Genomic DNA, 144,179 nt, shown 5'->3' with positions numbered 1-144,179 from the left:
CAACGGAACTTGCAATAGTATCCCATAAGACCAAGAAAATGCCACTCCCTTGTCATTTTCCTTTACTACTTTTGCATTGTAGAAAGCATTAGGATGAGATCTTGATTTCATAAACTTCAAGGCCATCTATTTAGTATGTCAAATGGTTCTCACACTAGTTGAGCTTTTTAGGCATTCACAAAATGAAAATTCAAACTTTGATAATTTTAAAGATTCAAGCTTGAACATTTCAAAATAGATAGTTCCATTTTAGTCCGTACAAGTCATTGCGCGTTCACAATGGCTTATGTTCAGTGACGGGCATAAAATAATTTATGAAATCGGTGGGGCATAATTTATATTTAAAAAATATATTATATTTTTTTATAAAAATATTTTAAATATTTATTAATTTCTATTAAGGATATAATATAATAAAATTAAATGCTAAAAAGAATGCATAAAATAAAAAATTACTTTTTGGGATAAATTTTTTTAGTCTTTTAGATCATAAATTTTATATGGGTAAAGTGAATTTTTGTAAGGGGCAAGTGAATTTTTTGAAATGATGGGGCAAATGAAATTTTCTAATGAGGGCATATAAAAAGTTTGGGGTCTTGTTATGCGACATTTCTTAACTTGTGGAGACAATTGCCCCTAGAAGCCTTAACTTGAATTCGTCCTTGCTTATGTTTGTGAACTATATTTTCTTAACCTTGAAAGCTTCAGAAAATATGCACTGTTTATGGAGTTTGCTTAGGTCGCAAACTATTTGAATTTCGTTTTGAGAAGAGGAAACAAGAAGAAGCCATAAAGACAAACTAGAGCATTTAACTTTTAAAATGAACAAAGCCAGAGACATGGTTGTAACTTAAAAAGCAAAGCAAATCAAGACCTCACCTTACTCACCATTGTGCCCTAACTTCAATTGCTTCCTTGAATTTGATTATTCAAGTTCTCTACTCGTGAGATGTATTGATGAGAGATCAATGACGTTGTCAATGGTAGTGCAGACAAGGATCCATGATGAGGAAGAAGAAAGGAAGGAAGGAAGGGCACTAAAGTCATTTAGTGTTTAGCAATGTATGCCACCAAAGGACCTCATTTCAAAAAACTTCGTAAGTCTCTATTAATTTAAATTTATGGTCAAGGCTTTTCTACCAATTTTCCCAAAAATATAAAGAACTAGTTGAGCATTTCTATCCTAAACTCACACATGGTGCAATTTTTCTCTTCAATATTTGATTTTGGACTACTATATGTCCCTGTATATTATGGCTTGTGCATTCTGATTTGGTAGTGTAAGAGATTGTACATCAACCAAGTCATATGTTTTAGATTCTTTTATAAAACCATGAAAAAGGGGGAAAGATAAAGGAGTGGTTAAGTATTTTTTTTATCCTTAAACTATTCGTGTAGAATTATATACACTTTTTTCCTTTAATATTTGAAAACAGTCATTGGATACCTTGACATTAAAAAAATTAACTATGACCATTAGTTGATTAAAAAAATTATAAAAAACCCTAAAAATTATAGAAAAAAGGACTCATAAAATTGTAATAAGTACCCTATAAGAAAATTAATATCAACTAGATTCCTAAAATAATGGTTTTGTCAAAATCGTATCTTGGCCTTTTTATTAAGAAATAATATTTGTATTATGTTATTTTATATGAAAATTTATAGGACTTGATTGACATTAATTTTTTTTTTGTAAAATACTTATGTATAATTTTATGAACCCTTTTCTGTAAGTTTTTGATATCATTTTTTCAATTTTTAAATTAATTAATGATCCAAGTTAACCATTTCAATAATATCATTTTCAGATGTTAAAAAAAATTGCACTATAAGTGAATAATTGGAGGCAAAAATATTTTTCTCTTTATCTTTCGCTTCTTCTTTCCCCCACTGTGCCTCACGTTTACTCTTCTCCCTTGCCCCGTTCTCAATTTTCTCACCCTTGGAGTCTTGGACCGCATCTATTCTCTCCATCATACACGCATAGCTAAGAGTCGACGCTGCTGATGGCTCATTCAAATCCATATTTCCAACGAATCAGAACCATTCGTTTTGTTGTTCTCTCTTGAATTTTTATCCTTAACGCTATTTGATATGCATATCTCTATAATATTACAATCACAGAAAAATATTATATCATATGGTGACTATCCTGAGAGATTTGAAACCAAGTCACAAGAAAACTCTCAAGAGCGCCTACTTTTTGAAATTATCATCACGTATCTTGCCATTATTTTTCATTTTCTATTATTTTATTTTGTAAAGTAATCTTAGAGAGTTGCGACGAAATAGGATGTTTACAATAATAATTTTAAAAGAAATAAAATTATTTAAATGTGAGAAGTATACATGGCAATTAAGACATTTAGAGTTGGGTTATATGATTAAAAAAAAGGAAAAATAGCAACTGAGGACCCTAGTAGTAAATTAATATTAGTGAAAGATCAATTAACTTTAAATTACAATACAATTCTTTAATTCTTGATTGATATACTTTGTAGTTAAAAGATCAAACTACCCCTCAAATTTAAAAAAAAAAAAACCCCTGTCACCAGCAACGAGGTCATTGAAGCCCCTACTATTGGCGACTAGCAACATTTTTATTTAAGAAATAATTAATTTAGATGGCTAAGGAAGAGTTTGATTCCATAATCATTGGTCACCTAAAAAGTCTAGTAGCCTAATGGTCACCAAGCCCTTTAGTTATATATAACCAAAAAAAAAAGAAGAGAGTAATAAATCAAGCTTCTAACTACTTTCATGGTATACAATAAGATGTGTTGTTAATTTTTAAATGAAATTTGTTATTTTACAAATGTTATTTGTTAATTGGACATAAACAATTACAAATTGAGAGTTTTAAAACTTCATGCATTTTACTTGTTAAAAGTCTAAATGTAATGTTGTTAATCACGAATAGATTGTTGCCAAAATCAAAATGGGTACTTGTTAATGAAAGATTAACACGTACAATTAAACTTATCCAATTATTTTTTCTAACTTGTTAAAACCAGAATAGATTGTTATTAATTTTGAATGAATTGTTGTGAAAATCTAAGTGTACGATTATTGCTGAAGGACTAACACATACAATTAAGCCTATCTTATTCATATTTCTAACTTGTTAAAGTTAAATGAATTATTGTTAATTTTGAATGAATTATTGTCAAAACTCGAATAGATTACTTGTAATTGATAATTAAAAGCACAAGTCTAATGAACTGTTGATTTTTTAGCTTGTTAAAATCCTAAATGAACTATTGTAAATTTAGAATGACGTATTGTTAAAACATGAATGGATACTTATTAAGAAAGATTAATGTATACAATTATACTCATCCTATATGCTTTTTTACCTTGATAAAGCTCGAATAGATTATAATTAATTTAGATAAGTTATTGTAAAAAAACTAAATGAATACTTGATATTTTAGGTTAGGTGGTTAAGGGTCATGAGATCAAGCAATCCTTTAACCGCCTAAATCAATTATTTCTTGAATAAAAATATTGCTGGTATTGAAACACTGGTGACCAACCACCGGCGATAGGGACTTTGGCGATCTCACCCGCTAGCCGAGGTTTGATGATGGTCCAATGACTAGTGTCGGTGACAATGAGAGTTTTTTTTTTCGTTTTTTTTAATTTGAGGGGCACTCTATTCTTTTGACCTCACAAATTAATATCAATTAAAGATTAAAAGACTATATAACAATTTTAAAATCAATTGGTCCTTAAAACCTTGATTGATATTAATTTACTATTAAGATTCTCGATTGCTACTTTTTCCATAAAAAATTACATGACAGTGAAGATTCGATGGATGGTCCAAAATGGCTTGCGTTTGGAGCAGATAATGGCGTGGGGTGGCAAGGATGTAGTCATCATTTTGCAAGGGTCTCATAGGCATCTTCCTCCATTCGTTGCTTTCGATCTTATTCAGTACAGCTATTCAAGAATTCATGAAGGACATAGAGAGTATTTGGTTGGAGGGGAGGGAAGGATCCCCACCCTCCCATTTGGTTTAAAAAATTATAAGGGAAGAAATTTTTTTAAATTTTTTCCTTCTCTTTCTTCCAAATTGAATGGATTTGAAAGGAAGAGAGAAAATTTTTCATACCCTAATCCATATGCCATTTTTAATAAGTTTAAAAAAGACAGATATATTCTCTAGTATCTCAATACTAATAAAATAAAAATAAAATTATTCATCTATATTATTTTTCTTATCCCCCTCTAAACCTAACAAGATAATATCAAATTCCCCTCCTCTTTTATTAAAATTCTTTCCTCGTTCGTCAAATCAAACACACCCTTGCACTATACAATGAGGGGGCCAGTATACCACCACAAAAATTTCATTTTCTTGAAGTTACACGTATAATATATATATATAATTCTTAAATTTAACAATACTAATTTAAATTCCCCCATGTATGATGCACCTCATTCTAAAAGTCTAGGTCCGTCTCATCACACTAAGACGCCTCCTCATTTTTTTACTGTTTTTTGGTTCAAGAACAAAGGCAAAAACACTGATCTCTCTTTCACCCCCCCCCCCCAAAAAAAAAAAGATGCTGATTGAGTTGTGTTATCATACCTCTTACACAACATGATATTGAATTGAACAATACAGAAATACAAAACCACATCACTTGAAATGAAAGCTAAACTTACATTGTTCAGTAACTAGCCAGTTTTGGTTTCACTGCGCAATTGCAATTTTCCAATAAAGTTGGAATTGAGACTTCCCAGGTAAAGATGGTCCTCAAACTCCAACGCCGAAGTCACAAAAGTCATCACCTTCCCTTCATCATCGTCAAATATTCTGATTATCTTCCCATCGCTCCCCACGTTCGCCACCATTGCCTTCTCATGTGCTCCCCTTACCAAATTACCTAGTTTTGGAAATGAAGCCAGCAGTGCTTCAATACCTTTGAAGCGTGCACGAACCTCATTTTTTCAGATATAGACTGTACGTGACACCACATCAGTTTTGAAGAAGTTCAGTTTAATTCATATATGCAGTTTGAACTTGAGCTTACCTGAACCAAAGCTAAACAGAAAGAGCCATCAGGAGCAAGATGAATGTTATCAGGTCCGGCTGGAAGGTTCTCAATGAAAGTCTCTGTCTTGCCTTTCTTCTCTCCTTTTAGCCAGTGCCTTAGACAACTATGTCTGATTTACAGGGAATTAGCTGTCAGCATATATACTAACAGTGGAAAAGAAAAGGAGGGCACGTTGGTTTAAGATAGGTACTCACTTCCAAGTTTCACAGACCACAAGATAGTCTTCGTCCCTGGAGAGAGCAACGCCATTGGCAAAGGTCAGATTATCCAAGAACACAGAAGTCTCATTTAAGGATGGATTGTACTTGAGCAATCGGCCATTGGGTCTTCCTTCGAGCAGATCTAGAAACGAGTTGTGCGGATCATATTTGGTGCTAGCTTCGCTGAAATATAAGTTTCCATCTGAAGCTTCCACCACTTCACAGCTGCAGCCTATAGTACAAGTACTATTTCAAATTTTGTGTGATGACTAATGAATTAGTGTTCTTTTTATCATTGGTCTTATTGGGCATGCTATATGCACGACATTCTCTCTGACTAACAGTAAAACCTTAAACAAGGCTCAGAAATCAGTAGTTTTCCCCCAGCTCGAAGCAGTTTTTTTCTCCATTCTTCTATTTCGTATCAAATACTTCCATTGTGTTTGGGTTTTTCATAATTTAAACCGACAATAGTTGATTGCACTTATACCCTAGTTATTCATCTTTTTCATCGAAGAAGAATTATCATTTTGTTAAAAATCATATAAGAATCAAATTAGACTTGTCAAACCTATAGATCTGTGGATACACTAGTCTCACCCAATATTAAGTCTAACCAGCTATCCCTCGGAGGAAGCAAAAACAATCCCGAAAACTCATGAAAGTTAACAGTTTCCTACTAATAACTATATGACTGAGTCCTTACCTTAATTTAGAACCGTTCACCTCAGAAACTAGAACTGTGACGCCATCGTCTGTCACTTTGATCAACCCCTGCACACCAAATTGTACCCCAAAAACTCAGGAAGCTGAAAATTTCCTCTCAACTAGAAGCCTAAACGGGAAAAATGGTGTATAGGGGCTTCATATATAGTTATGAAAGGGTAGATATGTTGATGACCTTGTCAGAATCACAAACAAGGACATCAGACCGTCTTGTGACAATATTCCAAGCATGGTATGGCTTTGAATGTTCTTCCAGTGCTCCCAGGAACCATTTCGGTACAATCGCGAGATCCAACCATCTCTGCTTGCCGTATAAAGAGTTCCATGTTTATCTACACAAACATCTTCCGGATCCGTCAGAATTCCTTCTCCAAGCTTGATGACTTTCGGTAAATGGTTATTAACGGGGAAAGGAGAAGCTGATGGAGGCCTTTCAACTATGATCGGGTCTATGGGTGAGAAGTACAGCACTTGAACTGCTGCAAGAGCAAGCAAACCCACTAGAACCAGGCTTGTGCAAGCTGTCAACCACCCCATCGTTAATTACTTTTGGAGTTTGCGATGATAAAGAATGATGAGTATTGAGATCTGTACAGCTCCATCTTCAGTACTCTGTCAAACTATTGACTACCATCGCACTCCAATTGAATTTTAATTTGAACAAGGAAAGTTCAGCTTATATCTATCTTAATTAATTAATATCATTTTAATTATATTAAAACAAATTTCATCCCAACTTAAAGATAATCGGGATGAAACTTTACATAACAAAATAAAAAAAAAAAGAGTTCGAGATGGGACGGGACACGAGATTATTATTAAGATGTCCCGTCCCGTCCCGAATATTATATATATATTTTTATTTTTAAAATATACAACATTAAATATATTAATTATATTAATATATTTATACTTATATTAATTATAATCAATTATAATCTCAATACTTGCAATTTTTTATATAAAATTAAAATTTTTTATATTGATATTTTAATAACATAAAGTAAACAGGGTAATACCTTTCTTTATAATATATTAATTATATAATACAATTATCTATCTATTTAATAACTTTTATTTATATCATATTTCTTATTTTATTTTTGAAAGAGTAATTAACTTAGTATATTTTAACTAAAGTAGAAGAACAATGATTTGATATTGTATTTGATTTGTTTTGTTATTGTTGTTCTTACAGCCCAGAAATTACTTGTAATGCTATCATAATATATAGTTGTGATTAATGTAATTTAATAATTGACTTAAAATTGACGTGATTTATGTACTTGTATTGTTTTTATTTTAAACTTAATAAATTATATGATTTAAAATTTTAATGAATGTTATTATCTAGATCTTTTTTTTAACATTGTCTGATTTATCAGGACAGCGGGATGGTCTGTAATATCCTGATTTAAAAAAATGATAATAATAGAAATTTATATTATTTAAGATTATTCAGAAATAATAATATGGTTAGAAATTTAATTATGAATTAAAACTTAGGTTTAAAATTATATAACAAAATTTTGTTAAGATATAATTTTAAGATTTAAAATAAAAAAATTATGTGTGTGTGTGAGTTAAAAAAATTAAAAAAAATAGTTGAAGTAAAAAAAAACAGAGAGAGAGGCACTGTTGAAGTCCTACATCAATTAGATGTGGGAAGGTGAGGTGCCTCCTCACATATAAAAGGAGGAGGCACAGGTGAGGGGAGCATAAGGAAGAAAAAGAAAAGTTTATGTAATTGTGAAAATTACAATTAAGGACCCAAGATGTAATTTAAAGAAAATTACAAGTAATGACCCAAATATTTGAATAATTAAATTTAGACCTATAATTTTTTTTAATATAATTTTGGGACCCAAATCTCATTTTTATATTATTTTTCTCTCTCTTCCTCTCACGCTGCTCGGCGTCTTCTTGCAAGGGGATTATTTTCTTTTTCTTCAGGTATGTTCTAATTTTCCTGTTTAGATTACATTTAAAAATTTATTTAATTACAAATTAATTTTATAGTTATTTTCTAATAATATTAGCTTTCTAGTGATCTATGATTTGATTTTGTAGGATAGAGTAAATATTTTGATTAAGATTTTTTATAGGATAGTTAATCTGATATATGATAGATTAAAAATATAGGTTAAAGCTCTTTAGGGATATAATAAATATTATAAAATACTTTTTGAGGTTGAAACTCATGTTTAAGAATTTTTGAGTTAAACTCTAGATCTATATGGTTGAATTTATGTAGGAATCTGAGATGTAGGGATGAACCTCTAATTATTAAATATTTATTTAAGTATGAATAGGTATTTTTGAGGATATAGAAAGGTGATTTGAGGCTTTAGAATAATTCTAAAATTTTTAATTTATTTTTGGACGAATTTTTAGAATATAGAAGGATGAAATTGTGATACTAGAAGTAATTTGAGGCTTAAAAATAGTTTATTAGGGTACGAGAATTTTAGAAAAGAATTTAGAAAGTTAAATGAGGCATAAATCTTAAATTAATGTTTAATATGGATTATAAATCTAAGACTTTTTAACTCTTTAAATTAGAGTTATTTATTAATTTTAATGTAAAATTATATATAGTATTGTGAAATAATTATGTAGATTATATTGACAAAGATAGTGGTGAAAGGAGTTGTGAAGGGAACTTGTTATTCAAGACACAAGGTAATCATTATTAATGTGTTGTGATGGGGTGTTTGTGAATGGTTATGTGTTGTTTTTATTGTTTGGAAAAATTATGAATTATTAAAATAAATACTGTATATACTTGTTTGAAATTATTGCCAAGTGGGTTAAAAATTTATTTTTATTTTCCATGATGAGATATTATTTTTTGGATATATTCCTGTTTGGATATTTGAATGATGCATGACTTGTCAGGGTATTTTAATGTATGGTGTTAATGGAAATTTCTGTTCAGTTAATTATTACCACGTGGTAAGCCCTCATTGGACCTAATGAGTGGCGTGTCGCTTAGTCCAACTCACCTTTAGCAGGGTGATTTGGCGTCCAAGCATGGCGAAAGGAGGATATAAGGTGCAGTCATGCAATTAAATACTTGTTCGGTTTTGTTTAAAAGTATTGTTCGGTTAAATGTTTTGTGTACCCCCTTAGCAATCGCATGATTAGTTACATCCGCATACATCATTACATATTAATTTTGGTTACTGGGACTTTTAAGTCTCATTTCCCATGGTTAATATTTTTACAAGGAGCGAGTCCGGCCGAGAAAGCACCAGAGGTGTAACTATGGTGTATGAGACAACCATCTTTTACGTTGCCTCTTATTTGAATTATGCAATGTATCTTGTGCCAACTTAAGAGATATCTTCTTTGTGAAGCATGTAATTCTAATCCTTTTTATTAAAAGTATTTATATGACCAAGAGGATTATGTCTGTCCCTTTTGATGTATGATCTGATTTGAATATCATGACATGAGATTATGTCTGTCCCTCATGGTTTTAATTGCTTTTTTTTGGATATTTAAGACTTGTGTTATGTCTTGGATGTATCATGGTAAGAAAATTTTCTACTATAATAATGGTTTTATAATTTGTGAAAAATCGGTTTGTAAATTTGAGGGTGTTACATGGTCCAATCATGTCCCACTCCTGTCTTGATTCTTAACTTGGTCGAATACTTTTTGAGACAGGCATGAGATAAAAATTTAATCCCGATCTTTTATTCAAGACGAGATAGGGATGTTTTTGTCCCATCCTATGAACACCCTTAATTTCAATCATTAACACCCTTAATTTTCAATCATTAAAATTTTAAATATTATTTTATATTTTTTTATTTTAAAATAGAAAATTTTAAAAAATCATAAAAATATATCAACATAATTTGGATTTAATTTGGAGGATTCAATTTAATATCAAAACTTTCATAAATTTTTTATACTAACTATTCATATGTGTTTTGAATAGTCTAGATTTAAAATTTTAACCTATAATTTTTTTTTAAAAATGCCAGTTTTATATATTGATTTAAATAAAAATTTATAAGAATTATAAAAAAATATTATTAAACCTGAATTATGTAGAGTACATCTAAATGGTCAAGAAATAAGAATTACAAATTTTAATATTAAATTAGACCTTTCAAATTAAATCTAGACCAAATTGACAATAAAAAATTAGAAATTTTTTTATAGATTTTAAATTTGAACTATCATATCAAAATTTGAGTGATCCAAATCTTATCACATTGAAGAATAAATTAGGGTGACACACTGAAGTTGAGTCTGACATACACAGGCTAGTATATTGGTCAATAGATTTGGTCAAAAAAAATCTTAAACTTTTTCCTTCCTAATATACTTCCTCTAGTCCTCTTTATATGAGATCTTTTAGAAGTATTTTTTATCCAAAATATAGGATACTTTGTAATGAATAAATTAACTTTTTCCAAGTTTACCCTTTCTTGATTATTGTGAAGGTATTTAATATAGTTGTATCATTATTAAAGTCCACGGTAAAAATAAATTACATATCATTTTTTCATATCAATAAAAATAGGGAAAATAGCATCTAACGACCTCTATGTCAATTTATAGCATATAAAGATCAAGTAATTTGGCTTTTACTCTGCAGTCCTCTAGTCCTTCTTTCATATTAATTTCATATGCAAATGACAAATAGTCCCTTAAGTTAAAAACAAAAAAAAAAGGAACCCCATTATCGCCGGCTGTCAGACCACTCAAACCCCTGCCATCTGTAACACCCTCAAATTTACAAACCGATTTTTCGCAAATTATTAATTCAAGAAATTTTTTTTTTTCATTGAACCTTTATCATACCCTTATCATGGTAGAAAAATTTCTACCATGATACATCCAAGACAATATACCACAGGTCTTAAAATATCTCAAAAAGCAATTAGAACCATGAGGGACAGACATGATCCTCATAGCATGTTATTTAAATTAGGTCATGAATCAAAAGGGACAGACATAATCCTCTTGGACATATAAATGCATTTAATAAAAAGGATTAGAGTTTACATGCTCCATAGACAAGATATGTCCTAAGTTGGCACAAGATACATTGTATAATCCAAAATAAGAGGCAACGTAAAAGATGGTGTCTCATACACCATAATTACACCTCTGGTGCTTTCTCGGCCGGATTCGCTCCTGTAAAAATATTAACCACGGGGAATGAGACTTAAAAGTCCCAGTAACCAAAAATTAATATGTAATGATGCATGCGGATGTAACTAATCATGCGATTGCTAAGTGGGCACACAAAACATTTAACCGAACAATATTTTCAAACAAACCGAACAAGTATTTAATTGCATGACTGCACCTTATATCCTCCTTTCACCATGCTCGGACGCCAAATCACCCGGCCAAAGGTGAGTTGGACCAAGCGACACGCCACTCATTGGGTCCAATGAGGGCTTACCACGTGGTAATAATTAACCGAACAGAAATTCCCATTAACACCATACATTAAAATACCCTGACAAGTCATGCATCATTCAAATATCCAAACAGAATATATCCGAACAATAATATCTCATCATGATAAACAAAAATAAATTTTTAACCCACTTGGCAATAATTTCAAACAAGTATATACAGTATTTATTTTCAATAATTCATAATTTTTCCAAACAACAAACAACACATAACCATTCACAAACACACTCATCACAACACATTAATAATGGTTACCTTGTGTCTTGAATAACAAGTTCCCCTTCACAACTCCTTTTTCACCACTATCTTTGTCAATATAATCTACATAATTATTTCACAATACTATATATTAATTTTACATTAAAATAAATAACTCTAATTTAAAGAGTTAGAAAGTCTTAGATCTATAGTCCATATTAACACTAATTTAAGATTTATGCCTCATTTAACTTCCCAAATTCTTTTCTAAAATTCTCGTACCCTAATGAACTATTTTTATCCTCAATTCACTTCTAGTATCACAATTTCATCCTTCTATATTCTAAAAATTCATCCAAAAATAAATTAAAAATTTTAGAATTATCCTGAAGCCTCAAATCACCTTTCTATAACCTCAAAAATACCTATTCATACTTAAATAAATATTTAATAATCATAGGTTTATCCCTACATCTCAGATTCCACATAAATTCAACCATATAGATCTAGATTTTAACTCAAAAATTCTTAAACATGAGTTTCAACCTCAAGAAAATATTCTATAATATTTTTATATCCCTAAGAATTTTAACCTATATTTTTAATCCATCATATCATCAGATTAACTATCCTATAGAAAAATCCTAATCAAAATATTTACTCTATCCTACAAAATAATCATATCACTAGAAAGCTAATATTATTTAGAAAATAACTATAAAATTAATTTTGTAATTAAATAAATTTTTAAATGCTAATCTAAACAGGAAAGTTAGAACATACCTGAAGAAAAAGAAAATAATCCCCCCTTGCGAGAAAACGCCGAGCAACGTGAGAGGAAGAGAGAAAAATAATATAAAAATGGGATTGTGAGTCCCAAAATTATATTAAAAAAAACTATAGGTTTGAATTTAATTATTCAAACCTTTGGGCCAAAAGTTGCAATTTTCTCTAAATTGCATCTTAGCCTCTCATGCTTCCTAATGCACACACCCCCTCCTTTTTATACATGAAGGCACCTCTTCTCTTCCCTCATCTAACCAATGTGGGACTTAGAAACAACAACCTTCCACCCCCCCTTTTTTTTTTGTTCCTTCTACCTTCTCTTTTTTTTTAACACATACATAAAAAAATTATTTATGTATTATATCTTAACTAAATATTGCTTATGTGGTTTTAAATTTAAATTTTTAAATTCATAATTAAATACCTAACCATAATATTATTTCTAAATAACCTCAAATAATATAAATTCCTATTATTATCATTTTTTTTCTCAAAACCTAAATTCCACAATTTCTTTATTATATAAAAAATCAGGATGTTACAATTCTCCCCTCCTTTTAGAAATTTTGTCCTCAAAATTTAATAGATAAGCTTAGAAACTATGTACCTAAGCAAATAAATGTGGATAATCTCGCCTCATACTCTCCTCGGTTTCCCAAGTAGCATCACCTAGGGCTCCACCCTTCCAAATCACCTTCACGAGTCGGATGGTCTTATTGCGTAGTTGTTTGTCCTTAAAGTCCTCAATTCGCTCCGGTTCGGATCTAAAGGTCAAATTCTCCCTCAATTCTACTTCTTCAGGTTCAATAACATGGGAGGGATCCGGGTTGTACTTCTTCAACTGTGATACGTGGAACACATTATGGATACCTGCAATCTGTGGAGGTAATGCAACTCTATATGCAGTAGATCCAATTCGCTCCAAGATCTCATACGGGCCCATAAATCTAGGTGTCAACTTCTTTGCCTTAATGGATCTACCAATGCCTGTCACTGGAGAAACCTTCAAAAATACATGATCTCCTACTTCAAACTCTAACGGCCGTCTCCTCTTATCAGCATAGCTCTTCTGTCGGCTCTGAGCTGTTAGCAATTTTTGCTTAATCATTGCAATCTTCTGGGTGGTCTGCTCTACAATTTCTGGACCAATGATACTCCTCTCACTTAATTCTGTCCAACACAAAGGCGATCTACACTTCCTTCCATACAAGGCCTCATAAGGCGCCATCCCAATACTAGAATGATAGCTGTTATTATAAGCAAATTCAGCTAATGGCAAATGATTATCCCAACTACCTGGTAGTTCAATGGCACAAGCTCTCAACATGTCCTCCAAAGTCTGGATCGTCCTCTCTGTTTGTCCATCTGTTTGGGGGTGGTATGCGGTGCTAAAACTCAGTCTGGTACCCATAGCCTTCTGTAGCGCACCCCAAAAGTTTGAAGTGAACCTTGGGTCACGATCTGACACAATTCTAGAGGGTATACCATGAAGTCTAACTATCTCCTTAATGTATATCTCAGCAAATTTCTCTAATGTAGAGGTAAACTTGATCGCCAAAAAGTGAGCTGATTTGGTGAGTCGGTCTACTATCACCCAAATAGCATCCTTACTCGAGGGTGTTCTTGGCAGTCCAGTGATGAAATCCATGGAAATATCATCCCATTTCCACTTTGGAATATCTAACGGTTGCAGTGTTCCAGCTGGCTTCTGATGTTCTATCTTTATCTTCTGACACGTTAAACATCTAGAAACAAATTCAGTTACATCTTTCTTCATTCCTGGCCACCACCAACCTCGCTTCAAATCATGGTACATTTTAGTTATACCGGGATGAATTGTATATTTGCTCCTATGAGCTTCTTCTAAAAGGATATTCCTCAATCTTGGATCATTAGGTACACAAACTCTACCTTTATACTTCATCACTGTGTCCTCAGAGATGGTAAAATTTGGGGCCTTACCTACCACTATCTCCTTCCTTATATTCCTTAAGTAGTCATCACTTGCTGTGAGACTCTGAGATCTTCCCAGAATTTGCTCTCAAAGTCTGCTACCTGGAGTGCGGCCATTTGATGTTCAATCACATCTACTGGAACATCATGAAAACTGTTCCACAAATGATATTCATGAACCATCAAATGTGCAGCATGAATAGTCTTTCTACTTAAGGCGTCAGCTACCACGTTAGCCTTACCCGGATGGTAATGTAATTCAAAGTCATAATCCTTCAGAAATTCCATCCATCGTCGCTGCCTCATATTAAGCTCTTTTTGATCAAATAAATACTTCAGGCTCTTATGGTCACTGAAGATTTGAAACTTAGATCCATACAAGTAGTGTCTCCATATCTTCAGAGCAAACACAACTGCAGCTAACTCCAAATCATGAGTAGGGTAATTTTCCTCGTGTGGTCTCAACTGTCTAGAGGAATAGGCAACCACTCGGTCATTTTGCATCAAAACACATCCTAAACCCTTTAAAGAAGCATCAGTGTACAGAGTGTACGGCACCACAGGGTCAGGAATAGTCAATACTGGAGTAGTGGTTAACCTCTTTTTCAATTCTTGGAAAGCAGCTTCACATTTGTCAGTCCAAATAAATGGGGCATCCTTCTTAGTCACTTAGTTAAGGGCATCGCAATTTGCGAAAATCCCTTAATAAAGCGACGATAATAACCTGCTAAACCTAAAAAGCTTCGTATCTCTGTAACAGATTTTGGCTGTTCCCACTTCATCACTGCATCAATCTTGCTAGGATCCACCGCAACTCCGTCTCTGGACACAACATGGCCCAAAAACTTTACTTCTTGGAGCCAAAATTCACACTTGTTTAATTTGGCATAAAGCTTATGTTCCCTCAAAACTTGCAAGACGATTCTTAAATGTTCACCATGAGCCTCCTCATCCTTTGAATAAATAAGAATGTCATCAATAAACACTACTACAAACTTATCTAAATAGGGTCGAAAGATCCTATTCATGTAATCCATGAATACCGCAGGAGCATTCGTAAGTCCAAACGGCATCACCATGAATTCATAATGCCCATATCTCGTCCGAAATGCTGTCTTAGGTATATCCTCTGCTCTCACTCTCAATTGGTGGTACCCTGACCTTAAGTCAATCTTTGAGAAAACTGCGGATCCCACAAGCTGATCCAGCAAATCATCGATTCTCGGAAGTGGATATTTGTTCTTGATGGTTACTTTGTTCAATTGTCTATAATCAATGCACAATCGGAGGCTTCCGTCCTTCTTCTTTACAAAAAGGACTGGAGATCCCCAAGGTGAAACACTCGGTCTGATGAAACCCTTCTCAAGTAGCTCTTCAATTTGCTTTTTCAGTTCCGCTAACTCTGAAGGGGACATCCGATAAGGAGCCTTAGAAATTGGCCCTGTACCGGGTACCAATTCAATTGAGAACTCTACCTCGCGCTTTGGGGGTAAACCGGAGACTTCGTCTGGAAATACATCCGCAAATTCTTTGACAATTGGGATATTCTTCACGCCTTCATCAATCTCAGCTTGGATAGAGAAGAAAACCATGTAGGCCTGGCAACCCTTCTTCATACATCTATCAACTTGCGCCGCCGACAAGAAAACATGATCTTGAGTCTCGACTGGGGTCACCGACAAAGAAGATAAAGACACACTCCTCTCTCTACAATCTAGGATAGCACCATTTGCAGCCATCCAATTCATTCCCACAATTACATCCATACCTCTCAGTGGTAGGATAATTAAGTCCATAGTTGTTTTCCTATTTTTAAACTCGACTACTAGGTTAAGGCATGCCTTAGCAGTCCTTACAGATTCTCCCGCAGGAGTAGACACATTCATATCAAAAGGTAAAATACACACAGGCAAATCAAGGTTCTTTACACAAGTTTCAGAAATAAAAGAGTGTGTAGCACCCGAATCAAATAGTGCAACAATATCATGATGAAGGATTTTGATGTTACCTCTAATGGCATCTGGGGAGTTCATGGTGTCCTGAGTAAGAGCAAACACACGGCCAGAGACAGTAGGATGTTGGGAAGGGTTCTTCATATTTGAGCCCTGGTTGTCCCCACAAAACTTTGCAATGTGACCGGGTTTCCCACAAATGTAACAGACCCAGCACTGTCCGAAATGACGACGCCCGCATTTAGTGCACTGTTGAGAGCTCGCTGTACTCGGGGCAGGTGTAGATACTGTTGGGCTCCTCTGTGACCCGTGATAACTACTATGATAGCTCCTCTGTCCTTGGCCCCTTTGAAATGGACCCTTCTGCCTTCCTTGGTTCCATGAGCTACTCGAACCCTGATGGTTTTTCTTCATAATGCCTCCGGTGGGTCGAGGGTAGGTTGGGGGTCTACTATATGAATAACCCCTCTTCTCTCTCTCAACCTCCTTCTTACTGCGAGCTACTACTTGTAGTTTTATGCACATTTCATCATAATCTCGGATATCTAGATGAGCCAATTGTTCCCTCAATTCTGGTCTAGCCTTCTCCAATAAGCGCTTAGCCTTCCATTCGGAATCATCCCTATACTGCAGGTACGTGGAGTATCTAGATAACTCCTGAAACTTAGCAATGAATGTGTCCTCATCGAGGTTCCCTTGCTTAAAGGCATGGAATTCCGCTTCCTTCTCAGACCTTAACTCTGATGGAAATGCCTGAATAATTTTTCCTTGAATTCCTCCCAGGTGAGTGTAGAATCATCCCTGGGCCCTGCTGTCTCCCACCAATCTCTTGCTCCTTTCACTAGGAGCACTAATGCTACTTGTACTTTTTGATTGCTGGTGCATGTGACTACTCGAAAGATGGATTCGAGTCTCTTCACCCATTCCTCTACCACGGATGGTTTAAGGTTACCATCAAACGTAGGAGGGTTAAACTTCCTAACAGTTTCCCACACATCAGTAATGGTCGGTGGGGCTCTCTGTTCCTCCTGCCTAATTTCTTTCCTTCTAGACTCATGATCTCTCGGAGTGGCAGGATGTGAGGAACTGCCTTCCCCCACATGACTCTCAACATGAGCCCTATCTCCATTTTCAGTTACCTTTTGCCTCTTTAGCTCCGTCAACTCTTGTTCGTATCCTTGAACCTTGTCTGTTAATATTTTTACAAGCATTCTTAATTCCGCCAAGTCAGGCTCCTCATTTGGCAGTGGCGGTGGTAGGTGCTCATGTTGGAATCCTGAGTTACCACGAGTAACAGGCATTTTCTCTCCCCTCCTAAAGGATACAAGATATAAATAATAAAATTAGCCTAGCTATATCATGGCCATACAATGAGAAGCACCATAACAATGTATATTGCCAACCGACTATATGCTCTGATACCAATATGTAACACCCTCAAATTTACAAACCGATTTTTCATAAATTATTAAAACCATTATCATGGTAGAAAAATTTCTACCATGATACATTCAAGACAATATACCACAGGTCTTAAAATATCTCAAAAAGCAATTAGAACCATGAGGGACAGACATGATCCTCATAGCATGTTATTTAAATTAGGTCATGAATCAAAAGGGACAGACATAATCCTCTTGGACATATAAATGCATTTAATAAAAAGGATTAGAGTTTACATGCTCCATAGACAAGATATGTCCTAAGTTGGCACAAAATACATTGTATAATCCAAAATAAGAGGCAACGTAAAAGATGGTGTCTCATACACCATAATTACACCTCTGGTGCTTTCTCGGCCGGATTCGCTCCTGTAAAAATATTAACCACGGGGAATGAGACTTAAAAGTCCCAGTAACCAAAAATTAATATGTAATGATGCATGCGGATGTAACTAATCATGCGATTGCTAAGTGGGCACACAAAACATTTAACCAAACAATATTTTCAAACAAACCGAACAAGTATTTAATTGCATGACTGCACCTTATCTCCTCCTTTCACCATGCTCGGACGCCAAATCACCTGGCCAAAGGTGAGTTGGACCAAGCGACACGCCACTCATTGAGTCCAATGAGGGCTTACCACGTGGTAATAATTAACCGAACAGAAATTCCCATTAACACCATACATTAAAATACCCTGACAAGTCATGCATCATTCAAATATCCAAACAGAAATATATCCGAACAATAATATCTCATCATGATAAACAAAAATAAATTTTTAACCCACTTGGCAATGATTTCACGGAAGTATATAACAGTATTTATTTTCAATAATTCATAATTTTTCCAAACAACAAAACAACACATAACCATTCACAAACACACCCATCACAACACATTAATAATGGTTACCTTGTGTCTTGAATAACAAGTTCCCCTTCACAACTCCTTTTTCACCACTATCTTTGTCAATATAATCTACATAATTATTTCACAATACTATATATTAATTTTACATTAAAATAAATAACTCTAATTTAAAGAGTTAGAAAGTCTTAGATCTATAGTCCATATTAACACTAATTTAAGATTTATGCCTCATTTAACTTTCCAAATTCTTTTCTAAAATTCTCGTACCCTAATGAACTATTTTTTTTATCCTCAATTCACTTCTAGTATCACAATTTCATCCTTCTATATTCTAAAAATTCATCCAAAAATAAATTAAAAATTTTAGAATTATCCTGAAGCCTCAAATCACCTTTCTATAACCTCAAAAATACCTATTCATACTTAAATAAATATTTAATAATCATAGGTTTATCCCTACGTCTCAGATTCCACATAAATTCAACCATATAAATCTAGATTTTAACTCAAAAATTCTTAAACATGAGTTTCAACCTTAAGAAAATATTCTATAATATTTTTTATATCCCTAAGAATTTTAACCTATATTTTTAATCCATCATATCATCAGACTAACTATCCTATAGAAAAATCCTAATCAAAATATTTACTCTATCCTACAAAATAATCATATCACTAGAAAGCTAATATTATTTAGAAAATAACTATAAAATTAATTTTGTAATTAAATAAATTTTTAAATGCTAATCTAAACAGGAAAGTTAGAACATACCTGAAGAAAAAGAAAATAATCCCCCCTTGCGAGAAAACGCCGAGCAACGTGAGAGAAAGAGAGAAAAATAATATAAAAATGGGATTGTGAGTCCCAAAATTATATTAAAAAAAACTATAGGTTTGAATTTAATTATTCAAACCTTTGGGCCAAAAGTTGCAATTTTCTCTAAATTGCATCTTAGCCTCTCATGCTTCCTAATGCACACACCCCCTCCTTTTTATACATGAAGGCACCTCTTCTCTTCCCTCATCTAACCAATGTGGGACTTAAAAACAACAAACTTCCACCCCCCTTTTTTTTTGTTCCTTCTACCTTCTCTTTTTTTTTAACACATACATAAAAAAAATTATTTATGTATTATATCTTAACTAAATATTGCTTATGTGGTTTTAAATTTAAATTTTTAAATTTATAATTAAATACCTAACCATAATATTATTTTTAAATAACCTCAAATAATATAAATTCCTATTATTATCATTTTTTTTCTCAAAACCTAAATTCCACAATTTCTTTATTATATAAAAAAATCAGGATGTTACACCATCAATTAGGTCACCGAAGCCCCTATAGTAGGCGAGGTTGCCGACAATCGATTACTGAAGCTCCAACGTGAGTGACATGTTTATTCAAGAAATAATTGTTTAGGTGGCTAACGAAAGGTTTAATTTCATAACCCTTAGCCACCTAAAAAGCTTGGTGGCTTAGAGCAAGGTTTGATCTCATAATCCTTGGCTACTTAAAAAGCTTGGTAGCCACTAAGACACTAACCCCTTTAATTATATATAGCAAAAAAATATACATAATAAACTAAGCTTTTAACCATTTTCATGTTAAAATATAACGATATGCTGTTAATTTTTTTAATGGAACTGGTTATTTTATAAATATTACTTGTTAATCTGACATGGACAATTATAAATTGAGAGCTTTAAAACTTTAAGCATTTTACTTATTAAAAATATGAATGTATTGTTGTTAATCATGAATAGGTTATTGTCAAAAATGAAACCAATATTTGTTAATGAAATACTAACATATACAATTAAACTTATCCTATCAGTTTTTCTAATTTGTTAAAATCAAAATAAATTATTGCTAATTTTGAATGAATTGTTGTAAAAACATAAATGAACATTTATTGATAAAGGAATAATACATATAATTAAGCTCATCTTATCCGTTTTTCTAGCTTATTAAAACTCAAATAGACAATTGTTAATTTACAATGAATTGTTGTTAAAACCCAAATCGATACTTGTAGTTGATGATTAAAAGCACAGGTCCAGCAGACTGTTGCTTATCTAGCTTGTTAAATCTCGATTAGACTGTCGTTAATTTAAAATAAGTTATTATTAAAACCTAAAAAGATTCTTGTTGATGAAAAACTAACATGTATAATTATGCTCATCTTATAAACAACAAGCCATTATAAGTTAACAATAGTCCATTCTGATTTTAACAAGGTAGAAAAGCACATGGGATAAGCATAATTGTACATGTTAGTCTTTCATTATCAAGTATCCATTGAATTTTTGACAACAGCTCATTCCAAATTAATTATAGTCCATTTGGATTTTAACAAGCTAAAAAAGCATATAAGATGAGCATAATTGTACATGTTAGTCTTTCATCAATAAAAATCCATTCAAATTTTAACAATAACTCATTATAAATTAACAACAATCCAAATGAAATTTAACAAGCTAGAAAAATAATGATCCATTAGACCTATGCTTTTAATCATTAACTACAATTATCAATTTGGGTTTTAACAACAATTTATTGTAAATTAACAAAAGTCTATTCAAGTTTTAATAGGCTAGAAAAACAAATAAAAGGTGCTTAATTATATGTGTTAGTCCTTCATCAACAAGTGTATATTTATGTTTTCACAACAATTCATTTAAAACTAGCAACCATTTATTCTGGTTTTAACAAGTTAGAAAAACTAATAAGATAGACTTTATTGTACATGTTAGTCTTTCATTAACAAGTATCGATTTGATTTTTGACAACAACCTATTTGTGATTAACAATAATACATTTAGATTTTTAACAAGTAAGATGCATGAAGTTTTAAAATTTTCAATTGGTAATTATCCATGTCAGCTTAACAAGTAACATTTATAAAATAACAAGTTTCGTTTAAAAATTAACAACACACTATTATATTTTAATATGAAAGTGGTTATAAGCTTAATTTACTACTTTTTTTTAATATATAATTAAAGGGCTTGGTGGCCTAGTACTTTTTAGGTGGCTAAAAGTTATAGGATCAAACCCTTCTTTAGCCTGTAAATAATTATTCCTTGAATAAAAATGTCACCAGTGTTGGAGTTTCGGTGATCGGCCATTGACAACCTTGCCTACGATAGGGGCTTTGGTGACCTCACCTACAATAGGGGTTCAATAGTAGTCCGATGGCTAGTACTGATGACAATGGGGTTTCCTTTTTTTTATTTTTTTACTTGAGGGATAATTTTGTCATTTTGCTTATAAAATTAATATGAAAGAAAGACCAAAGGACTACAAAGCAAATACAAAATTATTTTTCCCCTGTGTTAAAATATAAATTTAACATAAAGCTCCTTGAATGCTATTTTTTATAAAAAATTAACTTTTCTTAATATGCATAAAATGATTAAAAGTATCTTATAATAAGGATCAAAAGAAATAAGATTTAAGTATCTCACACGCATACCATACTTATTTTTCTAAAGCTACTTCTTTTAACAATTTAGGCCTATTTGAGTAACCTTTAAAAGTACATCTAAATGTATTTTTGCCAAATCCAATAAATAGTTAAATATCCTAAATGTACTTTTAGCATATATAAATTAAAATTGAAATGGACACTTTTGAAAAAATTAATTACTTGGTCCTATAATTTTGATCTACTGATAATTCAATTCCTAAATTTTAACTCATTGTAACTCAATCCTTATAGTTTTAATTTAGTTATAACTTAATTCATGAATTTTATCTTTTGCAATTTAGCCCCTATAATTTCAATCACTTAAATATTAGTCCCTATATTTTAAAAATAAAATTAAAAATATTTTGAACCCATATTTATATTATTTAAAGATTAAAACATTAAAATTATACTATTTTAAAATTTTAATATTTACATTATTTTGAACTTTTAATATTTATAATACTAGAAATAAAATTATGTTAAAATTTATTATTAATATTTTAATTTATTAAACCCTTTTAATCTTTATAAATATTATAAATATTAAAGGTTTAAAATATATTTAATATTTATAATTATATTTTTTAAAATATAAAAACTAATATTTAAGTGGTTAAAATTATAAGGATTAAATTGTAAGAAAAAAATTCAAGAACTGAATTATAATTGAGTTAAAACTATAAAGGGGCCATTTGAATTTCAATTGAGTATAATTAATTATAAAAATAATTAATTAATATAGTTAATTTTAATTATAATTGATTATGTTATAATTCAATCTGTTTGGATAGTGAAATTGATTTTAACTGTAAAAATTACCATGAAGAACATTTTTTTAAAAAATTAAATTATTGACAAAGTTGTATTTAATATTATTAAATTTGTTAAACTTTATTTAAGGAGTAAAATATATTATTTAACAGTAAAATTGAATCTGTAATCAACTTTTCAGAGCTTATTTCAAAATGTAATTTTGATTTAATAATCAATTATTAACTTTGGTGGCTATTTGGATAAATTTTGCAAAAATCAATTATTTTGGCTCAATTATTGATTTTTGGCCTAATCCACACAAGCTAAAAGACTAAATTACAATGAGTTAAAGTTCAAAGACTAAATAATAAGTGGATCAAAATTATAGAAATTAAATGATTAAGTTTCTTGACCTTTTTTCCATGTATGGGTTGGTGGACGAATAGATGTGGCTGTTCTATGCATGTCTGTTTGGCATGTATAGAATGTGTACATGGAAATATATTTGTGTACCAAAAATATGATGTTTTTATTTTAAAAAGGTTTTAACCTTGTGGTGTAAGTTATGAAAAAAATGAGAAGAGTTCATTATTCTTTGAATTAGTTTTTCAACTAGATTAAAATTTCAAAAAGATATGTAAAAACAGTAAGCAACTAAGCTATCTTGCATATGCCATGTTGATGATTTGACTAGGGCCCTTCATACAAGCTCATGGCAGAAAAAGCTTTTAAAAAAAAAAGGCCTGTAGAGGTGGATCAGCCCAAGAGACACAATTCTCGGCCTTGCATGGATGCCCAAATAACGCCTACTGCAAGAAAACTACGATAGAAGTATGGAATGAATAGAACTTTCTTCCAGGCACTGACTTTTCATGTGATTCCAACAATTGTTATTGCTTTTAACATCGACTAATTTTTTTTTTCTCCTTTGTCATAGAGTAACTTGTTTGAGTCAGCCAGATGAAGATTAAACGCTGGGGCGGAAGCAGCAATGGAATTTGTTTGGTTGGGGGGTGGGGGGAATTTTCTTTAAACATAAGTATACGTTTTTTTTTTCCTCGGTAATCCTCCAGCCATATACATTATTTAAGTTTTTTTAAATTTTTATAATAATTAATGGTATGCGTTCTTCTAAATATATTTGAAAAATGCACTAACATGTAGAATTAAGTATTATTCTATTCTAGGAATGAATAAACAATAATAATGAAAAACAAATTATTACTCTAGTCTATCCTGTCACTAATACAAAATGAGAAATTTACATGGCATTTTCTATATTGATTGGAAGGTAAATGATGTAGAAAGTAAGAGTGGTGGCATTTTGTAATTATTACCAACTTTCTACATCGATTGCCCTTAAAATAAATGTAGAAAGTGTGGATTTCACCCACTATAAAAAGTACATTATTTACATCAAGTGCCTTGATAGCTGTTTGTTCTTTTAATAAAGAGTAGTACTACCATCTTTTTATGCTCCTTCCATTATAAAGTTGGGAAGGAAATAAAGAAAACAATAGGCTCGTAAGTATGTTTGTGCAAAATTATTCAATTTAATTTTTTAAATATATTAGTTACTAATTTAGTGATTTTGATCACAAGACAATGAAAACATATTAAAATGTGACCCTGAAAAAGCACGGATATAAGCTCAAAGATCCCATGTGAATTGAGCCAAAGGTAAGTGAGCTCACACTTTGTGAACATGTTCAATTACTATGATTTCTTATGATTTGTTTTTATATGGAGTCATAAATAACTAATGAAGATAAACTTGTCCAACCTATATGTAATGAGACACATTCTCGACATTATCATATTGGACATGACTGAATTTATACAAGACGTAAATGTATTTTTGAAAATTTTATTTTGTAATGTTATTTGAGATTAGTTAATAAGCCCTTTTTGCAAATTATATTTTAGATATTCAACAATGAAAATCTATTTCCCAAAAATGAAATTGAAGACATATGCATATGTTGGACAACTCATTTTGTGGAGAGTTTATGAGCTTTATAGATAGTTTTACACAATTTAATAAGTTTGTTAGTTTTGAAACAAGTTTTGGATATTTTTATCAATAGTGTTGATAATTGATTATGAGAATTTTGACTGTTGCAATTTAGACAATGTCAGAAGTATTGATAATTGATAGTGTTGATAGTTTTAAAAAAAAATTCGATACTTTTATATGAATTATGTCAGATATTTGTTAGTTTTAGATAATTAAATTACATTGTGATTTGCACTATAATTTTGATTATTATAAACGAATTTTGTTGTTTGGCTATGGTAATTTTTATATATAGGGATGGGTAATTGTAAAAATAGATTGAAAAGTTTAAAAAAAATAAAAACTTTTTATATCGGTTATAATCAAACTAATGTAAAATGTTAAGGTCACAACCCATGTAAAAAATGCTACATTTTATATCAATTGTGTACCTAACCAATGTAAAAAGTATGACATTTTACATCAGTCAAGGTACTTAACTAATATAAAAAATGTCACCTTATTTTTTTTTAAAAAAAATTACCTTGTACTTTCTACATTAATTATAGACTCAATGTAAGAAATTACTTTTTACATCAATTGTAGACTCAAGATAAAAAGTCATTGACTTTTTACACCCACATATGAACATCACATTTATAATCAATGTAAAAAGTAATTTTTAACCACTATAAATAGCCTTTTCTTTTCTAGTGTGTAATAAAGAGATTGATCATTAAATACTTTTTTTTCTCAATTTTATCTAGAGGCAATATATATGAGATTTGAATCTAATGGGTGATCTAAATCCACTCATTCAAATTTTTGAGGGACATATGAGAAGTGTAATTTTCATAACAAGGATTGTTTTGAATTTAAAAAAAATAATATCTTAATAATTGTTAAATGTTGATAAAAGCTAGTGGATATAATTAAAATGTTCATTGAGTGAGTGGATTGAAGCTGTAACATCCTCAAATTTTAATCTAGATATTTCATCCTGATTAGATTAGTTAAGTTTATTAAAGTGGTGTGTGGTCAAAGAGGTCTAACGAGCATGTTTAGTTGTATTTTCAGCCCTAAAAGCAAGTCCGAAGGAAAATTGAATCACCTGAATGTGAAAAGAGGAAGAAAATTAAAGGGTAAGGTTTTGTGCCACGCGTCATGGCTTGTGGATCAGGCCGCTGTAGCACATGTATGCTGACACGCCTGAGGGAGATGCTCTTTGTGCCATGCATCACTGTACATTGTGTGTCCACCACGGCGTATGGTCACTTTTCTGCTGTAACAAGATCATGAAATGATGCAGAAGAAGGGAGGAAACAAAAGAGAAAACAAAGGAGCAACTGAAAAGCTGTGCTAGAGCTTAGGAGATTCAAAACTTTGGGGTGATTTGAAGTCTCAAAATACTAGAGGTAAAATTCCTAAGCTTAAATCTACCTATTTCTTCTATTTTTTGATGATAGAAGTTATGATTTGGTTAATAATGATGATTTTTGATCCAAAAAGGCTATGGCTCCAAACCCATTGACTTAAATAGAGTCAATGGGAGTCGTATGAGTTAATAGAACCTAGTATTTATTGTTTTATAATGATTGATTGTTGGGGAGCATTTAATATATGAAATTCCACCATAAATATGATGGTTGAGACAATGTGGCTCCATTAATGGTCACTAAAGAGTTCAATGATGTTGATGCAGGCTAGAGGAAGTCAAGAAATCATATGGGTATTTTTATATGGGTAAATAATGAATCTTAAGAGTGAAGAAGTATTGAGTTAGTAGAGGAAATTACCCGAAATTTGAATATTGATGAATTAATTTGTGATTTATTATAGAGTAATCATTTTGACACCATTTAAGCTTCTTGGAAGCTTTGGGAGTGAGTAACTGAGGGGTGAAACCTTTGACTTTTCAAAGGTTTGAGACAACCAGAAAATTTTATCTTATACTTTTACGTGTTAATCAACTTGTTGATTGATATCTAAAAATTTGAATGTGTAAATTTAAATGAAATGCTAATGTGGCATAAATTGCTTGAAAATCTACTATGATGATTCTTGCAAAATTCAAGGACATGTTATATGTAATTTTTTAAAACATTGTTAGTGAAATTTTATGATATGATTTCTCAGGAGTTTAATGATTTTGTGCTAAGTGGAGTTAAGGACTTGATATGTAAATAGTACAATAAAATTGAAATTGTAAGTTTAATGAAACATGAGGTTGAGGAGTTCAATAAATTTATGAATGAGAAGTTCGATGAAATAGATAAGTAGAGTTCAATGAATTGGTTAGGTGTGTATTATGTGATTGTCATGTATATATGATTGGGTATAATGATGAGTGAATGTATGCTTGAAATGGTACATATCTATGTATTACATGATTTTGAGAGGTGGGAGTTCGTCTAAATAGAAGAGTAGAGATTTAAATCCATGTGGTAAGGCTCTCATTTGAGCAAATGATTTTCTTGGATTGTTATTTATATATATTGTCCTACTTGTTCAACAAAAGATTATCTTACTAGTTTAATCGAACCTAACTAGCTATCTACTGGTTCAACGAGAAAGCTAATCTAGGGAGAATGACACCCTATAGTGTGAGAAGATAAGGGAAACCGTGTTCCACAATTGAGTAAAGAAAAGATTGATCGAGTAACCCCTAACACTTGTTTAGGTTAAGGAAGTCCCATATCATAGATTATTTTAATGTATTATAGCCTACGATTTTGTGTCAGATAAATAAGGAGGATATAAGGGAGGTGTGATTATACATTTAGTGAAAAGGAGCACATGGTTTTCTATATCGTGTCCCTAATGATGAAAATGGTTAATTTAGCTTCAATTCCTTATGAGAACATGTCAATTAATCATGTGACTAATTCTTTTCCTATATATAAGTTGTTATAAAGCATCATTTCATGAGGATGTGCTATTGTGCTTGAAAATGTGGATTTATGTCCTTAAATGTGTTACATGTTGTGAAAATTAAATTATAACTTGCCGCTTGCATTTAGAATTAATTAAAATGCACTAGTATGGGTTAGTTGAACCTTAATTACTAAGTGATTATACTCATCCTATTATCTTCAATATTACAATAAATAGTTCAAGAGAATCAAATAGAGAAAAACAGCTTAAGGCATAAGATTGTCATCCAATTAGTAGGCCTCTTTCATTTTGAGTATTTATGTGTATATGATTATTGACATTGCCAACTAAGAATATTTCCATTTGAAACTTACTTGCATCATTTGTTTTGTGAAGGGTAAAGTATATTTTAAGCCCTAAGGGGTATGTATGTGATTTATGATATAGGAAGGCTAAAATACTAGTGTAAGTAAGAATTGATTATTTCATGTGACTGTTATGGATGGTATGATAGAATTGATAATTTTAATTCCTCCTCTTATTTTTGAGATTTAAGGGTTGAGCATTAAAAATATAATTTATAAATATTTTGTATGATATGGTGCATCGCACAAGTTAGTTTTGATTTATTATATGTGATTTCAGGACTGTCTAGGGCTTTTGGCTTAAGGGATGTGTTGTGGATACTTTGTTTTATGAAAAATAATGAAAAAGTGTAAGTTTTGGAATAAGTGTTCAATTTTTGATTGAGTAATAATTTGAGTATGAAATCCAAGCCATTAGTTAGAACTTAAAAAATTGTTCATAAACACCTAATTCGCATTAGTCGGATGAAAAAATAAGGCTCATCGAAAGTAGCCTTAAAAGCAATCAAATTGACAATAGAATTTTGTTGTTATAGAACTTGCAATGCGCCACGGCTCATGGCATAGAGATGAACAAGCCACAACACATGCCCCTGAAAACTACATAATTGCATTATTTTCTGACTTCAAGCAAATGCACTAATCCTTTAAATAATCTCATGCTTCCGTATAGTTATTAACCCTGATTTGTCAATTACAAAACCTTTTAAAATGGTTTTAGTTTTTAAAAACTTAGGATCCCATCTTTTCAACTTAGTTGTGAACCGAGTAAATATGTCTTTTACTTTGGGCTAATCTCTTAATTATGAAGATTTGGAGTTAATCATAATTTGTGAGGGAGGATATTAAAGAAGCTACTCACTAAATCTAAATCTACACATAAGAGAGAAATTATTTTTTAAAGATGATACATTTAAGGGAACATTACATTTAGGTCCCACAAAAGAAAATTTATTACCAAGAGGTCCCTTAAAATTCACAAAATACACCTAAGTTCCAAATTCATTATTTTAAATATATTTTATGTTAAATTATTAAAATACCCTTGTATTACTTTTTTATTAAACAAGCTCCCCACCACCAGTCGCTAGAGCTTTGACCTACTACCACTCACTAGAGCTCTGGGTAGTCCCCATCATTGATGGGTCTGCCACTGAAGTGCCCATCAACGGCCAGAGCTCTGGCGCTGAAAAAGAAATAATTTTAGAAAAGGTGGTCTTAGGAGTATTAAAACTCAAGGCCACATGTTCCTAAAAGGAATGTAAATCACTAGGGTATTAAAGCCTTTTGTTATATATATGCACAAAATTATACATATATTAAATTTGTGGATAGAATATTAGTGAAATAAAATCTAGTAGTTAATGATATTTAAGGTACTTGTTATTCGTGCATGGTAACTTTTCAATGGAGATATGCAAAATTAGTAGTCAACAATGTTTGAGGTAGTTTTTATTCATGCTGGATAATTTGTTAATGAAAAATATACACCTTTAGTAGTCAATAATGTATAATGTACTTGTTAGTCACGCATGGTGACTTGTCAATGATAAGTAAATGTGCATCATTGACAAGTCAACCAGCATAAAAACCAACTACCTTAAACATTATTGACTATTAATTTTATACATTCTCTATTAACAAGTTACCATGCATGAATAACAAGCATCTTAAATATCATTGACTACTAAATTTTGTTTCACTAACATTCTCTCCCTAAGTTTAATATATGTATAGTTTTTTGCAAATATAAAATAGAAGGCTTTAATAGCCTAGTGGTTTGCATATATTTTAGGGACATGTGGTCTTGGGTTCTAATCCTCCCAAAACCACCTTTTCCAAAATTATTTCTTTTTAGTGCTGAAACTTCGATTGTCAATAGGTGCTCCGGTGGCTAGCCCACCAGTGACAAGGATTGCGAGACGACCAGCAACAAGGAGCTTGTTTTTAATAAAAAAAGTTATATAAGGGTATTTTGATAATTTAACATAAAATATATTTAAAATAATGGATTTGGGATTTAAGTATATTTTGTAAATTTTATGGGATCTCTTGATAATAAATTATCTCTTATGGGAGATCTAAATGTAATTTTTCTTACATTTTGATAAGTGTGAACTCAAAATTCTATTTCTTTTTTAAGTAATACCAATAATTTAACTATTTTTTATCCAATTCTATAAAATTAGAAAAAAATAACTTATAAATAAAATGGACAGTAAGGAATATGTGAACAAATATAAATAAATATATATATATATATAGTTTATATACAAGTAACAAATAAAATGTTTATACATGTAAAAATATGTAGGGTGTTTTGAATGACAGTGATTTTGTCCTCCTTGAATATCAAGTGGTTTTGCCATTGATTAAACGCATTCAAAGAAATTATTGATTATGACCTTTTGATAAATAATATATCTTATCAAAACACATTAATCTAGTCTAGTCCATGTATCTAACGAGATAGGGTTTGTCATTTAACTTATGGCTAGAATCAAATTTAAAATTTTAACTTAGGCTCGTAGGCAATACACAAAATCAAGCTAGTCTCTTTGAGACACCCCTCAAGTGTCGAATTCATCCTGGGTGCTCATCAAAGTGATAAGATTTGGATAATATAGGTTTTAACATAAATGGTCCAAATTTAATGGATTTTTTATATTGATTAAAATATAAACTTATAAAAATTATAAAAAATTGTAATAAATATTTTTATTATCAATCAAGTTTAGATTTAATTTAAAGAGTTTAAATTAATATTAAAAATTTTATATATTGACTATCCAGATACACTCTACATAATTCAAACTTAAAACTTTTAATTGTAATATTTTTAAAAAAATTATTTTATATTTTATTAAATCTTGACTATGCAAAATACATCTGATTAGTCAATATATAAAAATTTAATATTAAATCGAACCCTCAAAATTAAATCTAAACCATATTGATAATAAAAAATTTAATAATTTTGAACTTTTTTATTTTAATAAACATAAAATCTTTTATTAAATTTCAAACATTCAAATTAAAATTCAAATGATCTGGATCTCATTATCTTGATGAGCACTATAGATGAACGCTCAAGTGCACTCCTACATATATCCCTGCAACTTCCCTAACTCATAAGTGTTGGCGGGAGATGAAATTCATGAAACTTTTATATTTTTGTTTAAATTAAATTGAAAATTATATTAAAATTTCACACAAAAAAATTAATTGTTACATGATCCATTGTCAATAGTCTTAATTTAATTGTTAATAAATTTTATAATAATTAATTTTTTTATATGAGATTTGCATATAATTTTTCCTAGATTAATTATCAACCATGCATGTCCTCTTTCTTTAACAATATATCCTTTATTTTATGTACAGAAAAAGTCCTTGTTGTCTGTAATTTTAGGTTCGTTAAGAATATTATTGAGAATAAGCTCTTTGTATCCAATTGATCATTAATTTGGAGTTTAGCAAATTATTAGGTTAACGCTAAAATGAACTAGATGGTCACATTTTTAAGATGGAAGAAAATCTCGTGCATATATAATTATATTATATAAAAAGGAAGTCACAAAGTGCTGCTAAAACAAATCAGTCTCTCTCTGTTTTTTTCTTTCCCTTCTGTGAATTAACGTGTTTCCTTTGATTGATGATCACCAATTCATCATTGGTGGGTCAAAAACGTGTAGAGACCTGAGGGAAGAATGTGAAAGCTCATCATTAGGTAATTTTACCAGCCTATGTCGACATTTTTCCAGGTTGTCATATTCATTTTTTTTTTCCACTATGTGACGTGTGAGCTCTGAAGCAAGTCAGCAAAACGATGCTTTTAATCCTATTTAATTTAATAATCCCTTCATAACCATTAGTCATTGCAATCACAATGGCATTCCGGCGACAAAAGGAAAAAAAAGTTTAAAATTTTCAAAATCTTGAAGCATTCGTTTATTATTAACACATGACAACCCCTGCGGCCAAAAAAACACTCACAGGACAACCTTATAGAGGGGGGAGAGAGAGAGAGGGAACAGGTGGGGAAGAGAGATAGATGGCAATGTCTGGGTCTGAGACAGAGAATCAGACACGGAGTGAAACAACGAAAGAACCTCAAGTGGAGGTGGAGAGCGTCAAATGTGATTCATGTGGATTCTCGGAGGATTGCACTCCTGCTTACATCTCTCATGTTCGTCAGCGATTTCAAGGTCGGTGGCTTTGTGGTTTATGCGTGGAGGCTGTGAAGGTCGAGGTTTTAAGATCAGACCGCCTCATCACTCTAGACGAAGCTCTCGACCGCCATATCAGGATCTGCTCCCAGTTCCGATCTTCTCCCGGTGGTCTCCGTGAAACCGAGCACCCAATATTCGCCATGGGTCGGGTTCTTCGCCGGAGCTTGGATTCCCCTAGACATCTCCGATCAAACTCATCCAGCTTCACTCTGCCGGTGGTTCATGATCAAGCTCGAAGTTCACCTCTGGTTCGGTCGGAAAGTTGCTTCTCCTCCATCTCGGGTTGAGGAACCCTCACGAGTCACATCTCTGTTTCGCGAGACATTCAAAAATCTGGCCTTTCTATCAACTCTTATATGTGGCTTTCTTCAAGATGATGATCGTAGCCTCGTAGGTAGAAAACAGCGTATCAATGACTTGAGTCCAGTAATATTTTTTTGATTTCCCGTCCTTCTCCATCTCCTTTGTAAATATCATATTCTGAACAAATTTTAGTTTCGTCCCAATCTGAATTTTCTGTTCAGTGCAATATGACAAAAGAGACATATTACTCTAATCTCTGAGCTTACAAGAATTGCATATTCATAAAGTTTCCGAGCACTATTATATTCCTGAATTATAATCTAGCACATTATGCTCTGTCTTGAGATGGTCATGACCATATTTACTGTAATAGCCTTGGGATAACGATTCCTGATAACTTGTTTGTCTGTAGCGAGTGACTTGATCGACATGAACAGGTTACAGGGGTGAGCCAATAAACTCAAGCAAAAAAGAAGGAGAAATGGTGATGCCAGAAACTTCTGGATGCGTCCACACCGGGAAATTTCAGCTGCATCCGACAAGACAAAAAGTGAGCCAATATTACGTGAATTGAAAATTTCTTCTCTTTATTTTCCCCCTGTCTAAATGTCGTCATTAGAGTTCATCTCCTCTACGACTCTAGGAACCATCTAGCAAGGAGATGCCTCAAAACAAGAGAAAAATACTTGGAAGTAGATGCGTGACAAAAAAAATCTTTCTTTCTATCTATCTATATATACGTATATAGCTATAAAATTTCTGTTGATTTTCAATTAATCGATTTTCCGGCATTAAAGTGTGTTTGGTTGGGGGAAAGAGGAGGAGAAGAAAAATTTTTAAAATTATTTCTCCCCTCTCCTCCAAAACCTCTCCTCCAAATTGGGAGGGGAGCTCCCCTTCCTTTTCTTTTTTTTCCTTGAACCAAACATACCCGTAAATTTTTAGATAGATGTAAAGAATGCATAAGCATGGTGAAGAGTTGATCGACAAACATGATATCTTTTATGTCTTAAATTATAAAATACTTTTAAATAAAATTTTATATATTAATAAAATTTATTAAATACATCTTACAACCTTACTTTTTTAAGACAAAAATATAAATTTTTAAAAATATTTTTCATTTAATTTTTATTGATAAAAGAATATTGAAAAGAGAAAATATATAGAAAGGATGATATTAAAAAATTATCATTAATTAAATTTTTTTATTAGAGTGTTTTATATTTTGAGAAGTTAAATTTTTTTTAAAAGTATTTTTTAATTTAAAATGGAGGGAGCATGTATCTTATGTCATTGAAGAGGTGAAGAAGCAATAATGATCAGAGGACTCAATATTGAAGAAACAGGAGACTCTCGAATAGATGTTTTCTCGAGAAACGATTATTTAAAATTTGTTTTCCACGATCGAAAAGTTAGAAATTAATTAAAAATTAATCCAAGCAGTTATAGTTGACTAAATCAGTCAATCCAAATATAATCAACTTAGGTCGTCCGACATGGAGTTAAATTTGCCATTGGCCTTAAAATCTAGTGATATATAAGCTCTATATGTATATGAGAGCGTACAAGTTTGATCTGCGTGTAATTTTATCTTGTTAGTGTCTGCCCCCTAATTTATTAAAAAAAATGAAGTTAACTCTCTACAAAATAATAATAATAATAATAATAAAGGCATGAAGTTAAGTCAGTGCTCTAAAAATTCTAGTAAAAACTAGCTATTTTGGGTCAGATTAAAAAACAAAAAAAAAAAAGTGACCCTTAAGAGTTTTCGCTTCAAGTCAATACTCAACTGTTCTAACTCATAAAAATTTATTGTGGTAAAGGTAAATAAAGATGGATTAAGGGATAAAAATGTTTTCAAAATTTAAAAAGAACATTAAGTATCATTATCTTAATTGGAGCAATTTTATCCAAAAATTTTAAAAGAACAATTTTTTCTTACCATTAGTGTGACTGTTAGTTTGACTCTTATTTGTCAAGTGGCAGTCGCCTGACATTAAAAAAAAAAAACACTTCCAAGTGTCTGCTATTCATTATTTCATTTGACCCCAATTTGCCTTCCTCACTAGACCTTCCCATCTTCGTGCTTCCATCTTCGTCTAATTCTGACACATTGGTCGAAGTCTTCAGACCATAATCCCTCTAAATGGATAGAAATGACTAGAACTAATTAGAACCCTTTTAAACCATTTCATATTGCATTATTACCAGTAAAGATCATATATAGAAATTTATCGGAATCATCAACTGAACTTTAATCAGAAGTTCAGAACCACCTATTTAAAGGGGGGAAATCATCATGAAATGTCTAAATGCAAATAAAAAGTACAAGGTTTCGACACAGCGTGATATTACAAAGATTCTTGCATCTAAAAATGCACTTCCATTACCTCTTACCTGCCTTGCAACCATTTTCATGTTTCTCAACTCCGCTATTTCGCTCCTTCTTCACAATTTCATTGTCTCTGCATTCTGACTATCCACTGTCTCTTTCTAATCTCTCATCATCTTCTTTGTCTCTGAAATTCCTTGCCCCAGAATCCCTCTTCCCGAGGACTCGAGAAAATGTCACACGGCGATACCATACCTCTGAACCAATCGTCCCAATCCGACATTGACGAGATCAAGAACCTCATTCGTGCTAGCGTCCAATCTGACCCCACCATGGTTCTCCCTGCCAGACCTCCCAGTCCCTCTCAAGCTTCAATCCCGGTGTCTTCCTCGTCTTGTATGCCTTCTGCCATTCCACTGCTGCCGAAATCGTCCAATCAGAAGCTGCCAGCTCTTCTCGCCTCTCCTCCTCCGATTCCAACTTCTTCATCTAATAATGTCGGTCCTAATGTCTTGCCCAGTAGATGTTAACGTCTTCCTATCTTTGAAGTTCTTTGGCAAGCGTTGGCACACGAGTTCATGTCAATGTGGGCGGAGAATCTAGACGGTAGGTTGGGAGGAGGAGATGATGGCTTGAGAAATGTGGAGAGGGGTCGACTGATTGCACATGGAAAATGGGAAAATGAATAGGTATATAAGTTGGGTTTGACATGTTATCCACGTGTGGCCACCTATTATTTTGCTTGGTCAAACAACCTTGTTCAACAATCAACCAATAAAAACTTGAGATAACAGTGGAGCAAAATTGCTATCTTTTTTAAAGTTTTGGAGATAAAATTGCTCCAACTAAAGAGTAAAGATATTCAATGCTCTTTTCAGAACATTTTCAAGACATTTTTGCCTCTTAATCCAAGAAAGATTCCAACATTCCTTATGACAAAAATAGACGATGTGGAACCATTTGTTTGTTCCACTTTTCTGCTTTTTTTTGTTTCCTTTTCCCTTTAATGTTTTTTTGCACGTATATGGTTTTAAGAATCAAAGAGCAAGCCAACAGCTTGGAGCTTAATTGACATGATCTTTTCCCCTCGATGCAAGGATCCTTCAATCAAATTCCCAAGTGGTCAAGGGAGGAAAATTATATTGGGTGTGTGTGGGGTGTGATGTGTTCTTATGTGTGGCGGGTGTGATGTGTGCTTACGTGTGTGGTGTAGTAGCCTAAATTTGACAATAAAATTTAAATATTAGAAATTGATTTATTGAGTAGAAATTAAAAGTTGTAAATACCTATTAATATTGATTTGAATTTGATAGGCTTATTTTAAAGTAACTGGAATTTATTAGATAATTATTTGAGGAAAGAAATTTTATCTAAGAATAATTAAATTCCAAAGATTAGTGCCAAGCCATGATTCTTATTAAAAAAAGAGGGAAAATATTAATAACAATGAGTGATATTAAATAAGATAATTCAAATTACATTCTTCCACTTAAGATATTATAATTATGATGATAAAAAAAATACTTAGTTGAGTAAAATGCAAAATCTAAATTTTTCTCCTTTTAATTTTAAAGAACTTTAGTTATTTATAGATAAATTATAATAGAATTTGAGGATTTTTAAGGTCAAAATATTAACTAAGTAAAAATAATTATAGATGAAACATATTAAAACTATGAATAACTAGGAATTGTTAAAAAAAAAAATAAAGAAGAAGATGAGGATTGGGTTGTATTTGGAATTACCGTCTGGACAATTTATCTTGGAAGAGAGTGGGAGAGGGAGAGGGAGGCGAAAAATGGGTCTCACAACCCATATTAATATAGGACCTGGCTTGTCTCTATTACCTTTCCTCTTTATTTTTCTTTTACTATTTTAAAATAAAATTTAGATCATTTAAATTTGATGCAGATTATTCTGGATAATTCAAATTTAAAGTTTTTATTTTTTATTTATATTTATATTTTATAATTATAATTTTTGGATCCTTCAAATTAAATTTGGATTGTTTTGATTGGTGATAAAATAAATTTAATATTTAATAGATATAAATAAAAACCAAAAACTTTAAATCTAGATCATCTATATTTAATCTGCACTAAATCTGGATGGTCCATATTTTATTTTAAGATAGTGGGGAGGAAATGAAAAGAAAGGATAGTGGAGACAAGCCAAATCAATTAATATAGCATGCAGCTTTATTTTTACTCCCTCCTTCATCTTCTATTCCTGAGGGTGAGTGAGCATCCACCATTAATGGAGGAACTCAGTGATTTTGAACTTGATTTAATGCTCATAATTACTTCCAATTACAAAACTCCCTTTGCCAAAAATATTCCATGTGATAAGAGCTTTTTAATAATGAGAATATTGAAAGAAGCAGAGTAAGTTTAAAGATCAAGGTTCAGAGCAAGTTACGAGTTCCACTTTGGGAATTACAAAATTATTAAAGTAAGTAAGTACTTAAATTTAATCAATTTAATTTATTAAATAAGGTTGAATTTTTATATATGGATATATTAAGATTGATTGTCAAGCAAGACAGAGTGATTTCAATTTTTAGAGTCAATTAGTGCTTGAAATTTGGATAATTAATTATGGATAACTTGAAAATACTTGTTAGAATTTGATTGTATGATTGAATCACAAGTTTGGATGATTTTTTTATTTATAGGAGAATTAATGTGAATTTTTTAGGTGATTACGATATAACCAATTTAGACATTGTTTGGTTAAGAAATTATTTTGCTTAAAAAATCTAGTTAATAAGAATCTCATAGTTAAATTTTTAAGTTAATTAGATTTGATTTCACTCATCGTTGAGAACTCAAGATTTTTACTTTAAAAAGGATTTTTTTAACATAATTGTAAAAATTAGAACACATTATGAGAATGAATAAGAGATTAGGAGGTGTATAAAATTTGTAAAATTTATCTGGTATGCTTGAATTGAAATTTTAAAAGAATGATTGAGGAATTTGATGGTTGTGGAGGTTTTATTGGTTAAACTATGATATTATGGTTTAGAAATAATTATTGGAAGTGAAATACAGATTTGAATGTTCTGGCACATTGTTAAGAAAAGAATATTATGATTTTGGAGAATTGATATTCAGCTAAAAATTAAGAAAAATAATGTTTGGAGGACTTGAACATGGACGGAGGTTTTATTTAGAAATGACTTGAATGATTTTGTTTTGGTTAGGAATTGGTAGAAGTAGGACTAAAACAATGTTTGACCTAATGGGTAAAATGGGAAGCTTCCGAGCACAGTGGATTGTTAATGCATTGATTAGAGTTGCATTAATATGTAATATCATTATATATATATATATATATATATTATAGATTAATTGTTGATTGCTGGTATTGGTTTCGTGCGTGCTTATGGTTATTTTTAAGCATGGAAAAGGGGTAACATTTAATTATTATTTCTTATACTAAGATATCTATTTTTTTAATTGTTGTATATGTATGTGTATAACTATGTGGGAATGTTGCTATATCCACTGAGGGCTTATTAACTGTTTTTATCCTTTTTTTTTACCAACATATTGACTATTTCTATTTTAAGAAATATGATTGAAAATTAAAATTGTCTTTAGCATGCGTGTTGATTTTTAAAATTAATATATAATACTTTAATCCTTTTCAAGCATGTTAATTATTGTGAAATGACTTATATTTGAGAAAATTACCTTTTTTGGAGAATAATTGTGATCCTTTTAAGCATGTTTGAGTGTATTTGAATGGTATATAATGAGTTTTTATTCTTTTCAAATATGCTTGGTAATTTTGGGATGATTTTTGGAATGTGATGCAGGAAATAAAATGATTGATAATTGATATGATGACTATGTATGGGAGATTGAAACTTGATATTCTAATTGCCACATGAAACACCTCTACTAGGTATATAGTGGTTGGCTTTTTCTTATAGTTTTCCTATTATACTGATTTGAGTTTTGGGATGAGGGGACCTCCTTTTAAGGAGGGAAGTCCTACTCTATTAAAATGCATCTTTAGTTGGGTGTTAGCTCTAGCTAGCGGTGATAAGATGCAAGAGGCAAAATCTAAGGTTGTGATTAAGATAAGCATCACTTGATTTAATTGTTATTTGATAAATTGTTTTGATTATGAAAAACTTGCATTCTTTTATTTGAGAAATGGTTTGTGAAGGATTGTAAAAAGTAATTATATATATCGAAATATGACTTGCAAACTGATTTTTAATTGATATGTTGGTGTAAATTAGAATAACTAATTGTTATTAAAATGTTAGATCTCATATGTTACTCCTATCATTTTTTAGGTGAGTTGTCTAATAGAGTAATAAGGAAGGCAACATAAAAGTGAGCGCAGGCTCCTTGTTCTGTTTTGGTTTTGCACCTGTTGTGTTTGTTATTATGTTGCTATGACCTAAGAATATGTTTTGGATAATTGAATTATTTTAAAAAATTGTTGGCTTATATTGTTGAAAAAGGATTGCGGAATTTTGTTATTTTTAAAAGGGCTTATGTTGTTTTGAATTGGGCTTGTGGTGGAAATTTAATTTGCGCTTCAAATGCCCCAAATCCAATATTGTTGTTTCCAGGTATTCCTTATTATGTTTATTTGACAGTTTTTTTAATATATTTACTGTGAAATATGAAATATTATTGGAGATGTTTTGTTATGGATATTAGAAGATTTTGTGAATGTCCATGTTTTTAGATGCCCCAATATCATCCGATTATCATAATATTTTTCACTTATTATTATTCTATATATTTATTAAATTTAATTAATATATTCATGTTTATAAATGGAAGGTGTTCCAATTGTATTTTATATATTAAAATGAAAAAGCTTTCAATTCTTTCAAGTTTTCTTTTTTCTATCTTTCTATCAATCTCTATTTTTATAAATGTTATTAGCATGACTGATCTACTCTTGGTATTACTAGGGAGTGCCTTTATAATTGTTGGATTAAAGATTAATGATCATCCCAATGAACATCTCTAATAAGGATGGAAGCATACTCTCTTAAAAAATCAGCCCATGTCTATAATATATTTACTTGTTATTTATTTATTGAATTCATTTATTTAGTTATTTTCTTATTACCTTAATTAAATTGCGTATTGTGTGCCACATTCAGAAGTATGAGACACAACTTAAATTTTAGAACAGTTGATTCTAAAGTATTTCACATAATCATACAAAACATAAAGTGGATTTTGAAGTTTTTCACACATAACATAAAATTAATTCTAAAATTATCCACACATAATATACAGTGAATCATAAAGTTATTCACATGGAAATATAAGTTAGATTTCAAGGATATCTACATACAATATAAGGGTGATCCTGAAAATTACTACATAAAATATAAAGTAAATTTTGAAGTTATTTACATTCAAAATACCTATTATTATGTATCATAAAGTTATCCATATAAAATATAAAATAGATCATGAAAATATCTATAAAACTTAAAGTGGATCTTGAAGTTATATATCTACATAGTAAAATGCATATCCTGAAGATATCTACATTTAATTATTTATTTTTCTGTTTGTTTATTTATCATACATTCAATTCCTTATTTTTAGTTCATTGTGTGTATATATAATTCGTTTAGTTATATACATATGTAATTTTTAAAAAAGTGTATCCTAAAATTACCCACACGTAATATAAAATAGATCTTGAAATTATTCATGAAAAATATAAAGTGTATTGTGAATATTATCTATATATAATACAAAGTAAATCATGAAGTCATCTGCAATTAAAATAATTTATTTATTTAAATTTTCATAGATCTTGAAGCAATCCATATGAAATATAAAGTAGGTCCTGAAATTATCTATATTTAAAATAATTTATTATTTTTTATATTATTTAATAATCGAGAATTGTAACTACAATATCTTGATTATTTATTTGGTTTGTTTTTTTGGCCAGATCTATTTATTTGTTTTAATCATATTCCAATTTGTTATTTCTGATTATATGTCACCGAACGTATACAAGTACATGCCGCGATCTTCTCAATAATATATGTGTGTGTGTGTGTTTTTTTTTTTTTTTTGTCTGTAACATAGAGCATCTCTTAATATTATATACAAGAGCGCGCGCATTTTATATATCTTGTTTTTTTTTTCTTCTTTATTTACGTCTCTTCAATGTCCTTGCTATAAGATATTCGCTCTATTTAAAAATAAAATATTTTTAATTTAATTTTACCCTCAATAAAGTAGTTACCTACTTTCAAATTAACCTTATCTTTTCATATTTATCCATATTAAATATTCTATAATAAATATAAAATCAACATCAACAGAGATACTTTTAAAAAAAGGTAATGATTACATCTTAAAAGACTAAAAATACTTTATATTTTTTAACATCTAACTCCTCAAAAAATATCTTATATTTTTTAATAGAAGGAGTAATTAGTAGCCATATTATTTTAATTATGTGAAATGATGGCCTAAAGTTATGTCACTTTAAATTTTCTTCATTTTCTAAATAATCAATTTATTGTCATAATAAATTGTATGATCAGAAGCCATATTTAATTTTATAATTATATAAATAGAAGTTATATTTGATTTTATGATTATATGACATAAAACATAATTGATTTTATGATTACGTAACTAAAAGTCATATTTAATTTTATGATTATACGGTTACAAATCATAATTGATTTTGTTATTATATAGATAGAAATTATCTCAGTTTTAATCATGACTTTTTATAAAAGGATAAATTACAGCCCTAATGATTGATAGAAACTTTGTGAAATTTCTATTAACATCTTAATTATTAATTTGATTGTTTTGATTACTATAGCCCTGGAGGCTAATAATTCAAAAAGAATTTTTGGGTTTAAAATATTATTTTTCTATAATCCTAAAGATTATAGCCAATAAAATTTGTGTTACATAAACTTAATAGCAGCCATTTAAATTTAATATGCTTACAAACTATTGTTATAATATGTATTAATAAAATGTCTATTATCTGTTGAACTTGAAGAATGCTAATGCCAGTCATTATAAAGACACGAGATGTTAGGAAAATGTCCATGAATTGCCATGAAAAGCCATTATAATAATAAATTTATAAAAGTATTTATATACAGATAATTCTAATTATTGAGAAAGCTTATTTCAAGAAAAGATTTACGAGTCATCTAAGAGTGTTTGGATATTAATCTTGGAAGAGATTACACATGAATGATCTTTTCACAAAAGAATTCTCTAAAAGGAGGTGAGCAGCTAAACATATTTTTATTTTTTAAAAATTCTTTAATTATATGCTCATATAGTTGACTTGTTGATTTTAATTCTCTAGAATGTTTATGGCATACAATAAATTTTAATTCAGCTAGAATGAATAATATAATAATTATATTTTGATATTTAAACATGACTATCATTATTGTAAAAGTTAGAAAGAAATAGTAAGAGTTCTAAGATCGTTTATGATTTAGTTCTAGAAGAACTTTAAAAATTTGTACCATGTTATTATTGAAGTAAATCTATATAATGAAAAGAAATATTCTCTTTAAATAATATTTAAGGGTGATGATTAAGTAATCACTCATTAAAAAATAAGTGGTGTTATTGTTGTATTGGGAAGGACAAAATTTATAGAGTCCTTCAAAGAATTTTCATACTCATAAAGCAAAATTTACTTGTGATGCTAATTTTTTATGTTTCAAATATTTTCTGTACTGATTATTGAATGTTATATTAAAATTATAGTTGTAGCTATAAATCTATAATAGATAAGTTGTCATAGTGAACTAAAACTTTACTATTAACCTGCTATAATATCCTAGAAGTATATTAACATTATTTGGCATGATCAATTAGATTATCCTTGATCAATATTGATGCAAAGTATTATTGAGAATTTACAATGATTTATTGAAAAACAAAAACATTCTTCCTAACTAGCTAGCAAGTTATATAATTCTCAGTTGTTGCCTCAAGAAAATTATGAGATTATTACTACTTGTGTTTGAGATTGGATCCCAAACACTAATGAAACATATTAAGTTGATATGAGCTCATTTAGTCACCATGTGAACTATACAAAGATATAACGAAAGTAATAGATGTATCTATAAAAAGGTCACATGTGTGTATATTAATCAATTTACAACTTAAAGTTTTTAGGACAAAATTATGTGCGCATTTTTTAGGCTAGTGATTGAGATGATTCACTTAAAAATACTAGTGATTTCATATCTTAGGCTTCAATAAATTTTGATATGAAGAAAAGTCTATTTGTTATAATGGTCTAGTAAAATTATTTATGCCTCCAATAATATGATTAGACCAATATTGGAAAAAACAAGATTTTTCATAAAATATGCAAGTTTACTTGTTGCAACATTTATATGTATCAAGCCAATATAGTATTGTAAATACTCCCTTAAAATGGCTTTCTAATAAGAGCCAAATTAAATATTATGATTGTATGAACTCAACCACGATTCAGTAAATGTTCATATAAAGTTAGGAGCAGATGTTGGGTGAGATACTTTTTCCTCTTGTTTGTTTCTAAATGAAACAAAAGGATGTTTCTATAAGAAACGCACAAAGTTATAAGGCTTATATTTTATGATTTGTTATCCCAAAACGAGGAGGAGATAATGAATAGTTGAAAATAAAATTGAATGAATGCATTCTCTATATATCATATAGATCCTCATGTATATGAATTAGAAGATCATAAAATGTTGCATTCATGAAATATTAGAAAAAAACTACCAAAAGTAAAAATATTCCCACTGAAAATTATTGAATTCATGTTTCAATTGACAATACTTCAGGATATAAAGAAAAAAGTTGAATCACTTGAAGCGAGAAAGACAAATTAATTCCAAAAAAGAAAATCTTATAGAAAGAGAAAAGATGAGCATATAATCAAGATGATCATATTAAAGAGGCAACTGAAATTTTAGAAGAAGCCAAAACATAATTGACTTTAAGTCCTTAGAAGAGGATCAAGTACCTAATAGTAATAAATAAATGTTGAAAAGTTATATCAATATAAAAAAATGATGGAACCAAAAAGAATAAAGTTGCCAACAACACTTTCAATGATAATGAAAAATTACAATCAAATTAAGGATCTTGGCAGAATGTGAATAAAAAGCCAATTGGGTTAGAGAAAAAGATGTAGTATGAGTAGAATTACATTCACTTGTTTATGATATAAAAAATGTGAACTTATAGTTCAAGCACCTAAAATATGATATATCATGTACAAGCATTCATGCAAAGGATAAATATGGAATGTCACATGAAGAGCTTGACTTTTAATGTGAGAATATCTTGCAAAGATCAAATATATTTATTAAGATACTATCTCGCAGTGGATAAAATCATATGTGGACATGTTACTAGTTTGGTAGTATAAAAATCTAATATACATTTAATGAATGTTGGCTTATTTATATTGCTCTTTGTATAATAAGATTTACTTAAAAATCCCATAAGGACTCAAGATGACAAAATCTTATAAATATTCTTGAGAAATTTTCTTTGTCATTATATTTGTTTATATAATTATGTATATATTGATTTGCATAAAAAATTGATTGATTGAGTATTAATAAATATTCTAAAGAATTTATATGAGAACTTGATTATTAAAGAAAGATGTTAAAATATTGCCTAATGAGATATGAATCAGGGTCATTTGTCTTCAAGAGGATAATGAAATATGGTTTAGAAACACAATTTTATGATATTGCATTGACTTGCAACGAAGTTATGTACTTGATATGATATACCTGAGCAATTATTATGTATGGTTGCTTTACTAAACTTATTTAGGATCAAAACTAATTGATTGTACATGTTATACATATTTAGTTTGAACCATACTAGTTGACTTTTCATAAATTATTTATTTGTGAAATACATGTATATCATGATTGTTTATTAGTGTCTTTTATTGTTACTCTCACAAAATCTATGACAAGTGAAAAATGTCTTCATATATCCAAAAGAGATATATAGAGAAAATGCTTTAAAATATTACATAAAAACAAATTTTCATGTATAGTCTAGTTGGAGGAGAATACCAGCTGGCAAAGGCATCAACAATAAACAATATTTAAGAAATTGACACATAAGTTACGAAACAATGACTCAAGTAGACTTAAGATCAAGGAGTGATATTGTCATCAAAGAGGTGAAAGTTATGCTATACTCTTTTTTCTTTTACCAAGTTTTATCCCATTAGGTTTTCCTAGTGAGATTTTTAATGAAGTAGCTTTAATATATATAATAATATTGTATACCCTTTTTTCTTCACTAAGTTTTTTTCCCATTAACTTTTCCTTAGTAAGGTTTTAACGAGGCACGATATCTAGACAACCAAGGAGGAATATTATGAATATTAAAGGATTTTATGGATGTCCATATATTTAGGTTATCTAATATCTTTCAGTCATTATTATATATATTTTATTTAATTTAATTGATATGTTTGTGCCTATAAATTAATGTTTTGAAAATCGAACTAGATTAAAGGTTCGACCACGACTCGCTAATAGTAACTAACTTGAGTTGACCTGATCGATTTTGAGAGAATTGTATTTGACCTAAAAATTGGAGTAGGTTAATCCGAGTCAACCTAGTTCAAAGCCAAAAAAAAATTAGACTAAGTTGCTCAAATTTACATTTTCTCTTTTTTAATATCTAATTCTCTTCTATCTTCTCTTGTCTCATCTTTGAGCTTTCCTCCATGGCCTAAACTCAATTTCTGACCTCTCCTCCATCTTCTGCCTCCAACTTTAGTGATCCAGTCTTTAGCATTGAGATTGAAAGCTCGTAAGTCATAACATGATAATACACCTCCAACTTCAACGTTTTGCTTCGAGATTGCAAGCTTATGCCAATATACCTTTGCCACTAGCTCTAGCAGTCCAGGCGTCTAGCCTTTTGCATCAAGATCCCAAGCACCATCGATAATTTAATGTATTATTTATATATTTATGTATATAAATATTATTTTTATTTAATTTTATGTCACAGTTTGACTGCCGGTATAGCAAGTTGAACTACGAAAACTGCGGCCTGTTGCTCTTTCTGATTTGACGTTCGATTTAGGTTTCAAAACATTGTTATAAATAGAAGGCACTTCAATTATATTCTACACATTGAAATGAGAAAGCTTTCAATTCTCTCATTTTTCTAATTCTCTCATTATAGTTTTTTCTCTCCTCTCAATCTCTATATTCATAACAATTTGACAGTTTTTTTTTATAAATTTATTGTGAAATATGAGATATTATTGAAAAGGTTTTATTATTATCAAAATAATTGGGGAAAATGATGTTAAAATCGGGGTTGTTACATGTGGAATTCCATTTTTTGATGAAGGAATAGACAGCATACACCAGGGGGAAAACCAAATAGGTATTTTTATGGGCTTAGCCCATCAACCTAAACTATGAACCTTTATTTCTCTTGAATTGACCAGTTTTCAATGCTAAATCCTAATAACCGGGGCTTAATATCACGCTTTGAAGTTTGTTTTTTTTTAATTTACAGTCTAAATATGATAATTAAAATTTCACATGAAAAATCCAAATTTCATATATAAAGTATAAAAAAATACAAAACTATAAAAAATATACAACAAAACAAATGTTCTAAAATGTGTTGAGTGTGGTGCGGAGATCAAATGAGAAAGACGTACGAAGAGGAGATTGAGCAAGAGATGGATTGGTGAGAGCGTGATTGTTTGCACTTGAGAAGCAGAATGAATGTGTTGCTTAAGGTTAGAACTTAAACAGTCAATGAGTTAAAATCATGCCGTCAAAATGAGGAATTTAAATGAAATCAATTAAAAAAAAAAGCTACCCATAATATAAATGTTTAGAGGTTATTTGAAACTATTTTTATTTTATTATTTTAAAAATTAGTATTTTGTAAAACATATTTTGAGAATAAAAAAAGAATAAAAATATGTGTTTTTCTCATTTTTTTTCTTGTTCTTCAGAACAATAATGTCAGAACACTTGAAAGTTATTTTCATTTTTATGTTCCCTGGAACAATTTTTTTTTGTTCTCTAAAATATCTTTTAAAAACACATTACCAAATAGATTTTTTTATTTTTTTATTTTAAAGAATAGAAAATTGTTTCTAAAACAGGTTGCCAAATAGACCCTTAATTTTTTTTTTATATCCCATTGCTTGGTTGTAACAACATTTTATATGCTAACATAACCTAAATTATCTTTCTGCATGGTTTTTATCATAGCTATGTATTCCAAAAAAAGAACAGCTTATAAACTAGGATAGATATAATTTCATTCAAGCATGGTTAGACACTTTTTTCAATAAAAATTTAAACATTGATTCATTATGTTGTGAAAGATTGATCTCTTTCACTATATCCAACTTCATTAGGAAGCCTTGCCTATTTTTTATGAATTTAGCTCAAAAGCCTTTTTATTCTTTTCTTTCTTATTTTTCAAGGGCAAACATGCGAAAAGATATAAAAAATGTAAGGTCACCCTTTCCGACTATAAGAAGTCTTCCCTCGCTAAACTGAGATTTGAATTCAATAAGTAACTTGATTTCACTCACTTAATGAGTATCTTGCATGACACAAAAATAGTCGTTCAATTTAATTAAACAATAGTTAGAGATTTTGTCATACAATATTTAGAAAGTATTAAATTAAATCTCACTTTTTTAAAGGACAACATATGTGAATGGTGTTTTGATCATAAGAATTTTTTTTGAATTTTTTTTAAAAATATATCTTAATCATTTTTAAATATTGATGAAATTCAATAACTATAATTGAAACACTTATAGTGAGTAAATTCAAGTAACTCACTGAGTCAATATAAACAATAGAAGTCAAAATAAATAGCATTCCCCTATCATACACAGATAAATAGTAAATTAAAAGTTTTTTTAAGACTTATTTATTTTCAACCTCTAAATGTCTTTAAAATGTGTAAACAAGTTTTAAAAATAAACAAGTTACTCGGAATCCCTCATAAAATGAAATGTTGAGAAAAAAATTTGATAAAAAATACACAAAAAACCTAAGGGCGAGTAATTTGATACGGCAAATTTTAGGGAGAGTTGCACTGCATACCCACAAAACTAACATTTACATTAAAGACCCAATAAAATTTGAAAGAATTCAGCAAGCCCAAAGGCTTCTCTTGCAATTATTTTTTTTTTTGATAAAAAGATAGAATTGCCCTTTTGTAAAATAAAGGAACATTTTGTTGAAAATAGGAGGACTTTAATTATTATTTACGGACGTCCTATATTAAATTAAATTTTCATCTAAATAACTTGTAAATTTTATGTTTTTCAACAAGTGTAAACTCACAGGGTATGGGAAATAAATAAATGTTTTGTTGTAAATAAATAGACTTGGAATATTATTTATAAAGTTTTTGTTGTAAATATCATTTGGATAACTTATAAATTTCTTCTCATTTAAGTGTAAATTAAATGAATATTTTATTATTAATAAATAGACTTCAAATGTTATTTATAGATATTTTGTTATGTACTCTACAAAAGGACAATTCTGTCTTTTACTAAAATCTTAATTGCAAGAGCTTGCAAAATTATCCCAAATTCTATTGTATTCTTAATGCTAGTACATTAGTTCTACGAGCATTCAGTGTAAATCAGTTTTTTACATACAATGGTGAAGTAAATGATGATTGGTAGAGAATATAGCTTCATGCATTGAAGATATTTACCGACAGGCTTGCATAAAACTGGTGAAAATTAAGCTACGAGTCAACCACGATTGAGCATCATGCGGTGTTAGGGTGAAGGGCAGGATGTGTCATTTGTGCCTATGTGTAGGACATCAGATAATCTTTTTCCTTGTCAAGTCCCTTGCGTGATTTCTAGGAGTCCACCATGACAACAGCGTTCGTACGACAAAATCAGATTATTAAACAAATACACGTTACATCTATGCTCAACTAAGCCCTTTTTTCCCCCTTTGCCCACTTCTTTTTGCGGTTTTATAAATGAATCCAAAACACGTGACTTGTTTGCGGTACAATATCCTCCTCCACCAACTCTGAATATTTAAACCATAGTTATATAAGGACGTGCTATTCAATTACCGTGGCCCAATTTAATCCATACCATAATAATTGGCCTGACTTTTCATCTGCGAGTTCTCTTAAAAATAGGTCCATATCTTGGCGAAATTTAAATTGGTAATTGTAAGATTTTTTTCCATATTTCACAAATTGTTTATTGACCATGACAGCGTGAACATGATCATATGGGAAAAATTCCACTTCTTAAGAGATTGAAGTTTGAACCCTCAATGTCTTAATCCCTTTATTTCCTTGATCCCATATGTAAAATTAGACAAAAATTTCACGTTAAAATCTGAACTTGGTATCATTTCATTAAAAGGTCTTATTATTTTTAGAAGCATGAGAAATAACGTAAAATATTTGTGATAATTTTACTTTTTTACCACAACATTCAAAAGGATAATTGTCTCATCCAAGTACTAAAATAAAAATCTTCGTAGAACCAACCCTCCATTCAATACAGCATTTTCCTGGCAGCAGTAGTGCCAGAGTATCCCGTGACCGTGCCTTGACCTGTCTTTATTAGTCATTTGTTATATTCACAGGACTTATCTTGCAATGGAATACGTAAGCTTTCCTGAGTAGCGTCTATACCTGAATTTAATTCCCCAAAGGAATGTATCCTTCAAGGCAATTGCATCAACTTGTCTCCAATGTTCGGCCAACCAGGAAAAAAAGATAAAAGATGAAAGATAAAAGGGCAGGAATACACATGATGTTATTTTAATAAATGCAACGGGAGTACACATAACGTTACATTCATTTGTGTTAAATGCTTAATGAGTTTGTCACCTATCAAGTTGACCAGTCTTATTGTTGCTTATGTGGAGGGTTCTGGTGTAGCATTTACTTGTAGCCGCATAGGGAAATAAATTTCCCACCTACCATCATAACATTTGGGAAAAACTTAATTCCAAATTAGCTGAATAAATGAAAATAATTAAGTAGATTTTTATGATGTGTGATTACAGAGAGTTAACGGGTGTTTTGAGTTTTATTTTCAGCCTTAAGTTGGGTTTGAAGTGAAGTCGGGCCATTCGAACATCAAAAAGTGAGAAAAACAATAAGAAGGCTTTATGTCATATTTCATGATCTGTGCATTGTGTGCCGCATGCATGAAGGCAGAACAAGTAGAGTGATCCTCTCTGTACCACATGTCACGGTACGTGGTGCACTTTCTGCAAAATTAAATGCGTGACAGACTCAAAAAATATAGGGAGAAATCATAATATTAAAAGGAAAGAATGAAGAGAACAAAGAGTGTTGTGCTAGGGCATGACTTTGGGAAGGATTTGAGGGAGTTTGAAACTCTCAATTACTAAGGTAAATTTTTCTATCATTCCTCCTCCTTTCTATACTAGTTTAAAGCTAGAGTTTAAAGTATAGAGTTGATTTTAAATCTATATAGACTATGGATCTGAAGTCATTGACTTAAATAGAATTAATGTGAGTTGTTTGGGTTGTTTAAACCTAATATTAATGATTTTATAAGTTTTTGATTGTCAAGCCTCATTAATGTCCAAAAATAGAGTATTGAATGTGAGTTATGAGGATGGTTGAGGTATTAATGAGTCCATGCAAGATTCATCATGGTTAGTTGGGTTGGATAGAAGTTAATATACCCAATGAATAAGGCTAAATGTAAGAAGTAAGGGCATTATATATTGTAGAAATGAAAATGTGAAAATTGGAAATGTATGTTTGACAATGCTGACGAGTTGGACTTGACTAATTGTAAATTAATCATTCAAGCACCATTCTTGCTTCGAAAAGTAAGCTTAAAAGTCTATGTTGAGGGATAAACCTTTAAACTCTCAAAAATTTGAGATAATTGAGGAAATTGTATTTTAAGTAATCGTTTGTTAATTGAGTTTGTAATTATAAAAATGTACATATTGGCATGTATGATTTAATTGTGAATATGAAAGCATGTCCAAAACCTTAATGATTTATTAAATTATGAATGTACATATTTATTTGTTTGACTTAAAATGTGGAGTTAAATTTAAAGTGATTTTCAAATCTATGATATATATATATATATATATATTGGAATGGGAAGTACGATGACATGCGATGAGCTGATTATGTGTTAATAAAGAAATTGATGATTTAGTAAAGAAAAGAATGTTTGAGAAAACAATATGGATGCTCACTTGGGTAGCATAATATCATAAACCTAATGTGTGATATTGAGTGAATAAAATTGTGAAATGAGTGAGTATTGTACATTGCACAATCATTTGGCAGGAGTTTATTTAGGGGAGAGGAGTAGATAAAATTCATACTTATAACTACCTTCTAGTGCACGAAGGCATAGCCTTATCTCGCTATTTATTAAAGGACTATTACATAGTCTGTCGAGAAATTAAAACTTAATTATCTCTAACTATTTATCAAAGAAGTTAGTTTAGGATATACGACACTTTATAGATTCAACAATAAAAGAAATTGTAGTCAAAAAGTAAGTTCTGTGATTTTTGGCTGAATGATAAATCATATTTTTTCATATTTTTTTTCCTCTTCATTATATTTTTTTATTGATTAATTGTGACTGATTGAGATTAATTAGAATGTATTTTACTTTATTAGTCACTTTATATTTTGTAGGAACTAATTGACTGAATCTTAAAAATTACGATGGAATTTTTCATTTAATATTTTTGCACATGTGATTATTGAATTTATTCTATTTTATACGGATTTTTTTGTTGGAGCTAAATTGAAGATCATTAATGAAGATGTGTTGGCTTAAAGTGTACTCAATTTGATAATCTTAAATTGTTTTTTTTTTGGATAAAATTGTGTAATTTGCAATTAGGGTCGTTTAATATAGTTTTGTCATTTTCATTATAAAAAAAATATCAAATTTTGGCAAATGGGAGCATCAGCCGCACGGATCACTTTTTAAAAAGAAGAAAAAGGCAAAGTCAGACGCAGAGAGAAGAGAACGCTCCGGAGAAAAGAAAAGAGAGAGAAAAAAGGGGCGGGGGGGGGGGGGGGAGAGGAATGGAGAAACAACGGAGGAGCAGTGCGGCCGCGATTGCTCTACGTCTTCTTCTTCTCTTCATATTTGATGTCTTCTTCTCTCATGTGCGCCAGTTCCTCTTCGGTATTTAGAGGCATGGAGCTCTAATGTTGTTGCATATTAGGCTATTAGCTACAATATTCTAACGCTAGGTTTGCAATAAGAGTCTAATATTTATAATAGAAGCTTTTGGTTGAAATTACTGTCTTATTTCCCTTTCTCTTGGCTCTTTGCTGTGATTTATTTAATGTATGTTCAGATTTGAGCATGATAGTTTGATGTTTTGCAGAGGATTTGAGCTGAAAATTTCTGATTGTAGATTTATGATTGAATTTAATAGGCTTTAATGAAATTTTTAGATTTGAAAGTTCATCAAATTCTCCCTATTATTCTGTGGCTGTTGCAAAATTTATATGTTACAGATTTGGATATATTTATTTTGCTATCATTCTTGAATATTGGGATGCCATAAGCTCCTAGTTGATTAATTAGACGTTTGAGATGAGAATTAGAGGAAAAGATTGATAAATTTCCTCTATATGAGAAAAATTCCAGGATTAATTGTTGCTTAAGTTTATTTTAAGTTTTAAGTGATGTGTCAGTAAACTTTGAATTAGATAATGACATAATCTTTGAATAAATATTCAAGAATTTAAGTTGGAATTTTCTTGCAGAATCTCAACAAAAGGAATCAAATTTTAATTTGGACAAGGAACATTGCAACTTAGGGGAGGAAGTTGTAGCTAATTGCATTTCTCATATTAAATTCTAGTTAATCATTAAGTATCTCTTTTGCTTGTATGGATTTTATTAATTAGATATTTCAAATTTTAGTTTCAAAACCCATTCTTAGTGTTTTAAATTAACTTTTGTTTTAGTTGTCAAAAATCCTAATTTAATAGAATAAATTCTTAGTACCTTAGGAGATGACCCAAATTGCTCTATATTGTAAATCTTGAAAATTATTTTTGTTTTGGTGCTATTCAATAATAACATCACTGGGTCACACCTCACAATTGGTGAGCTTATGTAGTCTAGTCATATAGATGGAATCATAATTGATATTATAGCCCACGGTTTCAGTTGAAAGGTATAAAAAGTTTTGATCATGCATAAGTGTTTATCTGACGTGTCACTTGATTAAGTTTGTGGCATGTCGTGATAATAAATTGGACTATTGTCACTTGTTTGTGTGTTTTATGGCAATGTGCTGTGTGATTTGAGATAAGAATTATAAAAATGAATTAAATTGGGAAATGAAAATTTGTGTTACATATAATAGTATATATTTTGAGAAATCAACTCCATTTATGTGTGTGTATTCAATTGATATATAATTGCATATGGTAGAAGTATCTTGATTACTAAATGGTTAGACCCACCCCTCTCTTTCAATATTTTACAAGCTTTAGCTCTGGTATAGAAAGGAAAAAGGCTCTAAAGGCTTAGAAATTTGGGTATTCTTATTGCAATGCCTCCTGAATTTATTTATCTTGTGTAATGATTAAGTTATTGCCAACTAGGTTACATTTTGCATACGCTTGTACTTTTGATGTTTATGATCTTGAATGTATTTTGGGCCTTGGGGTTGTCTTTTGTAAGTTGTTCAAGTGTTTAATAGGGTTAAAATACTATTGCAAGTGTAAGGTTGTTGATTTTATTATAATTGTGGATATTGATTGTAAAATGCAATGCCAAAACCTCTCACTACTATTTTGGTATTAAAGGGGTTGAGAAGTGAACATTTGATATTGTGGTGTATATGTGAATGCAGTATGTTGTACAGGTAGTCTTAAGTCTATTGAGTATGGTCTAGGTGTTAGGAATGACTTTTAGCACATATGTAGAGTTTTCGACACTTATCAGTGGTAAACATTATGAAAATGGTTTGAAAATGTATCTGAGTGTTCAATTTTCTTGTGTGACTTAATTTGAAAGTGAAACATGCCATTAGCTAGTTTATAAAAAAAGCTTTTCATAGACATTTAGATTACCTCATTCGGATGAAAAAATGAGAAACGTCAAAAGTTGTTTGGAAGTGCTGTCAAATGACAGCAAAGTTATTGTAAAAAACGTGCACCACGCCAAGGAGCTGTTGCGGCACATGTGCACTTGCCGCTATGCACTATTATGATTTTTCAGAATTTATTAGTTTTTAATTGATTTTAAACATTTTCACTCTTCTGACATACTTCTAAAATATTATTTTACTCTGAGTTAACAGTTTAATGAATGATTTTGACTTAATTTAAACTATAAAAACTTACAATCCTCTTTTTACAAATTACAACATGTGATAATCTCTTTTGGGTTAATCCAAAGATTACCTTAGATTATAGTTTCAATTGCGACTAGGGAAAGGTGATATTGCAACCATCATCGTTTGACTATTATATCGATGGGTCTATTGAAGAAGGAGGGCTTCAGTGTAGCATCATCTTTATTGTCAACCAACAAAAGTAGTAGAAGGAGGGTGACTTGGTTAGACAAGCTTAATGTAAGGAAGAAGATGAAATTTCGACAAGGCGTTGCTATTATGGCTTGGTTGTTTTGAGAAAGACAATATAGATTAAATATAACCTAAGGAGAAGATTTTGTGTGTAAGATGTAATGCGACATAAATACAACCTATCAAACTAAGCCATTTGCCCTTTGACGTGAATATTTGACTCAACATTTTTTTACCCTACAAGGATAAGTTATGTCAGTTAAAATAAGTCAGCTTTTGGTTAAGTATTAGCTAAATGGCTAACGTTTGAGAGATTTAATGGATTAATCATTGTTGTACCTATTTCCATCATTTTTTTCACTTTAAACTACTAGGGCAAAGAAGTGAAAATATCTATGAAGTTATCGGTTAGGAGTATCTAGTAGTCTAAAGTGAGAGAAAAAAAGGCAAAAATACATATAGCATTACCTTAGTTGGTGCAAGCATGACCAATTTGTTAAATACCTCAAAGGTTGACCATTTAACTAACATTTAAGCAAAAATTGATAATTTTTTTCACTAATGTGTACTAAAAAGGGGGCAAAGATATTCATAAAGTCATCGTTTGAGGGCATCTATAAGCCTAAAGCAAGAAAAAAAAGGAAGGAATGATCATAAAGTTACTTCATTAGGTATAATAGTAACCAATCTATCAAAATTTATGTCACATAGTTTCTTTCCATCTGGTGATACCTTTAACAAAGATTCCAAACATTTTTTAAGTGAAGGCTTCTTGAAGAAATTTTGCAACAATTAATCACAATCTTCTAAAACCATCTCAAATGGACATTGAACTTGAGCCACTGAGCTGACTGGAAAAAGATGCAATGTTGCAAATGAAGTTGGAAAGAAAATTGAGCTATAGGGAGCTTTCTTTATCAATTCAGAACATCAAGAAAAAGCTTTAATGGTACGAGAATTTTAAAGAAACAAGCAATTTAACTTGTTTGGTTAAAATAAAATTTTCTCACTGTCAAAACTAAAGCCTCAAGTAGAGACTCATCATCTTATGATGACTAATTAGCCTTAACAAAATTTCACTTAGAAATATTTTTAGTCCACATCAATGAAAAAAGATCAATTTTTACTTAGGTATCAGCTAAATGATTTGCATTTGAGGAATTTGATGAATTGGTCAGTATTGCAACTACTAAAGTAATGTTATGGGTATTCTTACCCTTCTTCTCACTTTAGGCTACTAGATGTCTCTGATCAATAATTTCGTGGGTATTTTTGAACCTTTTTTAGTCCATATCAGCCAAAAAAATGGACAACGTCTACTTACGTGTTAGTTAAACAGTTAACATTTGAGAAATTTAATGGATTGATTACTTTTACACCAACTTAGGTAACATTATATGTATTTTTTGTTGTTTTTCTAACTTTAAACTATTGGATACTCCTAACTGATAATTTCTTAAGTATTTTTTCCTTTTTCAAAAAAAAAAAAAAACTCAGTCTCAATGTTTAACTCTCTAAATAGTATTTAGCCCTCCAAATGTTAAACTTTCCTAATTTCCTTCATGACTTAGATTGAGTGTGTGTTTGGTTTCATTTCATCAAAAGCCTATTTATTGAAAATTTATTTAGCAAAAGTTAGTTTAATGAAAGTTGATTGTTGTAATGAAATTTATATTTAGATATATTTTTTTCAAAAGTCAATTTGATAAATTAAAAATTGTTTGAATTATGATGGTAAAATATGATATTGAATGTACAATTATAAAAGACATTGATTTATGATTATCTGTAATTTTTATTATACAAATATAATATATTTAAAAAACTTAAAAAATGTGATAAAAATTTTAAATGACATAAAATTTGATCCCGAATGCTAAAAACTAGGTCTCTAATTATTTATACTTTTTTAATTTGTAATTATAAAAAAATATGATAAAAATTTATAATTTTTATTATATATTAATGCTAAATTTTAACATGATTAATTATTTAATTTATAATTCTAAAAACTTAATATTTAATTATTATTATTATTATTATATTTTTAATGAATGAATTATTTTTAAATAAAAGAATAAAAGATTTAAGTTGAGGTAATATGATTAAATAATATCTCATTTTTTAAATTCACTTTTCAAAAGCTCCATCATTTTAAGTTGACCAATAGCACATTAAACCACCTCTAAAAAGAACTTTTTAAATAATTTTTTTGAAAAAAGATTGAAAACCAAACAACATCTAAATTCAAAATTTATTTCAAAAGCCTTTTTGCAGCTCTTAACTAAAAATCAAATGGACCCTGAATTGATTTGTAGTTAATTTAGAGATTTTATAAAAAGATATTTATTTTTTTAAGATTTTATAAAAGCAAACATTAAATTTATGTTTGGTTACAATAATATAAAAGTAATTATTAGTTATTTTTAAATTTTATGATATCTTCTTTAATTTTTGTTTTATAAAAATAATTTATTAATATATTATTTTAAAATTTTATAATATCTTGTGTACGCCATCTCTTTAAAACATTCACTCTCATCTATCACATTAGATTATTTTCAAAAGCTATAAGTTACTCAAAGTAACTTTTTAAAATAATCAAGAATCTGCTCTCTCTTTTTTTTCAGATTTTGATTATTTTTAATAGTTTAAACAAATATCATAAAACTGACAAAATAATTTTTTGTCAAAAATAAATAATTTTTTTATAAAATAAGCTAAAACAAACTACCTTATAGTTGTACTTAAAATCTATTCAAAGCTTTCACTGTAAGCTCATTTTCCGCCAACTGTTGAAATCCTAACAAGAACCACATCCCAAAACATAAATTAAGCACCTTCTAGTATGAACAGAAGTACCATACCTGACTGGCTTATTAATGTCTGCTCAATGTATCTTTAACATCATCAAAGCTGCAAGGGGGCCCTGTTCTTTTTTTTTTTTTTTTGGGGGGGGGGGGGGGGGGGGGAAGGGGGGCCGGAAAGCGAGGGTACCCTGTTTGATGTATATAGTTCAATACTACATATATTTAGCTAACGCGGCTGCCAAAATATCATACTCCTAATATCATCTACGCTCCTGGCCGGAAAGTTGCACTTCAGCCCCCTCCTTCACATCTCAGAAGGATGGCTCACTAGCCAAAGTTGATTCCCTGAGCCAATGGTAGTTCACTCCCATAATTGATGGTACTGTTGAGAGCAGATATTATCAATGTCATTACAAGACTTCTTTTTCGGCCTAATGACATGGAGAAAGGTGTAAAACAGAGCTTATAATTTGAGGGCCGAAATTTACCAAGTGGAACGACGCATGTATTGCTTCCAAGAGTCACTTCCGGCTTCACGACCACCACCAGTTGCCTTTTCTCCGCCAAAAGCACCACCAATTTCAGCTCCGTTTGTTGGAATGTTTACATTCACTATGCCGCAATCACTGCCCAGTGGCCTGTATAGGCATGAAAAATATTTATTTTCACAACTATCAATCTCAGAATTACCAGCCACATCTGGGGATTTTCTGTTAAAATTTGAGTGCCTAAGCCTGATTATTCTACTATACTGGATAACCACAACATAAACACAGGAATCTACAAGCACTCACCCAATCCACCTGAATATAGCTTCAGGTCTTCTAGTAAAGATTGAGCTACTCAATCCTTGAGGTACAGAATTGTTCAAGGCAAATGCTTCCTCTAGAGTCTGAAATTTCATGACGTACAGAACTGGACCAAACAACTCTTCCTTAACTACAGGAGCATCTGGAGATATCTCAACAATTGTTGGTTCTACAAAATTTCCTTCAGACTCCAGAACAGATCCCCCTGTCAGGATCTTTCCTCCCTGATGATCAGAATATCAAGTAAAACATCTCCACAAAGACTAGAATTTATCTCAAACAGAAGTTTGAAAAGATATTTTAAGATTATACTCAAATAATACCTTAACCAAAAGGATGACAATACAACACGGTACATACCTGTGATTTTATGGTTGACATACCCTTCTTAAAGCTTTCCACTGAAGCACGGGTATGCACTGGCCCAACAAGTGTCCCTTTCTCCAGGGGATCCCCAATTTTGACTTGTTTATACAGTCCAACTAGTTGATCTACCACATTTTGATAAATAGTCTCATGAAGAAACTGCAGTACCAAGAAAGAAACAAAAAATTAAAAACCTCCTTTAGTTTTATCCTTTCTTCTCCTATGATTGCATCCAAATTATAAAATTCAAGTTTTAGTGGTATTACCAGTCTACGACAGGTTGTGCAACGCTGACCGGCTGTACCTACAGCTGCAAACAAAATAGAGCGCACAGCTAGTTTGATGTCTGCATCATCCATGACTATAATCGCATTGTTACCACTTAACTCCAGCAAGCATTTGCCAAATCTTTCATTGACCGTTTGCTGGACCAACAAGCCCACCTGCAATATGGAATTCATCAGTCAGCTTGACAGCGCATATTGAAATCCAGAAATCATACTGAACTTAGTAAACATTTTATACAATGTCACCGCATAATGTCATGTATTCTGTTTCTCATGTTTTCTTAGGGGAGGTGGAATATGAAAGCAGCCGATACACTACCTTAGAACGCACATTACACAAGCATGCACTCACTGGAATGTACAGAGTTTGAATGATCTCAGGTCATGTTTCACAGTATAACCGGGAATGAAATATTGCAGATGGCCTTTCTTTTTACAAACTCTAATGGCAACTAAACCGAGCATCATCCAGGTGAAAAATTGTATAACATGATTAATTAGTCTGGTTGTGTAACCTGGTGAAAAAAGTTATGTCCAAGGACCATGTAACAGAAATACCTTTGTACTTCCAGTAAATGAAACCAGGGGAATGCGTGTGTCTTTTGCTATTGCTTGACCAATTTCAGCACCTCCACAGAAAGAAGTGAATATAGCACCAGGTAATTTGTTCCTCTCAAGAACATCAGCTATCAGCTTTGTCACAGCAATAGTTATTAATGGAGTTGTTGGGGCACCCTTCCTTCAATGAATTGAAAATTCAAAAACAACATTATAAATTAAAGATGCAAAGTGGAAAACAGAAAAAAAACCGATAAGCAATAAAATAAAGACACAAGTGGCATGAGTTGTCATAGCATGATCAGAGGATAATTCACGTAGAATCTTCAGAGCTGGATTAGTGGACTTACCACACAACGCAATTTCCACAAACTAATGCAATACAGGCATTCCACCCTAAAGCACAATAGGGTGAAAAAAACTTTGTTAGTTACAGCAAAAGCATCTGAAAAATTTCAGAATAGAGTTGAGCACATGATGTGTAAAGCTACAAGCAATACATGAAAAATTTCCAAGAATATCATGTGTAATATGCCAGTATACAATGTTCGCATTAAAATAGCACAGTAATGTATTTTCATCAAATATTCAAATCTGCAATCTCTGATCAATATCAATATTGTATTAAATAAAGATAAATCGTCAACAGAAAACAAATTAACACAGTCCGTTCTGTGTAGCTTAAGACAGAAAGAAGGAGACCTGTATCATCATTGAGGTGGGGAAGTTCAGTTATGAGGAAGGCATATAAGGACTGAAAGAGTGGGAGCAGGCAGCACTAATGGGGCAAAAATCATTAAGTGGCTTTGGAGATATCTAGCCTTTATTGAATTTGTTTTACGTTCTGAATTTGTGTCTAAAGGCAATCTTGCCTTCGTTTTTGCTATTTAATTCCATCAATTCCAGAATGAGCATTGAAGAGGACATAATGTGATGAAGTGAGATAACTGTGCTACTGAATAAGCTAATATATAAATATATAAGTTCACAGAATTCAGGCACATCTTTATCAGAAAGAGAATTTTCAATCAAGTTCCACACAGTACCTTAGCATTCCCAAACTAGTGATGTGTAATAAAGAACTAATATCCCTAGGAAGCTGTTAGTATTATAATACATATTTTTAAAGCCCATCGGTACTCTCAGAGATATCATACCTAAGACAGCACATGGAAAGTTGAAAGCAGTGATGACACCAACAATTCCAAGAGGGTTCCACACCTGCGGTGTTAAATGTCATGCACTATGATGAGTAATTACATCTCCTATAATACAACGGAACAGACACGAATAACTAAAAATAATTTCAATACTGCACCTCAAACATCATATGATCTGGCCCTGTAACAAACAAGGAGGAAAGTTTAGGTATGAACATCTTGAGAAGAATTAGCTTCCAAACAAGTGTTTAACTCTAACTACAGATTATTTGAAAAGGCAATCAAACCAAGCAGCTATAACATATAAATCTTACGTTCTGATGGTATAATCGATCCACTCAATTGTCGGCTTAGCCCAACAGCAAAATCACACATATCAATAATTTCCTGAAATTGATGGAGCAAATAGTTACAAACTTTTACTTCTTTTTCTCAAAAAACAAAAAACAAAAAAAGGTTAAATGTATACTCTATGCAAATGATATATCTCCCACTAACAGTTCTCTTTTTTGGATAGTCTTGGTGCATGATTACTTTCAGAGTGCACTTAGTCTATGCATGAACCAAATATTTTTTGAATGACCCAAACAAAGAGCGTACAGCAACTTAGAAACTGTGACCATCACCAAGAAACATATACAGGGCATGGTTTTTTTTTTTTTTTTGTTTGATATATTGAACAATTTTTTTGGCCAAAAAAAATATATGAACAATTTTGAATATTAAATAACGGTAATAGAAACTGAATAGCAGCATCACATCTAGACAACAACAACAACAACAAGCCTTTATCCCACTAGGTGGGGTCGGCTACATGGATTGCAAGACGCCATTGTGCTCTATCATTTATTAAGCTTTTAGAAATATTATTAATTAAGAGATCACGTTCAACAACTTCCAAGAGTGTTCTCTTAGGCCTTCCTCTACCTCTCTTAATCGGACTCAAAGTTATATGTTCCACTCTTCTCACTGGTGCCTCCCTTGGTCTTCTTTGTACATGCCCAAACCATCTCAACCGATTTTCTACCATTTTTTCCTCAATAGGTGCCACCCTCACTTTTTCGCGTATGTGCTCATTTCGAATTTTATCTTTACGTGTATGTCCGCACATCCATCGTAACATTCTCATCTCTGCTACTCCAACTTTATGCTCTTGCTGTCCCGTTAGAGCCCAGCATTCACTACTATATAACATTGCCGGTCTGATAGCAGTACGATAAAACTTTCCTTTAAGTTTATTAGGCACCTTACGGTCACAAATAACTCCTTTAGCTTTTCTCCAATTAAACCACCCAGCTTGAATTCTATGTGAAATATCTCCACTGATTTCGCCATCATTTTGAATAATGGCTCCCAAATATCTAAACTTTTCCACTTGAGGTATAATTTGATCTCCCAATTTCACTTCCAAATTATTTTCGAATAGTCCTTTACCAAATTTACAATATAAATATTCCGTCTTACTTCTACTCAGACGAAAACCTTTCGACTCCAATGTCCTCCTCCATAACTCAAGTTTGCAATTAACCTCTTCTCTTGTCTCTGCTATAAGAACTATATCATCCGCGAAGAGCATACATTTCGGGATTTCCTCTTGAATATGTTCCGTCAAAACATTTAAAATCAAGTTAAACAAATAAGGACTCAGAGATGATCCCTGATGTAGTCCAATCTTTATAGGAAAATCCTTTGTTTGACCACTAGGCGTTCTTATACTAGTTTTTACCCCCTCATACATATCTTGTATGGCTTTAATATAAGCAATCCGTACTCCCTTTTTTTCCAACGCTTTCCAAAGCACTTCTCTTGGTATACGGTCATAAGCTTTTTCCAAATCAATAAAAACCATGTGTAGATCTTTATCTTTACAACGATACTTTTCCATTAATCCCCTTAGTAGATAAATCGCCTCTGTAGTTGATCTACCTGGCATAAAACCAAATTGATTCTCAGAAATACTTGTCTCCAATCTCAACCTGTGCTCAATTACTTTCTCCCACAATTTCATTGTGTGGCTCATGAGTTTAATCCCTCTATAGTTAGTACAATTCTGAATATCTCCTTTATTTTTATAAATAGGAATTAATGTACTTCTCCTCCACTCATCAGGCATTTTCTTGGACCGTAAAATCACATTAAATAACTTAGTTAACCATCTCACCCCTTCTTCACCTAAACATTTCCACGCTTCGATAGATATACAATCAGGTCCGTTGGCTCTACCATTTGCCATTTTCTTAAGAGCTTCCTTTACCTCCTTATCACGTATTTTTCGATAGAATGACAAATTTTGTTCTCCTTCACCAGTTACTAAATCCTCCAAGTTACTAGATGAATCCTCTCCATCATTGAAAAGTTTAGAAAAATAAGTCTCCCATCTATTTTTAATTTCATCATCTGTAACTAAAATTCTTCCCTCTTCATCCTTAATACACCTTACCTGTTCTAGATCTCTTGATTTTCTTTCCCTACTCTTGGCAATCTTATAAATATTTTGCTCTCCTTCCTTCGTCTCAAGGTTCTTATAAAATTCTTCAAAAGCTTTAGAACGAGCTTCACCCACAGCTCTCTTAGTTTCCTTCTTAGCCATACGGTACCTCTCCCAATTTTCCTCATTGTTACACAAATGTATGGCTTTAAAACAGTTCTTCTTATACTTGATTTTGTCCTGTACACTATTATTCCACCACCAAGACTCCTTATCTCTCGGACCAGAACCTTTCGATTCTCCCAAAACTACTTTTGCAACCTCCCGTATCTTTTTAGCCATATCCTCCCATATAATGTTAGCACTTCCCTGAGAATCCCAAATTCCTTTATCCAAAAGATTTCGCTTGAAAATATCTTGCTTCTCACCTTTTAATTGCCACCATCTAATCCTTGGTGTTACTACTTGTCGACGTTTTTGGATTTTACTCATAATACACACATCAAGGACTAGGACCCTATGTTGTGTCGTTACAGCATCTCCGGGTATCACCTTACAATTTTTACAAAGTTTTCTATCTGTGTTCCTAACCAAAAGAAAATCAATCTGCGACCTTGAGGCTCCACTTTTGTAAGTGATGAGATGCTCATCTCTCTTCTTGAAACAAGTGTTGGCAATCTTAAAATCATACGCCAATGAGAAATCAAGAAGAGTTTGTCCTTCATTGTTTAGCTCTCCAAAACCAAAACCACCATGCACCCTCGCATACTGACCAGCTTCCCTCCCGACATGCCCATTAAAGTCTCCTCCAATAAAAATCTTTTCACTCTGTGGTATGTGTCGAATCAACCCCTCTAGATCCTCCCAAAATAATTCCTTAAGACTGGCTTCTGTCCCGACTTGCGGTGCATAAGCGCTAATAATATTAACAGTCTCACGTCCAATTATCATTTTTAAAGAAATAATTCTATCTCCAATTCTGCTAACTGCTACAACGTTCTTCTTCCACTCCTTATCTATAATGATGCCTACTCCATTGCGTGCACTTACTTTTCCTGTATACCAAAGTTTGAAACCTTGAATATCCTTAGCTTCTTCTCCACGCCATTTTGTTTCTTGCAAGCAAATGATATTGATTTTCCTTTGAATCATAACCCCTACAACCTCTACAGATTTACAATTTAATGTCCCAACATTCCAAGTACCAAACAAAGAGCGTACAGCAACTTAGAAACTGTGACCATCACCAAGAAACATATACAGGGCATGGTTTTTTTTTTTTTTTGTTTGATATATTGAACAATTTTTTTGGCCAAAAAAATATATGAACAATTTTGAATATTAAATAACGGTAATAGAAACTGAATAGCAGCATCACATCTAGAACATAGAATTATTTGCTCAGTAGTTAGTATAGAACCCTTAAATCCAGGCCATAGAATATAAGACCAACTAAAGTTTGGGTTCTTTTTCCCCCAATGCTGAAACTCTCTATCATAGGATGAAGTATACATGCAAATTAAATAAGCTAATTCTCATACCTGAACCTCCCCTATTCCTTCTGCAAGTATTTTTCCCATCTCAAGTGACACCAGCCTACCCAGAAGATCCAACTTGGCTCTTAATGCTTCTCCAATCTGTCTTACAATCTCACCTCTTTTCGGCGCAGGTATCTGAAGGACGATTTTTGGTTTCAAGAACAGGTAAATGAAGAACTTCAACTGTACCAAAACAGATTACGGCTACTTGAAAACTTACAGTCATCCATAGCTTAGCTGCTTCACTACAAGCACGCAGTCCCTCCTCATAATCTTGCACGGTTGCTTCCATTACTTTCGCGATGGCCTAATTTCAATTGACAATAAGTAGTTGCACGAAGGTAAAAAGCCTAAGAAAAATCTTGCGAGGATTATGCTGTAATTTATGGAATGATGTTTATATTCATTTTACTTTCGTTTCTTAATCGAGCTAACAAACGAAAGTAAAATGAATAAAACTTTATGCTGAAAAACTTTGCCTTGTTCGTCAACATTATATTAGAAAATTAAAAAAAAAAAGCAGGTTTTTAGGCAGTAACAAGAATTCCGGGATTCGACTTATCAAAACCCAATCCTACATCCCAAAAAAATAAACAAAATCATGCCAGCATAAAAACGAACATATACGTCTAAATGACCGAGAAAGCTATCACTCCAAAAATAATTGAGAAAGCATTGCATGGAGCAGTAAAATGACCGAATTTCGTCGGAAGATTTTTGATTGCAAATAAACAAACAATAATAGTCGCAGTCGCGATCGTTGTCGTCAAAAGGCGAACCATATTGTTCGAGGGATTCACAGAAGTGATAGATGAACCGCTGGCCTTCCATTTGCCGTCCACAAAACCGCCAATATTGGTGGAATCCAGACCGATCTCCTTCAAAAAGCCATAATCATTCTTATCGGAACCCATTTTCCTACGAACATCCACCAAGACCAAGGAACAAAATCGATTGAGAAATCATATCAAACTGAAATGCTAAGCACCATAAAATGAAATCACGAGCAAAGTATTAGCATTTACCGGTACTAGATTAGAAGAACCGGAAGTGCAGGAAACGTTAAGATGAGGAGATCAGAGCTTATTGGGAAACGGTTACTTCAGGCAGTGAAATAGGTGCGCACATAAAGACGACAATGTATGGGCATAGTCCTAGCCGTATCCTCTAACCTGAAATTGCGAAACGTGTACGTGGCAGTGACGAAGATTGTCGTGGCTCTATCATTGGGATTGGGATTCCGCGCCTGACTTCACTCAGTTGATAGCGCCTCATGTCTTAAAATTGCTCCATCCTAATCAAAATATAAGTAGTTTCTAACAGAAATTCAGATACCGATAAATTTTTTATATTTATAAATATATATTTTTCTTTTTTTCCCTAATTTCAGGTATCAATGCATAATATGAAGAATGAGAGATACGAAAAATATTTAAGTAAATTAAATGCATCACATTATTTATAATCTATCCAATTAAAATACTATCAGTAATATAAATAAAATCTTATATATGACATTTTTTAATTAATTTTTTTATTATAACAAAATAAAAATTTAATTTTTTACATTTTCTCTCTCTATTATTATTAATTAATTTATATTTAATATCATTTAAATGTTATATTTTTATTGGACGAACCATAAATAATGTGGTGCACTCGATTTATCTACAAATTTATCTGAGAAATATATTTACATAAATATAAAAGTTAATAAATATAAAGGATAAAATGAAAAAAATTCATATATTTGTTTATATTTTGAACTAAGATCAGCTAAGAGATAATATTTATATTTTGGACTGAAGGGGGTATCAAGATATATTTTTTCAAAAAATTAAAAACAAATTTTATGATTAGAACATCACTCACATGTGTTAACCCTTGAAAATTTTAATATTTGATACTTTTTAAATATTATATGATAAAACTTCTTACATCCATTTGGTTTAACTAAACAGTTATTATCATGACATGTTAAATACTCATTAAGTAATAAGCTTAGGTTACTCAATAGATCTAAATCACTATTTTATTGTTATTGTTTTAGGCTATATATACTATCATGTTTTCAAATATAAGAAAACTATCATATACTTTTTTTATTATAAACAAATGTAAAAATTTAAAAAAATATTATTTGGCCTAAAATATGATTTTTGCCCCAACTCTAACTATTTGAGCTGAAAAGAATAATTTTAGCTAAATCCACTAAGATCATATAGAAGGAAGAAAGTCATGGGAAGACTTGATCATAATCACACGTCACTTCCTCGATGAGGCAAAAATAGAGAAACATAGAGAAAAAATTTGCAACTAATAACTCTAAAAAAGTGACCCTGAAAACTCACCATTTAATTTTAAAAGTCAATAATATGGTATCTTTTAAGGACATACTACTCTAAAACCCACGCACGAAAAACACCAAAAACAAATATTAATTACATTTTTGTCAAATTATTCCTCATAAATGTATAGTATCAATAAAGTAGAGGGAAAAAGTAAACATTAATTATAAGAGTATTTTAGAACAAATTTTTTTAATTTTAGACATAATTATTAAAATTAAATAATTTTTTAAAATGATGAGTTGATTAAAATTTTCCTAAATTTGAAAATGGAGGGAGTACGCATACAACACCTTCATTTTTGAATACATGTTTTTGTTATAATTTTTGTGTTGGGAGCACGTCAAAAGATAAGTCTCACATCACTCATATGATATGAGCTTTAAAGATATAAAGCAGGGTGAGTATTGGTGGATTTGGTATAAAAATGTGTAAAATTGATCGATCAAATAATGTTAAAAATATTAACCAAATTGAACCAATCAAGGTAATTGAATTGAATAAGGACCAAATCTAAATTTAGCAATTTGGTTCAATCGGATGACTCAGTTTTGGGCTTTATATTGGCCTACTTGTACTTAGAACAATTCTTTTTCTACTACAATAGACAAGGTTTACATATAAAATTATCTTATAAAGTGATAATAGCCTAATTTAACGAAGGGTTAGATTTTTAACTTATCAAATCATATATTTACTTTTATTTAAGTATAAAATTTAAAAGAATAAAATAAAATAAAGTAATTAATAAACTAAATATAAATTATATATATGTGATAATCTAATTGGTTTAGTCTATTTAATTTTAAATCTTACAAACTGAATCAAATTGATCAACCGAAATAATTTTTAAAAAAAATTGAATAAACTGAATCAAATAACAAAAATTTAATTTAATTTAATTTTTAATTTCAATTCGATTGTGCTCATCTTTAGGTGTACATACCAGAGGGGAGAAGTGGATTAGTAAACGGGTCAAGATGAAGAAAGGTATCACGCACATAAAAACGAGTCAACATCGGCCAATCCAATTGAAAACCTGATGTAGATGCAGTCTTAACATTTTTTGCGAAAATACTTTTGTCAAAAATAAAGAATATTTATTTAAACGAAGGTTCCAAGAAAAATCCTTTGATTTCCATTTTTTCTAGTTTGAATTCCCTACCACAAAGTAACAGTCGGACTCTCTTAAATTATTACATTAATTTTAATAGGCAAATTAGTTTTACTCCAATGTCCAGATACGTTCTTCTTCAATAATATTTTATTGTGTCGGAATGGTGGAGTGATGGTCATTTATTTACTTAGTAATGGTGTTTTATTTGTACTAGTGTGTGCGCATGAGAACGGTGCTGGGTCATTGAGATTTTAGGCAACTTTCTTTCTCTTTTTCATCCTGTTTCTTGAGTTCAATTGTTTTTCTGATTTATTTACACTGTTATGTCACTTTAGTTATTTTACAGGAGGTTGGGTTTAATTTTAAAAAGCTCTGAGAACTATATCAAAATTGTTATTAAAGATAGTATCTTGAAGACAACTCAGAACAAATTTTATATATATATATATATATATATCGATTACCTCTAATTTACTCCTAAATTTTGATAAATGCTAGTTTAAAGTCACTGGAGTAAATCTTTGACCCAAAAAAAAAGTCATTGGAGTAAATGAGAATATATTAGAAAAAAAATATTATTAAATATTACTTTAAACTCTTTAAAATATATTATTAAATAAAATAAAAATGTTTCTGGCACCACAACTTCTTAGTACCAGTTTGGATTCGAATTTAAAATCAATTAATTGCACGGAAACTAGTTTTGACCAAAATTATCCAAACACCTATGTTAAATATTAAAATAAATTATTAATATACAATCATATTTTTTAAAAAATATCCAAACATTCATTATACATATCAAAATTAATTATAAACTCAAAATTATGGTTTTTTTAAAAATATCAAAACACCTCTTATTATGTCAAAATTAATTATAAATTTAAAATTATGATTTTTTTAAAAATACCAAAATATCTCTTATTATGTCAAAGTCAATTATGAATCAAAAAATATGATTTGTAAAATAATTTATATACTTTTTGAATAAATTTTTTGAAATGTATTATTGAAAAATTGAATCAAAAAGCAGATAATAGTAACTTATGAGATGGTCATGATTTTGAGTTCAAAATTAATTTTAGCATGTACGAGGGTATTTGGATATTTTTTAAAAAATTATAATTTTGAGTTCACAATTAATTTTGACATGTACAATAGGTGCTTAGATATTTTTTTTGAAAACATAATTTTGGATTAAAAATTGATTTTAACATGTAATATAGCCATTTGGATATATTTTTACAAAACTATGGTTTTATCTTATTTTCAATTCTGCTTAAAATTAATTATATTAAGTAATTTTATAAATCAATTATATACCACATAACATAATCAATTATATTTCAAATCAATCACATTAATTAATTATTTTTATAATCAATTATATCCAATTAAAATCCAAACTCCCTTACTTACACTAAAATGAAGTTCTTAATGCTATTTTTTTTCACAAGTAAAAAATTTTCTTAAAACCTCTATGTATAAAAGTTAAAAAAATTGATGAAAAATGCACAATAAAGTATCAGAATAAAAAACTTATAACCAAATTAGTGACAGGATTTTCTAAAATATTTTACCTTGCAAATCTTGATTTAGATATTTACAAGTAAGATTTCTAGTTATGACCTACTATTATATTTAAAATTTAAATGTTTTTTATAATTGAAATTTTTAAATTTACAATTATTTAAGTTAATATTTATAACTTATTTTTGAAGGAAATTTTATCAGATTAACTATCATTAATTTATTATTTTAAGATTTTACCCTCATTCTTTTAAGACTTTACCGCCATTCTCCGAAAAAATGATTGGTTGTGATTTCATTTTCATGGTCATGTATTTGATCATTTGATGGGAAATGGTAACGGACATGCATGTGTAAAAGCACGTTGCAACTCTCACACAGAAACACTGATCAGGTGACTCGCCGAATCATCTCGCTTCCGTCGTTTTCATTTTTAAATTGTTCATTCCAACGAGCGGCTGCCGCAAGAACTAAAAAAGTAAAAATACTCCATCCACTTGGTATTTTAAATCACCTTCAAGCATATCATCAAAATTAAGTTATTAACTTTATTTAAAAATATAATAAATTTTTAATTTTACTTTTATTTAAATAAAAAAATTTCAAATTCATATTATATTCTTTTTCATAACTAATGAGTTTAAATAGAGATAATATTAAAAAAATATAATTAACATCTTATATTATACCTTATATTAAAAATTAAAAAAGACTTTTAAAAAATGCTTTATAATAGGATTCAGAAGGAGCAAATATAAGTTCACCACCCAATAAAGACTAGCCAGAAGGAAAAGAAGAATCTGCCAAGTTACATGTAATTCAATTTAAGTTCAAAGAGTATAGTTTTCATTATTGAAATATGTGAATTTCAAATCTTGATTAAATATAATTGTCAAGTTATAAATCTACTTATTAGTTTTATTTAATAATACCACCTCCACTGTATTTTATAAGATTTTTTTTCTGAAATTGTGAAATATCAATTACATTAATTCAATACATTTTGAAATCTTAATTTCTTCCCCAAAAAAACCTAAAAAAATATCATACTAGACATCCAACCACTCTAAAAAAATATCTTATAAAACAGGGGAAGAGAAAGTATTATACACTTCTCAAGAAAAGTTTTGAGAGAGTATGTTGAGTTTTTTTTCCCCTCCTGGCATAAAGGAGGGCCAAGTCCAGAATTAGATTAACTTAGCTGTTAGAGATTTAGATCCCTTGCAATCATTGGAAACAAGGGTCATCAAACAAGTGGGAACACTATCGAGAAGAGAAGCAGCAGTAAGTGCTTCTTTAGCAAGCCTATGGGCAACTCGATTCTTAGTTGTTGAAACATGCTCGATTTTGAGCTCCCAGGGAAGGTTTAGCAACTTGAGAATTTCTAAAACAGCCAGGTTGTGTAGAGGTCCTTTAGATGTTCTAAGATAACCTTACGTAAACCCATACCCTGGACTACTTGGAGGCCCTTTTAACGTGCTCGTGTGCTTCAGCTTTAAGGGGAGGGCACTAGACTAATTCGCATATAAATCCCGCAATCCAATGACCCATGTGATCACAAATATCTCCCCCATGCCCTGCCTTCAAAGAACATCTTGAGATTGCACCGTCGACGTTTAACTTCAACCAGCCATGACTGGGAGAGAGCCAAATAGAGTTGTTATCACTGTTCTCAATAGAATTAAATTCAAGTGCGTGCATTGGACTTCTAGACAAAAGAGATGATCATCAAAGGGTTCGTTGGCTTGATGAATTGGGCCTGAAAGATCATTTCCATAAAAAACAAAAGAAAATATAGAGACCCAATCGCTAAGTGAGCAGGAGAAGAAATTGGATAAATGCCTTGTGGTTAATGATCTTAATTTGAGCATATCTACATTCCCTTGGGACGTGAAGAATATCTTTTTCCTTGTCTTGGCACCAGTTACAAAACGAAGAGGTTTGAGATCACGTACTTCTCCGTGCATTGGTGGGAAGTCTGCCATGAAAGACCATCCAAATGAAGTAGCGAATTCATTGAGCACCCCGCCATTTCCAAATGCTTTTGAAGACATTACAATGGAGGTTTTCATGGCTTGTCTCAAATAGGAAGTGGGCACTTCTTAGGTCAAAAGCCTTTATAATATGTCTTTTTAAGTTTATTTTCTTCTTTTGAATAATTAGTTTTTACATAAAATAAGAAATATTTCTATTCGACATCATAAAGTGTTGAAAAGGTGAAATTTTGTTTCATTTTATTTTTGAAAAATCATTTAAAAAAATCAAAATTTCACCATCTCAAAATTTGAAGGTATCAAAATGTCTTTCATTTTATATAGAAACTCATGATCCAAAGAAAAAAAAAATAAATTTGAAAAGTTGGAGCATTATGTGGATATTATAGGAAGGTATTAAATATCCATAGCCTGTACTTTTTACAGTAAACACTCCATTGGCGGTAAGCATTGCAAACCATGATACCATTTCCAGCTTGCTGTGAGGGAGGGAGAATAGAGATTAACTTGAGTATGACATCGATGCCTCGATGGGGACTAATCTTGACAAGTTGATGGAGTCCCAAGCGCTAAATTCAATCCCGTCAGCTACTTTGCTTTGCTCCTCCTGTGGTGTGACCTGTGAGGTGGCCTGAGACATGAATTTACTTAGACGGTAATGGCTAGTGGTTAGTCCAGCTTGATGGATCGGACTCGTTGGGCTTGTGCATCAAAGCCCATGTGTAAAATTATCTGATTGAATGAGAAGGATTCACTTTGATGTATTGACCCCAAAAAAAAAAAAACACACACACACACACGGGCTTAGGAATCATATACAAAGCAATTCCATTGTAAGTTCATGCTCATTTTGCAGATCGTGTGGCCATTTCTTTTCGCAAGTCTCTCTCTCTCTCTCTCTCTCTATATATATCTAATTATCTATCTATCTCTGTGTGTGCGTGTGGATTGAAGGAGCCAGGCCATTGATGCTGTAAAAGTTCCCTGAACTGCTCATGGGAGCCAGGAACACTTCAATGGCCCTTTTTTTTCTTTTTTTTTTTCTTCACCAGAACTTGAATGGGGTTCATAAATGCGTATGTTTTTTTCTTTTTGATGAGAAGACAATTATTATTATTATGTTGAAAAAAATAAAATACAAAAACCTACAGCTGAGAAAACAGAAAATCATTAAAGATTAAAACTTTAACTGCAGATAAATACTCCTCAATTTTCAAATATATAAAAAATAACTAATTGATACTGTTTTTAAAAAAATTGAGTAAGTATAGTAATCATATTTGAACTTAAAATACTTGCACTAATTAATGAAATAAATTTTTCTAGTGAAAATAAACATTGATTTTATGAAAGACAATTTAAAAAAATAATAATTGTTTCTTAAAATTTATAATTTTATTTATAAATAAAAATAAAGAAATACGTGATAGTTTTTCTTATACTATTTGAAAACCTAGGAAGTATTATTGATTAACTGAATGGAGCAAAGAGAGACTTTTCAGTTAAAAACCATTAATCAAGGAGGAACAATAATTCACAAGAATATGACAGCGCGTGATTTTCCTTTTTTTAATATATATTTTATGATCCACAGACTCCATTTCTCTCGAGAGAGGGCCAAATTGGAGGAAGATCCAAGTCGCTTCGATTGATTAATGATTGCCTGAGTACAGAGATTCTCAATAATAAATAAATAGCAAATGAATTCACGAATAATCTGACAAGGTTGGAGGATGATTCCATGATGTAAAGCCAGAATTTTTTTATTTATATTAAATCATTTCAAGAAAAAGTATATATGACTCAAGTGATAAAGCAGAGCTCTCGAGCCATGAATAAGGTGGCTGGACAGAGCCTCCATGTAATCCTGTTGCAAATATCTGACTGTAAAAATTTTGTTGATTTGATGCGCTAGAAAGATTCTTGTCTTTTATGTATCTCAAAATATATTGATCCAAATAGGCCTCTCAACACCTCTCTTGAATAAACTTTTGCCACTCCTTAATCCTTTGACACTTTAACTTATTTATCTTTAAATATAGTGATATGAATTCACTCTCATGAATTGTGGTCTAATTTTTCCTGATGCACAAATTACCGAAAAGCTTTAATGTAGTTGGTTCCACCAACTAAAATTATATTTCCACCGTTTTTTCCAAATTAAATCATACTGAAAATGAATGTGCATTGTGAAATTTGAAACACAGTGTATGTTACTAGTATGCAAATCACTAGGAGAATCACATTCAGGGATCCTAAATGAAAAAAAAAAAAATATGATAGTGAGAACCTAGAATAATAGAATGTTTAGCATTGCATAATATAAGGTTTGGCGATTTAGTCGTGCATATTGAGCTTTTTGTTGTTTTGAAATCTCGTTGTCATTTTTTCTCATATGGGGCCTGAACGAATACGATCCTTCCTAAATCATTTATATCATTTCTTTAAAAGGTCAAGTATGAGTTGATATATAAAAATAAATAAATAAATAAAAACGCTTTATACTAAATAAAATAGGGTTAAAAAGTGAATGGACTCATAAATTTCATGTATTAAAAAAAACAAACCTTTTACTAATCCTATTTATTAGGAATTGAGATATAGGGATATCTTTTAACCAAGTTAAATGTATAGTTGAGATGCTCTTGCATTTACACACACTTGTATAATCTCAAAATACAAGAGTAATAATTCATCAGATTTATATACAAATAGTTGATCCACTCACGAAATAAGCATTTCAATTAGAGCCCTTATTTGGTGTTTTCCCCCTTTCTCGATCTATCTGTAAATAATAAAATCAAGGAAGCTAGAACTAGATTGATTAGCTGTGTATGAAGAACGTTATTCCAGTTTTTTTTTTTTTTTGGTATTTTTCATATCTTGTATTTTCATATCACAGCGGGTTAGAAAGAAGAGATGAAACCAAACACAAGCTAGCTAAAGATATAGATTAATCAGGATAAGCATATGGTAATTAAATGATAATTTGAAGCCACATAATTAATTAGTTGTCGTTAGGTACAAGGCAGTTTCCTAGACTAGTATTTGCATTGTCGATTGTCTTCCTCCAAAACTCTTGCCCTTATTTAGCAAAAGCTTGTCAAACTAAGTTAAATCCTCTTCCTCTCGGGAGAAAACACACTTAACCACTTTCTGGAATACTTCCAAGCCCATCCTTTTTTAATACACGATGATTCAGCAGAAGGTGGATTCACCATAAATGTAATCCAACACTCCGATCACTCCAAAAACAAAAGCTTGATCAATCCCAGGTCTCACTATCACGTTGTAAAGATCCTTGCTTCCAACCAACTCCTCCACTTCCTTCCTCACTCCTACCTGCAAAATATAATGCATACGTGCACATTATCAAGCAGAGAAAAATCATGGAAATTAAGAACGTGAATATATAAATTATTTAAATGTACCTGGGCAATTACGTTGCCCTTGGAATCAACAATGCTGCAAATCTTGTCGGGGAAATAGCCTCTGATCTCAAAGTCCCAGGCTTTGTTTCTGGTCTTGCTTGGCTCGGTGGAGATTCGAATCAGATTATTCTTCACCAAACAGGAATTGGGTTCTTTTAAGCTGAAAACCAGGTTCTGCGATCCATCGTAGTCTAAAGTGTAGCCTTTCCACTTTCTATAGATGCTCAGAGCTTCCACCATCCCTCCCTGCACTTTTCCATACAAAACGTTACATGTCTTATATATACTTTATCTGCAGAAACAGTTGTAATCAAGAGAAAATATAAATTAAACACGCGCAGGTACATACCTTTCGACGCATAAGAAGCAAAGCATCACCATCTCCATCTCTGAGAATTAACTCACCCTTAGCGCCGAGGATTCCACAGCCATCAACCCTGAACACAACATTCTGGGAGGTGCAATCTGTGACCACAAAACCTCCTCCATTCACCACATGTGGCCTCCTTCTTACCACAAACACCTTCTGAGAAGACGAACAGTACAGTTTGCTTATTATGGGCATTATCGTGCTCGTCTTCCCTGCAGCCATACACACATACACACAGTCACAATAATCTACCACTACAACCTCACCTGCGGCAACCTGCTTTCTTCGATCACTCTTCTTCAATTAATAAACCCAACAATCATGTGCGGCTTTATATACACGCACAAAGTATTGGGGCCTACCTAGCTGACTATTGAAAGAAAAAATCAAAATAGATGATCATAAAAGAGATCCTTGTAACTACTCTAGGTTGAAGGGTTTGGCGAGGTTTGACGTGGGAGAAAGCGAGAATATTTATACTAATATGATCAGGAATGCATGAATACTTGAGGTTGCTTGTAATTAAGACACAAGCAAGCTAAGTTATAGATGGGTTTGTATATACATGTGGCTTCACGCGCTTGAAAGTAGCCAAAAGTTCTTAGGGTATGCGTGTGGGAGAGGATATAATTGGCTATTAGTTTGGCCAGGAAGATATTAATCTATGATTGGCAGCCATATGATTGAAAGGCAGGGCAGTGCCGAGATAAAGAGGCTTTTGTTGAGTCAGCAATATGAAGCCTAAAATAATAGAAAGCTAACGAGTTAGCTAATGGTTTTCAATAAAGTGATTCGATCGGGCGAGCTTTTGAATTCCTGCAGGGTTAATCAAAAGTCGCTTCCTTGGAGAATCTTTGAATTAGCCTTGTGCCTTTTGACACATAACTGTTGAGCCACTCCTATGTATTTCTTGTTTCTTCCGTCTTCTTTCTGGAAGAAGTTGAAATTACACTCCACGACTTATTAACTTGAATACTTTTTGCCAAAAAAAAAAAAGGGGACTTTAATTTTACGAGTGAAATATTTATAAAAAAATAATTTCTTAATATAACAAAACTATATTTTAGGCTTCGTTCACAAATATAATATTATTAATAAAAATACAATTTTTATTTCATCACAATTTTTAAAATATTATGAAAAATAGCATTTGAGACAGTCAAATATGTTCAATTCCAACAGAAAATTGAAAAAAACGAAGAATTTAATTATCACGAAAATTTCATTCAAAATTAATTATAGATGGCGGGTTATAATCGAAAATTCTCGCGGCTTTTTATTTCATGAGAAAATTCGAGTAAATTCTCCTGAAAAATGAAAAGAAAAGAAATTGTGATAAAACAAGCATGTCAAAACTCATAACGGGAATGAGGCGCCAACCAATTTTGCATAATTTTCATGTCTGGAAAAAAAAAATCGCAAAATAATATTTTCCCCCTAACCAAATCTGTTTTCACGGTGGTGATCAGAACTTTCGCAAAAAATAACATTTCTCAAGCTCCAAAACGATGCGACCCTGGTGGCACATATCGTTACCATTGATAGGTAATAAAGAAATGTCAAATAATCCTGCAAATTGATCTATGTTTAAAACACATGCCAGATTATAACAAAGGCTTTAAATCAGCAAGTTCGTGAAAAAAAATAATTTATCATAACTTTCATAGATTTATTAATTAATTACATAATCAACCCATTCATTATTCCTATAAAAAGTAATGATTTAACCACTTAATGTATAATAGTTACATTTGGACAAATATATACTCGCAACTAAGGGTGAAAATAGGTTGGATCGAGTTAGGTTTTGACAAAATAGATCTGAATCTTTGTTTTAAATTAGAGGCCTAAAACTTGAATAAGATTTTTTTTATAGCTCAGGTCTAAACCTACTTAAAATAAGCCAGGCTATAAAACTCTATTAAGAGCCTGGCCTATTATCACCTTTACTTCCAACTTTACAAAGTCATTTTTTTGTATTAAAAAGGCCTCGTATCTTATTTTCATGACGCAATATATATCATATGTTTCATAAGTTAAATATATATTTTATTCTTATTTTTATGGCCAAAAAAAATCTCATTTCTATTTTGTTGCATTCTCCCCACCACCACAATAACTCATATTGATACTCCCAAATATAATTATGAATAAACCAAGCATTTTTGTTATTATAAGGAAACGTGTTTTTGATTATCTTTAAGTTCGTCTAACATCCGAGACACGTGGCGGCCATATAACGGATGGAATGACGTGGGCGAGGGTAACTTCATTTTCAGGTGTGTAGGCAACGTTCCAAAACCTTTGGTCAACTTAATATTAATGCAAGTAAAAAACTAATTTGGTTTAGTTTTAGTTTATCGCCTTACTTGATTTCACTTAAATTGGACAAGATGATTCCATAAATGGAAAAATTGGCTTGATGCGTGCGGATGCTAATTGGTAGTAACTTCTTCTTTTGGCCTACTTCTTATAAGACAGGATCGGAAAATGCTGAGCAGTGTCTGCCTCCATTATCGCTATAGAACTTCCCAACTTAATTCAAACACGTTACAACTAGTTAACATACCAAACTATGTATTCATAATTAAGGTCATCAAGTCAGATCACAATTTATCAAAAAAACCACTAGTTCTTCTTTTTGATGTTAGTTAAGAACTTAAAATTTCTTGCAGTGTTAGTTAAGATCTGCTATTAGATAACTTGATTAAATTGGGAATTGGCTTTTCTCCACTTAATCAAAAATTACACCAATTATATATATCAAACAACTAAACAAGAACGTCTCATTCATAAGTTATGAATAATCAGCCTCACAAATCACAATCTAATTGCAATTATTACTTGTGTTTGTAAATAATATATACCCCCTCCGTTAAAAATTATAAAATATTTTTTAAAAAATTAGATGTTTAAAAATATAAAGTACTTTTAGTCTTTTTTCAACAGTATCCCTATTGAATAAATCACTTTATATTTTTTTTTAGAGTGAAATACCCTATTAAATAAGGGTAAATATAAAAAGATAGAGTTAATTTAAAAACAAATAACTACTTTATTCGGGGTGAGATTTGATTAAAAATGGATTACATTTTTAAACAAAAAGAGTATAATTATGTTGCAACTTTGACAAGTATACATATATTTTGTGGTAGGGGACAAATACTCATAATTAGGGATGAACATTTGGTCGGTTCGGTCAACTCGGTTCCAATTTTTCCAAAATTGATCGGCCAAATTGCACAAAAAATTTGGATCGAATCAAATTAAAATATTTAATCAAATCAAATTATAATGGTTTAATTGGATCGGTCTATTTGATTCATGAACTTTGATTTGAGTCTATAGAATCTAATTATTCATATATTCTTCTATCTTTTTTTTTTTTTGATGTTGAAGCCCTAACAAAAAATAGTAATATTATACCATAATTCATGAGGAAATTAATAAAACCCAGCATTGCATTAAAAACTAAATTGTAAAAATAAAAAATGGAACACCACGTTAAACCAAAAAAAATACTACTATTGTAAGTGGTAGAAAAATGTTTTTTACTCACCTAGATGGAAATTTATTCACCTTTTTAAAAATATAAAAAGAAAATATATATATATAATTTGGTTAGTTGATTTATTTAGTTCAAGAATTCTCAAACTGAATTAAACCAATCAATTAAAGTTTTTATTAAAAGAAAACTTAATCAAACCATATAATTAAATAGATCAAATTCAATTTGATTCGATTGTACTCATCTCTGCTCATAATATTCACACACCCACCCATATTTACACTCATACCCAAGGAGTAGGAACACACACCTGCAGTAAATTCTCACTCTTAGGATTGAGCATGCATCCTCCTTATTAAGGAGGGGTGCAAGTGCCATTGGGCCACAAGGGCCTCCGCGTTTGACAAGTGTATTTAATAAAAAAGTTGATGCTTTCATTAATTATTTCCTCTACTTCAAATATAATGTGTTTTTTTAATTTAATCTTTAAAAATATAAGATATTTTACATGATAGTAGCAAGTATTGATTTTGTTAATGTCAAAAGATATTAATTAGCTTTAAAAATTTTATAAAATGCCTTATATTTCAAAACACATGATTTCTCAAAAAAAGATATTTATTTAATTGATTTATATGCAATCATTTCAGGAAAAAAGGCAGCATTATTGAAGGTTGGTGATGCGACTGTATCCTCAACACAGTATTCTTGCAGAGGACGTTGTACATAAATAGCATTAAAATGTAACGTTTTGTGAAAGTCCACCAGGAGAAAAAAGAAACCAAGGGAATGCCTTCAGGCTAGGAATGCTGGCGGAAATTGGATTGTGGAAAGCTGATATGTTAATCCACCACATCACATACTATTTAAAGTCAGTTTGGTTAACAAGCTATAGCTGAAAATCTCACATGAACCCAGAAAGCTCAACTTGCAAGCTGTCGGGTTGGCTGACTTGGGAGCCAGAGAGATGATGAGACAAGGGCCCTTGCAGATCTTCATTGTCCAACGTCGAGGGACTTTAATCCCTCACGTTGTTACTATTTCAGTACAATGTTTAGATTCTCTTTCCTTCTTTCTTTTTTTAAAAAATATATTATATTTTTTAAATTTTTTTATAAATTATTTTTATCAATCTCATTAATAAATTTAAAAAATAATATTGCATTATTTTTTTCTTTCATAAAAGATAATTTTAAAAATATATTTTAAATATTATTTAAAAAATTATATCATTATTTATAAATAAAATTAAATAAATTTTTTAAATGTAACTTGTAAATAAGATAAGAGAGAGTATGTATTTTGTTCCACCCAATCTAATCTAATTGTTTTCGTTGCCCCTGACACTCCATGTCATGCCGCGCCTCACATTATGTCCAAATTAATGCTTCCATGTTGACACTTCAAAGGCTTCGATGGCGTTCAACCTTAAAATCACGTCAAGCAAACAGTTATGATTCGTCCTGAACAAAACCAAGACTTAAAACCACCCACAACTACCATTTTACTTGATTCTTTTTGCCACAATGACTTTATTAAAAATTATATGCGGTTCTGTGCGTCACATGACATTTGAATAATAAAATTATATATATATATATATATATTATCATATTTATATAATTGCAATCGGTTGCATGATAAAAGATTGGACTTGGACAAACTATTGAAACGGTATACTTGGCTCAGTGCAGAGCGTGCGTGGCACAACCTGGAGCGCTGGAGGGTTCAAACGGCCATAGTCGTTTTCTTTTTAAAAATTAATTATTTAATCCTTATCCTTTTACCTTGTGTATAATTTAGTTCATAAATTTTAATTTATTACAATTGAATTTCTCTAATTTTAAATTGAATTAAAGTCAGTTTTTAAAGTTCAACTCAATACAATACAATTCTTATAGTTTTTACAATTTCAAATATTAGTCTATAAATTTAAAGAAATAAATTTAATTTTTATAATTTTATTTTATAGAATGTAAGAAAGTTAAAATAAGGGGACCGAGTTTTATTCAATCAAAAGCTAGGAATTGAGTTTTTATCAAACTAAAATTAACTAAATTACACTCGATCAAATTTGAAGGACTTGTTTTTTTTTTTTTTTTGGTTTGGAGTTAGACTAATCTGATGAATAGCCTGCGGATCCTTTCTTGAAAAGGCATATCTCCACCAAAAATTTAATTGTGGCTGCATGCTCAAAACTGTTGATCCATGCTCCAATCAACCGGGGTACCGGCTTTTAACCCACAATAATGGGATGGGGACGGCATGGTGAAACAAAAATGAGACGCAGAAAATTCTAAGGCAGTGGGCGGTAAAGAAATAATGGTTCCTCAAAATCAGGGCTCAATTGATATGACATGGCGCCCAAAACACAAGAATTTCTCTTTCCTCAGAAGCCGTCACGTGCGGTCTCAGAACTCGATCCCGCTTTTCGCTCTTTTCCATTTCTCCTCCCGCACTCTCACTGCAAAACACTCTCCAGTCTCTAATCAAACATTTATCTCTCTCTCTCTCTCTCTCTCATCTCCCTTCATTCAATTCAATAATGCCTCCACTTCGCTGAAACCGTTTCTCTCCAAACCTTTCTCTCTCAGGCTTTTTCTCAGCCGTCTTTGCCATTTCCAATTTAATACCCTTCGCCATTATTCTCATGCATCCCATTCTCTCTCCTTCATTTTCACCCTTTTCACCTTCCTTCCCTTCCCTCCATTACTTGTTTCTTCTGCTTCTGCCTCTTCATTATTGTCTCTCTTCTGCTCTTTCCATATGCGTATCTCATCACACCTGACTTGATTTTACCGTTTCTTCTTTGCCACTCCCATTACTACTGTTCCCACCACTGCTCTCTCTTCTCCTTCTCAGGGTTCAGTCATGGCTATTCCACTTGGCCGATCTTCTCTGGGTCCGTCGCTGCCGCCTCCCTCCCCCAAGTCGCCGCCCAAGTACCCGGATTTGCACGGCAAGCGCCGTGAAATCGCTAGGGTTCACATGCTTGAGAAGGAGATGAGTGTTCTCCAGGTGAGTCTGAACTTCCCACACACTTGAATCTCTCGTGAAACTCAACTTGTTAGAGTATTTCTTCACCCAACATTGGATAATCTGTGGCCCGAGTTTTCTCAACTTCGAACGAAGTTTCAAATGTCAACACCTGATGTCTATTAAAGAATCTTTAGTATACTTAACAAAACGGGATGTTCTAAGCCCGTGATATAACCTTCTGCGAATACCAAAATTGTGCGAACAGCAAATTATACATGGGAAACTGCTACCCCACTTACAGGGATCTTCCTATAGCTGCAGAGGCTTGTTCGTAGCCAGCACCGACCATTTAGTAAGCTTAGAAAGATTGTTTTCACTCTGCATGATTTTTTAGCCAGTCATTAAGAACTTCCCTGTCCTGTGTTTAGGACAGGGGTGGCTTTGAGCTTCTGATCGCCAAGTTTCTCGGATATTTGACCATCTAAGAGGGTTGAGAATGCAATGCTTATTGTTTTCCCGTTTAACTTTAACAATGCCATGCTTAATGCGGAATGGTTGCTAAATGGGCTTAGTGATGGATTGGCCATAAACAATCTTTGATGATGTTTAACTAAAGAGATTAAAACATATCCTTGGATGAAAATTTTCAATGTCAAACTTTACGAGATGCATTTTATGAACTGACAAGACTCAACTTCGTAAGAACACTCTTTCCGGTTTTAGTTTGGGGTCAAACCAAATTCATTTCAATTTTGCTTCTGGCAGGACGAATTAAAATTGACCGAAGGGCTTCAACCTTCTTCAACGTGCTGCAAAGAGTATGTTTACTTTTGGAGTTAGTTGTATGAATTTTAGAGGATGAAGCTGTGAGGCTGGAAAAATTGCTTAAAATGTTTTAAGTGCCTGAGCTAGACATAATTTACTGTTTCAATTATGACTAACTAATATGTGTCTCTTAATGATTGAATGTGACAAAATTACAGGCTAATTGACTTTGTGGTAGCAAACCCGGATCCTCTGTTACCTACGTAAGAATTGTTTGTATCATTTTTCTCTTGCAGTTCAAAAGAGATCACAATTCTCACCCTCTTTCTCATTAACGCAGAAACAAGAAGAACCATCGGTTACATCGCCGCTTCTGGAAGTGGCTCTGGTACCATTTCCTTGCCCTGTTACTCAATATCTTAACGCATTATCTTTGTGCGCGTGTTCTGAATTGTGACCCCGAGGTTTAGACATTGTCTTGGTTCAACAAAAGGGAACTGATGAATGTAAAGGAAGTACAGGCTTCAGATATAACAGAATGCTTATCAAAGCAAAGCAAGTAGATACACAGAATGTTTTAGAGAACAATGTATGCCTTGAAACAATCATTTTAAAAGAAGGATCCTATCTCTGAAGAGTGTGATGTAGTTTTGATGAATGATAATAGGTTAAATGAGTGTGACTTCAACATAACTTTTGTTCCTTGCAGTCGGATGCCCAATTTCAACTTGTGTTGGATCTGCTGTTACTGCCGTGAAGGGTGCAATGTTCATCTAAAATTACCAGAAAGATGCTGCGGATGCTGCAAATTATGCGAATGCAATTGTCTTCCAACATGTAACATTTGCGTCTTGCCAAAGTGGCGTTGCTTCTCTTGCCCCAAATCAAATTGCTGTAAACACAGCTGTGCCTGCCAAAATTGTTGTGTCATCCCACGTTGCTGCAAATTTGACAGTCCTTCCAGCCCCTCGTGCTGCACTTGCAAATGTTCTTGCACTTGCTCGTGTCCTAGCTGTCCTGGGGTAAGCTCATGTTGTTGCTTCGTGTCAAGGTCCTGTTGGAAGAACTGTTTCTGTACATGCACGTGCCCGAGAATGACAGTGTGTTGAGCAATGAAACATCAAACCAAGTAAAAAAAAAAAAAAACGAATTCAAGATATTGGAGAGTTTTGAATAATAATAATAATAATAATAATAATAATTTTGCAACGTTTAATATTATCTGATCTTAAAATGAAATTTTAGGCATGCTTATCATGGGCCATGCTAATCTTCTCTATATGTTCCAATTTCATCGGATGTCCTTGAGGGACTGTTAGGCATGCTTATGTGTAAAAATATATCTTCATGTACATGTTGAAGTCCTCGTTGTATATTTCTCTGGACCTTAGCTATGTCAAAGAAAGTAAATGCTTTGTATTAAAAAAATGCATTTATAAATGATCAAATAAAATTTGAAGATTTATAAAAATGCTAGATTATTTGGAGATGTGGATATTTATTTTATGTTTTCCCTGTTTCCTGGTTAGATATGGGATTAAAAAAAAATTACTTGAGCAAATTTAGTTGCTCCATTTTAGACCCTTGTCTTTTATCATCCTGACCATTCCAAACTTCCAATTCGCAAGTCGAAAGTGGGATTACAACGGTTAAAAAAGTGGCTATTTTATAATACTACCAATCAATCCCTGCTAACTCTGGCAGTTCGCTGAGGACAAAGCGAAAGTTAAAGTGTTTTCCTTTTTTCTTTTTTCCTTTTGAAAGCTGCAAGCGATGTGGGCCTACAGAAAATTCAGAGATTCGAAATGATCAAATGGCAACAAAATGAGTCACCCCCACCAACGACTACTTTTTTCTGCGAAAACAGAGCACGGCACGCAGGACAAGTCTTTTCAATTGTGTTGCGTTGAGTACAAGCATCAATAATCATCAATATGAAATATAAACCCATGTCTGTTAAATTGAAAGGAGGAATTACATATGCATGTCAATATCTAACTTTGATGAGTTTGAAAAGACTTCAAAAATGAGACTATGCAAATGGACGAGTTCTAAGTCACAAATTTAAAAAACTTACAAATTTCTACCGTTGTCGCACGCAAACTGAACCTGCTTATCTGTTAAGTTCCATGATAGCCAAGCATTCAACACCCAGAGCAATACTTAAATCATAACATTCAACACTCCGAGCAACAATTAAGTCATAACTTGCACGAATTTTTGTGCTTGAACTTTCTTTTGACTCAGCAATCTAACGAAAGGAGCAAGAGGGGGGTTAGCCACCTTCATAGGGAATAGGAAAGAGAACTTGATGGAATCTGAAACAGGGAGAGATTTAATTAAATCCTTGACAAGGATATTTGCTACATGGCAGGAAGCTGTATTTCGCCAAGTTATAAATTGTAAGAGTCACCTCTATTTGTTAAATCCGTTTAACTGGGATACACAACACAGAAAAACACTATGTTTCATCCTTTTCCAAATCACCTCTTTTCATAATCTCAAATCCACACCACCGCCACTTGTCCTACTTATATCTTCTGAAAGCTCGCTCTCTTTTTTTGTTTTTTTCTTACTAAGGGCAAGCACTGTTAGGCTCGAAGTAGTGGCAATCTAAGACCCACAAACACGACTTCACGAATCTAACTCTGTCCAAGCAAAAGCAACAGGGCTCCCAACTTGGTACTTCTCGTTGCTCCACACAATGCTTCCAAACTCAGACCTAATTGAACTATCAGCACCCTTCTTTGATACAAAAGTCACTGTGTACCTCTGCTTATCCCCGACCTTCTTAAACACCAGCTTCGTGGGTTTCACTGTCACTCCGACCAAGGATGACGGTCCGGTCACCGCCACGTTATAGACGGATCCCGCTTCCCCGACATTGGTCAAAATGCGGGAATACCGAACCACCCTCTTACTCCCAAACACGATGGAGAAAGATGGGTAATTGAGCTGACCCGGATCGGAAAATTTCCTGGAGCAGTTAACCTTGGGGCGCTTCACGATGAGTTGGATCTGTTCGGGGCCGTACCGTAGCGAACACAAGAATGCAATGTAGTCGGAGGCGGAAGCGTCATACACTAGTCCGGGAGAGAGGGCTTTCTGGGGGTTGACGTGGCCGGCGCCGTGAGCCATTGGGGTGGAGAAGGACCCGCCGGCGGCGTCTCTGATAGGGGAATTGGTGTTGTCGTGCGTATATGCGGTGGTCATTAGCGCCGACTTGATTGCGCTTGGGCTCCAGTCAGGGTGAGCGGCCTTCAGCAATCCGGCCAACCCACTTATGTGTGGACAAGACATGGACGTTCCTGTAATAACCCAAGAACCCAAATTCAGCATCGAAGAACTTTGAAGTGGAGAAACGCAAGATTTTTTTTTTTTACCTCTCCTAACCAATGACAAAAACAAATTACCGACCCAAAAAATCGGTAGGATTGAATTAAAAATAAATAATTAAAATCATTTCCTTTTCCAAAATCCTAAACCTGAAATATTCACTAGGCCATGGCCATGTTTTATCTTGTTCAACATGAAAAATGGAGAAATTGAAGTTAAGAGGTTTAGGCAAATAAAATTTTTGTTGTGATGGTAAAAATTAAAACTAATTAATTAAAAAATAAAAATTATAATTACAAAACTATTTGTTAAAAAGTGATATTAGAATTTGTTTATTTGTGCACTGCGTAAAATAATAGAATCCATCGTACAATTGAGTTGTCGACAGAGAAATGCAAAATTCAAGCATTTTCTTATGAAGCAAAAATAAAAATGATTAGCGTATAAAAAGAATATATCGCTTAAAAAAGTATGATGACTTTGACCAGGAATGAGAGGATGATCCATTTCTGCGCAATGCATGTACCGAGTATCTAAAACCTCAGTGGTTTATAAAAACCCATTATTTATAGGACAAGCTTGTATTTTTCTTGACCCGAGCAGCGTAGAAATAGAGGATACATGTTCCGAATGTACACAATACTGAAAATAAATTTTGGTATAAAAATTACGCAAGAATAAGGAGTGAACAGTAAGAGTTAAAAATACCTGACATGATATTGAACTTGGTCTGACGAGCGTCCTGAGACAATCCAGAGGGCCCAATGGCCTCGGACCAGCCCGCTAAGATGTTAACACCTGGCCCAATCACATCGGGCTTCAAAATCTGGGGAGTCACTAGATTGGGCCCCCTTGAACTGAACGCTGCCACCACAGGCGACGGCGTCACGTTCAACACGGTCCCACCGAAGCTCAATATAGCCGTTGGGTTTGGATCCGACCGTACATGCTCCCTGATCTCATCACCCACTTTTCTCCCCACCGCCAAAGCCGGTAGAAGGTGACTGTCCGCCACTAGCTCCTCGCCGCTCGCCGCAGTGTTCGCCAGGATCATTCCAACTCCTCCGGCGTCGCGCACCACCGCTCCCTTCTCCACGCGTGCGTTGATCCCCCTGTCGCAAATCACCACTTTCCCACGAACCACGGCTGGGTCGAGAGAGCCGGGCATGCACATAGTGGTCGAGCTATTCGACCCCTTGTTGTAAACCAAACTCACGGGTCGGTCACCCATTCCTTTCCCACTGTAGAGTGAAACGCCATTAAAGCGTTTGTTGTTCCCCAGAGAAACGTAAGCCGGGAAATCCCGGTCCAGAGTACCAGCACCGACGGTCATGATCCACGGAGCCACGTTGGCCACCGACGCCTTGGCGGGTCCGCTATTCCCGGCGGAGCACGAGACGAAGATGCCTCTCTCCATCGCTGCGAATGCTCCGATTGCGATGGTGTCGCGGTAATAAGGAGCGGAACCACCGCCGAGAGAGAGCGAGAGCACATCCACTCCATCCTGGATGGCCCGATCCATGCCCGCGAGTATGTCGGACGCAAAGCACCCGGTACTCCAGCAAACCTTGTATGCAGCGACACGCGCTTGCGGGGCCATCCCACGGGCTGTTCCGCTGGCATAACCGAGGAGGCTGGCATTAGCGACGGGGGACCCAGCGGCTGTACTTGCGGTGTGAGTGCCATGTCCGTCCCGGTCACGGGGCGACACCTCTTCTTTTTCTTTCCTCATGTAACTGCCACCGGAAGCCATGTGAAAGCCCCTGGAGAAGCTGCGAGCCCCAATGAGCTTCTTGTTGCAGAACGATTTGTTGAAATCAGGACCGGATTCACACTCTCCGCGCCACCGTGTGGGGATCTCGGGCATTCCTGTGTCATCGAAGCTCTTGGATTCGGGCCACACCCCAGTGTCGAGAATGCCAATGATAACATCGTGGGAAGCCTGTTCAAGTGCCAGAGTGTTATGGCCTTCCCACTGGCCAGATTGGGTTTCAAGACCCAGGAACTCCGGGGTTCGAGTGGTGTGAAGTGTATAGACAGTGTCTTCGTACACATCAAGAACGGAATCGGATCTGCGGAGAGCCTCGGCTTCAGAGGGGTCGAGGGAAGCAGCGAAGCCATTGTAAGCAGAAGTATAAGCATAAAGCAGAGAATCAGGTTGAGAAGAAGAGGAAAGAGATTGGAGATTGGCAGAGTACCAATCATGGGCAGTAGGGTAGACGGAAGGCCTGTCATGGCGTTTCATGTGAACAATGTAAGTCTTCTTGGCCATAGTTGCCGAGAGACAGAGTAGGAGAAGAAGAAGCAGGGAGGAAGAGGGGGCCGTGGAAGCCATGGCTGGGCCTGGAGAGAGGGGAAGGTTGGGAGGATACAGGGGTTAAACTAACGGCTTAAATAATGAGAGAAAGGTCGCGAGATTTCAAAAGAGATTTTTGAGAGATCCTTTTGTCGTGTTTATAATCAACTACACTAATTAAATGGGGCCTCATCGGGCTTTAATTACGTAAAATACCATTACCCCACTCATCGTCCCAGTCGGTGCCGTTACTCGCGCTTGTAACCTGTCCTCGCTGCCCCCCTCTAGTCATCTAATCAATTTCAAAATTCCCTCATTTACTGGGACCTCCTGCATTCCTGCTTCCTCCCTTTAAATAATAGTTCTAGGAAATGGCTTTTAACTCGGATTTGGGTTCTTTTTTTTTAAACTGCGTGTGGGGTTTGGTTTTATTAGTTGTAATCTATGAAGCATCAATACCAACATGAATATCAGATATCATACCGCAAGATATATTAATACATCAATTTTTAAAAATTTTAAAATATGAATATGGTTATATAAATAATTAAATATTAAACATTTAAATACACACATATTTTTAAAAAGCTACTACTTTGTCTAAAATTAGAAGCCATTGTCAAATTAATTTATACTAAAAAATTGTAAATAATTTATTGCAATTTTAATACGAGAAGAGCTAATAAAGAATTAAAATAAACAAAAAACGGTGTGTCTATGGGAGCATGCCATGATGTAAATGATTTAATTAATAAATAATTTATCTAAATTATCCAAATTTCGTTTGAGTCTCCACAGTTCACTTAAAGTTTCAGAAAGCATAGTCATTAGCACAAATAAGGCAAGTTTACAAGCTGACTTTGTGATATGAATGGCTAAGCCATGAAAGAAAAGGAGGACGAAAGAGAAGAGACAAGCCGAAGGAGGAGGAGAAATAAAGCGACTGCACGATGCGAGTTAACTGGCTGAGCGATGCGAGTTGACGGAGCTAGAGCTTGGAATTCCGGCGGGCCGGCCCCAATAGGCCCGAACCCGAACATGCCCAACTCCTTGAAAAGCTCGAATAGTCAAGCCCGACTCAAATTCTTTCGAGTTTCGGGCGGCCTGAATACCCAAATTTAATTTTTAAAATTATTTTTAATTATTTTTTACTTTGAAATTAATTATTTTATTTTATAAAAAATATAAAATATTTTTTAATACTTAAACGATGTCTAGGACTCAAATATATGGTATTTTAGTATAAAATGATCTAAAACTTAAAGAATTAATTAATATTTATTATATTTTATATATTTTTTAAAAATATAAATTTTTTATTCGGATATTCGGGCCAAGCCCGAACGGTTCGGACTTGGCCCAAATTTTTTCGCCCGAATAGGCCCGAACATAAAAAACATCCTTTTTTTAAGCTCGGTCCTAAAATTTTTCGGGTCAATTCAGGCTAACCCGTCAGGCTTGGCCCGAATTACCGACTCTAGACGGAGCCATAGAGAAGGACCATTAGACTAGCAATGGTGATAAAGCCATAGGCTGGGGGGAAGGACAGTGGTAGTTTCATGGTCACTGGGTGAGACCGTCAAAGACAGAGTGATGAGAGTGATGTAACTCAAGTGAGATCGCAATGTGAGGGATATAGGAATGAGACAATTGACGAAGCATGGCATCTAATTTTGAAAGAAAAAAAATCCAAAATGATGTGTTTTGCGTCTTACCCATGTCCACTCATTCTTGCCTATGTTCACCTATTCTCACTCGTGTTTGAATGTATCGACAAAAAAATTAAAAAAAGGGATGTGCCGCATCCACATTCAGGATGTGCATCTGCATCAAATATGTGTCCAACACGAACATGTCGCCATTTTTGGCATGTCCATGCTTCTTAGGTTATAATCATGTTTGAGGCTCGATTAAAAAAATTAAATGTAAGTACTTTTTCAATAAGTATCCAAACTTTAATCCAATTCATCTTTTATTATCATATTTCTTAAATTACTTGTACATATCGATTGGATCCATAGACATTTGTTTTCTCAAATATTTAACTTACATTTCAAACACCTCAAGAGTTTAATGTCTTGCCAAACTATTATTTCTTGAGAATACTACACCCCTTGAATTTTATCACAAGAAATCAAAATCAAACATCAAACAATTAGAAGAAAGGATGTCAGCTTATGAGATTAATTTTTTCATCAAGGGTTATTCTTGTTTAGTTTTTATGCAACATATTTATTTCAAAAACTAAAGTGTGTGCTTGGATAATATCCTAACCTAGGTTGAGATGGTCTAAACTTAAGTTGAGATATTAAGCCCTATTTGGTACAAAGTATTGAATTTTGTGGGATTGGTAATGGGATTGGAACTGAAAATAAGGATTTAAATTTATGTTTGGTATGTGAAATTAAAAAATAATAATAAGCAACAAAAATTAGTTAAAAGACCCAACTATCCTCAGCTTCCTCCTTCTTAGCTTCAACTTGCCTCTGCTCCATCTTCCTCCTTCTTAGCTTTGTTCCTCATGCCCACAATCTCTCTCTCACACCTACACTTTTGGGCTCATCATCGCTGCAACAATCATTTACTCGAGTCTCCGCATCATCGATATGGCTAACGAGTAGTCCAGATCTGGGTGAAAGATTCAGGCTCACAACTCCATATCTCCAGATCTACTCTATTAAACTTCGCTTGTGTCACCTTTCTTCTTCATCTTCTTAATTCCAGCATCACCATTATGCCTTTGTGTGACTATCGGAAGCACGATGAAGGAGGCTGGCAGAGGGCAGTGGCGGAGATGTGAGAGGCGAGGGGTGAAGGGTAAAGAGAGAGATGATGGAGACAAGAGAGATGGAGGGCATTTTTATCAAAAAAAAAAATCAATCTCAAAATTGATTTTTCAGTACCAGAGGGTGGGTGGTATTGGGTAATCCATTTAGATGGGTTTAGGTTTGAGATTAAAATTCTTATTCCCTCATACCAAATATAAAAACTTGAGATTAGTTTGTACTAATGTCAATCCCACTTCCTCATTTCTTTATACCAAATAAGGACTTAACAGCTTAAATGATCATGCTTGGGTAATAAAAAATATTCAACTACAGCTAGGTCTAAATGAGTGTTTTTTCACAAAGTTGGTTAGGGTAGCTTTTACAACGAGCTAATGGACATTGGGGAGCATTTAATGCTTCAGCACAAGGGTCCATTTACTTCCTTCCACACTCCTTCCCAATTTTACTTAGCACTACTCCTGGGGTGACTTTTTGACTTGCACAGCCACGATAAGTGAACCTTGTGAAGACTCAAGTCTTCCCTCAATGCTAGATTTGTTTCAATCATGTTAAGATTCTTTTCTTTATTGAAAAATTTGGAGACGGTTTGATATGTTGAGTTGACTGCTGATTGAATGAGAATAAATAAGAAAATAGGCATGGAAGAAAATAAGTTTAGAACATAGCTTAACCCATGTATATTAATTTATGATTTTTCTTGTCTATTCATATCAATTTTTGTTCCACTGACTTATAGATCATAAGTTTAATATTTTAGTTTTTCTTGTCTATTCATATCAATTTTTCTTATATATTCATGTCAATTGAATATTTTATAATTTATAAATTTATTTTAGTTTTTTATAATTGAATATCTAAAAATTTGTATTTATTAATTGTAATTTTAAGTTTAATATTTTTTACTTATTAATTAGTCAAAAAAATATATACAAGAAGATTCATGTTTAGTTTTATTATTAAACATCTCAACTGACTTTTGAATCAAATCATCTAAACGAATTTTAGTTTATCTAATTAATTTTTTTTAAAAAAATATATCCAAACATAAATTATGTTACATTCATTGATTTTTTTAACCTCAATTTGCTAATTTCAGTTAAATTTTAACATCAATTATAAACTTTTTTAATCCAAACACACATTAAGGTCTCGCTTGGTTACTAAAAACGAATGGAATGAAATGAATTAAAAAATAAATATAAAAAGAAATCAAATCACCTTTTCTTCTCATGACAAGCATGATGTACATGTAGGAATTATTATACTCTTTAAAAATTTTATAAATTATATTTTTAACTCTATAAATTAAAATATTTCTCTCCCTCATGAATGTGGTTGACCATTCCTTTTAATCATATTATTTTTATTTTTGTTTTTTTAATCTATTTTATTTCATTTTTTTCCCTAGTAACCAAGCAGGACTTCCGAGGTGAGCTTACCCTATTGTTGTAACTGGACTTAGGACGTGGCTTGCTAGTTATGTTTATCAATTTACGGGAGACGCGGATGTAATTGTTTAAATTTATTATTATTTTTGAAATGGTAAATTTTGATATTATTTATGAACATATTCTTAAGTTTTAGTAATTATTTAATTTTGTGCTGTGATTTTTTTTAAAATATATCCATACACATGAGGTGTAGTCTTGGTTTTTTTTTTTTTTTTTTGTTAAGGCAACCAGAACGAGTAATTATGAATAGTGAAGAATAGAACCAAAGGAGCAGCAGTCACATGAGCATAGGAGGGTCATTAATTAATGGGAGGGAAAGAGGATTAACTGGGCGTGGGTGAAGGAGCAGAATGGGGAGACATGTGAAGAGAGTGAGGACAGAGGGAACAGCTGGAAACGCGTCAAAGGAAGTGGGTCCCGCGCACTCTGAGCAATGAAGCATCATCATTGTTTCGATATGGAATCTCCATTTCATTTTAATGTTCTCCACTCCGTGCACTGCTTCTAATTGCCTGTTTTAGCTGACACGCTTGTTGCTTCAACTTGACTATTGTGTTCTGCCTTTCGTCACCCCCATTTTCCCTTTCCTGCTTCCTATTCGAAGGTCTCCTTCGTTCACTCAAATATCTACGCCTGCCATAGAAGCGAGCATCGCAAACCCCACAAATATCTTTCAGTTTCATTCACACTGTTGCTTCCAGAACGGGGATCATTCATCCATGGCCCCGGGGAAGCCTGTGCTCACGAGTCCACAGTGAGTGGCCAAAGGCAGTTGACTCGTGATATTAGCCACCATCGCATTGTGGGCCCTCCTCAATTGCTTATCAACGCGGCTTCAACGCCATTTCTTGTCCTCCATATATGTGTGTAAATGTTTTACTGAAATTAATGAATGGGAGTTTAAATTACTGATATATTGTTTAAAATAGGAATGATTATTTCATCTTACCCAGTTAAATACGTCGTATCTAAAAAATTTTCTCTTCCATTCAATCTCTTATCCTGCTCATGTAAAAATGCGAAACGGTACAACTAAAATAATGATTACTAGTTCAACTTTGTATGTAAAGTAACCTTTTAATTTTTCCCTTTTTATAATAAATATAACAGGTTGTTTTAGTAAAATCTAAAATACACAAACAATTTGCTACAATTACCAATAAAATCATCCAATTCTCACAAACACAGTGAGACCAACAATAAATAAATAAAAGATAAAATTAACTTGTACATATGATGTGTCTAATGTATAAGAGGAGTTTCTACCTCAATGTGTGACTTGGATGGAGGGAAAAGTGAAAGGAAAATTAAGAAAGAAAACTATCAGAAATGATAAATTTTTTACTCTCTGTGTCTGTTTTCCGTTGTAATTTTATTTTCTCCCCACAGTTCTTGCCATGCAAGTAGGAGCATAAGTGTAGAGTGGGGAAGGTTGTAAAATTATGAATCAAGATGTGAGCGTATAACAGAGGGAATTGGCGGTGGCGCAAATTATGGGGCGTCACCATGTAACGAGGGAGCCGATGATCGTGCATGGCGCGGGTTCCTTTCAAGTTGGAGCCCGCCGTTCCTTCCTTTACCACATCATCCATGCATGCTTTCAAGTTGGTCACCTGTCTTTGACTTTTAACCAACTCAAAAACTATCTTAGTGCTCTACGTCCTATTCCATTTTTATCATATTCAACATCTTTTAATTAATTTTTCTATGTATATGCATATATAATATTTAATTAATTGTTGGGGACCTAGCCCCTCCAACAAAAATTCTTGTTCTCTTTAAAAAAAGTAAAAGATAAATTAGCAATGTTGTTAACATATACATAGAGGTTAACGAAGACGGATGAGCCGCGTAAACCGCTGACTGAGGCGCCAATCCGGCAAAACACGACATCTCCTTTGTTTATCTCTTTTTACTGTTTTCTGTGTCCTCTCTCTCTCTCTCTCTCTCTCCCCTTTTCGTTGGGGAGAGGCTGGCAAGTAGGCAGAGTAGAGAAAAGATTTTGACGAAATTGGAAAGTGAGAAGAGACCATACACGCGTACTCCCTCCCATGCTTAACTGTACAAGGCATCTTTAGCACTCATACTTGAATTTTTTTCACTGAAAACAGATATCTTCTTATTTGGTGGATATTGTATTCGAATTTTAATTTATCATATTATAAAAAATTAATTCTTTCTATTACACCGAACTTTTGTTAGTTTAATATTTATTATAAGTCATCAAATAAAATATTCCTTCCACCCAGAACTAGTAGACACTTTTTTTAAAGTATATTTTGATCTTTTAAGGTGAATTAATGATAGGATTTTTTTTTTCAAAAATGTTTTTAATTGAGAGTGTAATGGACAAGGCGTTTCTAATTAAGATATCCTATTCAATAATGATAATCATAAAAAAATATGTAAGTTTAAAATTTCATTAACTAATCTGTCAGCAATATAAATTAGTTAAGAGTAACTTTTGATTTTAAACAAAAGAAATATTTATTATAATCCTTTCCTGGTAAAAAAAATTTAAGGAGAGTTGGATCCCAAGGTTTATCAACGTGAATACAAGCCTCCAAACTTAAATAATACTTATAAAAGAACTTATACATTACCTACTAACAAGATATTTACATTGACAATTGATTCAATCTCATGACTTTGTAGGTTATGAATCAAATCTTTACCAACCAGATCAATCTATATTGAATATTATAATCTTTTAATATTATCCCTTTTCAATGTTTGCAGTTATTTTTCTCATTTGATTCCCTTTTTATAAAAGTAAACTGTATAGTTTTTTTATACATAGTAAACTATATAGTTTAAGTTTAAATGTGGATACAAAAAGAGTTAATAAGTTAACCATATCTATTTCGATGAAAAATAGAGTATGGTTTATAAAAAAAGATTGAATGGAATATATAAATATCATTATTCTCTTTTAAAACACAATACTCTCTCGAGTTCAAAATATAAATAATATAATATATGTAAAAAAATTTATTTTATTTCTTATATTTATTAATTTAAATTATTATATAAGTATATCTCTCACTCATTATAGAACATATTAGTAATTAGGACTAGGAGTTAAAAAAATAATATATATATATATATATATTTATAAGAATGAAAATTTTATTGATATATAATTTTTTAAAAAAATTATTTATATTTTAAACTGAAAAAAGTACCTTTTATGATTAAATGCAATTAATGATTGAATCCAGGACTCTTGTTTTGCTATACTAATGACTAACGACACAATACGTGCGATTGCATTTTAAGGAAAAAAGGCAAGGGAATTAAATACGTAGAATCTTTTTTTAACCCCGAAACATAGATGCCCATTTAAACAAAGGTTTTCTGTAATTTACAAGGTAATCATAAAAAATGAATAAAATAATTATCCTGAACTAACGATTTTTTTATTTTAACCCTAAATTTATTACAATATAATTAATTAAACAAATTGTTTGGACAGTGTAAATGGAATATACTTAGATGAATTTGAAATAAAAAAGTTTTGACAAAAATAGGAATTCGAAATTAAAAAAAAAAAAGATTCAGATTTATGCCTTTGATTAAAGCTGTGTTAATTTAGTGATAAACGATAAAAATAATTAAATAAGAAAAATTAAAGGAAAAAGAAATAAAAGAAAAGAAAAGTTTTTGTGTTGCTAGGGTGTAAAAAGTGAAAGTGAACAAAATGATAGCCACCAACAACATGATTAAAGTGCCAGTTACAGCTGAACGTGTTGAAAAGAATGCAGCCACACTAGCAAAGTCAGGGACATAGCGTCAAATACGTTAGAAAAGACCAACGACGAACAAAGAAAGTTCTTTGTGGGGCTTTTTTTTTTTTTGGGTTCAATGATTAAGGAGAATTACCAATGAGACTTCGCCACCCTTTTTGCTCCATTGTTACCCTCAACCATCAGTAAAAAGGGACATGGTTGTTATACTTGCTCAAATTTCACAATACTTTATGGCATTATTCCTTCTTCTTCTATCTCACACTCTCATCACTTCACTTCCTATTTTCTACTTTCCCTTTTTCTTTCTCTCTTTTCAAAATTTGATTTGCTCCGGTCTCTGCCAAATACAGATCTATTGTGAGTTTCTCATCAAAAATTCTTACAAGTTAAATGAAATTTATAAATTTCAAGGTTCTCCTCATCTCTCCTAAACTAATCTTTTGAGATGAGCTTTTACTTTTTTTTAAAAAATTTATGCTCATAATATTAATCCTTTCATGAAGTGCATGCTAGTTTTGGAAATGCATATCTTTGATAAGAGACATTGATTAATGAAGAGGGGATTATAAAAATAAGCCGTATTATGGAGAAACCAAAAAGGCCGTTGCTTGGAAATAAAGAATAGAAAGTGGAGGAAGAGCTGTCAAATAATTTGAGTAATAATCAATCATATATCTCACCATAATTTTGAGTGGCTAGCGGTATCAACAAACCACAAACAATATAAACTCAACTAAGAATTAGAGAAAGGAAGAAGCGCATTAAACAGAGAGTTGATGATGACGATGATGATGATGAATTTGAAGGCGTGAAGATTAAAACGAATGAAAAGATATGGGTGTGAATAAGTGTGCCTCCTCAAAGGATGTGAATAATGAAAAACAGAGTGACTTTACTAATATAACAGCACAGACAGAGTTGGAGGCCTGCACAGTCACAGATCAGAAAGTTCCATGCCTCCGAGAGAGAGAGAGAGAGAGCACATGTGCAGATGCTGTGTCTTATACCAACAAATGTATTGGAAATTGCAGATAATGCAGTGACAAATTATTCTTTAGCGTGCAATTGCTTGGACGATTCACAACCTAACAGCTTGCACTGCATCGACGTACCTCCACCATATCCTCACCATGAATATCTCATTTGCTTCCTTCAAACACTTTCCTTTCTGCTTGCATGGACTCGTCTCTGCTACAATATTATATGCATATAGTAGCAGCCACGAGGACGAATTCAAATGCCAAAATATGTGGAAAACTAAATAGATTAGTGACGACTGCATGATTTGCTTTCAAAACAATCTTACGATCTGGATGGAAAATTAGGGTATTATATATATATATATATATATAAATATACGAACGTTGACAGATCCAAGCTTGGATCTGTATTTATACATCCAGAAGAAAAATGCAAGGAAGCGGGAAATTTTTCAAGGATTCATGATAAAGTCTTCTACTCGGGGAGTTGCTAATAAAAATTCGGGTTTTGAATTAAGGGTCAGCTCCTGTGTTGTAAAAGCAGACTCGTGCAACGAGGTAGACCAGTGTTTTCGTTGAATTTTTTGTTTATTTTAGGGTTAATGAAAAAATAGAATCTCAAATTATTACTTAAAAATCACTCTAAATTTTAAATTCTTAAACTATATAAAATAAACCCTAAATTTTTAAACTTATAACAAAATAAATACTGAACGTTAATTTTTTAACACTATTACTGTCCACGCAATTATTGTTCAAGATTTATTTTTCTACGAATTTAACCCAATCTGTTACAATACCTACATAAACAATAACGGTGTTAAAAAAGTTAACAGTCAAGGATTATTTTGCTATGAATTTAAGAGTTTAGGATTTAAGATAATTTTGGAGCAATAATACAGGATCTTATTTACTCATTAACCCTTTATTTTAATTGGTGAGAGATCTCTCTAACTTGCCTGAGTCAGAAAATCATAAACAACAAGCTGAATTTAAAGAAATATCATAAAAGGCAAAATTATCATCCCCATAAAATGTTACAACTTAATTCTCAAATTTTATTTGAATGCACAGGGTAATGTCTATTTAATTTAAAAAAGATTAAATGAAGTGGATCATATTATTTATAGAAGGTCAAGTGCAATTTATCTTAAAATCAACGTAAACACGCAAGACTCACTTTTATTCAACGCATAATATTCTTTTCATGAAAAAAATTATTCTTCATTATCTCACTTATAAATACCCTGTTTTCATATATATATATATATATATAAATCACATAAAATGAGGCAAACAAAGTATTCTGCAGGTTAAAGACACTGGGCAGAGATGGAGTGAGATATGGGGATGCAAGAGTGCAAGAAGCCAAGCACGAGTGGTGAGGGAAGCTTTAAAGAGAATAGATATGAAGGAGTGGAGGCATAGTGGGGGAATATTAAAATGTGATGAAAAATTTATTACAGACTAAATGGCTATGCATCGCTCGAAGCTACAAAGGATGTGCCTCAATTCAGGAAAAGTTGGGGGCTGGGCACTTATGGATGAATCCATAAAGCAAATAGCCCATCACCCATTCGTCTCACCCTTTACCAATTTAAAATATAACCACTCCCTTCTACCAAATATATATATATATATATATATATAAGCACTCCACTCGCCAACACACTCCTCACTGCCTCCTAACCCCTCAATACCTATTTTATTTTTCTATATGTGCTCCAGTGTTTCAAAGGCCCCCACCAGGCCACCACCTTGCTTTTGTAAACTTGCCATAACCTTGCCCGCTGTACATTGTTCCCAGCAATTCATCCTCAACTAATACGGTCAACTGCAGGGAGGGATAGACCAACAAGGGTCACAGCTCCTTAGGTTTTTCTTAAAATATTACGTGGATGATAATGCGGTTGTCCATGGAAAATAACATGTTAATTTAAAAAGAATGTCGCAATACATATCCTCAAAACTGTCAGCTTAAGGAGGCCCAATATATCATTGGGCCGTCCATTCTTCTTATGCTTTCGATTTGGGTCTGGGACCAAGCCCGTCCTACTCAGCCTTACTGGGACCTTTTATTGAGACTGACAAGATTAGAATTAAGAACTACGGAGACACAATGCCAGTGGTGCTTAATTGCAGTAGAGCAGATTGATCTGCTGGCAGGCTATGAAAGGCCCATTGAATGACCCAATACACGCTTGGAATGCTCTTCTTGTGTTCAACACCACGTTCCATTTTCGTGTCTTCCTGTCACTCATCTTGTATCAAAATAATAAGCATTCCTGCCAAAACTACACAATTTAACCATCTTTACCGTGAGCATCAAGGATAACAACTATGATATCTCACTCCAAACCAACATCAATCTTATTTATTTTATCGTCGTATTACGAATTGTAGCGTTGCGAGTTCTAAATAGTAAATACTGAAAGGACCATATGAACCCCGATATCCTGAACTTATCTCTTGGATTTTATTTTTAATGAAGATATTACAGATAAAAGCTTGGAAGAATCAAACAAAGAAGATTCATTGACAGACGTCGACATATGTCTTGCCTCGTCAGGAGCATATCTTTCAATCAAATATTCGCTTTGTGCTGATCCTTAGCCTCCTGCTCTTTGTCGCCACTCAGTACTGCATGAGATTGCACCTATTTTATCATGGCTTTAATTTTATCTCGTCATTCAATTAAATTTCTGGATTTCACTGGACGTGATTTCACATTTTGATTTCATTCATCGATGCTGCCGCCCAATCTAGCAAACAAAAATGAAAACGGCCCTTCATCAATCTGACCTCAAGTGTGATTCTACCGTCCAGTCTGTAGACTTGACCTTCTCTTTTATTGGAAATCTGACATGTGTACGAGCTTCTTCTGCGTGCTTTCATGATCAACACAAGAGAAAAAGACGCTGGAACTGAGACAGTAGATTCCATCTCCACTAAGCAATAGGATAAGAATTCACATGAAAAGGAGCGTCTCAATGTAGAAGCTTCTGGACAGTGTGAATATATAAATATATACTCATACTTTCTTAAATTATATGATATTTTTTAAAAAAATTATTTTAAAATATAAAACATTTTAAATAAATTAAAATTTTATTAAATATATCAATTTTAATATCATTTTTTTTTATAATTAATTTTTATCACTTTTCTTTTTAACATATTAAATAATGGGTATTTTTAAAAATTTATATTTTTATTTTTAAAAAATAAAATTATTAAATATATTTAATAAAATTTATTGATACGTACGATTTTATTTAAAATATATTTATAATTTAAGATTAAGGGAGTACTTTTTTTATTTACTTTTTCAATGGTTAATAATGAGAGGACAACAAGCGTTGCTATGTGCGGCGTTTTTGGGATTTTGTCTTCATGCGATTAATTAAAGCAATTGGTTATTTTCACGTGAATGAAATATAACTTTCCAAAACATGGTTTCGTTCAAAGTTGCCCTGTGGTCCGTCGCTTTTCGTCGTCTTGATATCAACTCTGTTTGTCCATGACCACATGTAAGTGATCTTTAAGCACGCGGTGGGACATCTAATTAATTAATCTCGCTTATGGAGGAAGGTTTAATGAGTAAGGAATTTCTTAAAGAATTTGTCAGGATAAAATATCAAGATAATGTCTATGCATGGATCGATGCTAAAATTTCCTCGTCAAGCGCATAATTGCAGGATTACGTCTAATGCTATGACGTAAATTGATTAAGTTGGATATGTTATCTATGCAAGGGAGGCCACACCACGTTTATCAAATACAAATAATATATGTTGCCTGAGAATTCTGTTTCCTGTATAGATTTTAAAATTTTATTAAATAGTTCGTCATCATTAAATTTTTAGATTCTCATTTTGTCTTTTTGAAATTAAAAATCTCAGCAGTGGAACGGCATTTCGAGTCCACAGAATTTTTATTTTTTATACTAATGAAATACGTACATTAGTAAACATAATACATTACGTGTCCTTAGCTGTATCCCTGGATTACGAATGATGGTGTCCAGATAAAAAGCTTATATCCAGGTCCCAAAAAAAAAAACAAAAAAACAAAAACTGAGAGAGAGATAAAAAGCTTTGGTCGTGAGTCACGTTGGGATCCTAATGTGTCATCTGGACCTAGAAACTTCTGGGCAATGTTATTTTCTTTCCCAACTTTTTTAGTTGTTAATGATAAAAGGGTGCAAGAATCGTGGCATTGGATTTGACAGGAATCAGCGACTTTAATTTTTGTTTAGAAATAAAAAATGAAAACAAATCAAAACACCTGTTTTATTTTTTTTATTTTTGAAAACAGATAATACATTTTTAATTAATTTACATCTTTTATTTAATAAATTAGTTAGTGAAATTAAAAACTGTACATTCTTTTTATATTAACACTTTATTTAAAATTGTTTTAATTAAAACAACTTATTAATCATTCTCTCTAATTAAAGGCAATTTCAAAACAAAAATATCAAGAATAATGAAATTTTAATCTTCTAAATTTTTTCAGTTGTCAATTTAGTTCCTCAATTTTAATTTATATTAATTTTGTCTCTTAAATTTATCTCAATTATTAATTTAGTATTTTTTGTTTATAGGAGAGATAACACATTTAAAGTTTACTAACATACATAAAGGAATATTAATGGTAGTCATGTAGATTAATAAAAAATAGACTCAATAATTTTTTTTGAAAATAAAAGAGCAAAACATAACATAATGGATTAGATTAATACAAATTAAATCCATTTGACGGCTAATCTAACTACATATACATATCAAATTATCAATAGACTTTATATATTAGATTAATTTGATAATTAGTTTGTGTTTAAAACTTAAAAAACCAGCATAATGATTTAATAAAATGTAAGACCAAATCAATCAAAATTAAACTTAAAAAATTAAATTAATAATTAAAACAAATTTAAAAGGCTAAAAATTTCATTATCCCTATTAGTTTTATCTTAAAAGACTCACTGCTCCATTTCTATTTAGAGAAAGAGTATTTGTTTTAATTTTATTTATAAAACATCTCAATAATTATTGTACCTATTTTTATCCTTTTATTCCTAATAAATAATAGGAAGATTATTAAATGGTAGATTTTTTTTCCCTCCTTTTATCACCCTTAGTTATCCTCCTATCGAAGGTAATACTGTTCAAGATAATGTTGGCCATTAAATATGAGTACTTTTTCTAATAAAAATTTTAATATTGGTTTACAACGTTATGAAGGACTTGCCTTTTTGCTAAAACCAATCCCTATAATACTAAATGTTGAAGTATTTTATTGTTAAAATATGTATATTTAATAAAAATAAAGTTAAAATTTTATTAAATTTTATGTAGAAAAAATGACATTTAATTTTTTTTGTTCTGATAAAAATACTAAAATTTATTTATAAATTATAAATAAAATTAAAAAAAATATGGCAGTACTTTTTAACACCGTGTTTAAAACAATCTTGCAACACTAAATAGAAGGAGCACTTTTGCGAACTTGTCGCTCGTCGCTTTTAATGCCTTTTGATGTCAACTTCTTCTCCTACTTTCACTTTATCACGTTCTCCTCAATCTTCATTATTAGTAAATTTCCACCACCTAAAAAATAAAAAACATATTAACTTTGTCACGAGAAACACGGCATTCAAAAAGCTATTTTTTAAAAATTTACTTGGGATAAAATTGAAAATTGTTAATTAATAATACTATATGATTTATATTAAAGACCAAAAGAAAATTCTAGCGCATACTTTATAATAAAGACAGTAAGGACTATAGAAGTAATTTCCAAGCACGCGGGGGGACGTTAAATTCAAAATGTCACCCATAAATTTAATTAATGGCGTTGGAAGGTTTATTTAGTCAAACGATCACTATGGGCCCATTTGATCGTTGAAAATAAATGCAATGAGATTAATTAAAAAATAAAAATAAAAACAACATATATGTTATATGTTTATATGTAGAAGGGTGATTTAATTTAGGAGATTGAAAATTATAAGTTAGGAAATTTGTGGAGGGTATAATAATTCTCATATTTATGATATGTGATAATGGTGGGAAGGTGATTTAATTTATTAATGTTATTATTTTTAAAATCCATTACGTTATCATTTTTTCCAGCAAACAAAAGGGTTTTAAGAGAATTCAATGAGCCATGCCTGTGAAGAGTGTGTGTGCGTGTAAAATACAAAACAGATAAAATGCTGTAAATCAATTGTGATCATTTGGGTTGCATATACGTTATTTGTTGGAAGGTTTACACGTGTTACCTCGCAGCGCTGTCACCGGTTAGGATGGATATTTGTTATCAACAATAAAAAGTTGGCATCAAAGTTGATAGACATGCATGACAACATGCATGATTGATACTAGCAAGAAAGACAGTTAATCACGTGACTCACGTTGCGATGGATTATTTGATCTAAAGGTATGCACCATGAAACTTTCGATCTAGAGGCATGTTTTAGATTTCATTGGGCAGAAATTAATTATAAAAAAACTGATTAACAATCGTGATGATATTTAGATAATATTTTTTGAAATTAATTTTGACAATTGAAGGTGTTCAGATAATTTTTTAAAATTAATTATAAATATGGAAGAAATAAAAAAAATGTCCAAATGTTGAGAATTGATTTTTAAATGAAAAAAAAATAGTTTCTTCAAAATGAAATCTGACTAGCCAAATGGAATTTTGCATAATTGAGACTATTTGGATAAATGTTTGCAAAATTATGAGTTTGGTCTCATGATTAATTTCAAATGGGTGCCCAAACATTTGATTACAATAAGATCTATAAGGCACCTACTTCAGGAATCAAAAAGCCAACTCAAGTCAGTATCTCCAAGGCTGAGCTGGTTGACACAGCTCTGGATCACAAATCACAATTTAGTTGTACTTATGGGGCCATTTTACACAGTCGTCTGAACAAAATTGTCATAATAGTAACCCTACACTTGAAAACATACACTTTAAAATTCATCAATTGGGCTCCACATTCTACATAACTTTTAAATTTTGGATCAAATATTAACTATAAAGGCATGCCGTGCTCTTAAGTGCTCGTGGAAATTTAGGACTATGAAGATCGGATTCCAGTTGGCTTGTTAAAGAAGTCACCTGAAATATCTTTATAACCACGCACGTGAAAACATTCTGAATTCGCTCACGGCTTTGGATTCATGGAATGATATATACATAAAATCATACATATCATATACTCATAGTGTTGTTGTGTGTGTGTCAAAAATTTCACATTATCTAAATAAAAAACTCTCCTAATATATAAATATTAAAAAATAAAATGAATTAGTAAAATAGGCTTGAAGGAGAAATAGATTTATGTATATAAAATAAGCCAATTCAAAACAATCATAGCTGAAATTAGTCAATTCGTCCCTCTCTACATGCAAGTTTGAAAGACATTAGGTCTTTTTTATTGGATTATTTTTACAAAATGTTTTCAAGAACAATGTCCTTTCGAACACGATTCAAGCAACTCGTGATTTACGCCCATACTACCAACATAGAATACACTAATGTTTGCTGAATATTGAGTTATGTTCAAGTATAATCTCTCTAACATTTAAAATTTTTGTAATGAATCTTCTAACAAGAAGGGTTTATCCAGATAAAATTTTCAAAGAGCGTATGACTTTCGATGTAATTCCAAAATGGATACTGGCACTGATCAAATTAAAGCTTGATTTTACTTTGTCCACAGGGTAACGTAAATCACGTGATTAATCCCTACTCAAGTATGTAATATTTCTGCCTTGTTCTTGAAATGGGAAACATATATGCGGCCGAAAGTATTGCTCTCATGACCAGAGAGATTAAATAAGAGGACCTTATTGCAAAAAAAGCAAGACTACCTAGGCATTTGGCCTTTTATAATTAGATAAAAGTATATTGAGTAATTTAGTATACTTTTTAACCAATTAAATTAAGAAAAGTAGACTTCAATGCATTAATAATGTATTAATAACAAGTTAATTATTATAGAGTAAATAATCTATAAAATATCAATATATCTTGATTTACTTAAAAACAAATAATTTAAGTACATAAATTTTTTCATTGCAAAAGGATAATATTTATATATTTACAGGTTTCATATAAAAAATTCAAATACAGAAAATATGAAATCACCAAATTAATGTGAAGTACTCCCTCTATTTAAAAATATAAAATATTTTTTGAAGAGTTGGATGTTTAAAAAGGTAAAGCATTTTTAGTCTTTTAAGGTGTAATTATTTTTTTAAGTGCCTCTATTGATAATAACTTTATATTTATTATAGAGTGTTTAATAAGAATAAATATAAAAAAATAAATTTAATTAAAAAATAAATAACTACTTTATTAAAAAATAAAATTTAATTAAAAATATATTATATTTTTTAAATGAAATATAATATATTTTATTAAAGCTGTCAACAGAACAGCTCTATTATCAGCTATCTTGTATTGATTGGTAATTATAATATGATAAATTGATAATTTTAATAAATGACTTGAAAGTACATGGTAATTTTATAATTTTATGAAATTTTTTTATATTTAAATACTTTTATACAGGATTTAAGAGTGATTTTCTCACGAAAATATCGTCCACGCCTGTACTGTCATTTCGATCTTCATTCTCCACTGCTCATCACTCACTCTCTCTCTTCCCCGTCTTTGGTTCTCCTAATTACTTCCTTTGATCTCATTACATTTTAAAAAATTTATTTAATCTTATTTATAAATTATAATGTAATTTTTAAATAATATTTAAAAAATATTTTTAAAATTATCTTTTATGAAAAAATAATATTATATTATTTTTTAAATTTATAATATACAAATATATTTAAAATCTTACATATTTTTATTTTTTATATTAATATTAATAAAATTGATAAAAAAAATTTATAAAGAAGATGGGAGGAGCGCTAGTTTCCTCTCAAAGTCCATTTTCTTCCGTCTGGATTCTGCACTCTGGACATACTTTATCCAATTTCTCGTTCTCCCATCACATCACAGCACATTACCACCACGTGTGCCCTCATTATCCAAGAATCAAAACGTCTTTACAGATCACCCAACTGCTTCATTTATTTTACAATGAAATGTTGTCTGACCAAATTCAAAATTTTTAAAATAATTTGTTAAATATTTACCAAATTATATCTTTCTCAAAAATATTATGTTTATTTTTATTTATTTTAAAAATATAATCTTTAATTTTTATAATTTTATTGAGTTTTATTTTAATCCTTATAATTTTTTTAATATTTTTAGTTTTTATAAGAACTAAAATTATTAAAAAATAAAAATTATAAGAACCTAAAATAAAGTTCACATAATATTTTTAAAATTATAGAAATTAAAAATATTAAAAAAATTATAAATTTTAAAAATAAAATGTAAACAAACCATGTAAATTAAAGATTATATTTTCTAAATTATTTTAAAACCGTTAAGAAACGCATGTGGCAGTATCTGATGTCGTTTAAATAGCAAAAGTTGCATTTGATTTTTTAGTTAAAATTACACTGCGCCCCTCTTAAAATTGTAATTGCTTCCTTGAAAATCAATTACCCCATACTCTGTTTAAACTGGTCAAGGATACATGTTTAAAAATATTGCTTACTTTTTTTATTTAAAATTATATTTTCTTTAAAAATATCAATATTGAATTTAATTTAAATATGGCCTTTTTTTAATAATTTTTTTTGGGTCCGTTCACAAGCCCAACAATAGTAGGCAGTACTTATTAGTTATTACATCTTAAATTCTTGCGGTTTTTTAAATCTAATACTTCCTCTATTTTAAATTATATGGCATATTTAGATAAAATATTATATATTAATAAATATTATTAAATATACTTAATAACTTTATTTTTTAAAATGTAAATATAAATTTTTAAAAATATCTATAATTTAATATATTGAAAAGAGAAGAGATAAAAATTAATTATAAAAAAATAATATTAAAATTAATATATTTAATAAAATTTTAATCTATTTAAAATATTATATATTTTGGAATAAAATTTTTTTAAAAAAATACTTTATAATTTAAGACAGAGGAAATACTTGAGAGGTATAATTTAATATTAATATTATATTTAAGTTTGTGCGTCATTCGCAAGAAAACTTTACGTACACTTCGTTGTCATAAATGTAAAGAGGAATTATTAAATTAATCACTTTTCTCGTTATTCATGTAAACCTGAGTGGGCATATAAATCATTTGATGTATTTGTAGCATGTATAACTAATTATTTCACACTTGGCCCAAAAAAAAAATATATTTCAATACCCACCTGTTTCGCCATGATTGGTCCCTTTTTTTGGGCCAAATCTATGATTACACCCTTAAATACCCTTGAATAGTTGTTAGTTATTTGTCGTTTAGCGATGGACGGTGAAACTGGTACTCATGAGTCGTAATCGCGTTTTTTTTATTAAAAAAGGACAAAAATTATAATCCTTTTGTGGCCTTCGAAAAAGAAAATTGCATCCATATATCATAAAATCATACCATCAACGTCACTGATGTAAAATATCCACGAGATTTTTATTAAAAAATAAGCTAAAATCAAGGTCCAAAAAACTTTGTTTATTTATTTCAGGACAAAAAAAGAACTTCATTTATTTTAGGCTGATGAAGATATCTGCGGATCAAATTATTAAAAATTATCAGAGATTTTAAACATAGTCGCTGTGGTCACTGCTCCTCCGTCTAAAAATATAAAATATTTTTAATTAAATCTTACTTCTTAATAAAATAATTACTTACTTTTTAATTAATTCTATCTTTTTATATTTATTTCAATTAAACACTCTTTAATAAATATAAAATTATTATTAATAGAGACACTTTAAAAAAAACAATAATTATACTTTAAAAAATTAAAAATATTTTATATTTTTAAATATATAATTTCTCAAAAAATATCTTATAATTTTTAACAGAAGGAATATTAGTTGATCTGTAAAATTTCAGAACCATCGTCCCATTATTTTTAAAATTTTTATTTATCATCGGATTACTTGAATGCAAGAACCGTCACGCGAATTTGTCGTTGTTTTTTTTTTTATGATTCATTTAATGCATATGAATTATTTAATGATGAAGAAGAAAAAAAGAATACAGTAGAATGACGACAACAAAACGATTTTGTGAGCGAAGTGGGAGTGTTTTCTTCTTGTTTTTTTTAGTACGCCTTTACAAACAATAACGAATTAAAGAAAACTCCTATCCTATCAAATAATAGCGACAAGAAACGTGGCATAATGAACCTTAGGCGTTTGAGGCTCCCAAAAAAATCTTGGAGCAACTCTCGATTGGGTAGGATCAATTAAAAAAAAAAAGAAGAAGACAATAAATCATTTTGATTCTATATTTTTAACTTAATTGTATTTCAATCTTTCAATTTTAATTTGGTATAAGAATAATCATTTTAGTTCTATACTTTTGACCTAATTATAATCCAATTCTTTAATTTTAATTCGATAATATTTATAATGTGGATAATTCAATTCTTGAATTTTAATTCAAAACAACTTAATTTTTAAATTTTAACTCGACATAACTCAATTTCTATGCTTTTAGCCATTCAAAACACTAATATTTGAGTTTTCATAAAAACCTTATTTCTTATAATTTTATATTGTGAAATATATGGACCAACATTTTTTGACCAAGGAACAATATTGATACATTTACTGAGAACAAGACAGAGGTTCAAACAGAAGCCATAAGCCCATGGCAGAGGCATAAAACAAAATAGAGTAAAAAGTAGAAAGAGCACCGAAGAAAAAGAGACGAATAGCCAACACTAGCAAACCTTATACCTGCAAATTAAAAGAGGAGTGATTGGTTTTCTATTTACCCTATTATTTGTAAAATTAAATCGTACTGGCTAGCTAGACTGTCAAACCGGTAATGTATACAGACCATTTTTGTACTTTCTTTGGATACTAATTAACTCGAGTTAACCCATATAACTTAGGATTAACCCACCCAGCCCTACATGTCAGGCGGGTTGGGGGGTTAGATGAAAATCATTAAAAAAAGAAAGTAGAAATCTTTTGCTAATTGTCGACTTTGATCTCTCGTCTGTGATCAGCTTAAGATGAAAAGAACAAACCTTTGACCTTCTCATCAGTGATCTCTATGCGTCTGTCATTTGTGGGTCTCATCTTCAACCTTCTTAGCCCTCTGTGGGTTTCATCGGCAACTTTGCTTCACTACCAGCTCTGTTGCTGTTGTCCATTGCTCATCGTCATCTTTATCTAATGCTGGTGGAGCTATTCTTGAGAGAGAGAAAAAAGTTGAACCAGATGAAAGATGGAAAAGAAAATCTAGAAATGAAACTACTGTTGCTATTCAAATTTCAAACCAATAGTGGTAGCTTCATTTAATTTTTTTTATTCAAATTAGGTGTTAGTATGGTATTCTTATCCCATTTCCCCGCACACATTTCTTTATTTTTTTCCCCACTGAACCATACACATTTTGTCTACTTGTCACTATTCACACACACCTCACATTTCAATTTTTTGTTAATTGAACTTATATATTTGTTATTTTTTAACCTATAAATTTTTATTTTTATTTTTTTAATTCTATGTTTATATTTTATTGTTACTTTTGTCATTTTAATTTTATTATTATGTGAAATTTTTTTAATCATTGTTAGAATTATTTTTTTATGTCATGTAAGATATTTAGTTTTATATATGAATAAATGTATCGACAATTAACGAGTATTTATTTAAATCATATTATTTTATCATTTTGGTCTAACTCCCGTTTAACCTTTGGTTGAACCCTTGACCCCCTAACTTTAGTTGGTTTAATGATTGATTTGATTTTCAGTGCCTTGATCTACCTTAATTAGAAGGAAACAAAAAAGAAGAAAAAGCAATAGGGAGAGAATGTTCCACAATCTTTAATGCTACAACTGCAAATTTCATTATAGAAAAAGAAGCCCCTCCTCCACAAAGAGGAGCAATAGACTTATGAAAATTGAAAACAACTAGGAGGATTGTAAAAATAATAGTATACCTAAACCAATCACATCCATGAACAAAAATAATCCACAAAACAATAAAACCCCCAAAAAGAACAAACAAGCTAGAAAGAGATGCAAACAAACACACAACAAAAGATAATCCAAGACACAACCAAGTGGGACCAAAACAATCTAAGCAAAATAAGGGAGTCCCCCATTTATAGCCACACTGCCATGAATCTTTTAGTCCTCAACAATTGACTCAGCCTGTTCATCGTATACCTAATGCCCTCAGCATGCTAGACCAGTATCATTATATTCCACCAAAGCCCCAAATTAACTACCTTTATAGCCTTGGATTTATCCACCACAGTCTTGATTCCTTTACTCGAACTGTCCCCTTCCTTCCATTTCCCAATCCATGAAAATGTACCAAAATCATCGTTGACATAGCTCTAGTTCTTGAGTCTTGATTCCATAGTCATCCCTAACCTTGAAGCAAAGGGAAGCTCACCACCATGGAGAGATCCATAACCCCAGGAGAACCTCTAGGAGAGAAAATGAAGACATTGAATCAACCCTAAAAAATTCAAATTACTTAGGGACCAACATTTTAAAACTAATAAAATCATAGGGATTGAGTCATAAGATTAAAAGTTTAGAAATTAAATTTTAATTGAGTCAAAATTATATAAATTAAGTGGTACCAAGTCAAAAAAATTTTAACTAAATTTTAAATGAGTCAAAACTATAAGGATGAAATAATTTTTTTTAGGCTTTTTGTCACGTTTATTACAAAAATGAGACTTAAAATTTCATATCAACAACTTTAAAATTTATTTACAACTTCATGGAACTTGGAAGATAATAACGATACACGAACATTTTCCCTCCCCTGAAAGGAAAAAAATTTCAAGCTCATGTATAGATTAATCTACACGTAACTATTATGCATTTTTTGAGTAAAAAAATATTTTAAATCTGACAAAAAGCTAGAGCAGGGAATGAGGGCTGGGCCTGGAGGGCCAGACTTGTAGGTCCTGTTTAAATAAGAGTTTGAATTTTAAAAATTATTTTTTTCAAATGAATCGGGCTTGAGGGCCCGACCCTAATAAGTCTTATAAAAAAGGGCTCAAGCCCTGATAAGCCTAATTATTATTATTATATATATATACACACACACATACATACATATATTTGATTAATAATAACATAATTTAGTTAATATTTATTATAGGTGATAAAAAAGAAGTTGTAAAAGTAATTAATATTGAATTTTCACGTTCATTTTCAACAAGTAAACTTATATCTGAGGGATCTAATGCTTTATTTGTAGATGATAAGGACAAGGAGGGTTTAGGTTTTGATTGATGAATGTGTGTTGTTTAGATTTCTAAATATGTTATTTAATTTTAAAATATTGTGTGGATTTAATTTTAAAATATTTTAATTAATTTATAATATTTAATTTCATTTTAAATTTTTATTTTTTTAACAGGGCTTTCGAGTCCAACCCTGAGCCCTTTTCATAAGGGCTGAGTCTTAAAAAAGAGGTTAAAAATGAATAACCGAACTCAAAATTCTAAGCTTATAAGGGCTGAGCTCTTAAGGGCCGGACTCGCCCATATTCTTAACTATACAAAAAGCCAAAAACAAAGCAAAATCCACGCTTAAGCAATGTAAGAGCATCAATAAAATAATCAAATAGAATTTGATGGAGCAAATATAAATCAAGAACCACATGAGTATATTTATATCAATTAAGAATTAATAAATTATAAAATTTCACTATAGTCCCTTGGTTATTAAATGATATTAATTTTTTTTTATAAAATGATCAAATTACCCATAAAATATAAAAAAACAACAAAAGTAATTCCCATTTTCTCTGGCCTCGGCCACCAAATCACCGTTAGAGACATTGCATGTTGCAAGAAGAGTTTGATCCCATAATCTTTTGGTATAAATTTGTTTATTAAATTTTTTTATTTTTAATCTGTTTAATTGTTTATTCTGAAATTTCACAATAGTTCTTTGCTCATTTTTTTGTTTTATTTTTTATTCATTAAAATAAAAAATTACATAACACATAAAAGATTTAATAAATCTATCTACTAGACAATACAAATATAATATATATGATCCAACTTTAATATTCAAAAATTTTAATATTAAATATGCACTGTTTATAATATATCTGAATAATCAATTTATAAAAATAAAAAGAAATGAAAAAGAATATTTTTTAAGTAGTTTGTTTTTTAAAAATCAAATCTGGTTTTTGGTCTGATCACCTATCTGAAGCAATCTAATTCGGCCCAACCTTTCAAATAATTTTTTGGCTTAATTTTACTCTGAATGATCAATGGTCCAATCATCAAATTCAGTTTTATTTTTTAATCATTATGTAAAAAGAAGGATATAAGTTCCTTCCTTTATTTTCTCCCCCCAACGAAAATAAAAAGGGGAATCCTCTCTCATGAAAAGACTCACTCCTTTTATTTAAAAATATTAGATATTTTTTAAAGAATTAAATGTTAAAAAATCTAAAATATTTTTAATTTTTTTAGGTATTATTATTATTATTTTAAAAATATTCTTATTGATAATGATTTTATATTTTTCATACAATATTTAATAAGGGTATATATGAAATAAAAAGATAGAATTAGTTTAAAAATAAATAACTATTATATTAAGGAATGAGATTCAATTAAAAATATCTTATATTTTTTAATATTTTGAATCTTAGAATTTATAATTATCACCGAAATAAAGTGATTAGACGCATAAGCAAGAAGATGATCAAGTCACGTGGTTGGGGCCTACGAAGAAATTTTTAAATACTGACCGCGCCAATTTATTTTCAGACTGTAAAATTAGGGTGTTTCAAATTATTTAAATAAAATCTTACTTCCTTTCTAAAAATTATCACCTGATTCAAAGTATATGATATTTAATAACTTTTATAATTTTTTAAATTATATTTCTGTTATATTATTATTTTTAAATAATATTATTAAAATTTTAATTATTATTATCAAACTATTTATATATGTTATTAATATTGTATATTATTCATAATCAGTCTAATTAGCCTTACACCCTGGGCTAATTAGATCCTTTTATATCCCTGTATGTATTTATAGAATTTAGATAAATATTAAATGCACATTATCATTACATTTTTATTCAAGAATAATCAAACTTGTAGGTTCTTGAATTTATTTTAATTATCAATTTAATTTTTAAATTCAATTTTTATCTATTTAATTATTAAATTTGTCTCGATTGTTGATCTAATCCATATTATTTGAAAATGTTAAAATATGATTAAAATTTATCAACACATATAACGAAATATTAAATTGGCAGCCATGTACATTAACAAAAGAGAATTGTAATTATTTATGCAAAAAGAATCAAGAAAACAAACTCAAAAATTTTAAAAAATAAGATAGCAAAACGCAAAGTAGCAGTGAGGGCCTAAATTTATAAAAATTAAACTTGTATGGTTAACTCGTTATTATTTAATTATTTATATATGAATTACAAGTCATCAATATACTACATACATCATATTAATTCGAAGGTCAATTGGTATTTAAAAATTTAAACGATGAACGCGATACCTTAAAAAATGCAAGGACCTGGATAAATAAAAATTAAAATTGAGAGACTTAATCAATACATTATTCAAATTTGAGGAGTTAAAAGTTTTGTTAAAACTTATGTTTATATTGACATTAAAAAATATAAATATCATGAAAAATTCACATTACTCCCATTCGGTTTGCCATACAAGATATTGATAATTATTTCACTACTCTAAAAAAATTAGTTGAAACTTTAATCCTTCAAAACACTGTACATCTTTTTTTTTAATTATACCCTCGTCAAATGTCCAATACAAGTGCTTTAATAGTTACAGTTAAGATTTCTATAGGTATGTTTTTTAAAAAAATAATAAATGAAGTATTCGTATAATTAAAAAATAATTATGGGTAATATTTTTTTCACAAAAAATCCATTTATTGATATAAACAAAATATTGTAGACACCAACTATCAAAAGAAAGAAAGAAAGAAAAGCATCTAGAGTACTACAACCTATAGGAAAGTAAAAGACCTAAAGTACTTCGTTATATTTTAAAAATATTGACTATTTTAAACCCAGGTGAGTCCGATTTCCTCGTAACACAATTTTACTGTGTAATGGAGTGGCACTAAGATTGGTGAGCCCGAGCAAAGGCATGGCAATATAAGTTTGTTTGAATGCCAAAGTGATGAATCCCGTCATAAAACTCGCCAGGGTGAAAGAAATGCCAACTCTTTCCTTTGCCGTTGTCGCGCTGTTCTTGTTTTGTTTTGTTTTGTTTTTTGGTTTCCAGCGTTTTCTCAATTCGCTTTTTTGGCCTCTACATGTTTTTTCCATCACCTATACGTTAGAAGTTTCCTTAATTTGTATATTTAGAAGATATCAAATATCAATTTTTTAAAAAGGATAACATATACTAGATGCATTATAATCATAAGAATTTTTTTAAATATAGGTGAAATTAATAATTTTACAAGGAGGATAATCCACGCAAAATTATGCCTTAAAGAATCACGTGAGCTAAATAGGTAGACCTCGCGTGACAGAACGGGCAATTTCAATCCACATGTCACGTTGTAGTTGTACCAAGCCCAGCTAGATATCAGCAAGCCTCGTATCCCCACACACGATCTTATTTTCCCACTAATCGGACTCCGGACTCATGCGTCAAACCAAATTTTCACTGTTCAATGAAATAATCTCAAGGACAGAAATGGAATTTAGCACCACTCGAGAGCAAAAATCTCTGCTTTCATTGTGCTATAAATGGGGTCAGAAATGGGGATTTAGGTACTCAGCACTAGAAACTCCTCAAACGTATCTACGAAATCAGTCTCTCTTGGGCTCTTTCCTTTGATCATGGCTTCGCTCGGTGCTAAGTTCTCACTGAAATCTCTGATTCCCGGTGCTGGTGAGGGTGAGCACAACCCTCTCACCATGTCCGACGATCAGATTTTGGAAGAGATCATCTCAACCCATGTCCACAGCGACACTAAGCTCGACGTTGGCCCTCTTTTCTCCCTCGTCGACAACACCCTAACTCGCTCTACCCACATTGTTGACAGTGTTGTCCAGGTTCATTCTCTAATCTCTACCCTCCTCTTCCATTTCTTCTGTCTTTTCTTCTCCTTCTACTTCCGTGTTTGTCTGTGGTTACTGTCACTGATCTATCTTTTTACAGGGTTCCCAAGTGAGCTTGGAGCACATTGACGACAAAAGCACCCAAGCCAATTTCTCCTCACCCCTCTGCACTCTCAGGCAAATTTCTTCAGAGGTCATACCCGATTCCTTCGATTTTGAGTCCAGACTTCTTTTAAAACCAACAATTTTGGGCCGCATATAATTATATATAAAAACAAACAAATTTAAACCCCGTGAGTCCTTTGATACTGCGACAGCTCAATTTGTTTAAGGAATTTAAAAAGTTGTCAGGTGTTATAATTTGAACAGACAAAATCTAATGACAACACGACCTTACTAAACTTTTTTATTATTTGTTAAAATGGAAGATGCAATGCAAGCCTCCTGGCGAGCAAGTAGCTCACAAGACTACGATGGCGATTCTGAACAAGCTTTCACACTATGAGTGGGACGCAAAAGCTGTGCTTACTCTGGCTGCTTTTGCTATGGAATATGGTGAGCTCTGGCTTCTTGCTCAGCTTCAGCCCACCGATTTACTGGCGAAATCGGTGGCGATGCTGAAGCGAGTTCCCGTGCTCACCAAGCCCGCCTCCCTCCAGAAGCACCGCCAGGCCATCGTTGAGCTCAACAGTCTAATCAAGAGCACCTTGCTAGTCATCGAGCTCATCTTCGAGCTCGAGCAACTATCCTCGTACGACACCAAGGATGTCCCCGCTTTGGTCACTGCCACTGAAAATATCCCGCTCGATGTCTACTGGGCCATCATCACCATTGTCGCCATCGTCACTCAGCTAGACTGCCTTACAACCGAGTCGTAAGTTTCTCCCCTCCTTTAAGTTCCCCTCCTCAATTCGCTAGGCATGTCTTGATGTGCTTATGATTGTGTGTTTGAGTACAGAGAGCACAGGCAAGAACTGTCCCACTATGGTCAGAAGATTAACATCATTCTCAGCAAGCTGAGGAATCAGATCTCACAGTGCAGGCAACAGATAGGTTAGTGATTAATATTTTGATTGGGATTGATGTTGCTATATATCTGCCATTGAATTGATTGAAGAAGAGAGAGAGGGGTAATTGTGAATGATTTCTTTATCTTCTGCTACAGAGGTGGCGAAAATGTATTACAAGATCAGGAAGACGATGCAAACTCCGACGGAGACCATGGAGGTGCTCAAGCTCCTCATTTTCTCGTCAGATGTTTCAAAGCCGTTGTACGACGGTTCCTCTAAAACAACGGTCAGTGACCTCTCTCTTTCTGCTGTGTTTGATTAAAGTTGCGTGGATGAAATTCTTTACTCTTTATTACAACGAAGAATAATCTTGTTATTAATTGTGCGATTTTTTTTTTTTTTGTTCAGTTAAGTCTTCACTACATTCTTACATTATTATTAGGAAATTGGACAGTGTCAAAGTGGCCAAGTCTGATAAGGGAGAGGGATCTTTTTCTTTTAATTTTTGTTTTTTTTAACCCTCCCTTATCTCTCCATTTTCATAATCTCCATTTTATGTTATTTTATTGAATAATTTTTTAATTATAAAATTGATGATTGGCGAAGGTTGAAAGAGCGAACAATTAAAAAAAAGATAAAAAAGAAAAAGAAGGCAGAGGCCCTCTCCCGTCGTTTCACGAAACTAAAATAAAGTAATTGCGCCAAGTTGCAATAATTAAAGCACGGCAAATTACAGAGATGAGTGAACTTTAGTAAGTATTTGGGGCTATACATGTGAAAGTTTACCTGCCAGTACGTGTCATATATGTAGACCGTGAAAGGGAAGAAAACCAGAAAAGAACCTCCTAATTAAGGCACTCAATTAGCCCGGGCCTGGCTAGCTATTAATTAGCTCGTATTGTTGATGAATTGGAATTACATTATGTAGAGTTGGAGTTAAATTCAAATGCTTGGAACAGGTGAGTATCGATGTGTTGAAAAAGAAGAACGTGTACTTGTTCGTATCGACACTGGACATCACGGAGGAAGAACTATCCGTGGTGTTGAAAATCCACGAGTCGATCAAGACGAAGAATCAGACGGAGCAGTACAAGATCGTGTGGGTTCCGATCGTGGAGGAATGGACAGAGCAGCTGCGCAAGAAGTTCGAGCTTCTAAAAACCAAGATGCCATTCTTCGTGGTGGAGCACTTTGGAAGTGTGGCCGGGTTCAAGTACATCAAGGAAGAATGGCAGTTCAAGAAGAAGCCCATGGTGGTGACCATGAACCATCAAGGCAAGATTCTGCACCCCAACGCCTTCCATTTGGTCCAGGCCTGGGGTTTCAAGGCCTTTCCCTTCACCAAGACCCAGGAAGAAGAAATTCACACGAGTCGCCAGTGGGTCGCACCCATTGTGTCCCAAATTCACCCCAGCATTTCTACATGGGTACGTATACAATCTAGCTCTGGAGATCAGATCTCAATTCATTTTTTAACACTTCCACGCACACTAACACGGATGAATTTGAGTGGGACAGATAAAGGAGGAGAAATACATCTTCTTCTACGGTGGTCACGACAAGGAATGGGTCCAACAGTTCGCTAAGTACGCCACGGCCATGGTCAACGATGCCTTGCTGAAGGAGAAGAAGATCTTGATTGAGCTGTTCCACGTGGAGAAGGAAAACAAGAACATCTTCAGCAGCTTCTGGAGCGGTATAGAGAGCCTGTTCGTGACCAAGGTGCACAAGACGGTGGACGACGACGTGACCAAGGAAGTGCAGAAGATGCTGTCATACAAGAACGAGACCGGGTGGGCTCTCATGAGCAAAGGGTCGGAGGTGATTCTGACCGGACACGGAACCACGATCTTGAAGACGGTGGCTGAGTACGAGAAGTGGAAGGAGTTCATAGTTAGCAAGGGATTCGAATGGTCGTTCAAGGAGTACCATGACAAGGCAGCCAATGTCCCCCACCGCTGCTCCCACCTCGAGATTCCTAACGTCGCCGGGAAGATGCCGGAGAGAATCAGGTGCCCAGAGTGTCCCAAAACTATGGAGATTTTCATCACCTACAAGTGCTGCCACGAGGAGGCCACTTCCAATGCTGCCCGTTGAAATTGAAGCTTGAGGTTTTAAGAGCTGCTATGTTATTGGTGAGGTGTGAGTGTTTGGGGGATTATGGAGAGCTTGATCTAGCATCAGTCTGAGGGGGGACTCTGCTTTTTCGCGTAATTTACTAATAATGTAACGTAATAAAAATGAACGTGTCTTTTGTGGTTTTTTTTCGAGTGCTGGTGACGGATAGCTGAGTAGTCAGTCAGTTGTCTTGCGTCGCCAGACCTGGACTTGTACCCTCCTTTAAGCTATGGCAATGTATTATGTATCTTAACGCGTAGCTTGCGCTTGTCTTGGCTTGATTTTCATTTCTTTCTTCTTCTTGGGTGCATTTGGGTTGATGATTATCCCCTTTCATTTAGGGCGAAAAAGACATAATTACATGGAGAAATTAAAAGAGCTTGTTTAGAAGGATGGAAGAGCAATATCGTCGATTCATTTTTTCGTCCTGATTCTTGATTTGGCTCACTGGATTTGCGGGGCTTAAATCTTTCGTAGAGAAAATTGCTGTGCTTAAATCTTTGATCTCATTGTAGTTAATCGTGTTTAACAATTTGTTGTTTCTTTGGTTTGATGTCTACTTCGAAATTAATTAGGACACGATGCCATTCAGTTTCAGATAAAAAAAATTTTATGAGTCGCCCACTAGTACGTACTTTGAATTGAAATGCTTTTGTCACTCGGAGCGTGGTGCATATTTGATACTTAACATGTTTTGTTATTGCTTTCGTCTGGATGTCCGTTGTCTGATATTATACGCAACCCTTGAACTTAGTCATCACTGGGCAGACACCGATGCTCTCAAATCATCACAATAAATAAAATTTTTCTACAAATAAAAATTGTGACTGCAATCTGTTCTCTTGGTAGTTGGGATAATGTCACCGTTGTTAAATCTCTTCTCCGGTGAAGTCTAGTATCATTAAAATGATAAAAAAATTTCATTACTTTTCATGATTACCCTCTACTTAAAATTATTTTATCTCAATTATTTTTTCTTTCTTTCTCATTTAACCTCTCCTTACAATACAATTAGCAAGGGAGTTTTCAAAAAGAAAATGTTGATGTTATTGACTTTTGTAAATTGTTCTGCATCTTATACCAACATTAGCCAGTCGAAAATGTCTTCTATTTAAACCCGAGGAATGCTAATTGATTAATTAAATATGGACCAAAATATATAGCATTATTAATTACATCATGATTTTTAAAAAAATTGTTAGTTGAAATTTTAATCTCTTAAAAAAATGTACATTTTTCAATTATATTTTTATTAAATATTTTATTTAAAAACTTTTATAATAATAATTAAAATTTCAATACATCCTTTTCAAAACAATAATAAATGAAGTAGAAGCAAAATTTACTAACAAAAATCCAAAAGTCTTTTATTGTCGCTGCCGAACTTTCACTGAATATTCTTTTTTTTGTTTTATTTTCATGACAACCATAATTCAAAGGTTAAAAGAACAACTACTTTAGAAATAAATGCTCTCGTTGGCCCAAAAAAAGAGGAAATAAATGCTCCAGTTGCCAAAAAAAAAAAAAAACAAGGACAAAATGCTCTGCACTGGGTTAGACCGTGCGTGGAGGTGGACGAGTTTTCTGAGTAGATATGCTTTTAAAGGCGCTGAGTTTTCTATGCCTACAGGCTCCACTCCAGGGTTGCCCGCATTTAATAAAGAATCCGGACGTACGGTTTAGAAATTTGAGGTGAATCTTTTTATTATTCACTGTCCTAAGACAATCTTCTAAAAAAATACAAGTATTCCTTTCCTCTCAATTCATAACACATTTTGACAAAATCATGTACATTAATACAATAATAATAAGCCTTTATTATTTTATTAAATAAAATCGATTATATGAATTGTAAGATGTTATTGTGCTCTATCATTTATTAAGTTTTTAAAAATATTATTAATTAAAAAATCGCGTTCAATAACTTTTAAAAGTGTTCTCTTGGACCTTCTTCTATCTTTCTTAATCGAGCTCAAAGTTATATATTTCACTCTTCTCACTGATGCCTTTCGTGATCTTCTTTTTACATGCCCAAACCATCTCAATCGATTTTCTACCATTTTTTGCTCAATAAATGCTACCCTCACTTTTTGGCGTATGTGCTCATTTTGAATTTTATCTTTACGTGTATGCCCGCACATCCATCATAACATTCTCATCTCTACTACTTTAATTTTATACTCTTGCTGTTCCATTAGAGCACATCATTCACTATTATATAACATACTCAAAATCGTGTACATTAATAAATTTTATTAAATATATTCTTATTCTTCACAATTAGATGGTGTCCAAAAACAAACAGGCGTGACAAAGCAGAGTGTTAAAGATAAGGATCCTCGAGTTGTCTTATCTCAATTCACGTGCTTGTGAAAATTCAAAAAAAAAATTGATCTAAAAAGGCGTCAAAATATGAATTGAGATGAAAGCTAACGTATAAAGTTGTGATGATTACAACTTGTGAACTTAAAACCCAAGTTTAATTGCTGGATGCAAGGTAAAGTTAATGGAAAAAATAAATCTAAAATTATTTTAATGTAGACGGTCTGTGTTTCATCAGTGTTTGTTTGTCCCTCCATTGTGTTAGTAGAACCACTTTTATACCCATACACTTGAGATCATTGCCCATGAAGAATCCAAAGAGCCGCATGTGAAATATTTGTGAGTACTCAACACAACTTTGCGAGATTCGTGGCATATCAAACAATAATTCCATGCCCATCCAATGCCCATCAATATCTAGTCGTTCCAAATCTTAAGAATCATATTGAGTACATGAGTGACACAACTTTCTCTGAGAACGAGGCTGAGTTCTTTTTTTATTGGAATATTAGGCCTGTCGTTTTGGTTTTCTTTTCTTTACATAATTTTTGACTTATACTTCATTTAAATCCAAACAATTTTATAATCTTATCTTTTTAAAACATAAATATAAATTAAAAAATACCTTTTATTTATTATAATCTCACTTATAAAATATTAAACAGAGAGAATATATAATAAGAATGAAAGTGTCATATTAAAAGAAAAAATTATACCTAGTCCCATGAAAGAAAATTTATTATCAAGAGGTCTTATAAAATTCACAAAATGCTTATAAGTCTCAAATCATGTTCATTTACAACTAGATAAATGAGTATTTTATAAATTTTATGGGATCTCTTGATAATAAATTATCGTCTGTGAAACTTAAATGTAATTTTTTTCAATATTAAAACAAATATAATTAATGAATAGAATTGTATTAAAATACCAAATCATCAAGTTGTTTTATAAGCAAGGAGGAGGGAAGGAGTATTGTATTTCTATAATACTATCTTATTTCAATTTATAAGAGAAACTATCACTTTTTACGTGTTTTCTTATATAAACAAAATCATATATTTTAATAAATATTTATTATACATTTTTTAAATTTTTCCTCATAATTTATATTAATAAAAATAATTAATATATATTTATGTTGATTGTATATGATATTTTAGTCTAATTTTTTTATTTTTAAATATAATTATTATAATTAATTATTTTTTTAAATTATATGATATATTTTTTTATATGTAAAAATGGAGGGAGTATATTTTTAAAATTTTAAGAACAGTTAATATAAGTCGTGGAGCGCTATTACCCTCATTGGGATGACATTATTTGTTGGTGACTTTCGTAGTCTGAAATCTGAATGATTGGGTGACTTTGAAAAGGGAAGATATAAATAAAAAAGAAAAAGTAGCACGTGTAGTTTGGTTTGGGCGTACTACGTGTCTCCTCGTCTGAGGACCACATATTTCACTCCCTTGTCCTCTCTGCTCTCCAGAGACTTCCATTACCTCGTCCCCAGATTTTTGTCATAATAATAATAATACCGTATTTTCTTTTTTTTTTTTTGATAAAACAGTGACCTCTAGTTTCTTGGGCCCACTTTACTCAATATCTCCCCTTTTGATATCACCACTCACGAAAAAACGTGAGATATTCCTAACAAACTTTGGACTAATTCATAACGGCGTGCCTTGTTCCTCCCGCCTCTAGTATTTTTATTTTATTTTTAAATATAAAGAGTGATAATAATATTTTTAAATAATTAAATAATTTTATTTTTATCTTAAAAATAAAATAAATAATTAATTATATATTTTTTCTACCACCATCATGATATTAATTATGATATTATTATAAGTAAAATTAAAAAATTATTATATTTTTATGTGAATTTTATTAAATAATAAATCTTGATATATAAAATTTAATTAAAAATATTTTATATATAAGAATGGGGGTAAAATTGATAAGACTGTCGTCGGAGGATTTGTAAATATTTATTTTTCCGGGGCCAAGAAATTGGAAATGTAGGGATAAATAGAAGAGAGCTGGGAGCAAAAGACAGGAAACAGAGCGGACATGAAGCTTTAATTATTGATTGAGATATTCGAAACCGAATCTTATCGCCGGGGGAGGGCCAGTGTGAGACGTGAGTGTGCTTTCTTCGCTTAGCAACAAAGACATGGGAGTCATCAATCATTTTCTTTCCCGGCATCGCTTCTTTCTTCCCTTTCTTTCATTCTCATATGTATTTCAAAGCTCAATAAGCCACATATCTCCATCAGCCCTCCGATTGTTCTGTTATGTATCTTATTATATAATTAATAATTATTTTCGTGAATATATTTCTTGCTATTTAAAAAATATTATTTAAGAATAATATTGTGAATACTCCTTCTGCTGCAAAATAGAGGTCTTCTTTAGGAAAGGAATTTTTTGTGTTTTATCGTGTATGTTTTCTTATAACTTCAAAGCAGCATTTATTTAAAAAAAATCTATTATGCCCTTTTTTGCTGCAACAAATTCAAAATTGTTGAGTAGGTACCATTAGTATCTTCCTGGGATTTGTAATTTCCTCAAAAAAAAAAAAGTTTTTTCAGTGGAGGTCGCTTTCGTTCCCTGAAACGGAACAATGGACTCATGAAACGCAGAGCATGCCCGGGAGGCGGGACCAAGAGGACCTTATCCCCTGTTGATACGCTACCAAGGTCCGTATCACGTGGATTACCGATTAAGTCTCATTTTTTTTTTTAAAAAAGAAAATATGCATTCATTTGCGCAGGAGCAAATACTATAATAAAAGAATAGGAAAATGAAACTTTTAATTTCAAGAAGCTCATTTTAATTATCAATTTGATTTATTAAATTTAATTTTTTTAATTTGATCTGATATGTTTTTTAAAAATTATTATATGAATTTTTTATGCTTTATAATACAAATTAACTTTTAAAATAATACTCCTTCCGTTCAAAAATATAATATATTTTTTAAAAAATTAAATATTTTAAAATATAAATTATTTTTAATCTTTTAAAATGTAATCATTATCTTTTTTTTTTAAATATTCCTATTGAGAATGATTTTATATTTATTATAAAATATTTAATAATGATAAATATAAAAATAAAATTAGTTGAAAAATAGATAACTGTTTTATTGAAGGTGAAATTCAATTTAAAAATATTTTATATTTTTAAACGGATGAGTAATTAATGTGTAAAATATATTGATGATTTGATATATATATAAATAACCAAATAAGGATAAATTAGCTTTCAAGTTTAATTTTTATTAATGTAATTCTTTATAATGTATTTTTAATTGAAGAATATATTTTTCTTACCTTAATAATGATATTTTTATTAATATATATCACTGCTATTAATATTTTGTTATCAACGTTAGCAAATTTTAATAATACAATTATTTTTTAAACAATAAGGAAAATGATAATCAAAATAAATTTAAAAATTAAACTGAAATAAATTAAATTTAAAGAATTAAATTAAAAACTGAGATATATTTGTGAGGCTAAAAATTACATTACGTTTTAGAAAAATTGAAGATTTTGCCAGTGAGAGGTGTGAGACGTGGCGGAATAAGATTCAAGGGCAGGTGGTTTTCACTTTTTTTTTTTTTTTGAGCAAAAAGTGAGACTCGGGACTCGAGACCACAAATGATACCAACACGAGAATCACGTTATAAGTTTTTTTTAAAAAAAAAAATCTTTGCGTAATTTAAATTATAGAGCATTAAATATTTTTTATAAAAAAATGTAAAAAATCATATTTTTTTATTAATATATATCACTGCTATTAATATTTTGTTATCAACATTAGCAATTTTTACTAATACAATTATTTTTTCAAACTATGAGGAAAATGATAATCAAAATAAACTTAAAAATTAAACTGATATAAATTAAATTTAAAGAATTAAATTAAAAACTGAGATATATTTGTGAGGCTAAAAATTACATTACCTTTTAGAAAAATTGAAGATTTTGCCAGGGAGAGGCGTGAGACGTGGCGGAATAAGATTCAAGGGCAGGTGATTTTCACTTTTTTTTGAGCAAAAGGTCAGACTCGGGACTCGAGACCATAAATGATACCAACACGAGAATCACGTTATGAGTTTTTTTTTTTTTTTTAAATCTTTGCCTAATTTAAATTATAGGACATTAAATAATTTTTATAAAAAAAATATAACCATGCATCTATTTTATTTATTATTTTTTTAAAAATAATATATTAAAATTTTAATTATTATTATCAAGACTTTTATATAGAATATTTAATTAAGGTATAATTAAAAATATGTAAAAAATTTTAAGAAATCAAGATTTCAATTATTTTTTTATAAATGTAAATTAATTATCAATACTTCATATTTTGCTCTAGAAAAAAGTATATAATTATATAAAAATATATATGGCTAGATAATGTTAACTGACTAGCCAATATAGTGCATGGTGTATAAAATAATCATATTCAAGGACTAAAAAAGATAGTTATTAATAGATAAGAACTAATATGAAATAGATTGTTATTAAAATGAAAATATGTACTTGTTTTTTTCATTGAAAAAACATAACTTTTGGCCATTGCACTTTGCTCATATTTTAATATAGGTCCTTACACTTTTTTTCAATATTTTGGATCCCTATACCTTCATTTTTGGTATTTCATGTTCATTTAAGGTCTATACACTTTGATCATTTTAATCATTTGGGAACTTAAAACATAAAAAAAAAATATAGGAATCTAGAACATCAAAAAAAAGTATAGGGATCTATATCAAAATACGAGTAAAGTACAGAGATTAAAAGTTATGTTTTTCTTTTTTTCATATGGGACTTGTTATTGGTTCTTGTTTGTAAATAATTTTTTCTTATGTCCTTAGATGTGATTATCCCAAAATAATATAAATATTGTGTTAAAATTAATTTAAAAATAATTATAAATTCAAGAGTTTCATTTACAAATAAAAATTTAAATTTTTTTATGTAACTCTCATTTTGTCATTGATATTCCTATTTGCAATTGTTTATATCAATATTACTCACTACATCTTAAATTATAAAATATTTTTATATAAAATTTTACATATTAATAAATTTTATTAAATACACTTGACAATCTTATCTTTTTAAAATAAAAATATAAAATTTTAAAAATACTGATCATTTAATATATTAAAAAATAAAGGGATGAAAATTAATTAATATGCAAACAAGCTTAATGGTAGAGCGGTGATTCAAGCAAGCTAGGCTTATTTGAACTGGGTGCCATACTTATTCAAATATAAAAAGCTTATATAGCTAAATTTAACCCTAACACTTTTGGGCTTTAGGCTTATCCGTGTTAGTCTGAATACCTAAAACTTTTAAAAAATATTTTTCTCTATTTTTTGAATCAATTTCAATTTTTAAGCAACTTTGTTAAGCATAAAATATCATTTTGACCTAAAAGAATAAAAAAAAATAATAACTCATCAACTTTATGCTTAAATAACTCTGTTACTATTTTGTTATATTATGTATAATGTATTCATTAATGTTTCCTTTAGTTGTAAATTAATGTTTTAGTTGTTTTAAATATTACTCTTATTATAGTTATATATGAATATTTTATATATTTTAATTATGGTCAAATTGATCTTAATTCAATCACAATTAGATCACCAACTTAAAATCATTATTTCGATTGGTTTAAAATTTTTGATAACTTTTAGGTAAACTATATTTTTTATTTTTAAGAATATGAAAAAATATATTCATCATATATATATATATATAAAATAAAATCTATTTAATTATGAGTAAAATAATTTTTTTTAAAATTACTTTTACTTTAACTTTTTATATTATTTAACTCCTACATATAAGAAATGTTTACTCTAATTTATTTTTTATTTTTAATCAAGTCTAGAATGGGTGACAATCAAATAATTATTCAAGCATATTACTATATTTACTATATTTATCTAAAAGTGGAGCCGAAAATTTGTACATGCCCCCAAATTTAATTTTTAAAATTATTTCTATTTTAATATTTTTCTTTAACATTAAATATTTTATTTCATAAAAAAATATAAAACATATTTTTTTAGATATTTAAATGATATGTTGGACTTAACTTTTTTTTATAAAAAATGTGGGTCTTAAAATATAAAAATAAATATTAAATTATATTTTAAATATTATTTTAAGATATTTTATTAATTAAAAATAACTATAATAATACACTCAAATATATGATATTATAGTATAAAATGACATAAAATTTAAATAAATAATTAATATTTTTTAAAAATTATGATATTTTCATTCTGGTATTAAAATTTTTTTTTTTGGTCTACTCAAGCCAAACATTTAAAAATATTAATTTTTGATTTTGGTGTTAAATTTTTTCAAATGAGTTCAATTTAGCCCATTAGTTATGATTTAAGTTACCTACTCTACTTGACAGGTTGTCCATGCCCAGATCCATTTTTAAAGCTTATCAAGTCTGGTCTAAATTTCTAATTATCCTGAAAAATATTAATTTTTTAATTGAGAATTTAAACAAATTTAAAACGACTGCCCGTATTTTCAACTATGTCCCGAATTAAAATACTAAGTTCTTTAAATATTATTTTAAATAGTATTTAACTAAATGGTTTTACAATTTATATTTAAAATTTCACATTTTAAATTTATACATTTTAAATTTTTTATTTAAATATTTTAAAAAATTCATACTAGCAAAAATACATTATGAAAGGTTATAATTAAAAATAAGGTAGATTAGGTTAATTAAAATTTTGCTTAAATTTGTCTAAATTCATATAATTTCATGTATTTTGGTTTAAATCTAAATTCTCAGCTATTCAAACATAATCTAAGATTATTAAATAATCTTAATTACATGCACCCTTTACCCTAACTAGGAGCCCGTTTCAATTTTAATACAAAAATAATCTGGAGAGTCTAGTTTATCTCTCCTGAACTGGACAAAATAACAGTTTTCTGGCCTAAAAGCACGTGAAGAATTGGAGTGGTAGAAATATCTTGTATTGTAATAAATAATAACATTAATAATAAAAGCAAAAATGCAGTGACGGTGGTCATCGGCTTCACGGTTCACCTGGGCGACCATCGAGCACTGGACCGAGCTCTGTTCAGTTGAGCTTCATCACCACTTAGGAAATTCAACTCATGGCTTCTTTAAGGCGTTCGCTAAGATCTCTTCTCCAACGCGAGGATGAAGAAGTTCAAAATCCTATAACCATGTCCGATCAAGAGATCTTGGAGAAGGTTTACGCTACTCATCTCCCCAGTGACACCAAGCTCGATGCCGACTCTCTTTTCACCATTGTCGACATCATCCTTCGGGGTTCCACCTGTATCGTGGACAATGTCTTGGAGGGAAACCATGAAACCCCTAAGTGTGTTGATGAAAAGCTTCCCCAAGCCACCTTCACTTCTCCGTTGCGCACATTGAAGGAAATTTCTTCGGAGGTCAGTCGTCCTTTTTATTTTTTTATTTGTCTCCGTTTATGCGCATTCTTTTGGTTTTCAGTAAACTATGGCTTGTAATTTAAGGGGATTTCATTACAAGCTAGAAGTCTCAAGATAGTTTAGTTTCTTCCCATACACACATTAGGAATTCAGTTGAGAGAAATATGAATGAAAGGGTAATGACGGTGTGATGTCGGCAGATGTGCTGCAAGACTCCCGGTGATGATATTGCTCACAAGACTACCATGACGATTCTGAATCTGCTCTCCGACTATTCCTGGGAAGCAAAAGCTATTCTGACTCTTGCCGCTTTTGCTCTGGAATATGGAGAGTTTTGGTGGCTTTCTCAGCTTCAGCCTAACGATGAATTGGCCAAATCAGTAGCCATACTGAAACGAGTTTCTGCGCTGACGAAGCCTGCAGCTCTGCGTGAACATTTCCTGGACATTTATGAGATAAATAATATGATCAAAGCCGCTATGGAAGTGATTGAGGCCGTCTTTGAGCTTCAGAAGCTCACCTCTTATGATGCAGTGGATGTGCCTGCTTTGGCGCATGCAGTGGATCTTATCCCTGTTGGTGTCTATTGGGCTATTATTACTATTGCAGCCTGTGTCACTCAGATTGATTGTCTCACTACTGATTCGTAAGTCTTGCTCCATCATAATTCTTCACCATGTAGCAAATATGTAAAGTGACTATAATTGCTATGATTTCAGGGAGCAAAGGCAGGAATTGTCCTATTTTGGGCAAAAAACTAGAATAGTGCTCGCCAAGTTGAAGAAGATGATCTTCATCTGCGAGCAACAGATAGGTTGAGCATAAAGAGCTGTCTCATATTCTAATATACGACTCTCTTAAGATCTTTTAAAGTAATTATAGTCTCCATCCTTTATAATGGAGCCGTGCAGGATGCTGATTAGACGATTTCTCTGTAATTACAGAGGAGATAAGGTCCTATGGAAGGCTGATGGAACTCTTGCGAACCCCGTCTGAAATAGTTGAGGTGTTCAAGGTCCTGATTTTCTCAAGGGATGGACCTCAGGAACTGTTTGATGGTGCTACCAAACAAATGGTTTGTAACTCCTAGTACTGCTATTGCTATTTGCTTGCTCTCTCTGCACAATGAGGCAATGTGAAGCCCTTTTCTTCTCCAGAAAGTGTGTTATCACTCATAACACTAGGTTTTTCTAAGTAATTGGATTCGAATATAAATACCTAGGCATAATTTCACTGGTTCTACAGGGATGGAAAACTTATTGAGGTCATGCAATTACATTGTGTTTGTCAGTCATACAGCCTAATTTGAGAATTCTCTTGTTAGACTTGTATTGTAAGTTAATATGCAAACAAGCGGTGGTTTGCGTTTTCGTGATTTTCCAATTTTGTTGCCCAAACAGGTTGACATTGATGTGCTGAGAATGAAGCACTTGTTCTTGTTCATTTCCACCCTAGACATCACGGAGCCAGAAATATCAATTCTCTTTCCAATTTATGAATTTATCAAGACAAATAACCAATATAAGATTGTGTGGATTCCCATCGTAGAGGAGTGGAATGACCAGTTGCGCAAGAAATTTGAGATCCTGAAAAGTAAGATGCCATGGTACGTGGTGGAGCACTTTGGAAGTGTCGCAGGGTACAAGTACATTAGAGAGGAATGGCATTTCAGGAAGAAGCCGATGGTTGTGGTGCTGAATCCTCAAGGGAAGGTGCTCAACACTGACGCATTCCATTTGATTCAGGTTCAGGGGATGAAGGCCTTTCCCTTTACCGCCACTAGCGGAACCAGAATCGATACCAAGATTGACAGTAGCTCCAACTGGATCGGAACAGTGGTTTGCAATATTCACCCCACCATTGACCTCTGGGTAAGCACATTGAGCAACACTTTTCAGCAAAGAAAAATGAAATTGTTAGAATATTTGCTTTCAACTTGCATTGGTCATTCAATTTGTAATATCGCTCATTGAAACAGATCAAGGAGAGGAAATACATATTTTTGTTTGGGGGCAATGACTCAGCTTGGACTCGAAGGTTCACCAAGTACGCCACTGATCTTGTACAGGAACCCATCTTAAAGAAGGCCAAGATTTCAATAGAGTTGTTCTATGTGGATGAGGACAGGAGCCTCTTACGCCGGTTTTGGAGTGGTATAGAGAGCTTGTTTGCGCCCCAGGCTTACAAGACTGTTGAAGCCGTGCCCGAAGAAATACAGAAGATGATTTCCTTCAAGAACGAAGGTGGATGGGTTCTGTTCATCAAAGGAGCATCTCTGGTGTTGAGTGGTCACGGCCCCACGATCTTGAAGACGGTGGCAGAGTTTGAGAGATGGAAAGAGAGCATGTTGAAGAATGGGTTTGAGTTGGCTGTCAAAGAATATCACGAGAAGGTTAAAACATATCATGAGATGGTAACACGCAGCAGCCTCCGTTGAGTGAACTGCCAATTCCACGGTGTAAAGCCTAAGCCTAGCTGGTTAAGTCTAATGAGAAAACCCGTCACGTAAAGCTAGAATGGGGGAGAGTTTCGGACTACGCTTTTTCCAGTCTAATAAAGATGCCTGTGTTATCTATCTGGTGTGCTTACGTACTAGTATGAGCTTAGTATGTACGAGTTCTATATCAGTTTGTTCTTCTTGTTGTGGCTAGGACTCTAATGTTATATCTCTGTCTTAAAATGTGTTGAAAGTCTAAATACTTGCCTAGTGACTTCATAGTTGTGCGCTTTTAGTTCTAAAGAGGAATGAAACTATTACAGGACCGGTGAGAAACGAAAAGGAAGAATTTTAGGGTTTGATGTCATCTGGCATTCAAGTAACATGAACTTTACTCTCTGGTTCCACTAATGCTGATTGTTTCTCCACCTTTTTGTAGAGGCTGTAATTCATGTGAGTCGGGATCAATTTAAATTAAGTTTATTCAAATTGATCTTAAAAATATAATCAAGTTTGGTCATACTACCTTTAAATTTCATGCTTAAATGTGTTGGCCTGACTACTTAAAACTCTTTAAAAATATTTTTTTTAATTAATTTTAATTTTTAAATAATTCTATTAAGTATAAAATATTTTTTAACTTTAAAAAATATAATATAATATAATAAATTTTTAAATTTGTACTTAAGTAGATATATTATTGTTTTATTGTATTATGTGCAATTTATTTGTAAATGTTTTCTTTACTTGTAAATTAATATAAATATTACTCTTATCATGGTTTTATATAAATATTTTATATATTTTAATTATAATTAGGTTGATTTTAATTTAATCACGGTTAGAAAACTAAAATAAAATCATTGCCGTCATTAGTTCAAAGTTTTCAAGAATATGAGAAAATAGCCATTATTATGTTATAAAAAAATAAAATCATTTAATTATGAGTAAAATACTATTTTTTTTGAAATTATTTTTAACTTTTTATATTGTTTAACCCTTACATATAAAGTGTATTTATTCTAATTTATTTTTAATTTTTAATTAAGTATGGCATGAATGATAACGAAGTAATTATCTAAGAATATTATTCTATTTATTATGTTTATCTTGTAGCAGAGTCGAGAATTCATAACTGCTTTAACTTTATTTTTAAAATTATTTTTATTTCAATTTTAATTTAAAATTGATTATCTTATTTTATAAAAAATATAAAATATATTTTTTTGGATACTCAAATGATGTATGAGATTCACAATTTTTTTAAAAAAAATTGGGTTTTAAAATATAAAAATTAATATTAAAATATATTGTAAATATTATTTTAATATATTTTATTGATTAAAAATAATAAAAATATGAAATATAAATATTTTGTAATTTTTTTAAAAATTAACTATAGTGTTACACTCAAATATATAATATTTTATTATAAAATGACATAAAACTTAAAAAATTAATTAATATTTATTATATTTTATATATTTTTAAAAAATATTATTTTTTATTTGGATATTCGGGATAAGTAAGAACCCGATCTGAATATTTTTAAAAATAAAAAAATATTTTTTTCTAATTCAACTCTAAATTTTTTAAATAGATTTGAGTTAATCTATTGGTCTTAACTTAAATGATCAGCTCTTTCTTTTTGAGATGTAGGGAGGGAACGTTAGTTTCTTCTGACCTCACCTGGTGCCCATGATTTCAGGACCGGTTTGATTTTGAACATGTTTTCACGCCCACCCGTGCATATATGGTAGACACTGGCTCTCAATGTAAAACAATTTTAATCAACTCCACACTTAATAAAAAAAATGATGGTTATATTTTTCAAATTGTAAAAAAAATAGATAATTTTACAATTTTATCTTTCTTTGTAATTATTAACCATAATAAATTTTTGTTTAGAATTCAAATGATGATAAACAAACAAGGAAAAAAATTGAAATAGAAAAAATATAGTATCAATTGTTCTAACTTTACCTTATGTTAAAAATTTAAAAAAGCTTCCAAAATTTATCTTATATTAAGGATTGAAGTAAGTATGCAAAGAGAGGAAGAGAATGTCTAACATAATTTTTGTTTTTAAAATATTACACTGATAACTTGTGAGCACGAAAAACTGACCAAATCAATTTTCCGTGCTTTTCCGGTATTTAAATAATTTTTCTAAATAATTTCCTTTTTACTTCATACTTTCTTAGAATATCATTTTTAAGAATAGATTAGAATAAAAGTAAATTTTGCAAACATATGAAGTTAATGCCTGATGAGAAATAAATTTGTCTACGAAACGCCTTTAAATTTGATTATGATTATTATGAAGGCAGTGTAGATCGATTATATGTTGCAGGAGTGTGCGTACTTGGAAGTGTGACTTCTTTTCCATTTTGTCTCCAATTTTTCAATTAAGAAAAGGAATAGTATCAAAATAGTTAATACTTTCTGTTAAAAAATATAAAATATTTTTTAAAGAATTAGATATTAAAAAATGTGAAGTATTTTTAATCTTTTAAAGTGTAATTATTGCCTTTTTAAAAAAATACCCTTATTAATAATAATTTTATATTTATTGTAAGCTGTTTAACAAAGATAAATATAAAAAATAAGGTTAGTTTTAAATTAAATAATTATTTTATTAAGAGATAAAATTTAATTAAAAATATTTTATATTTTTTAATAGTGAGAGTATGTTTTTATAAAAATTAAGTGAGAAATGTGTATGAAAATCTCCCAAATATCCTATCTTTTTATTTTTTTTAATTTTTTGGCCATATATCCAAACCACTCTATCGTACTTTTCTTTTGTTTTACCAAATTAAACTGAGGGTCTAGAAATTTTTGAAACTTTTTTATTTTCTTTTCTTTCTTTGTTTTTTTTTGGTTGTGTTTGATTCGATTTTTTTTATTGCATTTCTTTTTTACCATTTTTCTATTCATATTTTGAAAAAAATTATTTCCATTTTTAATTTTTTAATTGTGACTAATACTTCTGTTAACTCCTCAACATTTATATCTCATTATAATTAACTAAATTCAGTGAATCTCAATATAAAAAAAATGGAATGAGATTTGATTATCAAAATAATTATATAGATAGAATATAATCGGTTTAGTTCTGATCTGAAGGTTCTAAAACCGAAACCTAAATTGAAAACCAAATCAAACCTAAATACACATTGATTTTAATAGTTTAGGTTGGTTCTAAACACCCTTATTTGTAGGTAAATAAAATTTATTATGTACCTATGATACTAGTATAATAATATGCTCCATTAGTTTAGTATTATAATTTTTTTAAAAATATCATGTTAAAAAACAGAAGATATTTTGAGTCTTTCAGTGCACAATCAACAGGATTTTTTTTGAAAATACAGTTAATTAAGAGTGTAAATAAAATTACTATTTAATTGAAACATTCTATTAAAAAAATGATAAATGCGGAAAGAATGTGTAATTGAAAAAACAATTAATGAAGTTATTGAAATATATAATTTGGCTAAGAGTGTCTAAACGGAGAAAGTAATTAGATAATGTATGGAAAATGATGTAAATATTGTATAATTTAATTGCTTTTGAATGAATTAAAATCAGGGTGCAAAAGCGTGCAGGAGGAGGAGGAGTGGCCGGTGGCAGGATTTGCAACGTCAATCTCTCCAGTCTCTTCAACCATGACAGCGAAACAACCCCAGAAAAGATAAGGTGAGAAAATTGTACAACCACAGAGGCTCCCTCGATTTTTTCATCTTTAAAACCATGTTTTCATTTTCTCTAAAAGGCCATTTTTTGTTTACCCATTTTATTAAGAGTAAAAATAATTTTAACAATAAGAGTGTAATTTTAAGGTGTAACTTTTATCCAGAATAGCTTCTAACAATGACTAAAATCTAATCTTTTCCTCCTAAATTTTAATTACTCCCTCTATTTAAAAATATAAAATATTTTTAATTAAATTTTATTTTTTAATAAAATAATTATCTACTTTTAAATTAACTCTATTTTTTTCTATTTATCCCTATTAAATAACTTATAATAAATATAAAGTCATTTATTAATAGGAACATTTAAAAAAAATAATTACACCTTAAAATATTAAAAATGCCTTATATTTTTAAACATCTAACTCTTAAAAAAACACCTTATATTTTTGAATGGAAGAAGTATATTTTTTAATCTCTATTAAAAAATATAAGACATTTTTAATTGAATCTCATTTCTCAATAAAATAGTTACTTACTTTTAAATTAACTATTTTTTTATATTTACATCTATTAAGCATTTTAAAATAAATATAAAATTATTATCAATATTAATACTTTAAAAAAAATAAATGATTGTACATTAAAAAATTAAAAATATTTTATTTTTTAATATTTATTTTTTAAAAAAAATATTTTATATTTTTTAAACGGAAAAAGTTAAAAAATACCACGACAAACCTGTCCGAGAATCCGGTGTGGCTGTATTTTTTTTTTTTAAAAAAAAAGAAAACATACGTTAGGGATTGGGGCCTAGAACTGACGTCACACGCGGGACGTCTCCGAGCTGATTGATCATGTCCCGTTCCTCGAAAATCCCGACACCTCCCACATGTTTCACGTTTCTTCCTTTTTGATGCAAAAAAGTTTAATTTCAATTTATTTCTTTTTTTAAAATTGAGTTTTTGTTACATACTCAGAGTCTCATATTCTCGGAAAATTTAATTTACTCCGTCATATGAAAACATTTTTTTAAAATTCTTGTCCCTTTTTACAATAAATATTTCCTTTATTTAAAAATATAAAATATTTTTTAAAAATATAAAATATTTTTAGTATTTTAAGTTATAATTAATACTTCCTTCATTAAAAAATATAAAACATTTTTAACCTAATCTCACCTTCAATAAAGTAATTATCTACTTTTAAACTAATTATATCTTTTCATATTTACCTCTATTAGGCATTCTACAATAAATATAAAATTATTCATTAATAAGGGTACTTTAAAAAAATAATAATTACATCTTAAAAGATTAAAAATATTTATATTTTTAAATATCCAACTCCTTATACCAAAAGGAGTATGCTTTTTATAAAAGTACTCGTAATAAATAAACTAATTTATATTTATTTTAAAATAAAATATTTATTAAATAATGATAATATATAAAAAATAGTATTAGTTTGAAAATAAAGAAATGATATTCAATTTTTTTTATTGGAGGTAGTAATTCATAACAATTCTATGGTATTTTTAAAAAATGTTTTCCGGAATACATTTATTTAATGATTTTGCCCTGGCCAGTAATAAATGATTTTTTTTTCAAAAATACTAACAGAATTACTCCTTTTATTAAAAAATATAAAATATTTTTTAAATAATTAAATATTAAAAAATATAAGTTATTTTAATCTTTTAAAGTATAATTATTATTTTTTTAAAAGGTGGCCCTATTTATAGTGAGTTTATATTTATTATAGAGTATTTAATAAGGTAAATATAAAATAATAAAATTAATTTAAAAGTGAATAATTACTTTATTAAAAAATAAAATTTAATTAAAAATATTTTATATTTTTAAGTAAAGGGAGTATAGCTTTTTTCGGTCTTGCTTATAATCATTCACGTATCCATGAATAAAATAACTCAGAAATTAAATTTGATAATACACGGCGACAGCAATCTCATGTTCATTTAACGTCCTTTCACGTTCAAATAAAATTTTATATTTATTATAGAATATTTAATAAAATAAATATAAAATAATAAAATTAATTTAAAAGTGAATAATTACTTTATTAAAAAATAAAATTTAATTAAAAATATTTTATATTTTTAAGTAAAAGGAGTATAGTTTTTTTCGGTCTTGCTTATAATCATTCACGTATCCATGAATAAAATAACTCAGAAATTAAATTTGATAATACACGGCGATAGCAATCTCATGTTCATTTAACGTCCTTTCACGCTCAAACGCTGTGAGTTTTAAAGATCGCAGCCCTCGGACAGTAATGATGATCATGCTCCCCATCCCTGTATACAATCATCTTTGAATATAAAGTATTGTTAAATGAATCATTATATTTTTATTAAATTTAAAAAATAAATATTTTTAGTAATATATTGTTTTAAAAAAATTATTTTTTATTTATAATAATTAAGGATAAAATTAAAATATTATTATATTTTTAATTAAATAATTAATTTTTATTTATTTATATGATTTAATTAAAAATATTTTATATAAAGGTATGAAGGAAATAACTCGTACTGATTTATCATAATAGCAAGACATGCTTAATACTTAATAGTCACTATCATACTTAATCATGCTTAACTTTTAAAAATGCAATTGTGCACAAAATCATTATACCACAATATCATTTTAATTTTTTTTTACTAAAAAAGTGTCATTAATAAAATTTTGAGGCAGTAAAATGGCTTCGGATTTATTTTTTATAATTTAAAACAAAGAGTACTACTCTGATTTATAGCTCCTGGCAAGTTCTAAGGATTTTGTATAGCCCTTCGTTACTTTAGTCGTGGCGTGGCTCGCGTTGCATGCCTTCATTCCCAATGGAATATTTTTTTTAAGTTAAAAATTATTTTTATCCTTCAATTTTATTTAAAAACGTTAGTCGAGATCCTAAATTTAATCATAAATCAATTATATTTCTTAAAATTAAAAATTTTTTTATCACTTTAATATTAAAAATACTTAATATTTATTAGTTATCAATAAAACTCACTATTTTTTATATTTATTATTTAGTTAAGAGTTTTTTCCTCCTTAATTTTTGTTCAAAGGGTTAGTAAACACCCTCAATTTAAAAATTTATAATAAAAATATTAAAAAGATAAGATAATAAAAAAATATTAAAAATTAAATCATATAATTAATTTATAATTAAATTTAATATTTTTAGTATAAAACTGAAGGGTAAAGTTGACCCTCAATGTTATTTTCCTCTCTATTGTCCCCACTGCAATAAATGAGCCTCGTCCCATTGGAAATAATGCCATATAAATGCCCTCCTCGCTTTTCCCTCTTTTCGTCACTCTCTCCCGACCTATCATAATTAGGTTGAATACTCTCTCCCCCTCTTAGATATAAATATTTTCTACAATTTACTTTGATCTTTTTTTTTTTGCCATCATTTTGATCTTAAATATAAGAGTTATTATAATATTTTAATTTTAAATTGGACAATTACGAGTTTGATGATAAAATATTTTTTAACTTAAATAAAGTGATTTCATAAGTCATAACCTTATTCAATTAAACTTCAAACACAATTTAAATGATTTTAGCACCAATGAATTCTAAATTGATCTCCGAGTTAAATAATGATTTAATAACTCACTTCAACTAAATTTTCATTATAATTGAATTGTTTTCAGGTCTAGAAAATTTTAAATTGGCACCAAATAAGTTTGTTGCAGGGTGCATTTTAAAAATGGACATTCTAGTCAAAGTGTTGTTTTTAAAATACAAAAATTGACTGCGATCTTAAAACTTGATTTCCTAATTTGAAAGTCTTGACTCTTGATACATTATTTGTTGTATTTGGAGGTCCTTATTTATGATCTTCCCAATAATAAAATTTAAAAAAATTAATAATCTATTTTTATATTAAATAAAATAAGCCCTAAAAAGTCATTAACTTTTTCTAAATTATAGGAGGAGTACTGTTTTCATTTTTTTTTCTTTCACAATTCTGTCCTCACCAAGAACAAAGTCCCAACAAGAATTGGGAATGTGGGACAACTCAAACTATATGCATTGAAAAAAAATATGCTTGGGTTATTATAGGTTTAACCTATTTGAGAGCTGTACGGACTACAGACTGAGGTAGGTGGCGTCCCATTCCCATCAAAAGACTCGCTCCCCACCTCTCCTCATTTCATCTTCTTTTCCTTCCTCCTCACCATCTCTAAATCGGCCCCCTCAATTTTTTCATTTTAAAAAAATATATTTCCAAATTCTCTAAAAAGCCAATTTTTTGTTTACAGATTTTATTAATAGTAAAATTAATTTTACTCCTTTTTTATTTTCTTATTTTATTATGTCTTTAAGGTCTCCTGCTCTTCGGTCAAAAAAAAAAAAAAGGTCTCCTGCTTGCCAACCCCTTTCCCTTTTATGATGATATTTCTAATTAGTTTGAGCAGTTGCCGGGATAGCTTTTGCCATTCATTATTTTAATTATTTTATTATTTTTAAAAAATTAAAATAATATTATAATAAATCATTAATGACCAGCGAAAGCTTATAATATTATTTTAAAATTTTATGATATATTTACTTATCCCACCTTTTTAAAATACTCTCACATTAAATTGTTTTTATAAACTATTCAAAGTAACTTCTTAAAATAATTATTTTTTTTATTTTTATTATTTTAAAAGTTTAAACAAACATGATAAAAATTTACAAAATAAATTTTTTAAAAATTAAGTAATTTTTTATGAAATAAGCTAAAACAAATGGCCCTAAAAAGCTAATTTTAAGTATCTTTTAAAAATAATCTAATACAATAGATAAGAAAAGGTGTTTTAAATATGTGAAATACACAGAGATATTATAAAATTTAAAAATAATATAATAATAAATTATTTTTATAAAATAAAAATTAAGGAAAATATTGTGAATTTAAAAATAAATAATAAATAATTATTTATTATTGTTGTAATCAAACATGTGATAACATGCAAAATCCCTTATTCTGGAAGATAAATATTTTTTTATAAAATATCTAAACTATTTAAAAATTATTTATTTTTTAATCTTAAATAATTGGGTGCCTTATCTTTCCCATTTAGATTATAATTACTTCTCCCGTTAAAAAATAAAGGTATTTTTAATCTAATTTTTTTTCAACAAATTAGTTAACTTTTTTTAAACTATAACTATCTCCATATGTTTACTATTATTTAATACATTGCTTCACTTAAAAGTAAATATGAAGTAATTTATTTATTAAGAATATTTTTTAAAATATATTAATTATACCTCAAAATACTGATAATATCTTATATTTTTAACAGAAGGGGTATGTTATGGAAACCAAAACAATATTTTAAATTCTTTTTATTTTCATACAATATTTTTTCCAGTTTAAAAAGCAAGTGGAAAACATGTTGCCTGTAATTCATTACTTTGTGTCTTTGTTGATTGCTTGATCCCCAAAAGAATCTATTCTTTAAAATTAATATAAATAAAAATATATTAAATGAATACTATTCAAAGTATATTTGAATAATTAATTTAAAAAAATAAAAATTTTTAATATTAAATAAGCTCACTCATGTTATAATTGACTATCCAGAATGCGTCTGGATAATTAATTTGTAAAACTATAAATTTTTAATATTTTATTAGTTACTCTATACTAATTTTATACTGTTTAATGAGCATAATAGGATAAAAATTTAAATCTAATAAAAAAAACTTTAATTCTAACCAATCCGAAAGTCACTAGCACCCTAATGCTTATCCCTTAGTGAGCTTAGAAGCCCTGTAAATTTAATATTAAAACTTTTTTATAAATTTATATTTTAATCAATACAATACAAAAAATATCTTGGCGTTATTATTTAGGCTTAAAATGAAATATCAACTCAAGATCAATGATTGATAAAACTAAAATGGCAAGTCCAATACTTAAGTGAGGATAAGGCTCTTTCTGTTTTCAGAATAATTGTCACGTCACCCACATATTTAGCATGACCTTTAAGACTTAAAATGATTGGATGTTGAAGACTATTGAATGAATATAAAATTATTATCTAACGTGTTATGAATTTCGCAGATCGTGCTTAATGACCATGGATACTTGGCATACAAGTTTTGGATTCTTCAGGAGCAATAATCTCACACATATGGTTATAAAATAGACTAAACTAACAATAAAGAAAGATATAAAATACGCACCATTTGTGTATGAACAATCTCAAAGGTTATTTTTCCATTGAATTTATCTTGTATTTAGCAGTTAGAATTAGGTTTTTAGTTTATCAATTTGTAATTATTACAATTTTGTACTTAGCTTTCACTAACCAAACACACTTTTTATACAAATTTATTTACATCTTTATGTTTGGGTGAATTAAAGTAAAGAAACACTAGAATCTTATATTTATTTTTGAGATTTTACATCTTTGACATGTGTAATTTTATTGTTCAAATATGACATCCAACTTGTGAATAACAACTATTATTTTTATTTAAAAATATAAGTTATTTTTAACTAAATTTTACTTTTTAATAAGATAATTACTTATTTTTAAATTAATATATATTTTCATATTTATATATATTTATATGCTAAAATAAATATAAAATAATTTATTTAATATGAACATTTTAAAAAAATTAAAATATTTTATATTTTTTAACATTTAATTTTATAAAAAATACCTTAGACGAAATACATTAAATGAAAGGCCAAAACCAGCTAACTACCTAATGTGAACGCATAAGCACCTGGAGATAAGGGTGAGTAAAATCGAACTGAAATCAAAAATTAAATTGAATTGAATCAAATTTTATATATTTGATTCGGTCTATTTGATTTTTCGGTTCGATTTGATTTTTTTATTTTAAATATTTTGATTGATTAGTTTGATTTGGTTAGTAAAATTTAAAATTGAATAGACCGAACCGACCAAATTACATATACTTTATTAATTTATAAATTATATTTAATTTATAAATTATTTTATTTTTATTTTTATTTTTTATTTTAATAAAGAATAAAAAATAATAACATCACTTGAAACCCCATTTCAATCAGTCATTCTCGTCAGTAGGTGTTGTGAATGGATTATGGGGTCATTATTTGACCATTGATGTTTATTTGTGGTTATTTATTTGATTATCCATTATTTTATAATATTTGAGCTTTATGTCATATGGGTATAATTAAAATGGGCTCATATTGAAAAAAATGAATAGAAAAAAGGCCTAATTTTATAGTGTTGTTTGTTTTAATACTTAAAAAATAGGCCCAATTTTAATAGTCAAATATGAAACTGAAAAACCAAATTAACCGACGGTCCTTGTTCGGTTTGATTGGCTTATTCAGTTCGATTCGGTTTTTATTTTCAGTATTATTCGATCGATCGATTCTGCATATTTTGAGACTGAATCGACCGATGCTCACCCCTACCTGGAGATTGAAGAGGTTGCTGCTTTTTTTTTTTTTTTGGTGGAGGAAAAAAATGTACGCCTGATGTTAGGACTAGGGCTGACGTCAGAGCAGGGCCGTTTCTGAGATGGATGATCTTGTACCGTTCCTTCAGTATCCCGACACCCCCACGTGTTTCATGTTTCCGTTTAAATTTTATATTTTTTTAAAAAAGTGAGCTTTCATTACTCTAATCAGCAACTCCCTCCGTTATCTTTTAAAAAGTTAAATATTTAAAAATATAAAATATTTTTAATTTTTTACAGTATAAATATTATTTTGTAAAAGTGTCTTAAAAATTATAAGATATTTTTGAATAGTTGAATGTTAAAAAATATAAAAAAATTTATTTTTAATCTTTTAATGTGTAATTATTGTTCTTTTTTTTAAAGTGTCCCTATTAATAAATGACTTTATATTTATTACTGAATATTTAATAAGGGTAAATATAAAAAGATATGATTAATTTAAAAGTAGATAATTACTTTATTATGAGTTAAAAATTCAGTTAAAAATATTTTATATTTTTTAACAAAAAAAGTAATTCATAATTCTATAATATTTTCAAAAAATCTTTTCAAAAATACATTTATTTAATGATTTTCCGCTCGACCCTTAATAAATGATCTTTTCTAAAACATCCCGACGGGATTATATCTTTTCCTGGTCTTGCTGATAATTTCTTACGTATCCATGAATACTATAATTGGAAATTTAAAATTGATAATACGCATATTAATGCAATTAATAAGAAATGAAAGCAATAAAATATAATTAAGTCACCACGTTGTGAAGGAAGTAAAATGCGAATAAAAGACATTGCAAATAGAATAAATGTTCTCTTGTTTTAAAATGTCTTTTTAGAAAGAAAATTATTTATCTTTTCAAATTTTTAAAATACTATTTAATTGTACTTTTGATATTATAAGAATTTTATAAAATATCACCTTTTAAATTATAAGACATCATTAATTGCAGTGGAAGTGAAGGGGAGATTGGGATTGTTTGTGTGGGGGCTGTGTAGTCGGGAAGCGGTTCGTACTTGTACGCCGTGATTTAATTAATTCATCGGCGCTGGTTAAAAAAAAAAAAACATAATATTATTCTCTCTATTTTTATATATAAATTTTTTTATTTTTTAAATATAAAAAATTATTAGTATTTTTTAATGAATGGATCATTATATATTATTAAATTAAAAAATAAGTATTCTCATTAATTTACTTTAAAAAATATTTATTTTTATTGAATAAAATTAAAATATTATTGTGATTTTAATTAGATAATTAAATTTTTATTATTTTGCGTGATTTGCTTAAAAAAAATTTATATATAGGTACGGAGAGAGTAGTTCTAATAGTTTGGTTGGGTTTTATTTTTAATCTCTATAATTTCTTTCAATATTTTTAATATTTATAGAAATTAAAAACATTAAAAAAACTAAAACTATAAAAATTTGAAAAACAAATATTATTTAATTTTTTTGAAACTATAAAGAATAGAAACACTGGAAAGAATTATAAAAATTAAAAGCAAGATGTAATAAAATTATAAATATCGATAATTATATTTTTTTTATTAAAAAATACGCTTATCCGTATAAAAACTTAATTCAGATTAATGATCGCAGCACAACAAAAGACCCAGACGCAGCCAGTATTAGTGATTTTGTATGACTTCACCAGGCATCGAGTATCCGAGCCTATCGGTAATATTGTTAGAAATTTGACATATTTAAATCTATAATACCAAAATGCACGAGGAATTAGTAGAGCCTTTCGCAGTCTCGCCGACCAATTTCTCACGTGCCCATATGATAAATTTCTTCCTCTCCGTATCCACGCTGCAATAAATGAGGCTCGACTTGTTGGGAATACTTCAACATAAACGCGCTAGTCCTTACTTTTGGCGACACAACCTTCCTCCTTTTCAATGTCTCGTTAAAATTTTAAAAATAATTAATTTATTAACATGATTGTTCGGGCTCAAATATAATTTTTGTCTCGAGACAAATTATTTGGGTTAAAAGAATAATTTTAGACTAAATTTATCAAGATATTCTAGAGAGAAAAAAAAGTCATGCAAAGACTTCATTGCATCAGTTGGCAAAGAGGAAAATTTGTCATAAAAGCATAGAGTTATAAGAACATTGTCAGTTTATGCCTATAAAAGAAAAAATTACCCCACACATATGGGTCTACACAATTTGTTTGAATTTTTAGATAATAGTTTATTGT

At 30.8% G+C, this 144,179-nt stretch overlaps 7 protein-coding genes, 1 non-coding gene and 1 pseudogene across 9 annotated transcripts; 4 read left to right on the top strand and 5 right to left on the bottom strand.

The window, feature by feature from the left end:
- Positions 1-4,603: 4,603 nt before the first annotated feature.
- LOC129308410 (protein STRICTOSIDINE SYNTHASE-LIKE 4-like) lies at positions 4,604-6,532 on the bottom strand (annotated as a pseudogene).
- A 25,496-nt stretch (positions 6,533-32,028) lies between these two features.
- On the top strand, positions 32,029-32,852 carry LOC129307649 (uncharacterized). Its single transcript, XM_054948503.1, has one exon. The coding sequence runs from the start codon at positions 32,169-32,171 to the stop codon at positions 32,631-32,633; it is 465 nt and encodes a 154-aa protein (XP_054804478.1). The 5' UTR covers positions 32,029-32,168; the 3' UTR covers positions 32,634-32,852.
- Positions 32,853-57,407: 24,555 nt separating this feature from the next.
- On the bottom strand, positions 57,408-65,724 carry LOC129309109 (aldehyde dehydrogenase family 7 member A1). Of its 2 annotated transcripts, none has more exons than XM_054950491.1 (14): positions 65,566-65,724; positions 65,320-65,458; positions 64,761-64,847; positions 64,544-64,675; positions 60,889-60,961; positions 60,733-60,755; positions 60,572-60,635; positions 59,765-59,810; positions 59,415-59,595; positions 58,836-59,012; positions 58,564-58,728; positions 58,189-58,427; positions 57,883-58,032; positions 57,408-57,776 (listed from the first exon to the last, which is right to left on the bottom strand). In XM_054950491.1, exons 2-14 carry the CDS (start codon positions 65,452-65,454, stop codon positions 57,722-57,724), a joined length of 1,527 nt encoding a protein of 508 aa, XP_054806466.1. In that variant the 5' UTR covers positions 65,455-65,458; positions 65,566-65,724; the 3' UTR covers positions 57,408-57,721. The 2 variants fall into 2 exon arrangements, with proteins under 2 accessions (XP_054806466.1, XP_054806467.1); XM_054950492.1 differs by having other exon boundaries at positions 65,572-65,709.
- Positions 65,725-74,478: 8,754 nt separating this feature from the next.
- On the bottom strand, positions 74,479-75,747 carry LOC129310136 (protein LURP-one-related 6). The gene is made up of 3 exons (XM_054952003.1): positions 75,310-75,747; positions 74,961-75,206; positions 74,479-74,871 (listed from the first exon to the last, which is right to left on the bottom strand). Exons 1-3 carry the CDS (start codon positions 75,550-75,552, stop codon positions 74,728-74,730), a joined length of 633 nt encoding a protein of 210 aa, XP_054807978.1. The 5' UTR covers positions 75,553-75,747; the 3' UTR covers positions 74,479-74,727.
- A 5,587-nt stretch (positions 75,748-81,334) lies between these two features.
- Positions 81,335-83,962, top strand: LOC129308664 (guanine nucleotide-binding protein subunit gamma 3-like). The gene is made up of 5 exons (XM_054949947.1): positions 81,335-81,856; positions 82,583-82,635; positions 82,801-82,845; positions 82,923-82,970; positions 83,292-83,962. The coding sequence occupies exons 1-5, from the start codon at positions 81,710-81,712 to the stop codon at positions 83,689-83,691; spliced, it is 693 nt and encodes a 230-aa protein (XP_054805922.1). The 5' UTR covers positions 81,335-81,709; the 3' UTR covers positions 83,692-83,962.
- On the bottom strand, positions 83,796-83,895 carry LOC129310196 (U6 spliceosomal RNA). Its single transcript, XR_008593035.1, has one exon. It is a non-coding gene; the product is annotated as a U6 spliceosomal RNA (small nuclear RNA).
- A 932-nt stretch (positions 83,963-84,894) lies between the features above and the next one.
- LOC129308662 (subtilisin-like protease SBT1.8) lies at positions 84,895-88,379 on the bottom strand. The gene is made up of 2 exons (XM_054949946.1): positions 86,627-88,379; positions 84,895-85,890 (listed from the first exon to the last, which is right to left on the bottom strand). The coding sequence occupies exons 1-2, from the start codon at positions 88,251-88,253 to the stop codon at positions 85,217-85,219; spliced, it is 2,301 nt and encodes a 766-aa protein (XP_054805921.1). The 5' UTR covers positions 88,254-88,379; the 3' UTR covers positions 84,895-85,216.
- Positions 88,380-115,091: 26,712 nt separating this feature from the next.
- On the top strand, positions 115,092-118,775 carry LOC129307650 (protein SIEVE ELEMENT OCCLUSION B-like). Its single transcript, XM_054948504.1, has 7 exons — positions 115,092-115,382; positions 115,489-115,581; positions 115,817-116,262; positions 116,347-116,441; positions 116,554-116,684; positions 117,358-117,825; positions 117,917-118,775. The coding sequence occupies exons 1-7, from the start codon at positions 115,167-115,169 to the stop codon at positions 118,493-118,495; spliced, it is 2,028 nt and encodes a 675-aa protein (XP_054804479.1). The 5' UTR covers positions 115,092-115,166; the 3' UTR covers positions 118,496-118,775.
- A 9,154-nt stretch (positions 118,776-127,929) lies between these two features.
- LOC129309235 (protein SIEVE ELEMENT OCCLUSION B-like) lies at positions 127,930-131,208 on the top strand. Its single transcript, XM_054950701.1, has 6 exons — positions 127,930-128,337; positions 128,538-128,983; positions 129,057-129,151; positions 129,282-129,412; positions 129,738-130,208; positions 130,316-131,208. The coding sequence occupies exons 1-6, from the start codon at positions 128,035-128,037 to the stop codon at positions 130,772-130,774; spliced, it is 1,905 nt and encodes a 634-aa protein (XP_054806676.1). The 5' UTR covers positions 127,930-128,034; the 3' UTR covers positions 130,775-131,208.
- The last annotated feature ends 12,971 nt before the right edge of the window (positions 131,209-144,179 follow it).

This window comes from Prosopis cineraria, unplaced genomic scaffold, assembly GCF_029017545.1.
Source record: "Prosopis cineraria cultivar Desert tree isolate PC_DT_omini unplaced genomic scaffold, ASM2901754v1 PC4, whole genome shotgun sequence".
Taxonomy (NCBI): Eukaryota; Viridiplantae; Streptophyta; class Magnoliopsida; order Fabales; family Fabaceae; genus Prosopis; species Prosopis cineraria.
This window is presented reverse-complemented; position numbering and strand designations above follow the sequence as displayed.

What these genes read in the sequence shown, in the direction of transcription:
- LOC129307649 (XM_054948503.1), top strand. Translation starts at nt 32,169, where the DNA reads ATGGCAATGTCTGGGTCTGAGACAGAGAATCAGACACGGAGTGAAACA.
- LOC129309109 (XM_054950491.1), bottom strand. Translation starts at nt 65,454, where the DNA reads ATGGGTTCCGATAAGAATGATTATGGCTTTTTGAAGGAGATCGGTCTG. An exon ending in TGTGGAAATTGCGTTGTGTG is followed by an intron (nt 59,596 to 59,764) that starts GTAAGTCCACTA and finishes AATTCATTGAAG; the next exon opens with GAAGGGTGCCCCAACAACTC. An exon ending in CATTTACTGGAAGTACAAAG is followed by an intron (nt 59,013 to 59,414) that starts GTATTTCTGTTA and finishes TCCATATTGCAG; the next exon opens with GTGGGCTTGTTGGTCCAGCA.
- LOC129310136 (XM_054952003.1), bottom strand. Translation starts at nt 75,552, where the DNA reads ATGGCTGCAGGGAAGACGAGCACGATAATGCCCATAATAAGCAAACTG. An exon ending in TGCTTCTTATGCGTCGAAAG is followed by an intron (nt 75,207 to 75,309) that starts GTATGTACCTGC and finishes GGAAAAGTGCAG; the next exon opens with GGAGGGATGGTGGAAGCTCT. An exon ending in AGGGCAACGTAATTGCCCAG is followed by an intron (nt 74,872 to 74,960) that starts GTACATTTAAAT and finishes TATATTTTGCAG; the next exon opens with GTAGGAGTGAGGAAGGAAGT.
- LOC129308664 (XM_054949947.1), top strand. Translation starts at nt 81,710, where the DNA reads ATGGCTATTCCACTTGGCCGATCTTCTCTGGGTCCGTCGCTGCCGCCT. An exon ending in AGGAGATGAGTGTTCTCCAG is followed by an intron (nt 81,857 to 82,582) that starts GTGAGTCTGAAC and finishes TGCTTCTGGCAG; the next exon opens with GACGAATTAAAATTGACCGA. An exon ending in CGCTTCTGGAAGTGGCTCTG is followed by an intron (nt 82,971 to 83,291) that starts GTACCATTTCCT and finishes TGTTCCTTGCAG; the next exon opens with TCGGATGCCCAATTTCAACT.
- LOC129308662 (XM_054949946.1), bottom strand. Translation starts at nt 88,253, where the DNA reads ATGGCTTCCACGGCCCCCTCTTCCTCCCTGCTTCTTCTTCTCCTACTC. An exon ending in CAAGTTCAATATCATGTCAG is followed by an intron (nt 85,891 to 86,626) that starts GTATTTTTAACT and finishes GGGTTATTACAG; the next exon opens with GAACGTCCATGTCTTGTCCA.
- LOC129307650 (XM_054948504.1), top strand. Translation starts at nt 115,167, where the DNA reads ATGGCTTCGCTCGGTGCTAAGTTCTCACTGAAATCTCTGATTCCCGGT. An exon ending in GACTGCCTTACAACCGAGTC is followed by an intron (nt 116,263 to 116,346) that starts GTAAGTTTCTCC and finishes GTTTGAGTACAG; the next exon opens with AGAGCACAGGCAAGAACTGT. An exon ending in ACAGTGCAGGCAACAGATAG is followed by an intron (nt 116,442 to 116,553) that starts GTTAGTGATTAA and finishes CTTCTGCTACAG; the next exon opens with AGGTGGCGAAAATGTATTAC.
- LOC129309235 (XM_054950701.1), top strand. Translation starts at nt 128,035, where the DNA reads ATGGCTTCTTTAAGGCGTTCGCTAAGATCTCTTCTCCAACGCGAGGAT. An exon ending in CATCTGCGAGCAACAGATAG is followed by an intron (nt 129,152 to 129,281) that starts GTTGAGCATAAA and finishes CTGTAATTACAG; the next exon opens with AGGAGATAAGGTCCTATGGA. An exon ending in ACCCCACCATTGACCTCTGG is followed by an intron (nt 130,209 to 130,315) that starts GTAAGCACATTG and finishes TCATTGAAACAG; the next exon opens with ATCAAGGAGAGGAAATACAT.